Consider the following 144179-nt stretch of genomic DNA (forward strand, 5'->3'; position numbering starts at 1 on the left):
CATTCCTGGCAGGGTAGAGAAGGACTATTTGAGTAACCTATAACAATTCCAGCCTGAAGGCAACAGGGGGCTGGAGAGCAGCTCCACACAGACACACACACAGACACACACAGACACACACACACACACACAGACACACACACACACACACACACACACGGGGTCGGGGCGGGTTAAGGCCCAGCACAGGCAGTGAATTTTATTTGGAAAATTCAGACCCCAGGAGTTGAAAAAGATGGAAACAGTTTAAGCCCTGCTTCAGCCTCAGCCTCTGTCTCAACCACTCCCTGGCACAGACAGACTCTGCTGAGAATTAAAGGCATAGTACCACTTTAGGCCTATGGGGAGTAGTGGGCTGACAAACACTATCTCCTGGGTAGGACAGAAAAAGCACAGGATTAAGAGGCTTCACAGGAAAGATTGGCACCCTGCCCGGACTCATCACCAAGGAACTTGATACTGATTATAACCCCTTTGTGAATCTTGGGCATCTGTTGTCTGGGAAAATCTGACTGGGGTCAATCTCACTTTGGGAGACCCTCCCCCAAGAATCAACCCCCCAGGTAAAAGTTGCCAGAGGTAACAAAAGGAGGGTTAAAATTATATAGAGGCAGAACAAAACAAACAGCTGAACAGCATTCCCTGAGGAGGAGCAGGGAATAAAGATATTTTTCCTGGGGATGAAACAGCTATATACACACACAAAGGGCAATCTCAAAAAAGTTTCCATACAGGCAGGGCAAGAATCAGAAAAATAAGAGCTAAAAAATTCTGATCTGTTATATAGAAGCTATACTCGAGGTCTAGAATAAGTTGAACCAAATGTCAAAGAACAGATAGAAAACAAAGCTAAGCAAGGAGAAAATCCTAGGCAATGGAGACAAAATGACCTTGAAAACAAACTAATCGAGAAAATCAGATGCATAGACACCAGGAAAAATCATGAGTCATACATGAAGTGCACAAATCTGTGTGTTATGGTTGTCCCAGAAGGAAAAGGGAAGGGAAATGGGGCAGAAAGAACAATGGAGGAAATAATGATTAAAAATTTCCCAACTCTTGTGAAAGACATAAACTTACAGGCCCCCAAAAATAAAAAAAAATAAACATAGTAATTACCCCAAATAGAATATATCCAAATAGACTTACTCTAAGAAACTTACTAATGAGATTGTCATATGTCAAAGAAAAAGAGAGAATTCTAATAGCAGCAAGATAAAAGCATTCCATCACATAAAAGGGAAACTCAAAAAGACTATGTGTGGATTTCTCAACATAAATCATGAAGGTAAGAAGGCAGTGATATGATATACCAAAGATACAGAAAGAGAAAAACTGCCAACCAAGAATTCTATATCTGGAAAAAATGTCCATCAAAATGAGGAAGAGTTTACAATAGTTATAGATAAACAGAGTTTGTGAACAAGAGACCTGCTCCACAAGAAATACTAAAGGGAAAGCTACAGGCAGATAGTAAAACACAGGAAGATCTCTCTTCTAGAGAAAGCTGGAAAAGTATTAAAACGAAGATTATCAGTAAGGGTAACTACAAAGGGTAAAAAAAAAAAAGAGAGAGAGAGTGAAAATTAAGGTAAAGCATGTGAAATCCAAAGGACAAAATAAGTGAAGAAAATAATGTCTTTACAATAATAACATTGTTAATGGACTAAACTCCCCAATCAAAAGACACAGAGTGGCAGAATAGATTTTTTAAAAAGGATCCATCTATATGCTGTCTATAAGAGACTCACTTTGGACAAAAGGACAAAAAAATAAGTTGAAAGTGAAAGGTTGGAGAAAGATATTTCATGCAAACAACAACCAGAAAAGAGCAAGGATAGCTATATTAATATCACACAAATTAGATTTCAAATGTAAAACAAAAGAGACAAAAAAGATACTATGTATTAATAAGAGGGAGAGTTCATCAAGAACAAATAATCATAAATATTTATGCATCGAGCCTAAGCATTCCAAAAAATGAGGCAAACACTCATTAACAACACTGAAGGGAGAAGTAGACAGCTCTACAATAATAGTTGGGGACTTCAATAAATCGCTGTCACCAATGGATAAAACACATAGACAGAGGATCGATAAGGAAATTAAGATCTTGAATAATATGATAAATGAACTAGGCTTAACAGACATTTATAGAACATTGCACCCCCACAACACCAGAATATACATTTATCTCAAATGTTCATGGATCATTCTCCGGGATAGACCACATGTTGGGTCACAAAGCAGGTCCCCATAAATTTAAAAAGATTGAAATCATACAAAACACTTTCTCAGATCATAATGAAATGAGGTTACAAATCAGTAACAGGTAGAAGCCTGGGAAACTCACAAATATTTGGATGAAAAACAACACATGCTTAAACAACCAGTGGTCGAGGAAGAAATTACAAGATAAATCAGTACGTGTCTCGAGGCAAATGAGAATGAGAACACAACATATCAAAACTTATGGGATGCAGTAAAGGCAGTGATGAAAGGGAAATTTATTGCCCTAAACACCTATATTAAAAAAGAAGAAAAGTACAAATTGAGGACTTAACTGCTCACCTGGAGGAAGTAGGGAAAGAACAACAAACTAACCCCAAAACAAACAGAAGGAAAGAAATAACAAAGATTAAAGTAGAAATGAATGAAATTGAGAACATGAAAACAATAGAAAGAATCTAAAAAACCAGAAGTTGGTTCTTTGATAAAATCAATAAAGTTAATGGACACTTAGCTAAGCTGAAAAAGAAAAAAAGAAGATGTAAATAAATAAAATCAGAAATAGGAGGGGGGACATAACTACTGACTGAATAGAAATAAAGAAGATAATGAGAGGATACTATGAGCAATTATATGCTAACAAACTAGACAACTTAGACTAAATGGACAATTTCTTAGAAAAGCAATGCACTGGTTTGAATCTGTGATGGACCCCAGATGGACCCCTGAAAAGCCATGTCCTTTAATCCTCATTCAATATTGCTGGTTGGGAGCTTTTTTATTCCCATGGAAATGTGACCCACTCAATCTAACTTTTGATGAGTTAGCTCCATGGAATTGTGACTCCACGCATTCCAGGTGGGTCTTAATTAGTTTACTGGAATCCTTTAAATGAGGAAGCATTTTGGATGGAGTCCCCTCTTAGAGCCATGAGAACCACAAGAGCCCGCCCAGCCAGAGACCTTTGGAAAACATCCCTGGGGGAGCTTCATGAAGCAAGAAGCCTGGAGAGAAAGGTAGCAGATGCCACCATGTTTGCCATGTGCCTTTCCAGCTGAGAGAGAAACTTCATCAGTCTTTCTTGAGTGAAGGTAACCTCTTGTTGGTGCCATAATTTGGACATTTTTATAGACTTGCATGGCCTTAGAACTGTAAACTTGCAACTTAATAAATTCCGCCTATTAAAAGCCAGTCCATTTCTGGAATATCGCATTCTGGCAGCTAGCAAACCAGAGCAAGCATGAACAAATCAACATTTACTTGAGAAGAAATAGGAGACCTTAATAAAAGACCTTAATAGAAACCAATCACAAGTAAAGAAATTGAATGAGTCATCAAAAACCTCCCAAAAAAGGAAAGCCTAGGATGAGCTGGATTCACATGTGAATTCTACCAAGCATTCAACTAAGAATTATACCAATCCTTGTCAAACTCTTCAAAAAATTTGAAGGGAAGGAAAAGCTTCATTCTATGAAGCCAGAATCATCCTAATACCAAAGTCAGACAAGATATTACAAGAAGAGAAAATTACACACCAATTTTGATAATGAATATAGATGCAAAAATTCTCAACAAAATAGTTACAAATCGAATCTAGCAGCATATAAAAAAAATTTATACACCACAACCAAGTGGGCTTATTCCAGGTATGCAAAGGTGTTTTAACACAAGAAAATTGATTAATGTAATACATCACATCAATAAATCAAAGGGGAAAAACCTTATAATCATCATACTTGATGCAGAAAAGGCATTTCACAAAATTCAACATTGTTTCTTGTTTAAAATACTTCAAAGGATAGAAATAGAAGAAAACTTCATCAACATGATAAACAGCATATATGAAAAGCCAGCTAACATTATACTCAATGGAGAAAGACTGAAAGCTTTTCCTGTAAGATCAGGAAGAAGACAAGGATGCCCACTGTCACCACTGTTATTCAACATTGTGCTGGAAATTCTAGATAAAGCAATTAGACAAGAAAAAGAATTAAAAGGCATCCAAATTGGAAAGAAGAAGTAAAACTTTCACTGTTTGCGATGACATGATCCCATATTAAAAAATCCCCCCAAAATCTACAGTAAACCTATTAGAGCTAAGAAATGAGTAAAGCAAAGGTACAGGGTACAAAATCACTACTCCAAAATCAGTAGTGTTTCTATACAGTAGTAATGAATAATCTGAGGAGGAAATCAAGAAAATATTCCATTTATGATAGCAACCAAAAGAATAAAATATTTAGGAATAAACTTAACTAATGTCAAAAAACCTATACATAGAAAACTACCCCCAAAAAAGTGCTAAAAGAAATCAAGGAAGACCTAAATAAATGGAAGGACATACCACGCCCATGGATCAGAAGACTAAATACAGTTAAGATATCAATTCTACTGAAATTAATTTATAGATTTAATGCAATATCAATCAGAATCACAAAAACTTAGCTTGCAGAGATAGAAAACCCAAAAATCTAATTAATTTGGAAGGGAGGGTGCTCAAGTAGCTGAGAAAGAAAAGTGAAGTGGGAGGTCTCACACTACCTGGCTTTGAAACATATTACAAAACTACAATGGTCAAAAAAGTATGATGCTGGCATAAAGATTGGTGTACTGACCAGTGATAGAATTGAGTATTCAGAGGTGGACCCTCACATCTGTGGCCAGTTGATCTTTGATAAGGTGTTCAAGTCAATTCAACTGGGTCAGAGCAGCTTCTATAACAAATGGTGCTTAAGGAACTGGATATTCATATCCAAAAGAATAAAAGAAGACCCCTATCTCACACCTTATATAAAAGTTAACTCAAAATGAATCAAAGGCCTAAACATTAGTGCTAAGCCCACAAAACTTTTAGAAGAAAATGTAGGGAAATATTTTAAAGATCTTGTGGTAGAAGGTGGTTTCCTAGACCTTACATCCAAAGTGTAACCAATGAAAGAAGAAATACATAAATGGAATGTCCCCCAAATTGAATACGTTTGCACATTAAAGAACTGTATAAGGAAAGTTTAAAGGCAGGCTATGCAGTGGGAGACTATAGTTGGAAACCGCATGAGAGATTAATATCCAGAATATATAAACAGATCCTACAACTCAACAAAAAGAGACAACCCAATTAAAAATGGGTGAAAAACACAGACAGACACTTTTCCAAAGAGGAAATACAAACGACTCAAAAACATATTATAAAATGCTCAACTTCACTAGCAATTAAGGAAATGCAAATCAAAACCACAATGAGATATCAACTCACACCTACTAGAATGGCCATTATAAAAAAAAAAAATACAAGTGCTGTAGAGGATATGGAGAAACAGTTACACTTATTCACTTTTTTGTGGGGATATAGAATGGTGTAGCTGCTCTGGAAGGTAGTTTGTCTATTCCTCAGGAAGACAAGTATAAAATTGCCATATGATCCAGTAATCCCATTCCTAGGAATATGCTTGAAAGAACTAAAAGTGGGGACACAAATAGACATTTTCACACTGATGCTTATAGTGGCATTATTCATGAATGCCAAAAGATGGAAACAGCCCCAATGTTCATCAATGGAAGAGTGGATAAACAAACTGTGGCATACACATACGAAGGGATATCATGCAGGTGTAAGACAGAATAAAGTCGTGACACATGAGACAACATGGATGAAACTTGAGGACATTATGTTGAGTGAAATAAGCCAGAAACAAAAGGACAAATGTTGTATGGTCATATTATGAACTATTATGAGCTAACTATAATGAGCAAACTCTGAGAGTTAAAGTTGAGAACAAAGGGTATCAGGAGATAGAAAGAGGATAGATATTGGGCAATAGATCCTTAAGGAGTACAGAATGTTTAACAAGATTGATTGCAAAGATTCAGAAATGGATTCCACAATACTGTGTTATGGTAGAACAATACTGTAAGTAAAATGAACAAAGCTGTGTGTGAGTAGAGTTGTAAGAGGAAGGTTAGGGGTATGTATGACACTGGCCAGAAAGATAGAGGATAAAACCTGGGATTGTATAACTTAGTGAAACCTAAAGTAGACAATGATGTTGATTAAATGTACAAATATAAGAAGGGTTTTACATGAGGGAAAACAAATGAATGTCACCATTCCAAGGTCTTACAAATGGGAGGATATATGAAAAAACTATAATTAATGCAAACTAGGTTCTATAGTTAACAGTCACACTGTGATATTCATACATTAATTGTAACAAAGACAATATACCAAAGCTAAATATCAGTAAGAGGGGAATATAAGAGAGGGGTATGGAATTCTTGTTTTATCATTGTTTCTCCTTTTTTTTTGTTTTTACTTCTTCTTTCTTTGTACAAAAAACTGGAAATGTTCTCATATAAATTGTAGTGGTGAAGGCATAACTACATACAGGAGCCATTGATTGTTTACTTAGAATGGATTGTATGGTGCATGAATAAAACTGTTTAAAAAGTAGATAGAGTAATACAAGTCCTGGAGAAGAAGTGGAGAGAATGCCTGTTCACTGTTGGTAGGGAAGTAGAATGGTGGAGCTCCTCTGGAAGTCAGTTTGGTGGTTCCACAGGAGGCTAAGTATAGGGTTGTCATGTGATGTTGCAATCCCGCTATTAGGCATTAGGAAGAACTGAAAGCTGGAACACAAATAGACATTTGCACACTGTTTACGGTATTTAATCAATTCACAATTACTAATGGATGGAGGTGGCCTAAGGATACATCACTTGAAGAAGAAAAGGGCAAACTGCTATATGCATACAATGGAATGTTGAGTGACTGCAGGAAGGAATGAAGTCATGAAGCATGCAACTAGGTGAATGAAACTTGAGGACATTATGTTGAGTGAAATAGGCAAAAAAATGAAAGGACGAATATTGTATTGTATCACTAATGTAAACTAACTATAATGAGCATATTCTGAGAATTAAAGCCCAGAGCATAGGTAATCAGGGGATAGAAATTGGGCAGAGATTGGGCAATTGATGGATAAGGAATACAGAATGATCAATAGGCCTCATTGCAAAGGTTCCTAGGTTGTAAGTTCTTACAGCAGTTACATCTATTCCTGAGTTTTAACTGTTATTCCTAAATTCTGAGATGCTGTGCTCTTTGTGTATAACCTAGCAGTTCCCTGGAACTTGGAGTATGTGTGACACCTGAGACACACAGATAAGAGTTCTCAAACATAAAAATTCTGCAGCTCTGAAAGTCAGTATTGCTCCATTCAGAAATTGTTAAAGAAGCTGAAAAAGGGATCAGATTTCAGTTAGAGATATGAATGAAGCAGATCTGGTTAGGACAAAGGTAAATCAGAATACAGAGCAAAAGAGGATATTGTGTGCATTTAAAAACTTCAACTTCTGTGTGAGACCAAAGAAACTGGGCTGTCTGTATATGACATGGTCTTTCTCAGAAACTTCAGGTGTATATGTGACACCTGAGACTGACCTAGAGCTGTGAAGCTAAGAAAGTCAGCAGCACCCCATTCAGAAACTGTTTTAAAAGTTGAAGAAGTGATCAGACTTTGAGTGGAGATATGACTGAAGCTGATCTGGATAGGACTAAGGTATTTCAGAATACAGGGTAAAGGATATTGCCCATATTTTAAAACTTTAACTTCTGTGTGAGACCAAAAGGAAAGATGTTTATTCGGTGCAAAATTTATATTTAGGGTAGTGCATTTCCCAATTTAACTTGTATGGCCAATTTAGATGAGCACCGTATTACATGGAATCTTGAATAGGGTGTAAGATTTTGTTGGTTTATCCAGGTTAATGTGAGGCCTTGATATACTGCAGAATAATTTGGAGAGTGAATACAGAAGTATTTGCAAGATCTCCCTGGAGTTCTGGAGAGAAAAAAGATAATATTCAACTTCCCCATTTGGAGAATTTCTGATAGTCTCACAAGCAGTAGGGACAGAGAAATCAATAGGCCGAGCCCTCCACCTTGCAGTTTGCCCCTACAAAACTTATTCCTGCGAAGGATAGGCCAAGTCTACTTAAAATTAGGCCTAAGAGTCACCCTCAGAGAACTTCTTTTGTTGCTCAGATGTGGCCTCTTCTCTAAGCCAATTTGGCAGGTGAACTCACTGCCCTCCCACCTGGGACATGATTCCCAGGGATGTAAATCTCCCTGGCAGCTTGGGATAGAAAGCCCAGGATAAGCCAGGACCTGGCATCAGGGGATTGAGAAAGCCTTCTTGACAAAAGAGGGAAGAGAGAAATGAGACAAAGTTTCAGTGGCTGAGAGATTTCAGAGTTGAGAGGTTATCCTGGAGGTTATTCTTATGCATTATATAGACTCCCTTTTAGTTAATGGTGTAGTGGAGTGGCTGAGGGAAGTACCTGAAACTGTTGAGCTATGTCCCAGTAGCCTTGATTCTTGTAGACAATTGTATAAAGACATAATGTTAATAACGTGACTGCCTGATTGTGAAAACTTTGTGTCTCTTGCTCCTTTTATCCAGGGCATGGACAGATGAGTTAAAAAATATGGCTATGGATATATAAATAATAGGGGGAACAAAGGGATAAATAAATGGGGTAGATGGAAATACTGGTGATCAATGAGAGGGAGAGGCAAGGTACGATATGTATGAGTTTTTTCTTTTTTTCTTTTTGTTTGTTTTTCTGGAGTGATGCAAATGACCGAAAAAATGATCATGGTGATGAATACACAATTATGTGATGATATTGTGAGCCACTGATTGTACACTGTGGATGGATTGTATGTGTGTGAAGATTTCTCAATTAAAATATATTTTTTTAAATGGGCAGAGGACTTCAACAGACATTTCTCCAAAGAACATATAAAATGGCCAGTAAGCACAGGAAAAGATGCTCAACATCATTAGTCATTAGAGAAATTCAAATGAAAACCAAAATGAGAAGGATGATGGCCCCACTCTGAGGAAGACTGATGGCGTGAGAAACTTCAAGGCTCCATCCTCCAACAGAAGCTTTGAATAACCAGCAAGAATGGGCATACACATCTTTCTCAAAACTCCAGGAAGTAGGTAAGGGTTTGCAGAAACAGGGCAAGTGCTGAATCAAGAAAAAGACTACTTAAAAGCAGTAGTATCTCATGGCGCCCTGGCTGGACCCTTTCCTGGTTCCAGAATAACCCTCATACACATACTGGAAGCATGTCTGTCTGGCACATTCCAACCGATGGTAGCCTGATGGACTGAATCAGAGTACATAGTACAAGCTCACCATCTCAGAACTTGCCCTACATATAGAAGGCAGCTGACTGAGCTCTCCTAGAGAATGCTGTGAAAGATCAATCAAGTTGTGTCTGCCTGGGACAATGGACTGCTGGCTGTAAGACAATCAGTGCAGTGGCCAGGGTTATAAGGAAATTGTTTCCTACAGAAGGGGGGACATTCATAAATGGGGGAATTTCTAGGGCTACACATACTTGCTCAAGACATGATGCATATGCAGAAAGGATTAAGGAGTCCCCTGCACTTTGGCCTGGAGCTAAAAGGAGAGCACTCATGCAAATCAATCTCCAAAAACTGGAAAATTCTGTTTTTCTTTTTTTTTTCTATTAGCTCCTGGCATTCAAGGGAAGCCAAATACAACACTAGCTGAATACAAGTTTGAGGAATAGATACCTTAGAATTAATTCCAGTGATAAAATTCTATTTTATCAAAATGTCCTGGTCAGTGATTTGAACAGTGAATTAAAAAGTATTTGCAAAGTCCCCTTTGGGAAATGGTGAGAACGGGGGAAAATTCAACTTCCCCAAGTGGACAATTCTTGATATTCTCACATGCAGCGGGGACAACCAAAACAAAAGGCTGAGCCCCTAATCTTGGGGGTTGTTCATATGAACCTAACCCCACAAAGGATAGGCTAAGCCTACTTAAAATTAGGCCTAAAGAGTCACCCCCAAGAGAACCTCTTTTGTTGCTCAGATGTGGCCTCTCTCTCCAGCCAACGCAACAAGCAAACTCACCACCCTCCCCCATCTACGTGGGACATGACTCCCAGGGGTGTAGACCTTCCTGGCAATATGGGACAGAAATCCTAGAATGAGCTGAGACTCAGCATCAAGGGATTGAGAAAACCTTCTCAACCAAAACGGGGAAGAGTGAAATGAGACAAAGTGTCAATGGCTGAGAGATTCCAAACAGAGTTGAGAGGTTATCCTGGAGGTTATTCTTACACACTGAGTAGATATCACCTTGTTATTCAAGATGTAATGGAGAGGCTGGAGGGAACTGTCTGAAAATGCAGAGCTGTGTTCCAGGAGCCATGTTTCTTGAAGATGATTGTATAATGATATAGCTTTCACAATGTGACTGTGTGATTGTGAAAACCTTGTGTCTGATGCTCCTTTTATCTACCTTGTCAACAGACGAGTAGAACATATGGAATAAAAAAATAATAGGGGGAACAAATGCTAAAATAAATTTAGTTCGAAATGCTAGTGATCAATGAAAGGGAGGCGTAAGGGGTATGGTATGTATCAATTCTTTTCTGTTTTCATTTTATTTCTTTTCCTGAATGTATGCAAATGTTCCAAGAAATTATCATGATGATGAATATGCAACTATGTGATGAAATTGTGTATTACTGATTATATATGTAGAACAGAATGATCAAAATGGGAATGTTTGCATTTGTTTGGTGTTTTTTGGTATTAAAAAAAATAAAATTGAAAAATTTTTTAAAAGTCCTGGTTTCATCAAAAGATTATAAAACATACAAAGAAATAGAAAGCAGTGGATCCAAGCAAAGGAGATCAATGCATTAAAAACCATTGATGAGGAAGAACAACTCTGAATATACCAAGGACTTTTTAAAAATGTTCAAAAATATGATCAAAGAACTAAAGCAAAACATAGAAAAGAACTAAAGGAAATCATAAAAATGAGATGAACACGAAGACATTATCAATAGAGAGATGGAAATTATGAAGAGGAACAAGAGATGAAGACAACAGTAACAACATAAAAATTTCCTAGAGGATTTCAATGCAGGTTGGAGCTGGCTGTGGAGCAAGTAGCTACATGGTTCACTGTGGAAACACAAGCTCAAGCACAACAGAAACTTTTGGTGAATAACCACTTTACTACTTACACAACACAAGGGTCCAAAAGAGCAGGGGAATGGAATCTCACCATGGCCAGTTTTCCAAAAAGATCAAAACTGCTCAGGTCAAGGTCGGTGGACAGCAGCTCTACCAGAATGAAACATCATCACACAGTAGAAAAAGGAGGTAGGCAGTAGGCGGGGGCTGGGAGATAGCTGCTGAGCATGTGAACCCAGCAGGAGTAGAACATCCATGTGCCAATACCCAGCCACTGCAGCACAACCAAGGCTTCCTCTTCATAACTCCAGGAATACCAAAATGTGCATTACAGGAGTCCAAAAGGAAAAGAGTGAATGCTCTCTCAGGTACTAAAAGAAATAATGGCTGAAACTTTCCAAAATTTAACAAAAGATAACAATATATGCATTCAAGATGCTCAGTCACCTTCCAAACAGAACAATTCTAAATAGATACGCCAAATATTATAATCAAACTGTTGAATGCCAAAGATAGAGAATTCTGAAAGCTGCAAAAGAGAAGCACCATGTGACATACAAAGGAGCCTCAACTAGATTAAATGCCAATTTCTTAACAGAAACCTTGGAAGCAAAAAACAGTGGATAACATATTCAAAGTGCTGAAAGCAAAAATTGCCTACCAAGAATTCTTTATCTGGCAAGACTGCATTTCAAAAATGAAGGAGAGATTAAGATATTTCCAGATAATCAAAAGCTGAAAGAATTGTCACCACCAGACCAGCCTTACAAAGAGATGCTAAAGAGAATTCTTCAGGTGGAAAGGAAAGAACCACAGACCATAGCCCGGAACCACATGATAGGGGTAATAAACATAGGTAGGTATAAGTGCCAGTACTTTGGGTTTGGAACTTTGCTATTTTACTTACTATAGGATCTAAAAGGCAAATGCATAACATGCAATGATAAATTGGTGGTTTTGGACTCAGTATATAAACAGTAATTCATGATAAGAACTACATACAGATGGAAGAACAGAGGAGTGTAGGAACACAGTTTGTATGTATTATTGAAGCTAAGTTGGTAGAAAAGCAAACAAGATTTTTATACATTTAGGTTGTTAAATTTAAACCCGATGTAGCCCATGACAGACTCTAGGAACTGTTCTATAGCTACTTGTTGAAGTGCACTTTGAAAATTTTTGCTTTTTCTTGTTTCTTTTCTTTGTATATATATGTTATATCTTACAACAAAAATGGTTTAAAAATACATAGGCAGTTATAGTAATATTAGATAAAATAAATTCCTGAAAACAAAAATTTGGAAATATTTAGTAACATGGCTCACTACTATGACAAAGTTGATACTTGTAATAACTTTTTATTGATATTTTGAGAATGCACAGAGTTTTGATAGTTAATCCAATGGTATTTAAGATAGTGTTTAATAGTTAGAATTTAAGAAACTCTGATATCTGTATCCGTAGGTTTTTCCTTCTTTGTTTTAATTTTAAATTGGTTTATGAAACATATTGTACAAACAGGCTTCACTATGATTACTTAGATTTTTTTTAATATGCCTATGCATAAGCTAACTAAGATATCCATTTTAGGTGGTTAAGATTTCCATATGTTAATTGTAAAAATATTTGTATCTTCATATTTTCCTGAAGTCAGGAAACATGGGTAACATGGGTAATTACTGTAGCAATGCAGGTATTTGTAAGAATGTAAGAATTTCCTACTTGATATTTTGAGAAGGTTCACAGTTTTTTTTTTTTTTTTTTACATGGGCAGGCACCGGGAATCAAACCCGGGTCTCCAGCACGGCTAATGAGAACTCTACCTGCTGAGCCACTGTGGCCTGCCCAGAAGGTTCACAGTTTTGACAGCTGATCAAATGGTATCTAAGTTCATGTTTAATACTTAGAATTTAAGAATTTTGCCATCTGAATTTGTAGATTTTTTTTCTTTGTTGCCTTATTTTTAAATTGGTTTATAAACTTACTGCGAAACACAGGCTTTACAATGATTACATGGATAATTTATTTAAATATGCCTATGGTTAAGCTAACTAAGATACCCATTTTTCGTGGTTCTAAGTGTATTGCTTGTTTTCTTAAATGGAAAAAGTAAAGCTTTTTAAAAAATGGAAAAAAAATTAGGCCCATAGTAACTACAAAGAAAACCTCAAAGAATATGCAAATTCATAGAGATCAAAATTAGAGTTCAGATTGTCATGTGCAGGGGGCAGGGAGAATTAAGAGTTAATTCATAATGGGTGTGGGGTTCCTGTTTGTAGAGATGGGAAAGTTTAAGTAATGGAAAGTGATGAGGATACTCCAACATTTTGAATGTGACTAATCCCAGTGAATGTTATGCTTGAGAGTAGTTGGGATGGGAAATTTTATGTTGTATATATGTTCCCACAATGAAAAAAGAACTACTAAAGAGGCAATGGCAATTAAATATATAATCCTTGACGGAATCTAACAAGGGAAGAGAAAGATATTACTGGGGGCAGGCCACAGTGGCTCAGAAGGCAGAGTTCTTGCCTCCCATGCCAGACACCCAGGTTCGATTCCCAGTGCCTGACCATGCAAAAAAAAAAAAAAAAAGACATTATTGAGACAGATGAAAAGTTGGAATATGCTGTAAGCTTAACAGCACATTAAAGTTCTTAACCTGGGGTGAGCCACGGTAGCTCAGCAGGCAAGAATGCTTGCCTGCCATGCCAGAGGACCCGGGTTCAGTTCCCGGTGCCTGCCTATGTTAAAAAAAAAAGTTCTTAACCTGCATAACTGCACATACGATGGTTAAATAAGTGAATATCCTTGGACTTAGAAAATGTACATGGTTGTTTTAAGTGTTCAATGAGCATTATGTATACAACCTACACTCAAATATTTAGAAAATAGATAAACAGTCAGACAGACAAACAGGTAGAAGATGATTGATAAATGGACAGATACACTGATGAGGCAAATGTGGTAAAATGTTAAAATGGGTGGATCTGGGTATTTGGGGGCATGGTTTGAGTATATCAGAGTTCTCTGTGTAGGGTTTGTATTATTTTTGTAATTGTCCTGTAAATTTGAACACAGTTAAAAGTTTTTTAAAAGTACCCACATTGAGATAAACTTCGTGCCCCCTATGATGGCTACTATTAAAACAACAGAAAATAATAAGTGTTAGGTAGGATGGTGCCATGGTTTTCCAGCTATGTTCACAAACCACAAAATGGGGTTCCTTTAAACAATAGGAATTTATTGGCTCATGGTTTTGAGGCTAGGTGAAATCCAAAATTGAGGCATCAGCAAGCCAATGCTTTCTCTCTGAAGATTGTGTTCTTCTGGTGCTGGCTGCTGCTGATCCTTGTGTCCTTGGCTTTTCTGTCATATGGCAATGCACACAGCAATGTCATCTCCTTTTTCTTCCAGCTTCTACCAGTGACTTTATCTCTCTATGTCTGATTTTTATTCTGCCTATAGAGGACTCCAGTAATCCAAATTAAAGCCTACCCTGATTTGGTTCACCATACCGTAACTTAAAGATAACATCTTCAAAAGTCCTATTTACAATGTGTTCACACCCACAGGAGTGGATTAAGATTAAAAACATGTTTTTTTCTGGAATACATAATTCAACCTACCACAGATGGCGAGAAATAGGAACCCTCAAAAATTGTTCTTAGGAAAGTAAAACAGTGTAGATGCTGTGGAAAACAGTTTAGAGGTTCCTCAAAAAATTAAACAGAGAATTGCCATATGACCTGGCAATCACTCTTTTGGGTATATATCCAAAATAATTGAAAATGGGGATTCAGATATTCATACACAAATGTTCGTATCAGCATTATTCATAATAGCCAAAAGGTAGAAACAACCCAAGTGTCCATCAATAGGTGAATGGATAAACATGTTATAGCCATACAATGGAATATTATTCATTGATAAAAAGAAGTGAATACATGCTACAACGTAGAGCGAGCAAAATAAGCTAGGCACAAAAGGACAAATATTGCACTGTTTCTCTTATAAGAAATACTTAGTAGGTGGGCCAGGGTGGCTCAGCAAGCAGAGTTCTGCCTGCCATGCCGGAGACCTGTATTCGATTCCTGGTACCTGCTCATGTTAAAAAAAAAAAAAAAGAAATATTTCGAATAAGTAAATTCATAGAGATGGAAAGCAGAAGAGTAGTTATCAGGGGCTGGGAGATGGGGTGAAGGAGGGAAAGGGGAGTTATTACTTAATAATGAGTTTCTATTTGGAATAATGAAAATGTTCCGGAAATAGTGGTAAAAAGTATACATTATCAACATACTTAATGTCACAGAACTGTACACTTTAAAGTGTTTAAAATGATCTTTATCTTGTATATATTTTCTACAATGATAAAATTTAAACACCAACTACCATTCACTCTACAGGGACTAAGTAAACTAGACAACACCAGCTCCTTTCACACTGGTCACTGCTCTGCCTTCTGTGACCATTTAGCATTATCCGGGCAATGCCTTTCAAATAAAGTCCTTCCCACACTTCTGCTCTTGACTTTCTCTTTTTTGTTTTTGCTTTTCTTTTTTTTTTTTTTAAGATTTGATCTTTATTCAAAGAGTAATGAAAAATCAGTGAAGTGCTTCAAACATGATCAAATATTTGCATTTAGTAGAAAACAACCTCCATCCATAGAGTTTAGAACATGTTGGAAAGAGACCAGATGGGTGCTGGTGTCTAGTGAAGAAGCTCTGGCAGGAGTCCAATGGCGATGATCACTCGGTTGAGGGAGATGTGGAAAAGGGGTATACCTGCAAAAATACTTAGTTGGTACAGTTGTCAGGATTTTCATGATTTATTGGTTATGGGGAAGGAGGGAAGAATGCAGGAGAGGGCGGCATTGATGTTTACTCCTTGTTTCTGGTGTCCATACAACAGTGGGAAGTACTGAGAGAGGAAGCACTGGAAGAGGACGGACGGGGGTTTGGTGGGATCTGGGCTGGGATCAGTGATTTTGGCATGTCGAATGTGAGATGTCTTTGGGACATACAAGCTAGTATGTCAAATAGGCAATCGTGTATGTGGTTCTTTAGCTCAGAAAAGAGTGAATTACCTCTTTCAATACAAATTAAATATCTTTTAATACAAATTTCAGATACAAATGAGTGAATTATCTGAAGATGAGCTGTAATTTGGCATATTCAGATCAATTTGTACATGCCAGTCCCATTTGCAGAGGTCAAAAAATCCAAGTGCTCTCGACTCTCTTACCCTACAATTCTAAGCTAGAGCAGACGCTTCAGAAAAGAGGATCCACAAAAGTACTGGGCAGGGAGAATCCTTGACAAACCCAAGAACAAAATAAATGAGCAAATGACTCCAGGCCAGGGCATCCAGCCAAGAGGGTAAGGTAGGGCTGAAACCAGCTTTGTGTTATAGTGCAGTTATAGTGTTATATATAACACTATATAGTGTTATAGTGTCCACCAAAAGGAAGGCGCACTTACACTTTTTTTTTTTTTTTTAATTTGCACCAAAGCACCCTGTGCTTTTAGCTAATAATAGTCCTGTGCCAAGTAGTTCCCAGCCAGTTCTCCTTTAAGGGATTTTCATTTTATATCTCTCTAAGTAAATCAGATTCTAGGATGCCTTCCCTTTTAGGGATCCTTAACTCTCCTTTTTCAAAGAATAAAGGTATCAGGTTGTTAGAAGGGAAAGAAGCAGGAGGAGGAGCCAATATCTTTGCCCCAATTAGTCTCTAGAGATCACAAAGAATCACTGCAATCTAGCTACAATATCAGAAGGAGGCCATTAATTACGGCCACCTACATTTTTTTAAAATCTAGAATTGGAATGGAAAGCACATGAAAAAAAGGACTGGCTGTAACAAAATAAATATTACCATCGAAAGCATTTACTGGGCCATGCCTACTGCGTACACTAGCTTTTAGGTGTTAGAGAGAAACATGTTTTCATTTTTCATTCAAAACATTTCTTCTGAAAGCCTGAGGCCTTTGTATAAGCTGCTTATCAACTTGGAGTCCTCTTTACACAAATCTTTGCATAGTTGACTGCTAAGCCTTTCCCCTACCCCCGACACACACACACACTGGGTTGTTCTATGTTACTCCAGTGAAGAAGCTTGAAAACTCAGAAGCACTGGTAGTTTTCCAGTATTCTGGACACCTTTCAGTCTTTATGCCTTACCAAGGCCTCAAAAGATATCAGGTTGAAACCTATGAAATTGCCTTTTTGTAGGTCAAAATGAAAATGTTAAACTTTCAAGAAATTTTTATTCAATTAAAATACTGTTAGCATTAACCACTTTCCCTAACGGGATATTGTTATATATGCCATAGTTACAAAATTCAGCATTTTTAAACTGCTAAAATGTATTCGAATCCTCCAATTACTGCTTCTCGATTGGAGAATGTTCTCTTTCCTAGGAAGAGTTCCAAATGACAAAAAAAGGTGGTCATATGTTGAAAAGCTATTCAGTGAGTATGACGGATGTGGCCACATTTCTTAGCTCAGTTCTGCAAACTTTGCTATGGTGGTCTGTGGTGCCTGTGGTCAAATATTGTCCTGGGAAAGTATGGGTCCATGTCTGCTAGCCAGTGCAGACCACCTTTGGATCAATTTTTGATACATAATTTCAAGTTCTTGACAATAAGATGTTAGTGTTTTACCTGTGTTAAAAAGCAGGAATGAAATACTCTTTTTTGCAGACTACCATACTGTCCCCAGAACCTTCTTTGGTTCCAATGATGGTTTTGACATGTTTGGGAACTTCGCCAACATCTAACCATCATCCAGATCACTTTAAATTGTCATACAGTTATCCATTTTCACCATAGCTTATACACCTCTCCAAAATAAATCTTTGCTCTTTCAAATCTTAAAGGATGAGCACATCTCTAACCATTTCAATTCATGATCATCCATCAGCTGGCGTAGTTCCGACCCACTTGTCCAATTTTTTCACCTTCCCTATTGCAGCCAGGTGTCGAGATATTGTCGTAGCAGAAACTCCCAAGTCTGCTGCAAGGCCTCGAATTGCCATTTTTGGGTTAGCTTCCACCATGGCTCTTAACTGATCTTCATTTAAAACAGATTTTGGTCTCCCACGAGGCTCATTTTTCAAACTCAGATCCCCAGAACGAAATTTTTCAAACCACCAACGGATAGTTCTTTCACTAACAGAGCCTTTTCCAAAGACAGAATTGATGTTTCTACTTGCCTCAGCTGCATTGTGTCCCAGTTTAAATTCATATAAAAAAAGGATTCGCAAATCTTTCAAAGATATGGTATTGTTTACTTCTGTGAAGAAAATAAACAACAAAAACTCAATCATCAAAGATAACTGAATAGCGTAATACCATTATGAATACTAAATAGCACAACTGCAAATAGGCCTGATATCAACTTTACCAATCATGGTCAATTTTCAATGGGTCAAATATAAGCAATTTTATCTAAAGGATAAATACCTTCATTGTCTTACTACATAAAAAGTTTTTTAAAAATTAAAATTTGAGTTATGCTTTTAAATCCAGGAACTCAAATTCTACCAACAATTTTTTTTTAGTATTATCAAATTAAGGTCTCAGATCAATTTAAAGTTTGGAAAAAACTGTAGTATGCCAACAAAGACCTGTTTCTTTTGTTTTTTTGACAGAGGCATTTTTAGGTCTTCCTCCTTCCTGAAATCGACCGCCTCTCCAAAGAGACTTGGTTTCTTTTATTGCAGAATTGTATTTAGAAGTCAAAATCTAGGTGCTAGGTTTGTTCACTACTACTGGAGTACCATAACTTTTAAATACATTTTTACATACCAACCTACACATGTACTGATATCTCTGATTCTAACCCAGCCCACAGAGTTTTTTAGCCTCTCCTTTTCATTATTTGTGAGGAACTTGGTTCTCATTATCTAAAACATATTTATCTATTTGTTCAATTCTAGTATACATAGAAGTAGTTTTAGGAATTACTAACCCTCTGAGAAACACTTTTACTGACTAGATTATAGCATTCATGTTCAGTTCTTTTCATCTTTATCAAGTCAAGATAATGTTTTCTAATATTACTTATTTTTCTCCCCTACCCCGTTAATGTCATGCCTTCCTCATCGTTGCGACCCAGATCCCATTCCTTTTCCCACCAATCCCTATGTGCTGGTTTCAATCTGTTATGTACCACAGAGAAGCCAAGTTCTTTAATCCTCATTCAATATTGCTGGGTGGTATCTTTTGATTGTTTCCATGGAGATGTGACCCACACAATTGTGGGTGGTAACTTCTGATTAGATGGTTTCCATGGAGACATGTCCCTACCCATTCAAGGAGGGGTTGCTTACTGGAGACCTTTAAGAGGGAACCATTTTGGAAAAAGTTTTACAGCCAACAGAGGTCACACAGCCAAAGACCTTTGGAGATGCATAAAAACGCTCCTGGGGAAGCAGTTGAAAAAGCCAGGAGAGAAAGTTAGCAGATGTCCCCATGTGCCTTTCCAGCTGACAGAGGTGTTCTGCACCCATTAGCCTTTCTTGAATCAAAGTATCTTTTCCTGGATGCCTTAGTTTGGACATTTTTACATCCTCAGAACTGTAAACTTGCAATTTAATTCCTTTTTAAAAGCCATTCCATTTCTGATATACTGCATTTGTCAGCTGACAAACTAAAACATCCTATAAGTAACCATTTGCTTAAATTCCCGATTTATCCTCCCAGCATTCATTTTGCATAAGCAAGAAGATGCATATGTATTGTCTCATATCCCCAACTTTCATATATGAAGAGAAACAAACTATAGATACTCTTGTGCTTTACTTTTTTCAGTTATCATATCCTGGCTGAGAGTTCATTATCAGTACATGAACATCATCCTCATTCTTTTTTTTTTCTTTTTAATATCTGCACAGTACTCCATGTATGACCATATCATAGTTTATTCAATCACTCTTATTTATGGACATTTTAGTTGTTTCCAATATTTTAAAATTACAAACAATGCTGCAATGAATACCTTGTGCATATGTATTCTCATATGGCTGGAGGTGTACCTTCAGGGTAGAATCTCAGAAATGGAATTGCCCATTTTTTTAATTGGGCTATTTGTCTTTTTATTATTGCGTTGTAAGAGGTTTTTTTACATATCCTGGATACAAGTACCTTACTTTATTGTATACATGGATTACAAATATTCTGTTGGATTGCCTTTTCACTGTCTTGGTAGCAGCATTTGCAACCAAAAGTTTTAAATTTTGATGTAGGCCAATTTATCTATTTTTTTCTTTCATCACTTATCTTTTTACTGTCATACTTAAGAAACCATTGCCTACTCCAAGGTCACAAAGATTTACTGCTATGTTTTCTTCTAAGAGTTTTTACATTTAGTTCTATGACCAGTTTTGAGTTTATTTTTGAGTATGGTTGTGAAGTAGAAATCCAAATTAATTTTTCTGCATGTGGATATCCAGTTGTCTGACCAACACTTGTTGAAGGCTACCCTATCCTCATTTAATTGCTTTGGCATCCTTGTTGAAAGTCACTATTTCCCTGGCCATTCTCACATGTTTATTTTTCCATATGATCACAAGTATCAGCTTGTTTAACTGTAAAAATAGCTTATTGACATTTTTATTAAGATTGTTTCGAATTTAAAAATTAACTTAGGGAGGATTGACACTTTATGATGTTGGGTAATACCATCCAAGAACAGAGGATATCTTTCCATTTATTTAAATATGCTTCAGTGACTTTCACATGTGTTTTAAATTTTCGTTTTATAGGTCTTCTTATTAAATGCATTCCTAAGTATCTTCTATGTTGCTATTGTAATTGGGATTTTCTCTAACATTATATCCTCATTTTATTATTTGTGTAATGAAAGAAATTGATTTTTTGTATGCTAATTTTATATTCTACTAATTCACTGAATTCTTTTACTTGAGTTGGCTTTATCATTGATTCTCTGAGATACAGTTTTACTATCACAGCATCTGTAGAAAGAGATTCTTTTCTTCTTTGTTTGCCATTCTTACACTTCTCACTGATTTCTCTTGTCTAACTGCATTGGCTACTTTACCTCTAATATAATGTTGAACAGTGGAGAGAATGGGCATCCTTACTTTTTTCCCTGCTCTTAATGGAAATTCCTCTAGTATTTTCCTATATAACAAGCTACTAGCTTTAAGACTAAAATATAAACGTTATCATACTGTTAAAATTATCCTTCAGAGCCGGCACTTCCCCGGCCGCGCGACAGGATAGACTCCGTACCTAAGGTGACCAAAACCTCATAATGTCAATAGCTCGCTCTTCTGTCCATGCCAAATGGATCGTGGGGAAGGTGATTGGGACAGCAATGCAAAAAACTGCTAAAGTGAGAGTGACCAGGCTTGTTCTGGATAACTATTTATTAAAGTATTTTAATAAGCGGAAAACCTACTTTGCTCACGATGCCCTCCAGCAGTGCACTGTTGGGGATATCGTGCTTCTCAAAGCATTACCTGTTCCACGAACAAAGCACGTAAAGCATGAACTAGCTGAGATCATTTTCAAAGTGGGAAAAGTCATAGATCCAGTGACAGGAAAACCCTGTGCAGGAACCACGTACCTGGAGAGTCCAGTCACTCTGGAAACCACCCACCTAAGCAAAAATCTCAAAGAACTTAGTGTCTCTTCAACACAATAAAAGAGAATTGGAGAAAAGCTGCCAAAGGGAAAGACAAGTTTGTTTTATGGAAAAAGAAACTTTGCTAACTCTCATCTTAAACTGTGTCCAGTTGTTCTTCTGATATTTATGAAGTCAATAAAAGTAAATTTGGTAAAAAAAAAAAATAATAAAAAATAAAATAAAATAAAATAAAATAAAATTATCCTTCAATTCCTATTTTCTTGCGTGTTTTAAATCATGAATAGGTACTGAATTTTGTTAAAGGCTTTTCTCTACCATCTATGGAGATAATCCCATGTTTTTTCTGTACATAATATTATGGATTTCCTAATATTGAAAACAACCCTACATTCCTGGAATACATCTAGCTTTAAATTTTACATTTGCTCTTCTCCCTGCCTGGAAATTGCTTTCCCCTGGTTTTTACATATCTAACCCTTTCAATCTTAAAACAGTTTTTGGTACTTAAAATGGGGTGTGCTGTTATAACAAATACCTACAAATGTAGAAACTGCTTTTAGAATTGGGTAATGAGTGCAGGTTGGAATAATTATGAGGTATTTGATGGAAAAAGCCTGCTTTAAAGAGGCTGCCAGTAGAAATGTGGATACTAAAGGTACTACCAATAAGGCCTTAGAAGGAAATGATGAATGTGTTATTGGAAACTGGAGGAAAGGCAGTCCTTGTTTTAAAGTGGCAGAGAACTTGGTGAATTTGAGTTCTGATGTTGGATGGAAGGCAGAACTTAAAAGTGATGAATGTGGATATTTAGCTGAAGAGATTTCCAAGCTAAGTTTGTAAGGTACAGCCTGGTTTCTTCTTGTAGCTTATAGTAAAATGTGAGAGGAAAGGGATAAGCTATGACTTAAACTCTTAAGCACAAAGAAACCAGAAAGTGATAGTTTTGAAAATTCTCAGCCTATTTCTCCCCAAGCTTTAGGGAAATGAGTCCTTAGAGAACTGGTCTCCACATGAGGGTTTAAGTGAACAACCCTTGCTAAAAGGGGTATGGCTTAACATAAATCCAGCCATCTTTTTCAATGGAAATCAGGATTGTAAATGTTATTATCCAGGAAGGATCTGTGGAAAGTTCTTTTGTGCGATGGTTCAGACTCACTGAAACTGCATGCAAAGCAAATGAAGTTTTTACAAAATTTGTATGAGCAGAACCACAGCCAGCCTGGACTGAAAGGGACAGAGAAGGGAGGAACTGAAGGAAGAATGACTTCAAGGGCAGAACCATTTAGCAAAGGTCTAAACCAAAAAGATCTCCCCAGGTCAAGAGAGCATGCTCACCCATGGATGGAAAGGACACTCCATAGCTGCACTGGGAGGGGGCAGGCTGCCTGCCCTGGCACTTGGAGAGAGCAGGCCTTGCACCCCTTTGTTCAGGGAAACCTCAGAGATAATGTGGCTTGTGCCCCAGCATTCACAGAGAGCCTGACTGTCATTCTGATGCTCAGGGAGGGTGGGGCCTACACCCTTAGTGTTGGGGAGAGAATGACCTTGCTCAAGCACTTGAAAAGGGTGAGGCTGCTGCTCTGTCAAGTCTGGATGACAAAACATCAATCCACAGATGACTCTCAGACATTGTAATAAAATGGAATTTGCCCTGCTGTGTTTCAGACTTGTTTAGGACCCAGGATTCTCTCTTCTAGAATGGGAATGTCTATCCCATGCCTGCTCTGCCATTGTATATTGGTGGAAGAAGATAACTTGCTTTCCAGTTTTTACAGGTCCGTTGGAGAAGAATTTTGCTCCAGGACGGACCACATCTGTTTTAGTTTGCTAAAACTTCTGAAATGCAATATACCAGAACTGGGTTGGCTTTAACAATGGGGATTTATTAATTTACAAGCTTACAGTTCTGAGGCTGTAAAAATGTTCAAATCAAGGTATCAGTGAGACGTTACCTGGGCTCCTCTGTCAGATGTAAAGCACATGGCTGGTCTTTCCCTTCTCTTCTGGGCTTTGCTGCTTTCAGCTTCCTGCTTCCATGGCTTTCTCTCTGAACTTCTGTGTCTTTGTCTCTGTTTCTTTCTCTGAATTTCACTGTCTTTTAAAGGAGTCCAGTAAGAGGATTAAGAGCTACCTGGGGCATGCCTCAACTGAATTAATCAAAAGGTCCCACCCACAATAGGTTTACATCCACAGGAATGAATTAGCTTTAAGAATATGACCTTCTGGGGTCCATAAAGCCTCCAAATCATCATAACATCCATACCTGATTTTAATAAGACTTTATACATAGCATTGGTACTGAAATGACTTGAGGGTTTTAAGATGTTGTGATGAAATGAATGTATTTTGCCAAGACAGAATAATATGTCTTTTGGGTGTCCAGAGGGTGGGCTGTTGGGGACTGAATCATATCTTCCACAAAAAGAATGTTCAGGTCCAAACCCTGGTCCTGTGGATGTAAATCCATTTCTAAAAAGGAACTTTGAAGATGTGATTAGTTAAGGTGTCCCAACCTGAATGAAGGTAGACCTTGATTCAATAAGGCTAAAGTCCTAATGAAAAAAGGAAACTGGACATGGAGAAATAAAGAAGCCACAAGTCAGTAAAATACAGGAGAGAAAGAAGATGCTGTCACGTGTGTTGCCATGGGAAGGAAAAGCCAAAGAACCCCAAAGATTGCTGGCCAGCCAGAAGGAGCCACCCTGGGAGGAAGCAAGCCTTGTAGCCTCTGAACTATGAGCCAATGAAGTCCTGTTTTTAAGCCAACCCTTTGTATGGTATTTGTTTTAGTAGCCTGGATTCTAAAACAATCTTATTCAAGTCTTAGCTAAAATGACACTTCTTCAGAGAAGCATTCCCTAACCACAAAGGTAGCCTTCTAGTCTTCATGTAGAAGAGCACCTATTTTAATTTCCTGACCAACACTAATTACTAGCTGATATTTTTTCTGTATGTTCATTGTGTATCTCTCTCCACTAGAATGTAAGCTCCATGACATCAATGAACCTGTCTCAGCAGGTTTACTGCTATATACGCAAGACATATACTTGTCTTGTTTGTAATAACTTCTATTTTGGGTTCAACACTGTAAGAATGTCTGATTTTATTGTAAGAAAAAAATAAGAGAACAAAACCTTGCCTTCTCTGAACAAATTTAATGAATAAATCTAGACTTGTCTACATTAAAAACAAAGCTACATGTTCAAACAAAATTATAATCACCAATTATTTAAGTCTAAATCAGTGAATTGAAGAAAACAGTACTTTTAAAAACTATACCTTATTAACACTAAAAAGTTTCCCTTTTCTTTCGAAGTTAACATTTTCAAATTAAAATTTGTTACAAGCTTTATCATTATTGTGAAGGAGTTAATATTTAAGTTGAACAGGAAACAAACCAACATCATAAAAGACTTACTGTCTCTAATAGAAGCCAAAACATTGTACTTAAATAGATTTTAATATTTTAACCTCATCAGCAAAAAAATATATATATTAATCTAAATTTACAGAGAAAAGATGGAAAGATTGTAAACTCTCACAATTACCTGTAAAAGCGGATGCTTTCTCTGGATGCCTTACTTTTAAAAGTTTCCTATTAATAAATATGTAACCACAGGAACAAGATTTGCATGCAACAGGAACCTGGAGAAAAGAAAGAAGAAAAATATGTTATCATTCTATTATTAAACTTTTCAAGTCTTTATGTGGTCTCTTCAACTGAACAGTAAGTTACCTGAAAGAAGTCACAATTATATTTAAATCCATCTCCTTACAAAATGCTATTTGAACCATGTACCCCCCTGAAAATATATATATTATTTGAGATAGGAATGATATCCTACCCCCTTTCCCATTCTCTTAATCCTTAACAGTCCCATGCACATAATTTATACTTATCATACACTAATGTGAGTGTCCAGGGAAGAATGTGAAGGAAAAAAAAGTAGTTCCTTAATTCTGGAAATGGATGATGGTGACGGTAGCACGACATTGCCAATGTAATTAACACTGCTGAATTATATATCTGAATGTAGTTAAAAGGGGAACTTTTAGATGGTTTATATGCTACTAAAATAAAACAAAACAAACAAACAAAAAGCTTTCAACAAGTTCCCCCTGTGCACTCCCACCAAAAAAAAAAAAAAGGACATACTGGGACAACCAAAAAAACTGGAATATGGACTATATGCTTTCTATCAATGTTAAATTTCTTGAACTTAACAGCTATACTTAAGGTCATAGTGAATGTCCTTGTCCTCAAGAAATGTAACTGGAAGTGTTAAATGTTAGAGGATCATGATATATGCAACCTACTCTCAAATGTTTAGGTAACAGACAGATAAGGAGATAGACAGAGAGAACAAATAATGTAATGTCACAAAATGCTAAAAGTTGATAAATCTGGGCATTTGAGTGAGGAGGTATATTGGAGTTCTATGTGTTTTTTTTTAATTATTGTATTAGTTTTGCAACTTTCCTGTAAGTTCGAAGTTATTTCAAAATAAAATGTTTTTTAAAAGATATTTCCTTTCTCAGTGCCTGCCCATGAAAAAAAAAAAAAGTATTTCCTAAACTGTAGGAAATTTAAACTGTAAATCTGAGAATAGTTTACAGCATGGATTAGACTAGAAAAAGGTTGATTAGAAAATTAGTGTATAAATTCCCAGATGAGATGCTGTCGGCAGATTGTGCAATGGTGGCTGGGAGAATGTATAGAAAAGTAAAAGATACATTTAATCAACATTTCAAAGTGGGGAGGTGACAAGATTCTGTTACAGACATTATTGGCAATAAAGTGAAAAGAGCTGGAAATGACTCTTAACAGTTCAAGCATGAGAGGGGAAGATGGACGGTGCCACTGAGAGAAAAAAAAGAATAGTTTACAACAGCTAAATTCAAATCAGGAATATGGAAATGCAAGGGGAAAAAAAGGTGTTGAGACATAGATTCTCCTCGTCTCTGGTCCAAAAAAGACAATGAACAGATCCCATAGGCCCTTCGGTTCTGTTTCCTTAACTGTAAAATATAAAAGTTCTTTTCTACTTGAAGTAATTTATGATCATTACATATTTTTAAAAAGTGAATATATACTATTTAACAGCATTTTTAAGGTATAACAAATATACAATAAGCTGCACATATTAAAATTCCAGTTTAAGTTTTGACAAATTTGAACTATGGAATCATCACCATAATCAAGATGGTGAACAAATCCTTCATACCCAAAAGTTCTCACGCCCCTCTGTAATCTCTCCCTCACGCTCGTCCATGCTGCTCCTCAACATACCCAGGCGAGTGCTTTCTGCATTTTGTCACTATGTATTAGTTTGAATTTTCTACAGTTTTACATAAGTTAAATCCTACATATATACTTTTTTAAATTTGGCTTCTTTCACTCAACATTATTATTTTGAGACTCATCCATGTTTCATATAACAAGCTCATTCTTTTTTATGGCTGAGTAAATCCCATTGCACAGTTTGTTCATCTATTAACCTACTAATAGACATTTGGAATATTTACAGGTTTTGCCTATTACAAATAAAGCTTCTATGAATACTCATGTACAAGTCTTTGTATAGAAACACACTTTGTTTTTCTTGGAAAAATACCTAGGGATGAAATGGCTGGATCATAAGGTAAATTTATGTTTAACTTTTTAAGAAATTGCCAAAACTGTTTTCCAAAGTGGTTGTGCCATTTTATATTCCTACCAACAGTATATGAGAGCTCCAGTTCTTCTATATCCTCACCAACACTTGATATGTTCAATCTTTTTAATTTTATCCATTCCAAATGGCAGGTATTGGAATTGGATCTCATTATAGTTTTAATTTGCGTTTCCCTCATGACTAATGATGTTGAGCATCTTTTCATGTGCTTATTTGCAATCCATTTATCTACTTTGATTTAGTGTCTTTCAAATCTTTGCCCCATTTTTGTTTTCTTATTATTGAGTTCTGAGAATCCTTTATATATTCTGGATACAAATCCCCTATCAGATATATGCTTTGCAAAGATTTTAACCCAGTCTGTGGCTTCTTTTCATCCTCTTAACAATACTTTCAAAGACAAAACCTTTACTTTTGATGAAACCCTATTTAACAATTGGATTTGTTTTATGGATTGTCCCTTTACTATTGTAGCTAAGAAACATGTTCTTAATTTGAGGTCACAAAGATTTTTCTCTATTGTCTTCTAGAAGTTTTATAACTTTAAATTTTTCATTTAGATCTATCATGCATCTTGAAACAACATTTGTATATGATACCAAGTCAAAAATCAAAGTTCTTTTTTTTGGTATATGAATATCCAATTGTTCCAGCAGCATTTATTTTTAAAAAATCATTTCCTTAATGAGGTCACTTCATAGAAAAAGTATGGACCTCCACCAAAACTTTGTTTCAGATCTTGAGACTGATGGCACCACATATGCGTCAAGAGAGTATGACAAGACTTTCATAATAAGGCTTTTCTGGAGAAAACAGGGCAGGCTCTCAAACAGGTCCAAAAAATGGGTTGAGAGAGTAGCAAAAGGAGACTGACTCAACTTTTATTGTGGTTAGAGGGTGGGACTGGGATGAGAGTTCTTGGTGTACACATAAGTAGAGATTGCATGGTTTGAACTTCCTGCTGAAACTAAAGGAAGGAGCACTCACTTTTTATCACCTTGCCCAGTTGTGGGGCAGAAAGGGAAAGGAGTGGTGGTGCTTCAAAGCTGTGAACACTCAAACATCAAAAATGGAATCAGACTACTTATTACAATTCACCCCAATGTTTAATTAATGGCTTGAAATATGCCACATTTCATTAATTGACTTTGAACTTGTTTAAGCAAGCCATTATGGTGCTATATGAAGCTTGTAGCCTGAGGCCAGTAAGGGAGATGAAAATTCCATTGAATGCCTTGTTATATTATTTATAATTTCATATTTAAAATAATATAAAATTAATTTACATTTTGAATGTCTGTGAGGTAAGGGATTCCCAGAGTTCTCTACTCAAAGGGGGCACCTTGGATAAAGAATTGCTATTGCTGCCATTGACCATACCAGGTGACCAGATCATTGGCAATGGCCAAAGAGTCAGTAAAAATGGGTAGATGGGATGATTGTCGGCCAGGGCATCCAACGCTAACATGACTGCTAAGATGAGTGTTTGGCCAGTTGTCCTGAGCCTTGGGTCCTAACCTTGATCAAGAACCTCTCAGTTATGAAAGGACAGCAGCAGTTTTCCCATTGGTTCCATCGTGTGTAATGAAGTCCAATGGGCTTCATACAAACTGCTTTTGCTATTCACTCAATTGATCCCAATGGACTCTCCAGGTAGTCAAGGGGTCCAAAAAAGGGTGAACTGTGGCATCTGGCAAGGGACTGAGAACAGAGATGATCACTATCCCCTCCTGTAAGAGAGGGCCCAGGCTTGGCTCTAGCCTGTAGATACTATTTCCATTTCAGCAAAGAGGACATGGTGGCCACACAGAGCTTGCAGGGTACTACTTCTGTGACCGAAGGTATAAGAGGCAGGGTTGGGAGGATCAGAGACTCTGGTCGTGAGAATCATATTCCAAGAGAGTCCAATATGCAGACAGCAAGTGCTGCTACTGATGTACAGCATGAGACCTAGGAGGGCATTTTATTGCAATAGAAGCCTTTGAACAACTTGTGGCCATCATGGGTGGTTCAGACACCTCAAAGCATGAGAAGGAGACTTCTGAAGCCTCTATCATGAGGAGGTCTCTGGGGCACTAATGGGAGTGACTGTTGGTTGCAATATAGACAGTTTTTAGAGACTTTTATTATATGGGACCTACTCAAAGTGGGCTGATATGCAAGTAAGAGAATAAATGGACTTAAGAAAATGAGGAATATGTTGCCTCCAGAAACCAAAAATAACTAAACCATGTTTGGCTCATGCTAACATAGTGGGTACTGGAAGGGTCAGTAGATGTTTCATTTTAGTGTCAGGGATAAAGCAGTCCCCAGTTAACCAAATAATTTTCAGAAATTTAACCAAGGTGGGAGAGCCTTGTATCATGTGTAGGGCAATGGTCCATCCTCTTTTTGTAAACTCCTTTGTGAGTATTTGTATGTCTTGAATGTGTCAAATAAATCTCCTTGGAAAAGACTGTCATCAGTGTGATGTCATACCTGTGCTTCTGGAGTAAGTTGAATACACTAAGATGTTGCTTGCAAAGATTATGTGCAATGGCAGGGCTACTGAGCTACCCTATGAATAGTTAAGTAAAGGTGCATTGTGTCCCTTTAAAGTAGAAGGTAAACTGCACTTAGAGACTGTTGAAATGAGCACTGAATAGAACATGCTAGCCAAATCTATGTAAAGTATTCACCAGTTGTGGATTGGATGGAGTCAACAATTTCAGTAATATTGGGTATGGAAGCTTTAATGTGTGGGCCCACAGCATTAAGATTGCTGTATTCATATAAAGTCATGAAGCATGTAACAATGTGGATGGACCTTGAGGACAGTATGCTGAGTGAAATCAGCCAGAAACAAAAAGACAAATACTGTGTGGTCTCACTAATATGAACTAACATTAATGAGTGAACTTGGAGAATTGAAGTTAATAATACAGGTTATCAGGAGCTAGAAATAGGATAGAGATTGAACAGCTGGTACTAAAGGAATACAATTATACGATAGGACTGACTGTAAAAATTCAGAAATGGATAGCACAATACTACCTGATTGTAACACAATAATATAAGTACACGGAATGAAGCGGAATATGAGTATGATAGAGGGAGAAGGATTGGGGGCACATCTGAAACCAGAAGGAAAGACAGTGGACAAAGATTGACATGGTATAATTTGGGAATGCCTAGAGTGTACAATGATGGTGATTAAGTGTACAAATTAAAAAATATTTTTGCATGAGGGTGAACAAATGAATGTCAGTATTGCAGGGTATTGAAAATAGATGATACATGGGAAAAATTACAATCAATGCAAGCTAGGGTCTATAGTCAACAATAACTTTATAATATGCTTCCACTGAATGTAACAAAATCATTATGCCAAAACTAAATGTCAACAGGCAGCGGGACTGGGAAAGGGATATGGATTCTTTGTGAAAGAAAAGGAAATGTCTTCAGATAGAGTATGGTGGCAAGGCATGTCTATACAATTGGGCTGGATTGTATGATGTGTGAATAAACTGTTTAAAAATGAACAGAGAGAAACAAGTCCTAGAAAAAATGTGGAGGAAGAGATGTACCTATTCACTGTCGGTAGGGAAATGAGAGGTCTAGCCCTTTGGAGGGCTGTGTGGTGGTTCCACAGGCATCTAGGGATAGGTTTGCCATATCATCCTGAAACCCTGTTGCTGGAGGAACTGAGCATGGGGACATGAATGGACATTTACATATGGTGGTTCTGGTGGCAGTGTTCCCAATCCACAACGAATGGAGGTGGCCTAAGGGTACAACGATTGAAGAATGGAAGGGGAACTATGGTGTATAGATACAATGAATTACTGAGTGGCTGCAAGAAGGAACAAAATTGTAAGGTATGCAACTAGGTGTATGAACCTTTAGAGCTGTGTGTTGAATGAAACGTCAGGAACAAAAAGACAAATATCATCATGCCTCAATCATATGGATTAACTATAATATAAAAATTCAGTGAACTAAAGTTGAGAGCATTGGTTATTAGGTTGGGACCTATTGTAAAAGGTCCTAGATTGTAGTATCTTACAGCAGTCACATATATTCAGGAGCTGTAACTGCTATTTCTAAATTCTGAGATACTGGGTTGTCTGTATATAACATGGTCTTTCCCAGAAACTTCAGGTGTATATGTGACACCTGAGATTCAGAGTTAGAGCTGTGAAGCTATAAAAATCAGCCATACCCTAGTCAGGAACTGCTTAAAACATTGAAAAGTGATCAGACATCGAATAGAGATATGAATGAAACTGATCTAGAAAGCACTAAGGTATATCAGAAAACTTGGTAAAGGATGATACGGTCCACATTTTAAAACTTCAATTTCTGTGTGAGACTAAAGGGAGAGATGTTTATTTGGTGCAAAATTCATATTTTGGGTAGTGCATTTCCTAATTTAACTTGTATGGTCAGTTTAGTTGAACACCATAAGCACATGGAATCTTGAATAGGGCGTGAGATTTTGATGGTTTATCCAGGTTAGTGTGATGCCTCAATAAATCCCAGAGTGATTTGGGCAGTGAATAAAGAAGAATTTGCAAAGTCCCTTTGGGGGAATGGGGAGAAAGGAGGAACTATTCAACTTTCTTATTTGGAGAACTTCTGCTATTCTTGTAAGCAGTGTGGACAACCAAATCAATAGGCTGAGCCCTTGATCTTGGGATTCATCCCTAATTTAAGCCTACTTAAATTTTCAAATATTTTAAGCCTGTCATGGTCAGGTTCATGTGTCAACTTGGTCAAGTGTTGGTACCTGTTTGGTTGGGTAAGTGCTGGCCTGTCGGTTGCAATGAGGAATTTTCATAGAATTAAATCACGATCATGTCAGATGCATCCACAGCTGATACCATTTGTAATCAGCCAAAAGGGAGTGTCTTCTGCAATGAGTAATGCTTAATCTGATCACTGGAAGCCTTTTAAGGAGGATTCAGAAGAGACAGGCTCTCTTCCTGCTTCAGCCGGCGAGCCTCTCCTGTGGAGTTCGTCCAGATCTTCCATCGGAATCGTAGGCTTCACAGCCTGCCTTGTAGATTTTGGACTCTGTGTTCCCATGGTCACGTGAGACACTTTTACAAATTTTATATTTGTGAGTGTTCCCTGTTGATTCTGTTTCTCTAGAGAACCCTAACTTATACAAAGCCTAAACATAATTTCAAATATTTTGTCTATTTTTTATGGTTGTTGCAGATAGGAGGGTAAATCTGGGCTCTCTAATACCAGATGTTGTAAAAAGAATGAAGTCTTTCATCATATTATTTGTTTTCTTTACTTTTAATTGGAGATAATTGCAGATTCACATGCAATTGTAAAAAATACAAAGAGATACCATGTATACTTTGTCTTGGCTTCTGCAATAATAACATTTTGCAATATGTTACTATTTCATGGCATTTTAACACTTAATTTCCCTGAAAGGAAACCTTTCAAGGAGATTCCCCCCAACCAATAGTTTCATTCATGATGATCCTTGAGTCAAGAATAGTCCACCATAAGGAAATGCAAATAAAAAGCACAATGAGATACCGCTTCACACTCACTAGGTGGTGGCTTCAATAATTTTTTTTTCATTTTAAACAAACACATCTTTATATATAGATTTTTCCCTTCCTTTAATTTTTTTTATTAAAAAAAATTACAAGAAACACAAACATTCCCAACACATACACTCAGCAATTCACAATATCATCACATAGTTGCATATTCATCATCATGATCATTTCCCAGAACATTAGCATCAATTCAGAAAAGGAAATAAAAAGACAACAGAAAAATATAACAAACAGAAAAAAAAAATTTTACATGCCATACCCCTTACTGATCCCTTTCATTGATCACTAGCATTTCAAACTAAATCTATTTTAACATTTGTTCCCCCTATTATTTATTTTTATTCCATGTGTTCCTCTCATCTGTTGACAAGGTAGATAAAAGGAGCATCAGACACAAGGTTTTCACAATCACAAGTCACATTGTGAAAGCTATATCATTATACAATCATCATCAAGAAACATGGCTACTGGAACACAGCTCTACATTTTCAGGCATTTCCCTCCAGCCTCTCCATTACATCTTGGATAACAGGGTGATATCTACTTAATGCATAAGAATAACCTCCAGGATAACCTCTCCACTCTGTTTGGAATCTCTCAGCCATTGACATTTTGTCTCATTTCACTCCTCCCCCTTTTGGTCCAGAAGGTTTTCTCAATCCCTTGATGCTGAATCTCAGCTCATTCTGGGATTTCTGTCCCATGCTGCCTGGAAGATCCACACCCCTGGTACTCATGTCCCACGCAGACAGGGGAAGGGTGGTGAGTCTGCTTGTTGTGTTGGCTGGAGAGAGAGGCCACATCTGAGCAACAAAAGAGGTTCTCTTGGGGGTGACTCTTAGGCTTAATTTTAAGTAGGCTTGACCTATCCCCTGTGGGGTTAAGTTTCATATGAACAAACCCCAAGACTGGGGGCTCAGCCTATAGCTTTGGTTGTCCACACTGCTTGTGAGAATATCAAGAATTCAACTTGGGGAAGTTGAGTTTTCCCCCGTTCTCACCATTCCCCGAAGGGGACTTTGCAAATACTTTTCCACTCACTGATCAAATCACTCTGGGATTCTTCAGGGCATCACCTGGAAAAACAACAAAATCTCATGTCCTATACAAACTTCCATGTACTTAAGGTGTTCAATCAACTATCTACATAGGTTATATTAGAAGATGCACTAGTCAAAGTATAGATTTGTACCAAATAAATATTTTTTGCTTTAGTCTCACACATTACTTGAAATTTTAAAATATTAAGTACCATCTATTTTCAGCACACTGCAGTAATGACATTCTTTTGTTCTTCCTCATGCAAAAACATTTTTTAAATTTGTACATTTAGTCACTATCACTATACACTCCAGGCATTCCTAGATTACACCATCTCAATCTTTACCATAAATCTTTTTTTGTGATTTCATTTATGCTCCAGCCCTCCTCCCTCTATCATTCTCATATGCAGCTTCATTCAGTGTTTTAACATAATTGTATTACAGTTAAGTAATATTGTGCTGTCCATTTCTGAGTTTTTATATCCATTCCTGTTGCACAGTCTGTATCCCTTAAGCTCCAATTACCCAATATCTTACCCTATTTCTATCTCCTGATGGTCTCTGTTACCAAGGAAATATTTCAAGTTTATTCACTAATGTCAGTTCATATCAGTGAGACCATACAGTATTTGTCCTTTTGTTTCTGGCTAATCACACTCAGCATAATGTCCTTAAGGTCCATTCATGTTGTTACATACTTCATAACTTTATTCTGTCTTACAGCTGCATAATATTCCATCTTATGTAAATGTCACAGTTTGTTTAGCCAACTGTCTGTTGATGGACATTTTGGCTGTTTCCATATCTTGGTAATTGTTAATAATGCTGCTATAAACATTGGTGTGTAAATGTCCATTTGTGTCCTTGGCCTCATGTCCTTCGAGTAGAGACAGCATATAGATGGGTCCTGTTTTTAAATCCATTCTGCCAGACTATGTCTTTTGATTGGAGAGTTTAATCCATTAACATTCGGTGTTATTACTGCATGGGTAGTACTTTCTTCTACTATTTTGCCTTCTGGATTTTATATGTCCTATCTAATTTTCCTTCTTTTTACCTTTCCTCATAGTCTTCCTTTCTACACTCTTCGCCACATCTCTCTCTTCTGTCTTCATATCTGTCTCTAGTGTTTCCTTTAGTATTTCTTGCAGAGCTGGTCTCTTGGTCACAAATTCTCTCAGTGATTTTTTGTCTGAAAATGTTTTAATTTCTCCCTCATTTTTGAAGGACAATTTTTCTGGATATAGAATTCTTGGTTGGCAGTTTTTCTCTTTTAATAATTTAAATATATTATCCCACTGTCTTCTTGCCTCCATGGTTTCTGCTGAGAGATCTGTGCATAGTCTTATTGGGTTTCCCTTGTGTGTGATGGATTGCTTTTCTCTTGCTGCTTTCAAGATCCTCTCTTTCTCTTTGACCTCTGACATTCTGATTATTAAATGTCTTGGAGTATGTCTATTTGGATCTATTCTCTTTGGGGTATGCTGCACTTCTTGGATCTGTAATTTTAAGTCTTTCATAAGAGTTGGGAAATTTTCAGAGATAATTTCCTCCATTAGTTTTTCTCCTCCTTTTCCCTTCTCTTCTCCTTCTGGGACACCCACAACACGTATATTCGTGTGCTTCATATTGTCTTTTAATTCCCTGAGTCCCTGCTCATATTTTTCCATTTTTTTCCTATAGTTTTTGTTTCTTGTTGGATTTCAGATGTTTTGTCCTCCAGTTCAGAAATCCTATGTTCTGTCTCTCGAAATCTACCATTGTAGGTTTCCATTGTTTTTTTCATTTCTTCTACTGTGTCATTCACTTCCATAAGTTCTGTGATTTGTTTTTTCAGACTTTCAGTTTCTTCTTTTTATTCTTTCCTTGCCTTCTTTACATCCTCCCTCAATTCATTGATTTGGTTTTTGATGAGGATTTCCATGTCTGTCCATACATTCTGAATTAATTGTTTCAGCTCCTGTATGTCATTTGAATGGTTGGTTTGTTCCTTTGACTGGGCCATATCTTCAATTTTCCTAGTGTGATTTGTTATTTTTTGCTGGCGTCCAGGCATTTAATTGCCTTAATTAGTTTATTCTAGAGATTGCTTTCACTTCTTTTACCTAGGGTTTTCTTGCTGGATGAATTTGTTGTCTATCTGTTCTTTGACATTCCGTTCAGCTTTATCTGGACCTTTAGCTTAAGTTTTGTTTAACAGAGGAGAATTTTTCAGTTCTTGTTTTCTTGTTTCTTGCCCTGCTTGTGTGGTGCCTTTCCCCCACACACACTTAGGAGGGTCTACTTAGATATTATAGACCCCAGCCAGATTTTCCCAGACCAAACTGGCCTCCTATCAGGAGGAAAGAGTCACCTGCATCGGTTTTCCCTAAGGGTGAGACCCAGCAGGTTGAAAGACTTTCCTGTGAAGTCTCTGGACTCTGTTTTTCTTATCCTGCCCAGTATGTGGTGCTTGTCTGACTGAAGGTCCCACCAGCATAAGCTGATGCGGTACCTTTAACTTTGGCAGACTCTCCCTGCTGGGGGGGGGGGGTGGAGACAGAGGAGAGGTTGTAGGCTGGTTTTAATGGCTTCAAATTACCAAGCCCTGGTGTCTGAATTCCTTGATGGAGGGATTCCACCTGGGTGGGGCTTCACCCCGCCCCCGGGGAAGGCACAGGCTCCAGATAAGCCCCCCAAAGAGCTTACTTCTGCCTATGCCTGGGGCAGTTGCAGCCTGAAAAGTCCTGCCACTATCCAAAGGCAGTCAAGCCTTTGTAGATACACAGCCACAAAAACCTCTGTTTCCTTCTTTCCCCCCCCCCCCCCTTTTTCTGTCAGTCCTGCCCCCTTGGCGCAGGGGCAAAAATGAGCAACCTCCACTTTGATCAGGTTCACCTAAGCTTGGGGCCTATTTTTAGTAGTCAGAATTTGTTAATTAGTTCCACAATTGGCGTTTGATTGTGCCCAGTCCCTGCTGCTGGTAAAGTCCTTTCCTTTCCCCTCTGGGAAGCGGCCTGTTGGGGAGGGGTGCTGGTTGCTGCAGCTTTGGGAACTCACGGTTCTGGGGGGTGCTCGCAGTTGGTCCAGCTGGTCCAGACTGGAGTACGCTGTGTGTCCGGTCACTGACATGGCCTCAGGAGCTGTTCTGTACTGTTTCTGGTTATTTAGTAGTTGTTCTGGAGGACAAACTAAAATGCTCATGTTGTTAAACCGCCACCTTGACCGATTATCCAATAAATTTTTTTTTAAAGGAAAATAGCAGATGTTGGCCAGAATGTGGAGAAATAGGAAACCTTGTACATTGCTGGTGAAATGTAAATAAAATGGTACAGTCACTATGGAAAAATTTGGTAGTTCCTCAAAAGTTAACCATAGACTCAGCAATTTCATTCTGAATTATATATCCCAAAGTACTGAAAACAGGTACTCAAACAAATACTTCTATGTGAAAGCTCACGGCAGTACTCATGATAGTCAAATGGTGGAAACAACCCAAAGGTCCAATTTAAAAATTATGGTATATCCACACAGTAGAATATTGGTTCCTGCCCCCATGGAGCCAGTTACAGTCAACCCAGAAATGTAAATCACTCCAGAAAGGTGTGGTTTGTGGTTAGGCGGTCCAACCAACAGAAACTAGATTAAATGAGTGCACCCTTCACCAACAGTTCTATCATGGTTTCTTTTCTTTCCCCCTGTGAATCTTTTCATATGCAGCATTCTTCAGTGGCTTGTGTTCTGCCATGGGTCCCTGCAGACTTGGGTCCCCTGTGCTTGAATATATGTAGGGTTAGAAGAGCTAAGAAAATCTGAACAGCTAAATACAGCTACTCTATATGTCCAGAATAAGATGGCGCAAGCGTCAAAGAGCCTTAATACAAATCCAATCAGCAATAAAAGCCATAGACAAGAGGGAGAAACTGACCTTCAGAGTTAACTCATCAAGGTAATCAAATGCAGAAATATAAGTACAAAATCGCAAGCCATACTAAGAAATAGGGAGATATGTCTCAGTCAAGGGAACAAATTACAATTTCAAAGGATATAGACTTTGGAACACTAATCAAAGAAGTTCACACAAATCTCCAAATCAATTCCAGAAGATGAAAGAAAATAGGGATAAAGAGCTAAAATATATTAAGAAGATAATATTTGAGCATAAGGAAGAATGTGACAGTATTAAAAGAAACAAAACAAATTATAGGGATGAAAGGCACAAAAGTAAAGATTAAAAATAAACTAAGGGCAAACAACTGCAGATTTGAACAGGCAGAAGAAAGGATCAACAAACTAGAAAACAGGGCAATCAAAATCAAACAATTAGAAGAAGAGATAGAGAAAAGAAGATAAAAATTGTGACTGGATCTTGGGGATCTGAGTGACAGCACAAAGCACACAAACATGCATATCATGGATATCCCAAGAGAAGAGAAGGGAACAGGGGCAGAAAGAATATTTGAGGAAATAATGGCTGAAATTTTCCTAAGAAATTCTTGTAAATCCTAATAAACTTAATTGAAGACACATACTAATCTGAACACCAAATGCCAAAGATAAAGAGAGAATTCTAAAAGCAGCAAGAGAAAAACAAAAGTGATTCATCACATACAAGGGATCCTCAATAAGAATAAGTGCCAACTTCTCATCAGAAATCATGAAGGCAAGAAGGCAGTCATATGAATATTTCAGATACTTAAAAACAAAAACCGCCAGCTTAAGATTCATTATTCAGCAAAACTGTCCTTCAAAAATGAAGGAGAGTTTAAAATAGTCACAGACAAATAGAAACAAAGTTCATCAACAAAAGACCTGTCCTACAAGAATTACTAAAGGGAGTTCTGCAGGTTGAAATGAAAAGATAGGAGATAGTGGTGTGGGGTAGTATGAAGAAATGACGATCTTTAGTAAGGGTAAATGAAAAGCTCAATAGTACTGTATCCTTAACATACAACTCTACTCTTTAATTTATATAAGAATCAGGATACAATTGAACAAGAAAAAGGCATATTTCCTGATAATGGACATGCAAAACATAAAGGGGAAAGTGGGACAAAAAACATTATAAAGCAGGGAAACAAAGGGATATGGGGGTGGGCCACAGTGGCTCAGTGGCAGTGTTCTCGCCTGCCATGCTGGAGACCCAGGTTTGATTCCCAGTGCCTTCCCATGAGGGAAAAAAGGGATATGGGAGCAGAGAATGTATATGCTATTGAAGCTAAGATAGTATCTTTTGAAACTGGTATATTACAGATGTAAAATTGTGTAATGTAAACCCCAGGATAACCACAAAGAAAGTATTTTTAAAATACGAAAAAATGGAAATGAGAAAAGAATCAGTCAGATAAGTCACAAAAAAAACAACTATACAAAGGAGTTTGCAATAAAGGAAATGAGAGACCAAAAAAAAAAAGACATAAAAACCAAAAGGACAAAATGGCTGATATAAGTACTGCTTTTACACAAATGACACTGAATGTTAATGTATTAAACTCCCCAATAAGAAGACACATATTGACAGAATGTATTAAAAAGCATGATCCAACTATATATTGCTTACAGGAATGCATCTTATACCCAGACACAACAAAGTTGAAAGGATGGAAAAGGGTACTCCATGCAAATAGAACCAAAAAAGAAATGGGGTTGCTATACTAACATCAAACAAAAATAGACAAAGTCAAATACTGTTATTTTAGACAATGAAGGACACTATATATAACTAAGAAAGACACTCTACCAAGAAAAAAATAACAATCATAAGTATGTAATGCACTTAACCATGGTGTCCTAAAATAAATGAGGCAAAAACTGGCAATACTTAAGGGATAAATAGACACCTGTACAATAATAGTTGGAGACTTCAACATGCCATTCTCATCAACAGACAGAACATCTATACAGAAGATCACTAAAGAAAAAGAGTACTCAAATAATATGATAAATGAATTAGACTTAATAGACATATACAGAACATTGCATCCCAAAACAGTAAGATATATGTTCTCAAATGCACATGGATCATTCTCCAGGATAGACCATATGCTGGGTCACAAAACAAGTCTCAGTAAATTTTAAAAGACTGAAATTATACAAAGTATCTTCTCTGACCATAATGGTATGAAGCTGGAAACCAACAAAAAGCAAATAACTGGAAAATTCACAAATATATGGAAGTTAACATCTTTTAAACATTCAGCGGCTCAGAGAAGAAATTGCAAGGGAAATCATTAAATATCTTGAGACAAATGAAAAAAGAATACAACATATCAAAACTTATGGGATGCAGAGTCACAGGTAGTTCGGTGGTAGAATTCTCGCGTGCCATACGAGAGACTTGGGTTTAAGAACAAAATTCCCTATGGTATATATATTATATACCTGCCACTGTGTGTGCGTGTACATACAAATATAGATATACATATATTTGTATACATATAGAGACAAAAAAACATATACGATGCAGTGCTGAGAGGGAGATTTATATCCATAAATGCTTACATTACAAAAGTAGAAAGAGACAACCAAAGCAATAGGCTGAGCCCCCAATCTTGGGGTTTGTTCATATGAAACTTAACCCTACAAAGGATAGGTCAAGCCTACTTAAAATTAGGCCTATGAGTCATCCCCAAGAGAGCCTCTTTTGTTGCTCAGATGTGGTCTCTCTCTCCAGCCAACACAACAAGCAAACTCACTGCCCTCCCCATCTACATGGTACATGACTTCCAGGGGTGTGAACCTTCCTGGCAACGTGGGACAGAAATCCTAGAATGAGCTGAGACTCAGCATCAAGGGATTGGGAAAACCCCAAGAATGAGCTGAGACTCAGCATCAAGGGCTGAGAAAACCTTCTCGACCAAAAGGGGGAAAAGCGAAATGAGACAAAATAAAGTTTCAGTGGCTGAGAGATTCCAAACAGAGTCGAGAGGTTATCCTGGAGGTTATTCTTATGCATTAAGTAGATATTACCTTGTTATTCAAGATGTAATGGAGAGGCTGGAGGGAACTGCCTGAAAATGTAGAGCTGTGTTCCAGTAGCCATGTTTCTTGAAGATGATTGTATAATGATATAGCCCTCACAGTGTGACTGTGTGATTGTGAAAACCTTGTGTCTGATGCTCCTTTTATCTACCTTATCAACAGATGAGTAAAATATATGGAATAAAAATAAATAATAGGGGGAACAAATGTTAGACTAAAACAAATAAATAAATAAAAATGAAACACACACAAATAATAAAGCATTTTATAGCTTTGTCTCATGCTCTACATTCTCTAGTAACCTGGGCTAAGACACAAGAGAAGACACAATCAAGGAAAGCATGGTAGCCTTCCTTTGTAAGCTTGAAGGTTGTTCTACTAACTATGAGTTAGAATCCAGGAGCCATAAAAGAAAAGATTGACAACTTCAAATACCTAAAAGCCAAAATTTTATGCATGGCCAAGAACATAATAAGCTAAGTCAAAGGTGAATGACAAACTGGCAGAAATAATTGCAATTCTTATTTCAGACAAAGGGTTAATCCTCCTATTATATAAATAACTCCTAGAAATCAATAAGACAGACTAACAACTCAATTGAAAAATGGGCAAAGACCATGTGTGTTAATAGACACTTCACAGAAAAGGAAACACAAATGGTTCTTAGGCATGGAAAAAGATGCTCAACCTCACACATAATAAAAGACTACAAATTAAAATCTCACTGAGAAATATATAAAGAGCTCTCACAAATCAACACTAAAAACACAGCTCAATAAAAATTGGGGAAAGTATTTGAAAAGATGTTTCACAAAACATTGAAAATGGCCAATAAGCACATGAAAATATGCTCAACATCATTAATTATCATGGAAGTGTAAATTAAACCTATAATTAGATATCACTATATACATAATAGCATGATTAATGTTTTTTTAAATGACAATACCAAGTGCTATGAGGATATAGAGTTATTAGAGCACTTATACTTTGCTTGTAGGAGTGTAAAATGGTGCAACCACTTTGGAAAGCATTTGGGTGGTTTATTACAAACATAAATGTACTTTTTTCCATGCTACTCAGAAATTCCCCTTCTAGAAGTGAAAATAGATTAATACAAATTGCTAGGTACATGAATACTCATAGCTGCTTTATTCGTAATAGTCCCAAACTGAAAACAACCTGTTGGGGGTTAAAATATGTCCCCACAAAACATATGTTCCAGGCTTAACTCTCATCCCATGAATGTGACCTTATTTGAAAATAGGAAAAAAAAAGTAGAAAGACTAAAATCAAAGACCTAACTGTACACCTGAAGGAACTAGAAAAAGAACAGCAAACTAATTCCTAAAGCAATCAGAAGAAAAGAAATAACAAAAATTAGAGGAGAAATAAGTAAAGCACAGAAGAAAAATAGACAGCATTAACAAAACCAAAAGTTCATTTGTGGAAAAAATCAATAAAATTGACAACCACCTAGCTAGACTGACAAATAAAAGAAAGAAGACGCAAAGTCAGAAATGAGAGGGGGGGGATATTACTACTGACCCTCCCCCCCAAAGATAAAAAGGATAAGAGGATACTATGAACAACTGTATGCCAATAAATTAAACAACTTTGAAGTGGACAAAGTCCTAGAAATAAACAACCTACACTGACTGTAGAAGAAACAGTAGATCTTAATAGAACAATTACATGTAAAGAGTTTAAGCCAGCCATCAAAAACCTTCCAGCAGGATGAGATGGCTTCACAGGTGAATTCTACCAATCATTCCAAGAAGAATTAATACCAATCTGGTTCAAAATCTTCCAAAAATTGAAGAGGAAGGAACACTACCTAACTCAATCTATAAGGCCAATGTCACCCTAATAACAAAGAAATAAAGACACTGCAATAAAAGAAAATTACAGATTGTTTTCTCATATGGATATAGATACAAAAATTCTCACCAAAATACCTGCAAATCAAACCCAATAGCATATTAAAAGAATTACAGATTGAATAGACCTCTTTCCAAAGAGGATACACAAATAGCTAAAAGCATATGAAAAGATACTCAGCATTACTAGCTATCAGGGAAATGCAATAAAAACTACAATGAGATCATTTCATACCTATTATAATGACTACTACTAAAAAAAGAAGAAAATTACAAGTATTGGAAAAGATGTGGAGAAATAAGAACACTTATTCATTGTTGCTGAGAATATAAAATGCTCCAGCCACTGTGGAAAACAGCTTGGCAATTTCTCAAGAAGTTAAGTATAGAATTTCCACTTGACCCTGCAATCCCGCTATTATGTATTTACCCAGAAGAACAGAATGCAGGGACTCAAACAGATAGCTGCACACCAATGCTCATAGTGGCATTATTCACAAATGCCAAAGGAAGGAAGCAACCCAAATGTCCATCAACTGATGAATGGATAAACAAAATGTGGTATATATATATATATATACACATATATATATATATATATATATATATATATACACACACATATATATATATATATATATGATGCAGCATTGCCATAAAAAGGAACAAGTCCTGATGCATACAACAACACGAATGAACCTTGAGGACATTATGCTGAGTGAAATAAGCCAGGCACAAAAGTACAAATAGTGTATGACCTCACTGATAGGAACTAGTTATAATAAGCAAACTCATAGAGAAAGAGTATGAAATATAGGTTACCAGGGGAGAGACTGGGGGTAGAGAATGGGGAGCTGATGCTTAAAATTGGTACAGAATTTCCGTTTAGGTTGATTGCAATGGTCTGGAAATGGATGGTTGTTATGGTAGCACATTATTGTGAGTGCAATTAATAGCACTGAATTATATATGTGAATATGGTTAAAAGGGAAAATTTTATGTTATATGTTACTAGAATAAAAACTAAAAGATAAAACATAGGACTGTATCAAATGGAAACCTTGTTGTAGACAATGGACTATAGTACAAGAATGCTCCTTTATGAATAATAACAAATGTATGACACTAATACAAGATGTAAATAATAGGGTGGTATATCAAAGAAAATATATATATCTAATGTAAACTATAGATGATAGCTAATCGTATTATTTTAATATCGTTCATCAATTGTAACAAAGGTATCATGCTAATGCAAAGTGTCAACAATAGAGAGGTGTGTTAGTTCAGGGTTCTCTAGAGAAACAGAACCAACATGAGAGATCTGTAAATGTGAGATTTATAAAGGTGTCTCATGCAACCATGGGAATGGAAGAGTTCACAATCCGTAGGGAAGGCTGTGAAGCTGGCGGCTCTGATGAAATGTTGAGACAAACTCCACGAGAGAGGCTCACTGGCTCAAGAAGCAGTGAAAGTCTCCTTCCTTAAAAGCCTTTAACAGTTTGGATTATCTTGTTGTGGGAGACATGCCTTAGTTGAGCGCAGATGAAATCAAGCCACAGGTGCAATCAATTGACTGATGATTTAACACACCAGCCTTTCCGGTTAATCACTCAGCCATGATATATCCTTGCAGCAATGGTCAGGCCAGTGCTTACCTGACCAGACAACTGAGCATTATCACTTGGCTAAGTTGACACTAGAACCTAATCATCACAGTTCACTCCTTGTCGACTTGGCAGCTATCCACGTCACCTTGAAACACACTTAATTTCCAAACAGAACACAATAACAGACAAATGTTTTGCCTAACAGTACTCAACTGTCCTGTGTACAACTGGAAATGCACGACATCTCTCCAGAATAGGGTGCAAGTCCTTAGGTAATATTCAGTCTTAAATTTCATATCCTATCACTTAAATAATATAACATGAACAATACAACTTATGTCATATGATAAGAGGAAAACAAGATAAATGCAAACATACTCATAACAAAACAGGAGGAAATATGCATAAAATCACAGTCCTCGTTTCTATAACTGGTCACATGGTCATAGTTCATATTTATCACTACCTTCTTCTCCTACCTATTCCATATTTCCTTTACCCTCAGCAAGCACTCCAGCTAGCTGTGATTCTTTGCCACGTAAGGACCAAACCTTCATTCCTGAAGTTTCTGGGCCCTTGGTAGTCCTGCCTGGATTGGGTTGTTGCAGTTTTCCATTGACTTTAATCACAGGGCATGGTAGTACTAAGAGACACCCTAGGGAATGTCCTGTATTCCAGGAAAACTTTTCTTTACCTCCACTGTGTAGTTGCAGTCCTATTTCCACTTGATAGTCAGGATCAATCACTGCAGACAAAATACTAATCCCCCTTTGTGCCTGTTGATTCAGTGGCATGAGAAGCCCAAAGTGGCCAGGTGGTAGTTTTAACTACCAGTTCAATGGAATCATTGTTGGGTCCCCTGGTAGGAACACTCCTTCTTTAGGAATTGAGAACTGTAGACCAGCAGAGCTTAAGGTTTCAGGGACAAAGGAAGCACAAATTTTCCTAGTGGATCACTAGGGGTGATAGTAAGTGGTGCCACTCCTATTTCCACCCTTTGATTCCTGGACCGATGAATCCCGGCTATGGGAGAAACAGCACCATAGAGTGGACGCTGATTCAGACCATACACAGCCTCCTGGAAAACACTGCCCTGCAAGGTATTGCCACCTAGTTGGAACCATAATTGGGTTTTCAAAAGACCATTCCACTGTTCTATCAACCAAGCTGCATCTGGATGATGGGGAACATGGTAAGACCAAAGAATTCCATGAGCATGTACCCATTCCTGCACTTCATTTGCTGTAAAGTGGGTTCCTTGATCAGAAACAATGCTGTGTGCAATACTATGATGGTGGATAAGGCATTCTGTGAGTCCACAGATGGTAGTTTTTGTGGAAGCATTGCATGATGGGAATGCATCCCTATTTGCTACTGACACTTCCAGCACAATTAGGTCTGCTGGATCATACAGCCCAAGTGGCAGAGCAGCTTGCACAGCAGCTTACACGTGTAACAGAGCCTCCTCTTGTTCTGGTCCCCAATCAAAACTAGCAGCTCTTCTGGTCACTTGGTAAATGGGATGGAGTAGCACACAAATGAGGAATGTGTTGTCTCCAAAATCTAAAGAGGTCAACTAGTGTTGTGCTTCTTTTCTGGTGGTCAGAAGGGCCAGATGCAACAGCTTACCCTGCACCTTAGAAGGGATATCTTGACATGCCCCACACCACTGGACAATTAGAAATTTCCCTGAGGTGGGAGGTCCTTATATTTTTGTTGGCTATATCTCCCATCCCCTACATGCAAATGTCTTACCAGTAAGTCTAAAGTAATTGCTACTTCTTGCTCACTAAGTCCAATCAGCATGATATCCTCAATATAACGGACCAGTGTGATGTCTTGTGGAAGAGAGAAACGATCAAGTTTCCTGAGGACAAGATTGTGACATAGGGCTGGAAAGGTGATATACCACTGATGCAGGACAGTGAAGGTATACTGCTGGCCTTGCCAGCTGAATGCAAACTGTTTCTGGTGTTCCTTACTAACAGCTGTTGAGAGTCACCCTGGTAAAAGGCCATGGGTCTCCTTGGGGAAGGCTGGAAGGATGGTTAACAATGTAAATTTGGGGCTGTAAGAAAGGGTCCTTCTGAGGTACAAGGGTAGTTCAGTGGTAGAATTCTTGCCTGCCATGTGGGAGACCTGGGCTCGATTCTTGGCCCATGCACTTCCCACCCCACAAAAAAATTCAACAAATGGTTATGTAATGATGGGACAGTCACGTGGAAAAAGAATAAAATGTATCCACTACCATACAGTATACAAAAACAAAGGTCCTCCTTCAAGGGTACCTGGCCGTCCCTTCATCCAAGGGGCTCTTGGTCTGTAAACTGTCTCAAGTTTGGGAACTGATTAAGGTGCCATGACTCTCTGTCTTTGTAATTCAAATTAGACTTCTGTTCACTTAACCTAGAATTCTTCTGCTTATACAGCTCAAACAAGAATTTAGTAGACTGCCCATTTATTTTACTTCTAGCTACCCCTTGATCTATTAGCCAATACCAAAAGCCTCTGTAAGTCAGATTACTTTAAATGCTACTTTGAGTCTGCTGTCCATTATGTCTACAGTGATTAACTGTCACCACATGGCTTCTGCCAACTCAGGATCTGATCATCCCTATTTTGTTTAAGGATTCCAGTTCAGTGACAGCAGTTCCCACAATAATATCTGACCTACAGAGAAGCGTCACTACAGAGCTCTTCAGGGAAGGAGCTAGTCTTATGAATTTATTTCGCAAGTTTCTGATGAAAGATATGTGTAACAACAACCAGCCAATATCATTCTGCCTCTTAATTCCACAAAACTCCATAAAGGTATCAAAACATTCTCACTCAGAGCCTTGCCTTGTATAAGCATACAATTAGCAGAATATAATGGTGATATTTTGAGTATCTCTTCTCAGAGGCACTGATGACTCTGTTTCCAATAATCAAACTGGCACTGACAGTCCATGGGGTAAATTAGCAAAAGAGATACTTACCCCATGGACTGTCAGTGCCAGCTTGATTATTGGAAACAGAGTCATCAGTGCCTCTGAGTCTAGTCAGAGTAGAACACTAATTGTAAAATTTTTACAATTTTTAAGATTTTGTTTTTCAAGAACCACTCCCAGTATGAAACTGTGTCAGTTAGGATTCTCTAGAGAAACAGAACCAACAGGAGAAATCTGTAAATATGAGATTTATATGGTGTCTCACACAACCATGGGAATGGAAGAGTCCACAATCTGTAGAGCAGGCTGTGAAGCTGGTGGCTCCAATGAAAGGTCTAGATAAAGCCACAGGAGAGGCTTGCTGGCTGAAGAAGCAGTGAAAGAGTCTGTCTTCTTCCTTAAAACCCTTTAGCGGATTGGATTATTTTACTGGGGGAGACACGCCTTAGTTGATTGCAGGTGTGCTCAAGCCACAGCTGCAATCAACTGACTGATGATTTAATACACCAGCTTCTGGCTTATCAACCAGCCATGAAATATCCTTGCAGCAACTGTCAGGCCAATGATTAATGCCCAGTTGTCTGGTCAGGCATCACCTGGCCAAGTTGACACCAGAACCTAACCACCACAAGAGGTATATTGCAATGTTGTATGTTTTACATGATTTTTCTATAAACCTACTTTCTCTAGTTAAAAACAATAAAATAATAGAAGAACATATTTTACAGTCCTGTGTATTTGGGTGTTTTAAATGAGGTAAGCCAAGTAAATTGCTTCACATAGGACTAAGGACATAGAATCTCAATAAACGTTGGCTACCACTGTTACAAAAAAAAATCAAAGGAGAACGGAAATAATCAAGAGTGCAAATTAATGAAATAGAAAATAGACAATAGAAAAAAATAAATAAAATGCTGATTCTTTAAAAATATAAGTAAAATTGATAAACTTCCAACTAGACTGGTCAAGATAAAGGAGAAGACAAAGTTAACAAAATATAAAGCAAGGACACCACTACAGATCCTACATATATTCAAATGATAGCAAGGTAATTATGAACTTTATGCTAATAAATTTGACAACTTAGATGAAATGGACAAATTTTTTAAGATACAAATTACCAAAACCAAGAAAGGAAGAAACAGAAAATCTAAATAGTTCTATATTTATAAAAGAAATTGAATTCATAATTTAGAATTTTCCCACAAAGAAAATTCCAAACAGAAAGATTCACTGGTGAATTCCATTAAACCTTTAAAGAAGGAAATAATGCTATACCAGTCCAAATTCTTTCAAAAAATATAAAAGGGAATACTTTCCAACTCATTTTATGAAACTAGCATTAGTTGACAACAAATACAAAGATATTAGAAAGAAATAAAACTAAATAAGAATATCACTTCTTAGTACAGACACACAAAAGCTAAACAAAATAGTAACAAATTGAATCCAGCAATATATAAAAAGGATAATATATCATAACCCAGTAAGGGTTTATAACAGGAATGTATGGTTCATTTACCATTCAAAAATAAATGTAATTCACCTCATTATCAGAAAATAGGGGGAAAAATGCCCATCTCAATAGATGCAGAAAAACATTTAACAAAATTCAACACCATTTCATGATAACTCTCAGTAAATTAGGAATAGAAGGGAACTTCCCTAACTAACCAAAGACATCTACACAAAACCTAAAGTGCACATGATACTTAATGGTGAAAGAATGAATTCTTTGCCCCTAAGACTGGGAGCAAGACAATGAAGTCTAATCTTACCACTTCCATTTAACTTTGTGCTGGAGGTACTAGCCGATGTAATAAGATAGGAAAAGGAAACAGCATATGGAAGAAGTAAAAACTGTATTTAATCACAGATTATAAACTCATGACCATGGAAAACCCAAAAGAATTTACAAAAAAAAAAAAAGCATCAGAACAAGCAAGTTCACAGGATACAAGGACAACATATAAAAATCAATTCTATTTCTATATGTAACTTAAAATAATTTCACTTGTTTAGCAAACAAAACAGATTTATAACTACATTTAACAAAATATGCACAAAAACTGTATACTGAAAACTACATAACATTGCTGAGAGAAATTAAAGGTGGCAGTAAATTTCTCTTGCTGAGACAGAGAAAAGGATAGAAGCAATCATTTTGAAAGGAAACACATCCTAAAGTCTGCATTTTGACATAAAAGAAGGGGCCTTACAAATGATTTTAACTGAGGGAACTTAAAATGAACATCTACTTTTTCAATTTAAGAATAATCATATACTATGTACTTTAACAGGGAAATATTACACTTCTCATTAAAAACGGGTGATGAAATCTAAGTACATATTAAAGAAACTCTCCTCTGTGAGGAAAAAAGACCTTCTTCTAGCACTCTGACCCTGTATTCCTGATAAAGGTAGAATGCCAACTCTGTTACTAGGCACTAACTCCTATGGTAAAAATGACCCTGACTAACATTTGGACTGGAAGACTGAAAATGGACCTGGAGAGAAGTCATAGCTTTGGCTTCTCTAATTACAGTATAATCATGTCATTTCCTGCTAGGCCTTGAATGCTATGCTCATGGGCTAAACACGGTGGCTCTTGCAGTGTGGACTCATTTCTTTATATCTGAGCTTTAGGGAACCAGATATAGTCAATGCAGTACAGTCTTCACTGATAACAATTCTGAGTACTTTCCTGCTTCCTGTTAGGTATCCTTCTGCAAGCTGAACAAACTTCTGCCAGCTAGACATATTTGGGCCCTTGTGAGTTTAAATGTCTAGCTATGAGTGGTGGTCAAGCACTAACGCCATTGACTTAATGAATTAAAGTTTAGAAAGCAAGTATTATAAATTCAAGAACCTACATACAGTAAGAAGAACAGCAAATTTATTTAAAAAAAAAAAAAAAAAAACAGGAGATTTACACCAAAGAATTTCCAAAGGAAAAAAATGGAACTTCACAAAATTTAAAAACTTTTGTACATTAAAGGACACTATCAAGAAAGTGAAAAGACAACCTACAGAATAGGAGATATTTGGAAACCATATATCTGATAAGGGTTTACTATTCAAAGTATATAAAGGACTCCCACAACTCAACAACTAAAGAAAAACAACAATTTAAAAATGGACAAAGGATTTTAATAGACATTTCTTCAAAGAAATAGCTGAGAAGCACATCAAAAAATGCTCAACATCATTAACCATTAGAGAAATGCAAGTCAAAACCTCAATGAGATAGTATTTCATACTCAGTAAAATGGCTACTGTTAAAAAATGAAAAATAAGTGTCGGCAAGGATGTGTAGAAATAGGAACCTTCCTTCATTGTTGATGGGAATGTAAAATGGTGCAGCTGCTATGGAAAACAGTTTAATGGCTCCTCAGAAAGTTAAATATAGACTTACCATATTACCTGGCAATCCCATTTCTAGGTATTTGCCCAAAATAAAACCAGGAAATTAAACAGATATTTGAACACCGTGTTGATAATAGCATTAGTCACAATTGCCAAAAGGTGGAAGCAACTCAAATGTCCATCAATGGAACAATGAACAAAATGTAGAATGGAATTTTATTCAACTGTATAAAAGGATGACACTCTGATATATGCAACAACACGTGTGACAGTACCACAACATTATGAATGTATTTACCAACACTGAACTGTATACTTGAAAGTAGCTAAAATGATAAGTATATATAACCAGAATAGAAACATACAAAAGGGAACCCAAATGTAAACTATGGATTACAGTTCATAGCATTTTTAAATTGATCCTGGGAAGTAAACTCTAATTTGCTTTAAAAAGCAAATTAGAGTTTACTTCCCAGGATAAAAAAAAGCAAATTAGAGTTTATTTCCCAGGATAGATTTTAAAATACTTGAAGTTTCTATGCTTCTTTCTCAACTTCCTACTTCTAATTACAAAAAGGATCAATTTATGCCCATCTTTTTTAACCTAACTCATGCTGCTCCTTCAAGCAGGAAAGAGCTGGGTCTTTGACAAAAACAAACAAACAAAAAATACACACCAATTTTTAAGAAGGGGACACCTAAAAAAACAGGGCTTTATTAAGGACTTACCTTGTTCAGCAATGTTCTATTAAAAGCTTAAAAGACTGACTTCCATGAAGATGGCCAACTAGAGTAGCTCGAGATTAGCCATGTTCCATGGCAAAGTTAGAGAAGGGACAAGAAGGTGACTGAGGTGATGATTCGAGAGTGCGGGTGACCTGAAAGAGCCTTTTGCACCACATGTGGCAGCCCTGGCTGCAGAGGCTGAGGAACTGAGAAGCAGAAAGCTGGAGCCTGGCGTGGAGGCTCTGAGCCTATGGGACTGCACTGACAGGAGCATGGGACTAGGAAGTAAGCCAGGCCATGTTCCTTTGGCATGCTACCCTCACCAGCACAGCCCTGTGACTGGTGATTCACCCCACATCTCACGCACCTTAACCCCGTCACCCACTCCCACTCCCCATGCTCCAGACGCTCCCATCTCACCAACCCCATGAACATACCTGCCCTACACCCTCACCCCAAGTGCAGCCCAACCCACCTCTCCAGCACACCTCCTGGGCACTACCTCCCCTCTCTGTTCCCTGCAGGCTGTTGCCAGCACATAAACGTTGCGGGAACTAACCTCCATCCCTAGGCTACCCTGGCCCCTCACCCCACCCTTGTTTTGCACAGCCTCACCCCAACCTCCCTGAGTTCAGTGCATCCATTTTATGGCCCTCCTAGGCCCACACATGCGCACAGGCCCCCAGTCGCATCATTCAGCTCTGCAAATCACACTTTACAGCAGTCCTAGAACCATGCATGCGCACAGCCCTCAGCCTCACATCCCAGCTCTGAGAAAGTGCCGAGCTACGCAGCCAGGTCACATCTGCCCCCAATCCACAAAGGCATAGCACTGACCTGCTACCACAGCTCTATGCATGTGCACAAAGAGCCCCATGCCTTAGACCAGCACACACCAAATCTATGCCCCCAGACCAGTGCACCCACACAGCTACATCCTCCCTGGTCACTAGGTGCCCACGTCTCTAAGCATCAGTGTAACATCCCCAACCTGCGCACATACCTGCCCTGAAACAAATTACTGCACTGAGTGCTCCACCCCGTGCCTTGCTCCCTGCTGTACAACCATCCTGCAAACATAAGGCCTTAAACTACTGGAAGGAATCAACTACCAAAGTAAATCAATCAAGGTATTTACATACCATAAAGATAGCAGGAGATCATTAAGCATATCACAATGCAGACAGATATAGCCCTGCCTAATGACCAAATTAAAACACAAAAGGAGACATAGACATTGGAACAACTAATCAAAGATGTTCATACAACTCTACTTAATAAAATAAGTGGGATAGCAAATAACACAAAGGAGACCAAGAAGACAATAGAAGAGCATAAAGAGGAATTTGAAAGAATAAATAGAAAAATGGCAGATATCATAGAGATTAAAGATTCTGTTGACCAGATAAAAAACATACCAGAGGCACACAACACCAGATTCGAAGAGACAGAAGAAACAATAAGTGATATAGAGGACAGGATAACTTCAAAACAGCAAATGGCTAAAAAGATGGAAAACACTGAATGGGAACTCAGGGAAATAATAGACAAAACAAAGCACAAAAATAAAAGAATCATTGGTGTCCCAGGAGAAGAGAAGAGTAAAGGGCTAGGAAGAGTAGTTGAGGATATGGAGGAGGGGGGGGACTTCCCATCCCTCATAAAGGACATAAATATACAAGTCAAAGAAGCCCAATGAACTCCAAACAGAATAAATCCAAATAGGGCTTCCGCAAGGCACATACTAATCAGTCTGGCAAATGTTGAAGAGAAGCAGAAAATCCTGAAAGTGTCAAGAGAAAAACAATCTACTAAATACAAGGGAAACCAAATAAGACTGAGTTCAGACTACGCAACTAGCACCCTGGAGGCAAGAAGGTAGTAGTATAATATATTCAAGATGCTGAAAGAGAAAGACTTCCAGCCAAGAATTCTGTACCCAGCCAAATTGTCCTTCAAAATTGAGGGAGAGAGCGGGCCATGGTGGCTCAGTGGCAGAGTACTCACCTGTCATGCCAGAGACCCGGGTTCCATTCCTGGTGCCTGCCCATGCCAAAAAAAAAAAAATTGATGGAGAGATTAAAGTTTTCCCAGATAAAGAATTCCTGAAAGAACTTGCCAACAAGAAACTGGCCCTGTAAGAAATACTAAAGCGAGTTCTGCCAGCTGAAAAAAAAAAAAAAAAAAAAAACAGAAGAGGGAAGTCTGAAAGAGGGCACAGAATTGAAGAGTACCACTAAGGGTAATTTAAAGAATACAAAGAGAAAGAGGGAAAAGAATATATACATCTGAAAAATAAAATTAAAAGATAAAATGATGGAATCAAGAAATGCCTTTTCAGTAATAACTTTGAATGTTAATGGACTAAACTTACCAATTAAAAGATACAGATTGGCAGAATGGATTAAGAAACATAATCCAGCTATATACTGCTTACAAGAGACTCATCTTAGACACAAGGATAAAAATAGATTGAAAGTGAAAGGATGGAAAAAGACTTTTCATGCAAGTTGTAACCAAAAGAAAGCAGGAGTAGTTGTACTAATATCAGACAAAACAGACTTTTGTTGTAAAGACATCATAAGAGACAAAGAAGGACATCATATACTAATTAAAGGGTCAATTCACCACAAAGATATAACAATCATAAATGCTTATACTCCGAATCAAGGAGCACCAAAGTACATGAGACAGACACTGACAAAACCGAAGGGAGCAATAGATGTTTCAACAATAGTGGTAGGAGACTTCAATCACCACTCTTCTCTATAGATAGAACAGCCAGACAAAACATCAGCAAGGAAATAGAGAAGTTAAATAATTTGATAAATGAATTAAAACTAACAGACATAAATGGGTCATTGCACTCCAAAGCACAAGACTACACATTCTTCTCTAGTGCTTATGGAACATTCTCCAGGATAGATCATATGCTGGGGCACAAAACATGTCTTTATAAATTTAAAAACATCGAAATTATTCAAAGCACTTTCTCTGATCATGATGGGCTGAAGCTGGACATCAATAACCACCAAAGAACAAAAATATTCACAAATATATGGCAATTAAATAACACTCTCAAATAACCAGTGCATCAAAGAAGAAATTGCTAGAGAAATCAGTAGCTATCTGGAGATAAATGAAAATGAGAATACAACTTATCAGAACCTATAGGATGCAGCAAAGCCTGTGCTGTGAAGGAAAGTTATTGCCCTAAATGCCTAAATTAAAAAAACAAAGAGCAAAAATCGAGGACTTAAGAGCACACCTGGAGGAACTTGAGGAAGAACAGCAAACCAACCCCAAAAGATGTAGAAGAAGAGAAATAACAAAGATTAAAGCAGAGATAAATGAATGGGAGAACAAGAAAAAAAAATAGAAAGAATCAATAAAACCAAAAATTGGTTATTTGAAAAAATCAATAAAATTGATGGGCCACTAGCAAGACTGACAAAGAAAAAAAGAGAGAGGATGCAAATAAACAAAATTGAAAATGAGAAGGGGTGTGTTACCACAGACCCTGAAGAAATAACAGAAATCATAAGAGGATACTATGAATAACAATAGGCCAGCAAACAAGAAAACTTAGATGAAGTGGACAAATTCCTGGAGACACACAAACAAGCTACACTGACTCAGGAAGAAATAGAAGATCTCAATAAACCAACCACAAGTAAAGAGATTCAACCAGTGATAAAAATCTTCCTACAAAGAAAAACCCAGTGCCAGATGGCTTCACAGGGGAATTTTATCAAACATTCCAAAAAGAACTAACACCAATCCTGCTCAAACTTTTCCAAAAAATTGAGGGAAAAGGAACTCTATCTAACTCCTTTTATAAAGCTAATACCATTTTAATACCAAAACTGGGTAAAGATGCTATAAGAAAGGAAAACTACATGTCAACCTCCCTAATGAACACAGATGCAAAAATTCTCAATAAAATATTAGTAAATCAAATCCAACAGCACATTAAAAGCACTGTACACCATAACCAAATAGGGTTTATACCAGGAATGCAAGGATGGTTCAACAGAAGAAAATCAATTAATGTAATACAGCACATTAACAAATCGAAAAGGAAAACTCACGTGATCATCAACATGATTGATGCTGAAAAGCCATCGATAAAATTCAGCATCCTTTTCTGATAAAAACACTCAAAAAAAAGATAGGAATCAAAGGTAACTACCTCAGTATGATAAAGGGAATATATGAAAAACTGATAGCCGGCATCGTACTCAATGGAGAGAGACTGAAAACTTTCCCCCTAAGATCAGCCACAAGACAAGGATGCCCACTGTCACCACTATTATTCAACATTGTGTGAGAAGTTCTAGCTAGAGCAATCAGGCAGGACAAAGAAATAAAAGGCATCCAAATTGGAAATGAAGAAGTAAAACTCTCATTATTTGCAGATGATATGATACTATACTTGGAAAATCCTCAGAAATTGACAGCAAAGTTACTTGAGCTAATAAACAAATTCAGGAAGGGGGGTGGGATATAAACTTAATGTGCAAAAATCAGTAACATTTCTATACACAAGTAGTGAGCTAACTGAAAAGTTAGTTAAGGAAAAAATTCGATTCAAAATAGCAACTAAAAGAATCAAGTACTTAGGAATTAAGCTAACTAGGGATGTAAAGGACATGTACAAAGGAAACTACATAACATTGCTGAAAGAAATCAAAGGAGATCTAAAAGTGGAAAGACATTCCCTGCTCATGGATACGAAGGCTAAATATCGTTAAGATGTCAATTCTCCCCAAATTGATCTACAGATACAACACAGTACCGATCAAAATTCTAACAACCTACTTTGAAGATTTGGAAAAACTAACTACCAAATTCATCCGGAAGGGAAAGAGACCCCAAATAGCTAAAAGCATCCTAAAACACAAGGACAAAGTGGAAGGATTAACACTCCCTGACTTTAAAACAGTGGTCAAAACAGCATGGTAGTGGCACAAAGATAGAAGCACTGACCAATGGAATTGAACCAAGAGTGCAGAAATAGACCACCAAATCTATGGTCAGCTGATTTTGGACAAGGCCCCCAAATCCTCTGAACTGGGATAAAATAGTCTTTTCTATTTTGAACTGGATATCAACAGCCAAAAAATGAAAGAGGACCCCTATCTTATACCCTACACAAAAATTAACTCAAAGTGGATCAAACACCTAAATAAAAGAATGAGCAGCATAAAGCTTCTAGAAGAAAATGTAGGGAAACATCTTCAAGACCTAGTAATAGAAGGTAGCTTCCTAAACTGTATACCCAAAGCACAAGCAACAAAAGAAAAAATAGATGAATGGGAACTCCTCAAATCAAATGCTTCTGCACCTCAAAAGACTTTGTCAAAAAGGTGAAGAGGCAGCCAACTCAATGGGAGAAAATATTTCAAAATCTCATATTGGACAAAGGTTTGACTTCCTATATATACAAGGAAATCATACAACTCAACAACAAAAGAACAAACAATCCAATTACAAAATGGGCTAAAGATATGAATAGGCATTTTTCTGAAGAGCAAATACAGATGGCTCAAAAGCACATGAAGAGCTGCTCATTTTCACTGGCTTATAAGGGAAATGCAGATCAAGACTACAGTGAGATACCACCTCACATCTCTGAGATGGCTACTATTAAACAAACAGGAAACTATAAATGTTGGAGAGGATGTGGAGAAAATGGGAGACTTATGCACTGTTGGTGGGAATGTATAATGGTGCAGCCACTATGGAAGACTGTTTGGCGGTTCCTTAGGAAACTAACTTACGACTTGCCCTATGACCCAGCAAAAGCACTACTGGGTATATAGAAGAGCTGAAAGCAATGACACAAACAGACATTTGCACACCAATGTTCACAGAAGCATTATTCACAATCACCAAAAGATGGAGAAAAAAAATGCCCATAAACAGACGCATGGATCAAAAAATGTGGTATATACTTATTGATGGAATACTATGCAGCACTAAGACAAAATGACGTCCTGAAGCACATGACAAAATGGATGAGCCTTTAGGATATAATGTTGACTGAAGTTAGCAAGATACAAAAGGATAGATACTGTATGATTCCACTTTTATGATCAGCATAAAAGTATAGTCAGAGGTTTACAATATAAGCATTAGAGATGCATAGAAGCTAGAGATGGGTGAACCGTTAGTTAATGAGGTTGAACTCCAATGTAAGGGAATAGATAGGAGTGAAGGTGGTTCTCTAGTGGGTCTGTAAGTAATATTACCATATTGAAGATGAACAAGACTGAAAGGGGTTATATAGACCTGTGTGGCCCACTGTTTAACACTAGAAATATGGATTCTCACAAGAATTACTTCACAGATATGAATCTTGTATAAAGAGTGTTTAAGTCCAGTGTTCAGGGGAAAACTGATATTCTATGCTATGAGCTATGGTCAAAAGGAAACCATGAGCACTACCACTCCAACAGCAGAGGTAAATAATGAGGGGAGGGACATGAGTTAAGAGGAGGTTTAGATTTCCTAGTTGCTGAGGGTATATTTATTGGTTTTCTTTCTCTTGGGAACAGTGAAATTATCTAAAATAAAGAGTGTTGATGGACTGTGGATTTTGGGCCCTCTTTGTGATGCCTGATGAATGCAGGTGGCTGAAGGATGCACTGATAGAGAAGTAGACTGGCGAACGATGATGTATACTCATGAACAAAGATTGTGCTGCTACAAAAAGGAACAAAGTTGTGAGGCATGCAATGAAGTGAATGAACATGTGGGACATTTGTGAGACAAGATAAGCCAGAAATAAAAGAACAAGAATGGTATGGTCACCTTTACAAAATGCTTATAAGAAAACAGAGATCTAGATTGTAAGCTTTTAGAGCAGACTGGAGTGGTGATTATTACTTCTGGATTTTGAGAGGCTGTTTTATATCAGGTTTTATATAACCTGATATTTAGAGATAAGAATGAAGCTGAAGAGGTTGGGATTACAGTAATCCAGAACATAGGGGTAAGGAAGACAGCATCTATATTTTAGAACCACACATACACTTTGAGACCAATGAAAGAAAGGTTTATTTGATCTGGAACTGAAATTTTCTGTAGTGCATAATCTAATTCAATTTATCTGTATAGCTCATTTGAACAACTGAAACACAGAATAAGAAAGAGGTCCTTTAATCCTGTATAGATTATTGTAATGCCTGGATACATCCTACAGTACATTAAGCAGATTATCAAAAAAATACTGGCAAAGTCTCCTGAGGAGTGGGAGAAAAATAAGGAACTATTAAATCTTACCATCAGTGAATCCCCTGATACTGTGTCAAACTTTAGGAACACCCAAATCAATAGGCCATGCCCTCGATCAGGAGGCTTACTCTTGTGAAGCTTATGTAGTTAGTGGAGAAACTTACACTACCTATAGAAATCCCTAAGAGTTACTTCTGGAGGACCTCTTTTGTTGCTCAGATGTGGTCTCACTCTCTCTCTAAGCCCATCTCTGCAAGTGAAATCATTGTTCTCCCCCCTACGTGGGATAGGACATCCAAGGTTGAAAGTCTCCTTGGTGACGTGGAAGATGACTCCCAGGGATGAATCCAGAACTGGCACTGTGGGATCAACAATTCCATCCTGATCAAAAGGGGGAAAAGAAGTGTAACTAATAAAGTCTCAGTGGTAGAGAGAGTTAAAATAGAGTCGAGAGGCAACTCTGGAGATTGCTCTTATGCAAACTTCAGGTAGAACTTGCTGCCTATCATAGCCTGCCAACCCCCAACCAAGACCATTCCAGCCAATCCTAAAGAATACCTAGGGCAATATATAAGATTCCACAAGGGTTCCATGCACTAGAGTAACTTTCCGGAAACCTACAACCTCCAGATAGGTTTCTGGTCCAGATAAGTCCTGAAACCTACCCCAGCCTCTCCCGAACCATATTAGTGACAGACCCTTCCAATATGAAAAATTTGGAATTCCTATAGCCCAAACACCCCTAAAGAGAGGGATAGAAAGATCAAAGGTGATGGTGGAGTTATATAGAGAAGATAGGATTTAACAGATGAATATGAATGCTGAATCATTACATTGATATCTCTTTCAGTCTCCAATATTTTAGAGCAGCTGGAAGTAAAAACCTAAAATTGTGGAATTGTAACCCATGTCATACTCTGAAATATGTTCTACAACTAATTGTGGTACTGCGCTTTCAAATTGATAGCTTTTTTGTATATATGTTATTTTTCACACACACACAAAAAGAAAAAAGTCGATTATGATGACAAAAAATATTTAAGCCCTCTGGCATCTTATGTTCTGGAGCAGCTAGAGGGAAAAATGTGAGAGGATCATGTGGTAGCCCATGACAAACTCTGGTATCTGTCCTTTGACTACTTTTTGAAGAGTGCTTTGAAAACTACTGCTTTTTTATTCCTTTGCTTTGTGTATGTTATACTATGCAATAAAAAAAAAGTTTAAAAAAATTTAAGAGATTAATTTGGGTCATAAAATTTAAAATCATATTAAAATCACTTATGTAATGAAATCAAAGAGAAGACAAGACTTTTCACTGCAGTTCTTTTGTCATATTTCAGAGTCCACCCAGACCGCAGTGAAGGGCGGGGATAGGACATTGGTTGGGTGGGCCGGCGGTGGGGGCGTTCTTACACCATACCTGCCGGGGCACAAGGGGGCTACTGGGGGCTGGTAGGGACCCGGCCCGTCCACTGGGGTCGCTGTCCCAGGCTCCCGCCCCTGTCAACAGGGGCCGACAGGGTCCGGACAGTTCCCCTGGTCGCTCACAACAAACCCACGCCCCCTCCCAAGCCTCCGGGCCACAGGAAGGACCTAACGCTCCCGTCTGGCCGCCGCCAGGGGGACTCCAGCCGGGCCGCCCGGGGCGTGCCCCGGACAGCCCTTCGGCGCAGCCCGGTCACCAAACCCAAGGGTCAGACCCCCGCCCGGACCCCGGCGTGGTGGCTACCCCACAGCCAACGGCCGCCGGGCAACCGCCGCGGGCCCCGCAGACTTGAGCGCCCGACCCCGACGCCCACCTGTTGGTCGCACTCGGGGCATGATTTGGTGGCCATCTTCACTTTCTTGGCTCGAGCTGCAGACATGTTCCTCTCCCCTCCGCAGCAGCAGCTGGGCTCCTCCCCTCGTTCCTCAGCCGCCAGGCGCCCGCCCGCTGAGTCCCCGCTGACCACACCGAGGCTCTGAAGGCTGCGCGCGCGCGGAACCTGCCTGGGGGCAGGGCACACCGAGGGCCCCGAGGGCCAGCTCTTAGGGACCGCGGCAGGAATGCCCCAAGTGGGCCAGCACCCCAAGTCTGGCTCCCGGTCCCACCCCAGAGGAAACGGTCTAGATCGCTCGACGTGACAAAGGCCAAGCCTTCTCCCCGCCAAGAGGACGGCATGGGGGGCGTGTCTTGGGTGGAACTCGAGCAGTAACGGGCGTTCAACTCCAGCAATGAATGTGCAAAGAGGGCGGGCGGTGGTGTCAGACACAGCCTCCCAGTGGAGAGGAGAAAGTGAGAGTGAAAGGGGAAGGGAGAGGTAAAGCAATGAGCACTTACCCTGGCATTTCATAAACCTCATTAATGCTAGCAAATCTAACTATGGAGGAATTATTATGGACATTTTCTGAGCCAAATGTATGCCAAGCCCTGGACTCGGCACCGGAATGGATTGAAAATTCATTCATTTATTCAATAAATTTTTGGGTCAAACAAATTTGAATAAAATTAAGCATCTGCCCTCAAGGAGCTCAACCTAGCTGTGTAGACTAGTGCTTTTCACTGTCCACGGTGAAGGACCAGTATTTTTTTCAATCCATCAACCACTAATATTTACTAAAATAAGAAAAATGAATTACGTGAAAAATGCTACAAAAAAAAGATGTACAAATTGCAAGGCCACTTTTAAAATACTAGATTTGACAGGCAATATTAATTTCAATAAACAATCAGAAAAAAAATCACAGAGAAAATAATTTAAGAAACGTACATTTTGCTCAGAGAAAATTAGCCAGTAGGCTAATTTTATTAAAAAGAATTGCTTTGCAGGATGGCTTTTTGTTCCACCATTGTAACTAAAACAAAATTAATACTTGAAATTGTTATTCCGTATATTAAATATCTGTAAACACCGTTTGAATGAATACAATGTAAGTATTTAATGTGCTGCTTCTTAGTTCACATATCTACACTGGATTGACAATAATGCTTCTTGTCAACTTTGGAAACTTTATATCCAAACTATTTTTATGTTCTCATCGTTAGGAATCCCATGTCACAGAGTTATGTTGATGGAAACGGAAGAGAGATTTTAAAGTAATTTCAGCAAATTCACAGTAGCATTATTAACCTATTACCTCTTATGAGAGAAATGGATTCCAGAACCATGATTTTGCTGTACTGGGACATTCTTTTTGTTTTTAACACACACAAGAGATTTATCTATACAAAGATTAACAAATACCAAAATACAATATGATTTCAAAAATGAGATAAAGTGAAATTGTGCCTATGTAGTTGTATTCATAAAGATAAGCATGCTACTAAACCCAACTTTGCAAGGAAAATCATTACCCTCCCCCCTATCTGAGACATGACATCCAGGAGTGAAAGTCTCCCTAGCAATGTGGGCTATGACTCTCAGGCCCTGGCACCATGGGATCAACAATGCCTTCCTTACCAAAAGGAGGAAATGTATTGTAACAAATAAGTTATCAGTGGCTGAGAGAGTTCAAATAGAGTTGAGAGGTTACTCTTATCTAAGCTTCAGCTACGTATTGCTAATTATCTTGGTTTGTCAAACCCCAACCCAAACCATTCCTGCCAACCCTAAAGAATAACTAGGGCTTTATCTGAGGTTCCATGCACTGTGATTACTTTCCAGAAACCTACAACCTCCAGATGGGTACCTAGGCCAGATTAGTCCTGAAAACCAGAGTGGCAAGCCTCTCCAAGAACATCAACTAGTTCCATCCTCCTATCCCATATTTTAACAGCCCTTTCCAACATGAAAAAGTTAGAATGTGAATAGCCTAAATATTCCTAAAGATTGGGAGAAAAATCAATGGAGAAGGTACAGTTATAAAAGAGGAGATATGATTTAACAAATGAGCTTGACTGCTGAATCACTATATTGATATTTTTTAAATTTCCAGTGTCATAGAGCATTTAGAAGGAAACACCTAAAATTATAGAACTGTAACACATACCAAACTCTGAAATCTCTTCTATAACTAATTGTTGTGGTATGCTTTGAAATTTACTGCTTTTTTTGGTATATATGTGGTTTTTCACAATAAAAAACGATAAGCATGCTAATCAAAAGCTATGCAACAACGTGAAACATAAATGACAAATCCAAATACAAGCAGAGATGTTATTCTGGATTCACGTTTCACTGAGCATCAAAACCCACAACTTTTAGTCCTTTTCTTGTATATTATTCTTTTTCTGCATTCTCTACATCCGATTAGAACTCGATTTTATTTCATTTTCTGTGTGGCATTCTCCACAGATCTATATCATTGGTCGGCTGCTTTGGGGGTTGCATGTACTTCTGGGTGTCCATTGTTAATCCCCATGGAGCAGAGAGAACATCCCTCACCCAGGGATTATAAACAGCACCCCAGGGATATTCTTCTGAGGGAAAATTCAAACTGTTACATCACATTCATAAATATATAATGATAATTTACATTGTCATTGAGTCAGTGATTTCAGGTTCATAATCCCTTCCATTGATAGTTAAAATATGGTAAACATCATAACAATCTGTAAAGTCCCTGTTCTTCCAAGTTCCTAACTTTCATTTCTGTCCTTCAATCTTACCTGCCAGGGAAAAATGTTGCATTCCTTTCCTACATTAAAGTATTAAAGATCATTAAAAATATTGACAATAACCGAAAACCAAGCAGTTCTAACTGAAAATTTCTTACCTTTAAAAAGTTGAAACCTGAGCTTTGTGGGACTCAAGAACCAAGGGCGCTCAGTGGGGCCAAGTGACTGAACCCTGCCGTCCCTCCCCACATGGCCACTGGGCCGGTGAGGGGACAGCCCTGCCCAACCCTGGCCCTCGGTCTCCAGGAACCCCCAAGGGGAGGAGTGCTCCCAGGGGTGGTGGGGAGGAGCCAGCCCTGACCTGGAGGAGGAACAAGAGGGGACAGGGCCCGGAGAGTTCCTGAAGAGCTCTGAAGATCTGGGGGCATCAAGGACACCCCTAGGAGCAGGGAGGAGCCGGAGGAGCTGCCCCTCCGTGGCGCCCAGGCCAACCGATCGTCACCAGTCGTGCCAGCGTCGCCCAGGGCCCTAGCACGGTGCGGCCCAGAGCACGTACTCGCCGCTGCTCAACCACCTTTTTGGAAAGGACCGCAAGCTGGGCCCGGAGAAGCTGGACGAGCTGCAGGCCACCTTTGAGGAATTCTACACTGACCCAGGCGACTGCATCGGCCACCGGGAGCTGGGTGCCTGTATGCGGACGCTGGGCTACATGCCCACCTAGATGGAGCTCCTCCAGCTCTCGCAGCATGTCAAGATGCGCACTGGCGGCTGCGTGGACTTCGAGGAATTTCTGGACCTGATGAGCCCAAAGCTGGGAGGAGACTGCGCACATGCTGAGGGTGCGCATCACCTTCCAGGAATTTGACAGGGACAGGGATGGACGAATTACCGTGGCGGAACTGCGGCAGGCAGCGCGGGCTCTGCTGGGGGGAGCTGCTAGCGGGCCCTGAGCTGGAGAAAATGCTCCAGGAGGTGGATCTCAATGGGGACGGCACTGTAGACTTTGATGAGTTCGTCATGATGCTCTCCAGTCACTGGCTCTAGGATGGAGAACCAGTTATCCTGGTGGCGTGGCCCCAGACTACGGGAGGGTTTGTTCTGTATATCCTTGCCCAAGAGGCTCCCCCACAGATGGAAGAGACCCAGTGGCCCCCAGGCTTCTACCCCTGTCCACACCCAGCAGGAGCACCAGCTCGTGCTGCCACCTGCCCACCCTTATCCTCACCTTCCCCCAACCCACGCTGCGGAGACGGAGCCAGCCCTCACTGCTCACTGTTGCCCAGTGTGAGATTTGGGTCTCTCCAGTCCCTTAGGAGGTAGGATGTTCCCTGGAACCGGCAGTATTCAAAGATGAGGTCTCTAGTAACGTGGAGAATTGGGAGGGTAGCTGACCTCTTCCTACTGCTCATGTGCAGAAATGTAGAAAATATCTGAACACCCAGCTACCAAAGACAAGGAGAGAAATCAAAGCTGAAATGGTAGACAGGAGCTGCCATGGTGAGGGTTCAGATCTGGATAGAGGCTCTGGGGCCCTGTCTCCAACATAAAAGATCTGCAAGAGTCTGGGAAGCAAGAAATTAACTTCCTGAGTACATTCTAGGGCTTCTAATGGCTATCCTGTTCCCAAAAGGGAGACTAAAATATTTTCACCTGAGAAAGTCGCAAGAAGCTTGCCTAGATGTTCAGGGTCTTGAGGGAAAAAAATGTTGCCCTAGAAAACCTGGAAGTCCAGGATGTAGACTTTGAGCAGGAGAGTAGTCTACCTAGATGGTAGGAGAAACTGCAGAAACTACGAAACTGCTGAGGAGGGGTCTCTTTCTCAACCCAGGGGACATGGGACTTCTAAAAATTCCTTGTCACTCCTGAGTATGAACTCATGACAAAAAGTTATAATTCACACAATGAAACAAGCTACCATGAGGGACACTGAGAGGATGGAACAAGCAGGAGAGTTAGGATCCTACATGTTAATAATAGAACAATATAAGTCAGACCATAAAATGAATGTAAAAAATCTATGACACTGGTACAAAGAGTTAATAATAGAGTGGTATGAGGGGGAAATACTTTTTGCAAGCTATGGGCTACAGTTGACAGAAACACCTTAAAATTCTTTCATCAACAGTAACTGGTGTACCACACCAATATAAAGGGTTATTTATATGGGGGGATAAGGGATATGGGGTGTTTGGGGTTTTCTTTTTGCATATCTGTCTGATAACTTTCTTTTAGGAGTAAGGGAAATGGCCTAAAAGTGAGTGTGATGATGATGATTGCACCCTAACTGTGAGATATTGGTTGCATAATTTGGATGGAAGTTATGATAAATGAATATATCACAGCAAAATCTTCCAAAAAAAATTTTTTTTTAAGTTGGAACCTGAACATTGTACTGTTTTGGAGGTTTTAGCCAGGGCAATTATACAAGAAAATGAAATAAAGGGCATCTAGATTAGAAACGGAAAAGGAAAACTATTTCTATTCGCAGATGATATGATCTTGTATATAAAAAAATCCTAAGAACTCTACTTGGAAACTATTAGAATAAGTGAATTCAGTAAGTTTTTAGGAAAAAAGACAAATTCACAAAAATCAATTATATTTCTACACACTTGCAATGAACAATTTAAAAATTCCATATAACATAACATCACAAAGAATAAAATAATTAGGATGACATTTAACACCAGAACTATAAAACACTGTTGAGAGAATTGAAAGAAGACCTAAATAAATAGAAGACATCCCACATTCATGAATTGGAAGACAATATTGTTAAGGTGTCAATTGATCTACAAATTCAATACAATCCCTATCAAAATCCCAACTTGATTCTTTAGAAATTGATAAACTAATCCTAAAATTCATATGGAAAGTCAAGAGCTGCAGAATATCCCATACAATCTCGAAAAAGAACCACAAAGTTGGAAGACTCATTGTGCTGGTTTGAAAGTACTATGTACCCTAGAAAAGCCATGTTTTAATCCTAATTCCATATTGTAGAGGCAGTTGTTTATTTTAATTCCTATTCAGCAGTATAGGTTGGAAACTTGATTAGATTATCTCCTCACAGATGTGACATGTACAATTGTGGGTGTAATTTTTGATTAGACGGTGATGTGACTCCACCCGTTCCAGGTAGGTCTTGATAAGTTTACTGGAATCCTTTAAAAGAGGAAAACATTTTGGAGAAACTTCAGAAATGACAGAGCCAATGGAAACACCAGAAGCCTTAGAGCCAACAGAAACTTCACAACAGAGCTGATACAGATGCAGACACAGATATTTGGAAATACTCAGATCCCAGCAGACATAGTCATGAGATGTTAAGCAAGCCAGAACCTGGAGAGAACCAAAGAAAGACAAAAGATGAAAGCTAGCCCCAGAGAAGCAAAGTGAGGAACCCCCACATGGACAGACTAGAAGGAGTGGAGCCCAAGAGCAAGGGACCAGCAGATGACAGCCATGAGACATCCCAGTTGACAGAGGTGTTCCAGACCAATTGGCCTTTTTTGAGTGAAGATAACCTCTTGTTGGTGCCTTAATTTGGACACTTACTTCCTTACAACTATAAACTTGTAACCTATTAAATTTCCCTTTTAAAAGCCATTCCAGTTCGGGTATATCACATTCCAGCAGCTTGCAGACTAACACACTCATACTTCCAGATTTCAGAACTTACTACAGAACTATATATAGTATGGTACTGGCAAAAGGATAGACATAGAATGGAATAGAACTGAGAATCCAGGAAAAAACTCTCACACATATGGTCAGTTGATTTTAGACAAGTGGGTCTGTAGTAGTTAGGTTCAAGTGTCAACTGGGCCAGGTGATTGTGCACAGGTCTGTTGCTGTGAACTTAAATCATCAGCATGTAAATTTCTCCATGGCTGATTACATCTGCAGTTGGCTAAGGGAAGTGCCTTCCACGATAAGTGAGGCTTAAAAGGAGGAAGAGCTGAGCTCAGAGCAGCTCAGACCAGACATTTGAAGATGCAGAAAGGAATCATCCTGGACAAAGCTATTTGAACCCAGAAGCTGGGAGAAAAGGCCAGCAGACGTCACTGTATGGCTTCCCGTGTGACAGAGAAAGTCAGAGGAAAGACAGCTGCTTTTCCTCCAAAGAACTGAAAATTTGTAACTAAATAAATCCCCTTTATAAAAGCCAGTCCATTTCTGGTTTATTGCATTCTGGCAGCACTAGTAAACTAAAACAGTGCCCATACCATTCAATGAAAAAAGAATAATCTTTTCAACAAATGGCTGCTGGGACAACAGCATGAAAATGGTGACGTTGGACCCATATAAATTAATAGAAAATGGAGCAAAAACCTAAATGTAAGAACTTTAAAGAAAAAATTAGAAGAAAATATAGTCATAAATCATTGTGACCTAAAAAACAAATTGATGACCTTGCATTAGGCAATGATTTCTTATCTATCAACCTCAATTCCAATGATGGGGGTTAGGCAAAGAAGGATGTTTCCTGGCCTGCCCAGCAATTGCAGCCCTTCAGATTACTGTCCTGTGCAGCCCCAAGGAAGTGCAACATCCTTACATCTCCACCACCACTACCACCCCTGTGTTGGGGGATTGTAACAATGTAACAATGTAATTATAACAACGGCTACTGCTGCCTTTGTGTAGGGTGGGTTGAAACAATGTCTCCCTTCAGAATTTGGCCCCTGGTGATCCAAATTTGCTAATCAAAAGCTGTAATCAGTGATCACTGTGCCCGCATCTCTTCTTGGGGAAAAGGATTTCAACATCCCTTTCTGTTTCCAGTGAGATAACCGGGGCTGAACCCCACAGCCTGCCTCAAGAATAGTGATGGGCACTGGTAGCCATCATGCAAAGATAACAATTTATTGTTCTTTCCTGTAGTTTGTCAGCCTCTTCCTTCCACTTTTCCCTGGATGCTGAACTGCTCTTCTGGCCTCCAGGGTTTCAAAACAGTTGCTTCAGACAGTTTATGCCTTTTCATTAGTTTCTTTGGGGAAGGATTGAGTCCTGGAGCTCCCTTCTCCACCATCTTCCTACAATTCCTTTCATCATAACAGTTTTTGACTTAAAGTTTGTTTGATCTGTTAATACAAAGTTTAAAGTTTGTTAATACAAAGTTGTTTGTATTAGTATAGTGATCAATCTCTCTTTTGGTTTCTACCTACATGATACATATATTTCTCTCCTTTATCTTTTAACTTACTTATGCTTTTTGAGTTTAAGATGAGTCTCTTGTAAACAGACTACAGTTGTGTCATTTTAAATTTTAGTGTTTTTTATTATATAGAATAACATATATACGAAGCAAAGAAATTAAAAAGCAAGAGTTTTCAAAGCACTCTTCAACAGGTAGTTACAGGACAGATCCCAGAGTTTGTCATGGGCCACCATAAGATCCTCTCATATTTTTCCTTCTAGCTGCTCCAGAATATAGGAGGCTAGAGGGCTGAAACTTCTTTCATCAGCATAATCAACTTTTTTCTTTTTGTGAAAAATAACATATAGTCAAAAAACCTATAAATTTCAAAGCACAGCACAACAATTAGTTGTAGAACATATTTCAGAGTTTGACATGGGTTACAATTCCACAATTCTAGGTTTTTACTTCTAGCTGCTCTAAAATACTGGGGACTAAAAGAGATATCAATTTAATGATTCAGCATTCATATTCATTTGTTAAATTCTATCTAACTCCACCATCACCTTTGATCTTTCCATCCCCCTCTTTAGGGGTGTTTGGACTATGGGAATTCCAAATTTTTCATATTGGGAGGGTCTGTCACTAATATGGGGTAGGGAGATGGAACTATCTGATGTTCTAGAGAGGCTGGGCTAGGTTTCAGGGCTTATCTGGACCAGGGACCTATCTGGAGGTTGTAGGTTTCCAGAAAGTTATTTTGGTGCATGGAACCCTTGTGGAATCTTACATATTGCCCTAGGTGTTCTTTAGGACTGGTTGGTGTTCTAGTTTGCTAGCTGCCGGAATGCAACACATCATATGTACTGGCTTTTAATAAAAGGGGATTTATTTTGTTAATTCTTCAGAGGAAAGGCAGCTGACTTTCCACTGAGGTTCTTTCTTATGTGGGAAGGCACAGGATGGTCTCTGCTGGCCTTCTCTCCAGGCCTCTGGGTTCCAACAATTTTCCCCAGGGTGATTCCTTTCTGCACCTCCAAAGGCCTGGGCTGAGCTGCAAGTGCTGAGATGAGGAATGCTGAGCTGCTTGGGCTGTGCTACGTTGCGCTCTTTCATTTAAGCCCCAGCCAATTAAGTCAAACGTCACTCATCACAGCAGACACGCCTCCTAGCCTACTGCAGTTATAAATCAGCAACAGATGAGGTTCACATACCATTGGGTCAAGTCCACAGCAACAGAACTAGGTGCCTTCACCTGGCCAAGTTGACAACTGAATCTAACTAGCATAGCTGGAATGGTCCTGGTTGGGGGTTGGCAGATTATGATAGGTAGCAAGGTCTACCTGACGCTTGTGTAAGAGAGACCTCCAGAGTAGCCTCTTGACTCTATTTTAACTCTCTCTGCCACTGATACTTTATTAATTACACTTCTTTTCCTCTTTATGGTCAGCATGGAATTGTTGATCCCACAGTGCCAGTTCTGGATTCATCCCTGGGGGTCATCTCCCACATCGCCAGGGAGACTTTCACCCCTAGATGTTATATCCCATGTAGAGGGGAGGACAATGATTTCACTTGCAGAGATGGACTTAGAGAGAGAGTGAGACTACATCTGAGCAACAAAAGACGTCCTCCAGAAGTAACTCTTAGGCATGCCTATAGGTAGTCTAAGCTTCTCCACTACCTACATAAGCTTCACAAGAGTAAGCCTCATGATTGAGGGCATGGCCTATTGATATGGGTGTTCCTAAAGTTTGACACAGTATCAGGGGATTCACTGATGGTAAGGTTTAATAGTTCCATAGTCTTCCTCCCATTCCTCAGGGGACTTTGCTGATACTTCTTTTGATTATCTGCTTAATATACTCCAGGATGTATCCAGGCATTGCAATAATCTATACAGAATTAAAGGACCTCTTTCTTATTCTGTGCTCCTTGTGTTTCAATTGTTCAAATGAGCTATACAAATAGGTTGAATTAGATTATGCATTACAGAAAATTTCAGTTCCAGACCAAATAAACCTTTTTTCCATTGGTCTCAAAGAGTATGTGTGGTTCTAAAATATAGACACGTCTTCCTTACCCCTATGTTCTGAATTATTTTAACCCCAACCTGTTCAGTTTCGTTCTTATCTCTAAATATCAGGTTATATACATAAAACGGCCACTCAAAATCAAGAAATAATAATCACCACTGTGTACTTAATGTGTCTGCTCTAAATGCTTACATTGTAGGCCCCTGTTTTCTTATAAGCATTTTCTAAAGGTGACCATGCCATTCTTGTTCTTTTGTTTCTGACTTATTTTGTCTCACCAAATGTCCCACATGTTCATTCACATTGTTACATGCCTTATGAATTTCTTTCTTTTTGTAGCAGCACAACCTTTGTTCATAAGTATACACACTACCAATCTATTTCTCCATCAGTGCATCTTTCAGCCACTGCCATTCATCGGGCATTATGTGGACTGCCCAAAGTCCACAGCCCATCAACATTCTGAATTTTAGATAATTTCATTGTTCCCCAGAGAAAGAAAACCAATAAACACACTCTCCCTGTATTAGTTAGGGTTTTCTAGAGAAACAGAATCAACAGGAAATATACATAAATATAAAATTTATAAAACCATCCCACATAACCGTGGAATATAGAGTCCAAAATCTATAGGGCAGGCTGTGAAGCTGACGATTCTGATGGAGAGTCTGGATGAATTTCACAGGAGCGGCTCGCTGGCTGAAGCAGGAAGAGAACCTATCTCTTCTGAATCCTCCTTAAAAAGTTTCCAGTGATTAGATCAAGTATCACTCGTTAAGAAGACACTCTTCTTGGCTGATCACAAATGGAATCAGCTGTGGATGTAGCCAATATGATCATGATTTAATTCTGTGAAATGTCCTCATAGCAAAAGACAGGCCTGTACTTGCCCAACGACACAAACACATGAACCTGACCATGACAGTCCACCCCTTGTCAACTTGGCAGCTATGCTCATCACCTTAAACCATACTTAATTTCTAAATAGAAAAAATGAAAGACGCATTTTTCCTCACCTAACAATGATCAACTGTCCTGCATATAACCAGAAACACGTTAAATCTCTCCAGAATAGGGTACAAGTCCTTGGGTAATATTCATTCTTAAACTTGATATCTTATGACTTGAATAGTATAACATAAATAAAACAGCATTACAGTCCTCGTTTCTGTAACTGATCACGTGGTTGTAGTTAATATTTATCACTACCTTCTTCCACTACCCATTTCATGTTCCCTTTACCCTCAGCAAGCACTTTAGCTGGTCGTGGCTCTTTGCCTGGTGGGATGACCCAAACCTTCATTCCTAAAGTTTCAGAGCCATTGGTAGTCCTGCCTAGATTGGGTTGTTGCAGTTTTCCATTGATTTTAATCACAGGGCATGGTAGTAATAAAAGAGGCTCTAGGGGATCTCCTATATTCCAGGAAAACTCTTCTTTACCTCCATTGTGTAGTTGCAGTCCAATTTCCCCTGATAGTTAGGGTTGACCACCCCAGCCTTGGCTTGTTGATCCAGGGGTATGAGTAGTCCAAAGACCAGGGGCCAGTCTGAGATTCCAGTTCAATGGAATCATTGTTGTTTCTACTGGTGGAATCACTCCCCCTTTTGGAACTAAAACCTGTACACCAGCAGAGCTCAGGGTCGCAGGGACAAGAAGTAAAAATTTTCCTAGTAGATCACTAGGGGTAATAGTGAGTGGTACCACTTCTATTTCCACTTCCTTGGTTCTTGGACCCATGGATCCTGGCTATGGGAGAAACACCACCATACAGTGGACACTGATTCAGAGCATATGCAGCTTCCTGGAGAACATTACCCAGCCCTTCAAGGTATTGCCACCTAGTTGGCACCGTAATTGAGTTTTCAAAAGGTCATTCCACCATTCTATCAATCCAGCTGCTTCTGGATGATGGGGAACATGGTAAGAACAGAGAATTCCATAAGCATGTGCCCTTTTCCACACTTCGTTTGCTGTGAAGTGCTTTCCCTGATCAGAAGCAAAGCTGTGTGGAATACCATGACAATGGATAAGGCATTCGGTAAGCCAGGAAAGGTAGTTTTGGCAGAAGCATTGTGTGCAGGGAAAACAAACCCATATCGAGAGTATGTGTCTATTCCAGTTAGAACAAATCCTTGCCCCTTCCATGAAGGGAGTGGTCCAATGTAATCAACCTGCCACCATGTAGCTGACTGGTCACCTCGGGGAATGGTGCCATATCGGCAGCTGAGTGTGGGTCTTTGCTGCTGGCAGATTGGGCACTCAGCAGTGGCTGCAGCCAGGTCATCCTTGATGAGTGGAAGTCCATGTTGCTGAGCCCATGCATAACCTCCATCCCTACCACCATGACCACTTTGTTCATGAGTCCACTGGACAATGACAGGAATTGCAGGGGGGAAATCCTGACTGGTATCCACAGAACAGGTCATGTTATCCACTTGATTATGAAAAGCTTCCTCTGCTGAGGTCACCATCTGGTACACATTCAAATGGGACACAAATGTGTTCACGTTTTTAGTCCACTCAGAAAGGTCTATACACATACTCTTCTGCAGACCCCTTTGTCACCAATTTTCCAATTATGGTCTTTCCAAGTCCCTGACCATCCAGCCAAGCCATTAGAAACAGTCCATGAGTCAGTATACAAATGCACCTCTGGCCAGTTCTCTTTCCAAACAAAATGAACAACCAGGTGCACTGCTCGAAGTTCTGCCCACTGGTAGGATTTCTCCCCAGAACTATCCCTCAAGGACACCCCAGAAAGGGGTTGTAGTGCTGCAGCTGACCACTTTTGGGTGGTACATGCATGTCGTGTTGAACCATCTGTATACCAGGTCAGAGTTTTCTCTTCCTAAGTCAATTCATTGTAAGCAACTCCCCAAGAGGCCATAGCTCTGGTGTGGGAAAGAGATGGTAACCTGGCAGGAGTGGAGCTTGTGGGCATTTGGGCCACTTCCCCATGTAACTTACTTGTGCCTTCAGGACCTGCTCTGGCCCTATCTCACATATACCATTTCCATTTTATGATGGAGTGCTGCTGCACACGCCCAACTTTATGGCTTTGTGGTTCAGACCACACCCAGCTCATGATAGGCAACTCAGGTTTCATGGTAACTTGGTGGCCCACGGTTAAGCATTCGTTTTCTATTAAAGCCCACTAACAAGCCAAAAGCTGTTTCTCAAAAGGAGAGTATTTATCTGCAGCAAATGGTAAGGCTTTGCTCCAAAATCCTAAGGGTCTGCATTGTGATTCTCCTATAGGGACCTGCCAAAGGCACCAAACAGCAACTCTGTTTGCCACTGATACTTCCAGCACCATTGGATCTGCTGGATCATATGGTCCAAGTGACAGAGCAGCTTGTACAGCAGCTGGATCTGTCGTAGAGCCTCCTCTTGTTCAGGTCCCCACTTAAAATTAGCAGCTTTTCTGGTCACTCGATAAACGGGCCATAGTAGCACACCCAAATGAGGAATATGTTGTTGCCAAAATCCAAAGAGACCAACTAGACATTGTGCCTCTTTTTTGGTTGTAGGAGGGGCCAGATGCAGCAACTTATCCTTCACCTTAGAAGGGATATCTCGACATACCTTACACCACTGGACACCTAGAAATTTCACTGAGGTGGAAGTTCCCTGTATTTTTGTTGGTTTTATCTACCATCCTCTGACACTCAAATGCCTTACCAGTAAGTCTAGAGCAGTTGCTACCTATTGCTCTCTAGGTCCAATCAACATGATATCATCAATGTAATGGGCCAGTGTGATGTCTTGTGGGAGGGAGAAACAATCAAGGTCCCTGCGGACAAGCTTATGGACATAGGGCTGGAGAGTTGATATACTCCTGAGGTAGGACAGCGAAAGTATATTGCAGACCTCACCAGCTGAAAGCAAATTGTTTCTGGTGCTCCTTACTAACAGCTATTAAGAAAAAAGCATTTGCCAGATCAATAACTGCATACCAGATACCAGGGGATGTATTGATTTGCTTAAGCAATGATACCACATCTGGAACAGCAACTGCAATTGGAGTTACCACCTAGTTGAGCTTACAATAATCCACTGTCAACCTCCAAGACCCATCTGTTTTCTGCACAGGCCAAATAGAAGAGTTGAATGGGGTTGTGGTGAGAATCACCACTCCTGCATCCTTCAAGTCCTTAAGAATGGTAGTAATCTCTACAATCCCTCCAGGAATCGAGTATTGTTTCTGATTTACTATTTTGCTAGATAGGGGCAGTTATAGTGGCTTCCACTTGTTTTTTCCCACCATAATAGCCCTCACTGCATGAGTTAGAGACCCAATGAGGAGATTCTGCCAGTTGCTTAGTATGTCTATTCCAATTATGCATTCTGGAACTGGGGAAATAACTGCAGAATGGTCTGGGGCCCCACTGGACCCACTGTGAGACGGACCTGAGCTAACACTCCATCAATCACCTGACCTCCATAAGCCCCACTCTGACTGGTGGACCATAGTGATGTTTTGGGTCCCCTGGAATTAATGTCATTTCTGAACCAGGGTCCAATAATCCTTGAAATATCTGATCATTTCCTTTTCCCCAGTGCACAGTTAAAAAGCCATTGGTCTCCTTGGGGAAGGCTTAGAGGAAGATTAACAAAAAATAGATTTGTAGCAGTGTAACAGAGTTCTCCCCCAAATGGACCTGACCTCCCTTTCATTCAAAGGGCTCTGTGTCTGTAATCAGTCTCAAGTCTGGAAACTGATTAAGGTGCTGTGACTGTGCTTTTGTAATTCAAGTTAGACTTCTGTTCACTTGACCTAGATCTCTTTTGTTTATACAGCTCAAATAAGATTTAGTAGACTGCCCATGTATTGTATTTCTAGGTACCCCATGATCTACTAGCCAACACCACAAATCTCTGCAAGTCAGATTATTTTGACTCCTACTTTGAGTTTGCTGTCTGTTATAATATCCACGTTCACCCTGTCTTTGGCAATTAAGTGTGGCCACCTGGCTTCTGCCAACTCAGGATCCCATCATCCCCATTGTGTTTAAGGATTCCAGCTCAGTGGCAGCAGTTCCTGCAGTAATATCTGACCTACAGAGAAGTGCAACTACAGAGCTCTTCAGAGATGATGGTGCTAGTCTCACAAATTTATTTCTCACTGTTCTGGTAAAATGTGCATCCTCCGGACATTCCGGGGTGTAAGAGCAGGCTTTGCATGATAAATCCACTCTAACATTCCCATCTCTCTAAGCCTCTGGATCCCCTCATCTACATTATATGAGGGCAGTTCTGGTATTTCAACCTCAGGAAATGTTGGCCACCTTTTGATCCATGTTTCAACCAACCATCCAAACTGTTAATGCCTTTTCTAACCCCTTGAGCTATAACATTGACTGTAGAATTTCTGCTTAGTGGGCCATCATTAATACATTCAGCATGATTCAGCCTTATATTACTCCCACCATTATCCCACACGCTTAAAATCCATTGCCACACATATTCCCCTGGTTTCTGTCTATATAAATTGTAAAACTCACACAGTTCTTTTGGAGTATAACCTACCTCCTCATGTGTGATACTTTGTACCTCACCTTTAGGAGCCTATTGGGACTTTAGTCTAATTATAGGTCTGGAAGAAATGAGGGGTGGTGGGGGTGAGTCATGACAAGAATTAGAAGTATCTTCCAAGCCATTTGCTTCAGGACATTCATTTGCAGTATCATCTGGTGAGACATGATAAATCACTCTAGGGCTAATCCCTTCAGGTGGAGATTGGGTAGCCAATTCCTCAAGGCAGACTGGAGATGATGTGGCTATGTCCTCAGGGCAGACTATTACAGGGTTATCTAGAGAAGACTCAGCATGACCTGGTTTTCAACCTCTCCACTGACATCATTATCAATTCATATGTTGCTATCCCATTTTTCAGGGTCCCACTGCTTTCCAATCAATGCCTTAGCTTTAATGGCAGACACCATGCAAGATTGAGATTTCAGTTTACGTTGTAAAGTTCCTTCTCTTACAATAAGATTCTGAGTCTGATTTTCAGAGATCTCAAATCTATGGCTGAGGAAATAAGATTTTCCTTCAGGACACTCACAAAAACATCTACATTGGTCAGATGGTGCCTAAGCTTCTTGTTTGAAGCCTTAAGTTCGTCCCTTTCACTCATTAGCGCATACAGTGTATATGACAACAACCATCCAATTTCTCTATACTTCCTATTTCTACAAAACTCCATAGAGGTGTCAAAAACATTATCCCCCAGAGCCTGGCTTCATACAAGTGAAGCATTAGAAGAATCAAATGGTGATATTTTGACTATCTCTTTTGTCAACTCACTCCACGGATTGGCAATGTCATTCTGATTATGGGAATCAGAGTCCTTAGTGCCTTTGAGTCCAGTAAGAGTAGAAAATCATTCATAAAAACCCATTTTTAAGATTCTGTCTCTTAAGAACTTCCTGGTACTGTTGTATTAGTTAGGATTCTCTAGAGAAACAGAATCAACAGGAAATATTCATAAATATAAAATTTATAAAACTGTCTCACATACCCATGGAAACATAGAGCCCAAAATCTGTAGAGCAGGCTGTGAAGCTGACAATTCCGATGGAGGGTCTGAACGAACTCCACAGGAGAGGCTCACTGGCTGAAGCAGGAAGAGGACCCATCTCTTCTGAATCCTCCTTAAAGGGCTTCCAGTGATTAGATTAAGACTCATTAAAGAAGACACTCCCCTTGGCTGATTACAAATGGAATCAGATGTGGATGTAGCCAAAATGATCATGATTTAATTCCATAAAATGTCCTCATAGCAAAAGACAGGCCAGCACTTGCCCAACCAGACAAACAGGTACCACCAACTGGCCAAGTTGACACATGAACCTGACCATGACACTCCCCAAATAGGAAATCTAAACCTCCTCTTAACTCTTGTCCCCCCCACCCCCATTATTTACCTCTGCTGTTGCTGTGGTAGCACTGATGGTTTACTTTTGAACATAGCTCATAGCATGCAATAACAGTTTTCCCCCATACCCTGGACTTAAACACTCTTTGCGCAAGAATCATATCTTTGAAGTAATTCTTCCTCAAACTAATTCATATTTCTAGTGTTAATCAGTGGAATACCTAGGTCCATACAATTCCTTTCACTCTTGTTCATCTTCAATATGGTAATATTATTTATAGACCCACTAGAGAACCACCTTCACTCCTATCTATTCCTTTATATTGGAGTTCAACCTCATTAGTTAACAATTCACCTACCTCTAGTTTCTATGTATCTCTAATTCCCCTATATCCTTATATTCTAAGCCTCTGATTATACCTTTATGCTGGTCATAAAAGTGACGTGATACAGTACCTATGCTTTTTGTCTGGCTAATTTCACTCAGCATTATGTACTCAAGACTCATTCATTTTGTCATGTGCTTCAGGACATCATTTTGTCTTACTGCTGCATAATATCCCATCGTAAGTATATACCACATTTTATTGCTCCACTTGTCTGTTGATGGGCATTTGTTTGCTTTCTATCTTTTGGTGATTGTGAATGATACTACTGTGAACTTCGGTGTGCAAATGTCTGCTTGTGTCATTACTTTCAGCTCTTTTGGGTATATACCAAGTACTGTTGCTGGGTCCTAGGGCAACCCTATATTTAGTTTCCTAAGGAACCACCAAATAGTCTTCCATAGTGGTTGCACTATTATATATTCCCAACAGCTGTGAGTAAGTGTCCCGGTTTCCCCACATCCCCTCCAAAATTTATAGTTTTCTCTTTGTTTAATAGCAGTGATTCTTATAGTTGTGAGGTGGTATATCATGGTAGTCTTGATCTGTATTTCCCTTATAGCCAATGAAAATGAACATCTCCATGTGATTTTGAGCTATCTGAATTTACTCTTCAGAAAAATCCCTGTTCAAATCTTAGCTCATTTTATAATTGGGTTGTTTGTTCTTTTGTTGTTGTGTTGAATGATTTCTCTGTATATTCAGGAAATCATATTTGTGTCTGATATGTGATTTCCAAACATTTTCTCCCATTGAGTCAGCTGCCCCTTCACCTTTTTGACAAAGACTTTTGAAGTGCAGAAGCATTTGATTTTGAGGAGTTCCCGTTTATCTATTTTTTCTTTTGTTGCTTGTGCTTTGGGTGTAAAGTTTAGGAAGCTACCTCCTATTACTAAGTCTTGAAAATGTTTCCGTACATTTTCTTCAAGAAGCTTTATGGTGCTAGTTCTTATATTTAGGTGTTTGATCCACTTGGAGTTAATTTTTGTGTAGGGTGTAAGGTAGGAATCCTCTTTCATCTCTTGGATGTTGATATCCAGTTCTTCCATGCCCAATTATTGAAAAGACTATTTTGTCCCAGTTCAAAGGATTTGGGGGCTTTGTCAGAAAACAGTTGACCATAGATTTGGTGGTCTATTTCTACACTCTCGATTCGATTCCATTGGTCAATGCTTCTATCTTTGTGCCACTACCATGCTGTTTTGACCACTGTGGATTTATAATAGGTTTTAAAGTCAGGGAGTATTAATCCTCCCATTTTGTTTTTATTTTTTAAGATACTTTTAGCTATTTGAGGGTCTCTTTCCTTTCCAGATGAATTTGGTAATTAGTTTTTCCAATTCTTCAAAGTAGGTTGTTGGAATTTCGATTGGTACTGTGTTGAATCTGTAGATCAATTTGGGGAGAATTGACATCTTAACTGTATTTCACCTTTGTATCCATGACAGGGAATTTTTTTCCACCTATTTAGATCTCCTTTTATTTCTTTTAGCAATGTTATGTAGTTTTCTAGGTACAAGTCCTTTATGTCCCTAGTTAATTTCATTCCTAAGTACTTGATTCTTTTAGTTGCTATTTTGAATGGATTTTTTTCCTTAACTGACTCCTCAGCTAGCTCATTGCTTGTGTATAAAAATGTTACTGATTTTTGCCGATTAATTTTTTATTCCACCACCTTGCTGAATTTGTTTATTAGTTCAAGTAACTTTGCTGTCGATTTCTCAGGACTTTCCAAATATAGTATCATATCATCTGCAAATAATGAGAGTTTTACTCTTCCTTTCCAGTTGGATGCCTTTTATTTCTTTGTCCTGCTTGATTGCTCTAGCTAGAACTTCTAGCACAATGTTGAATAATGTAGAAGCCAAGAGTTTAAAGCAAGACCTACAGAATTCGTTGCAAGCTGCTGGCCTCGGGATGACAGCGGTAGACTGTGGCGATTGTTATGTAGAGCAGTCTGGGAGGAAGAGAATGTTTACCCAAAACAGTTATGTTAAGTATGAAGGACACTGTGAGATAAGAATCTTGCTCCCTCAGGAAATGCCTGCATATCTATTGACATCCTGTGGTATATAACTAGGATCTGGTTGAGAATAAAGTTGTCTGATGTCTGATATAGATTTAAGCTTCAGACCCCCTGAGCCCATCTGTGTCTTTCTTTCTTTCTTTCTTCCTTTCTTTCTTTCTCATCATTCCTTAATATCCTTCGAGCTCCGTTTCTATAGGAAGCAACAGAATAATAGTGGTGACAGTGGGTATCCTTGTCTTGTTCCTGATCTTAGGGGGAAAGCTTTCAATCTCTCTCCATTGAGTACAATGCTGGCTATTGGTTTTTCTATATTCCTTTTATCATATTGAGGTAGTTACCTTTGATTCGTATCTTTTGGAGTGTTTTCATCAGAAGAGGACGTTGAATTTTGTCCAATGCTTTTTCAGCATTAATCGAGATGTTCATGTGATTTTTCCCTTTTGATTTGTTAATGTGCTGTTTTACTGATTTTCTTGTGTTGAACCATCCTTGCACTCTTGGTATAAACCCCACTTGGTCTTTTAATGTGCTATTGGATTGGATTTGCTATTATTTTATTGATATTGTTACATCTATGTTCATTAGGGAGATTGGCCTTTCTTGTAGCATCTTTATCCAGTTTTAGCATTAAAATGGTATTAGTTTCATAAAAGGAGTTAGGTAGAGTTCCTTTTCCCTCAATTTTTTTGAAAAGTTTGAGCAGGATTGGGTTAGTTCTTTTTGGAATGTTTGATAAAATTCCCCTGTGAAGCCATCTGGCACTGGGTTTTTCTTTGTTGGAAGATTTTTTTTTATCACTGGTTGAATCTCTTTACTTGTGGTTGGTTTGTTGAGATCTTCTATTTCTTCCTGAGTCAGTGTAACTTGTTTGTGTACCTCCAGGAATTTGTCCACTTCATCTAAGTTGTCTAGTTTGCTGGCATATAGTTGTTTATAGTATCCTCTTATGATTTCTTTTATTTCTTCGGGGTCTGTGGTAACATACCCCTTCTCATTTCTGATTTTATTTGCATCCTCTCTCCTTTTTTCTTTGTCAGTCTTGCTAGTGGCCCATCAATTTTGATTTTCTCAAACAATCAATTTTTTATTTTATTGATTCTTTCTGTTGTTCTTCTTGTTCTCCCATTCATTTATCTCTGCTTTAATCTTTGTTATGTTTCTTCTTCAATTTGCTTTGGAGTTTTTTTGCTGTTCTTTCTCAAGTTCCTCCAGGTTGCTGTTAAGTCCTCGATTTTTCTCTTTCTTGTTTTTTAATATAGGCATTTAAGGCAATAACTTTCCCTCTCAGCACAGCCTTTGCCACATCCCATCAGTTCTCATAGCTTGTATTCTCATTTCCATTCTTCTCCAGATAGCTGCTGATATCTCTAGCAATTTCTTCTTTGATGCACTGGTTGTTTAAGAGTGTGTTATTTAATCTCTATATATTTGTGATTGTTCTCATTCTTTGGTGGTTATTTAGATCCAGCTTCATCCCATTGTGATCAGAGAAAGTGTTTCGAATAATTTCAATGTTTTTAAATTTATAAAGACATATTTTGTGCCCCAGAATATGATCTATCCTGGAGAATGTTCCATGAACACTAGAGAAGAATTTATATCCTTCTACTTTGGGGTGCAATGACCTATATATGTCTGTTAGATCCAATTCTCTCACCAAGTTATTTAACTTCTCTATTTCCTTGTTGATCTTCTGTCTGGCTGTTCTATCTATAGAGGAGAGTGATGTATTGAATTCTCCTACTATTATTGTTGAAACATCTATCACTCCCTTCGGTTTTGCCTTATGTCTATCTCATGTACTTTACAGCTCCTTGATTGGGAGCATAAACATTTATGATTATTATATTTTCTTGGTGAATTGACCCTTTAATTAGTATATAGTGTCCTTCTTTGTCTCTTATGATGTCTTTATATGTAAAGTCTATATTTTGTCTGATATTAGTATAGCTATTCCTGCTTTCTTTTGGTTACAACTTTCGTGAAAATCTTTTTTCATTCCTTCACTTTCAATCTATTTTTATACTTGTGTCTAAGATGAGTCTCTTGTAAGAAGCATATGGTTGGATTATGCTTCTTAATCCATTTTGCCAATCTGTATCTTTTAATTGGTAAATTTAGTACATTAACATTCAAAGTTGTTACTGAAAAGGTGTTTCTTGAATCCACCATCTTACCTTTTTAATTTGATTTTTCTTTGTAATCTTTAAATTACTCTTAGTGGTATTCTTCAATTCTGTGCCCTCCTTCAGCCCTCCCTCTCCTGTCTTTTTTTTCAGACAGCAGAACTCCTTTTAGTATTTCTTATAGGGCCAGCCTCTTTTTTTAAATTTAATTTCTTTAAAACATAACCACATACAAATATGAACATTCTTACCATAGGATCATTCCATTCTTGGTATATAATCAATAGCTCACAATATCATCACATAGATGTATATTCATCACCATGATAATTTCTTAGAACATTTGTATCAATTCAGAAAAAGAAATTATAAGAAAAAACTAATACATACCATATCCCTTACCCCTCCTTCTCGTTCACTACTAGTATTTCCATCTACCCAATATATTTTAGACTTTGTTTCCCTTAGTTTTTTTTTTTCTAGGTCCCTTACTACTCCCCTTCATTAATCACTAGCATTTCAATCTACTAAATTTATTTTAACATTTGTTCCCCCATTATTTATTTTTAATCCTTATGTTTTACTCATCTGTCCATACCATAGACAAAAGGAACCTCAGATACAAGGTTTTCACAATCACACAGTCACATTGCGAAAGCTGTATCATTATACAATCATCTTCAAGAAACATGACTACTGAAACACAGCTCTAGATTTCCAGGCAGTTCTCTTCAGCCTCTCCATTACATCTTAATTAAAATGGTGATATCTATATAATGCATAAGAATAACCTCCAGGATAACCTCTCAACTCTGTTTGAAATATCTCAGCCATTGACACTTTATTATGTTTCATTTCTCTCTTCCCACTTTTTTTTTTTTTTTTTTTTTTTTTAGGAAGGAAAGACAGAGAAGGAAGGAAGGATAGAAGGAAGGAAGGGAGGAAGAAAGGGAAACATCTTTAAACATTTTCTTGTTTTTATTATATTTTGTTTGTTTGTTTGTTTGTTTTTTACATGGGCTGGGGCCGGGAATCGAACCGAGGTCCTCCGGCATAGCAGGCAAGCACTCTTGCCCGCTGAGCCACCGCGGCCCGCCCCTCTCTTCCCACTTTTGATCTAGAAGGTTTTCTCAATTCCTTGACACTAGTCCCAGCTCATTCTAGGATTTCTGTCCCACATTGCCAGAAAGGTTTACACCCCTGGGAGTCATGTCGCATGTAGAGAGGGGGAGGGTGGTGAGTTTGCTTTGTCATGCTGGCTTAGAGAGAGAGGCCACATCTGAGCAACAAAAGAAGTTCTCTGGGGGTGACTCCTAAGCCTAATTTTAAGTAGGTTTAGCCTATCTTTTGGTGGGATAAATTTCACATGAACAAACCCCAAGACTGAGGGCAAGGGCTATTGCTTTGGTTGTCCCCACCGCTTGTGAGAATATCAGGAATTCTCCACATGGGTAAGTTGAATTTTCCTCCTTCTTCACCATTCCCCCAAGGGGACTTTGTAAATACTTTTTTCTTCACTGTTCAAATCACTCTGGGATATATCAGGGCATTGTTTGTAGGACAAACCTACAAAATCTCATAGGGCCAGTCTCTTGTTGACAAATTCTCTCAGGGCTTCTTTGTCTGTGAAAACTTTCATCTCTCCCTCAATTTTGAAGGACAATTTGTCTGGGTCCAGAAGTCTTGGTTGGAAGTTTTTCTCTTTCAGGATCTTGAATATATCATACCACTGCCTTCTTGCCTCCAGGGTGCTAGTTCAGTAATCTTAATTCAGTCTCATTTTGTTTCCTTTGCATGTAGTAGATTGTTTTTCTCTTGTGACTTTCAGGATTTTCTGCTTCTCTTCAACATTCGACAGACTGATTAGTATGTGCCTTGGGGAAGGTCTATTTGGATTTATTCTGTTTGGAATTCTTTGGGCTTCTTTGACTTTTATATTTATGCCCTTTATGAGGGTTGGGAACTTTTTCCCCACTATATCCTCAACTACTCTTCCTAGCCCCTTACTCCTCTCTTCTCCTTCTGAGACACCTATGATTCTTATATTTGTGTGCTTTGTTTTGTCTATTATTTCCCTGAGACCCAACTCAAATCTTTCCATCTTTTTTGCCACTTACTGCTTTGAGTCTTCGAAATCAGTTATCTTGTCCTCTATATCATGTATTCTTTCTTCTGTCTTTTGGAATCTGGTGTTGTGCGCCTCTAGCATGTTTTTTATTTGGCCAACAGAGCCTTTATTCTCTGTGATATCTGCTATTTTTCTAATTATTATTTCAAATGCCTCTTTATGCTCTTCTATTGTCTTCTTGATCTCCTTTATATCATTTGCTGGCCCACTTATTTTATTAAGTAGAGTTGTTTGAACATCTTTGATTAGTCGTTCCAATGTCTTTGTCTCCTCTGGTGTTTTAATTTGGTCATTAGGCAGGACTATATCTGTCTGCATTGTGATATGCTTAATGATCTTCTACTGTCTTCATGGCATGTAAATATCTTGATTGATTTACTTTGGCAGGTGATTTCTTTCAGCAGTCTAAGGCCTTATGTTTGCAGGATGGTTGTACAGCAGGGAGCAGGGTAGGGGGTGGGGCTCTCAGTGCGGTGATTTGTTTCAGGGCAGGCATAGGGTGCAGGGTGTGGATGTTACACTGATGTTTGTTAATGTGGGAGCCCAGCAGTCAACGAGGATGTAACTGTGTGGGTACACCGGTCTGGGGTGTGTAACCCTGGTATGCGCTGGTCTAAGGCATGGGATCCCTTTGTGCACATGCTTAGAGCTGAGGCAGCAGGTTGGCATTATGTCTTCATGGATTGGGGGCAGATGTGACCCAGCTGCACAGGTCAGCACTTTCTCAGAGCTGGGAAGTGAGGTTGAGGGCCGTGAGCACACATGGTTCTAGGACTGTTGTAAAGTGTGGTTCCCACTGAATGGCGTGATTGGGGGCCCGCGCACATGCGTGGGCCTAGGAGTGCTATAAACGGATGTGCAGAGCTGGGGGGTGGGGTGGGGGTAGGGTGAGGCTATGTGACACTATGGGCAGGGGGTGAGGGGTGGCCTGGGTATGGAGGTTAGTGCCTGTAGGCTTTATGCACTGGCAATAGCCTGCAGGGAACAGGAAGGTAGTGCTCAGGCAGGGTGCCACAGAGGTGGGTTGGGCTGCACTTGGGGTGGGGTTGCGGAGCAGGTATATGCACTGGGGCTGGTGGGGTGGGGGTGCCTGGAGCACTGGGAATGGGAGCGGGTAACGGGGTTCGGGTGCGTGGGGTGTGGAGTGAGTCACTGGTCACACGGCTGCACTGGTGAGGGTTGCACGCCCAAGGAACACAGCCTGGCTTGCTTCCTGGTCCCTGGTTCCTGTCTGTGCACTCACATGGGCTCCATGCCTCTGCGCCATGCTCCAGCCCTCTGCCTCTCAGTTCCTCAGGCTCTGCAACCAGGGCTGCCCCATGTGATCATGCTGCCACTTGTTACAAACTATATTTGTGTATCCAAAGCCATTGATTTATAATTAATTTTTAAAAGCAATTTTATTTACACAAAATACAATATCATTATTTTTGTGCATTTGCATTTTAACATCCGTAAGAAATAAGATGTGGAGTCCCATAACAAAAAAATGCAACACAATAGTACTGGCTTTTATAATTTTTATTGGTTACTTTTACCAAAGGGTTTTATTTCTTCATGACACTTTGATCCACTGTCTAGTGTCCTTTTTTTTCAGGCTGAAGAAATCCCTTTATTATTGCTTCACTTCTAGAGGTAAGAGCTCCTGCAGCTTTTTTTTTTTTTTTTTTAATCTTATGTCTTAATCTCCCCCTCAGTTTTTGGGGGAAGGAGGGGACCGTGGCTTCTTCTTTCTTTGTTGGATGTTTGGTAGATGTCACATAGGTCTAGAAGTTACACTGTTAAACAATTGTTTAAAAACCAACCAGGCCTAACACCCTGGTCCAGAGCTCCAAACCAGAAGCAGAAAGGAATGGGAATGCTAGGGCTCGCGGTATTCCTCCAACATCACCCAAACCCAGAGAACAAGGATCCTAAGCTCCTCATGGGCCAGATCCAGGGCTTGGGCCCTTGGGCTGATCCTCAGGTGCCTCTGACTGCATCACTACCAGGTAAGGTAATCAGCAGGGGACTGGAGGAGACTGCCAACTGAGTCCAGACATGGACAAAAGTAACTGGAAGGAGGATAGAAAATGACACTCAGCTGTAGATAAGATAACAGCGTACAGCTAAGGCAGGTTGAGGGGAGCAGGGAAAGAGGTTATGGGGAGGCAGTATTGCAGCAATGCAGGAGTGTAGCCCCAGTGTCCTCTCCTGGGTGGCTGGTCAGGGTAGCAGTTGTTAGTGCCCAGATGGAGCTCCTGATCCTAGCCTGGACAGAGGACTCACACATTGTGGGTCCTCTTGGTGAGGTGGGTCTCCTCATCTGCCAGCTTGGACTGGAAGTGTTCCTTGAAAGCCAGGATGTTTCAGGCCATTTGAAGATTGTTTGCTTCTCACAGACCCAAATTTCCTATGCAACCTGCTGAATGAGCCCGAAATCATGGCTGATCAGCATCATGCCACCTTCAAACTCATTGATGGCATCTGCCAGTGCATCAAGGGTCTCAACATCCAGGTGGTTGGTGGGCTCATCCAAAAAGAGCATGTGGGGTTTTGCCAGTCCAGCAAGCCAGGCCAGGCACACTCAGCACTTCTGCCCATTTGAAAGGTTCTGGATTGGGCTCGCCTGCTGTTTCCCAATGAAACCATATCACCCGATGATCTTCCTCATTTCTTCCTTCTCCTAGATCTCAGGGTAGCACTTCATCATATACTCCAAATGTGAGAGATATAAGTCCAGCTGCTCTTGTAAATGCTGATGGTAACACCCTATCTTGACATGAGTATTTTTGGACCATGCCATGTGTGAGTAGCAGCTTTCCAATTAGCAGCTTCAAAAAAGTTGATTTTCCTGCTCCATTGGGCCCTACAAGAGACACTCATGTATCAAAGTCAACACCAAATTCTAGATTGTTGTAGATGCAAGGCCTTTCTTTTGTATACTTAAAGCTTACGTTATGCCCCATAATGATGGGTGGAGGGATCTTGCACATGGTGGGAAATAAAATGACAATGTCTTGTTGCTCATGATTCTCTCTGTCAGTCCTGATGCTATCATTTTCTGAAGCATCTTTTCCTTGGTCTGGGCCTGCTAGGCCAGCTTGGCACTGCCATGACCAAACCTAGCAGTGTTGTTCTTGAGCTATCTGATCTTGCTCCCAGTGAAACCTCTTCATCTGGTTCTCCTCTAGCTCCAGTCGCATCTTCACATACTGATCATAATTACCCATATAATACTTCAGTTTCTCGTTGTGCATGTGAATAATGTTGGTACAGACACCATTCAGAAAATCATGGGAATGGGAGATGAGGACCAAGATACACTTAAAAGTCTTGAGTTCTTCTTCTACCCATACTCAAGCATCTAGGTCCAAGTGGTTGATGGGCTCATTGAGAAACAGCATGAAAGGTCGAATAAAGAGGGCTCTGGCAAGGGCAACCCTTCTCCACCAGTCCCCACTGAAGTCTTTTAGCTTCTTGTGCTGCATGGCAGCTGTGAAACCCAGTCCGTGCAAGATCTGTGAGGCCCTCATCTCTGCCTTGTCAGCATCCAGCTCCTCCAGGTGCTCATATAGCCCCATTAGTTTCTCACACTCTGCATCCTCATGAGGCAGTGGCTCAGCCTCCTTCTCCAGCATGGCTCTTTCTGTGTCAGCTTCCATCACCCACTGCAAAGCTGTCTTGTCCCTAGGGGGCATCTCCTCAGTCAGATGATAAATGTCAATATGCTCAGGGATGGGCACTTCAGTTTTCCCAATAGCAGAAAGCAGCATAGACTTTCCAATTCCATGATGTTGCGATGGCCTGAGTTTAATAACAGTTTGGTGTCAGTCAGCAGCTCTTGGCCATGAAAGGTGAATGACAGGTTGATAATGTGGACATCAGTACTGTTGGGATGAGAGGCTAGGACACCAGTAACAGCTCAAGCAGGAGCTTTCTTCATCTTAAAGTCCTCTGGCTCCTTGGTCAGCAAATCCACTTCTGTTGTCTCCCTGCCATTGGCTTCCTCGTTTTTCTCCTCTGTCACTTGTGGTTCTGTGACAGCATCTCCATTTTCTTCCTGCCCCTTTCTGTGCCACTGTTGAGCTTTGGCAGCTTCTCTTTTGGGCTGTCTTCTTCCTGGAAGGGTCAGTGGGCATGATGATGAACCACAAGAGTTGGGCTACTGTATTTTCAGGGATCTGGGCATCACTGCTTGGCCTCTTTTCCACCTCATTTTTGAAGGAAAATTTTGTCAAATATATAATTCTTGATTGGTAATTGTTTTCTTTCAGCACTTTAAATATTTTGTCACACTGTCTTCTTGCCTCCATGGTTTCTGCTGAGCAACTGAGACTTAATATTATTGGGTTTCCCTTATACATACCTCATTGCTTTTCTCTTGCAGCTTTCAGAACTCTCTCCTTGTCCTTTGCATTGGATAACTTGATTACTATGTGTCTGGGTGTGGTTCTCTTTGACTTTCTCCTGCTTGTGCTTTTCAGCCGTCTTGAATGTGCATGTCTTTTGTTAAGTTTGGGCAATTTTCTGCCATTATTTCTTGAATATTCCTTCTGCCCCTTTCTCTATTTCTTCTCCTTCTGTGATTCCTATAATATGTATATTTACACACTTGATGGTGTCCCACAGGTCACTTTGACTGTGTTCACTATTATTATTATTATTTTCTTTCTGCCCCTCAGCCTGAATCATTTCAGTTGTTTTTTCTTTGAGTTCACTGAGTCTTCTGTCACATACAATCTGCTATTTTCAATACCTAGGGAATTTTCCCTTTTAGTTATTGTGTTCTTCAACTCTAGTATTTCTCGTTGGTTCCTATCAAGAATCTTAAAGATATTCCCATATTTTTCCTTCATTGTTTTCTCCTATTTTTAGTTCTTTCTCTGTGTTTTTCCTTTATTTCCTTGAGCATATTGAGGATCATTATTTTAAAGTCCGTATCTAGTAAGTCCAAAGTCTGATCTTCATTGATGATTTCTGGATTTTTATCTTGTTTCTTTTGTCATCATTTCCTCTTTCTTTGCTTGCCTTATAATCTTTTGTTGCACACTGTGCATTTTAATATTTTAAAATGTTAGCATTTGGATTTAGTGCCAGAGCTATCTGCTCCTTAAGTTTATATCTAGCTAGTGATATGAAAGAGAGTTTCTGGAATGCCAGGAGCTAATCAAAACAAACAAATCAAAGCAAAAATCATCTTTCACTGTCTCTTCAAATTGACTCTGGTTTGGCTGATATTCTCCTTCAGAGTTTAGCCCTTCTATCAAGAAGAACAGTCTGAGGTAAATGGGAAGTTCAAGGTCCTCTCTGTCTTATCTGAGCCTGCACGGAGTTGTAGCCAAGGATCCTGCTTCTTTTCTTGAGCTTGTGTTTGCTGGTGGTCTTAGGAATTCCCATTTTTTGTTTGCTTCCAATTGAACGCCCCTCTACTCCCTTTGAAATAGATCTCCATTCCTTCCTGGGTACTCTCTTGAGTGTCTTAATACAGGTAGTCCTTTGCCTCAGGCCATTTCATCTTAATTATTTTTCACACTGTCTCAGATGTCTGCAATCCACTTCTGCCCTCAGAGTAAACTGTGGGAGGGCAAGCCCAAGACACAGTGACCAACACTGTCCCCGAGACTTCCACCCAATAGATTGGCACTGACACACATGCACCCCAGTATGCATCCAGTGGCCACTCTGCCCCCTCTGGATCAGAGCGCCTGGGACCCACAATGGGAGTGCAAACTGGCTCCACCCTGCATTGTAGATAGGGTGGGGGAGAGACCAGCAAGGGCACTAGGCTTCTTCTATAGCTTTTAAAGCTGCATTTGCTTGATTCAGCACTTGCTCACTTAATGCAACCCTTTAACTTCCTGTAGTTTTGAGGAAGGGTACTGACTTTAAGATTCCTCTGCCACCTATTCCTGAAGGGGTGGGGGACGGGATGGAACAATGGCCCCTGTCAAAACCAGCCTCCAGTAGTCTGAAGTACTTGCTCACAATAGAGATCTGCAATCACTCCCAAAGTTTGGAGGACTAAGTCTTTTGTCACACCCTGTAACCAGCAAATTGAGACAGGAGCCCAAGCTCCAGCCCCCACTGCTGTCCATCATGAGGCTGGAGCAAAGAGATGGTAGGCACTGTGGGGCGGGTGAAACTTACCAGTATTTGTGGCAATTCACCAGCCTCTCCCTCCCATTCTCCTCTGGATGTTGCACTGTGTTCTACAAGACTCCATTGTTTCAAGATGGTTGATTCAGACAGTTCCTTCCAGTTCACTAGTTGTTTTGGTGGCTGGATTGACACTTGGAGCTTCATACTCCACCAGTTTCCCACAGTCCTCCTCCAAGGCGAGTGTCTTCAAAAGAACACATAAATGGAGAGGCTGCAGGAAACTGCCTGAAAATGTGGAGCTGTGTTCCAGTAGCCATGTTTTTGAAGATGATTGTATAATGATACAGCTTTCACAAAGTGACTGTGTGATTGCGAAAACCTTGTGTCTGATGCCCCGTTTATCTACCTTATCAATAGATGAGCAAAACATATGGAATAAAAATAAATAATACGGGAAACAAATGTTAAAAAAATTATTAGATTGAAATGCTAGTGATCAATGAAAGGGAGGGGTAAGGGGTATGGTGTGTTTGAATTTTTTTCTGTTGTCTTTTTATTTCTTTTTCTGGATTGATGCAAATATTCTAAGAAATGATCATGATGATGAATATGCAACTATGTGATGATACTGTGAATTACTGATTAGAACAGAGTGATCATATGTTAAGAATGTTTTTATTTGTTAGTTGTTATATATATATTTTTAATTAATAAAAAAAATAAGAGCACATAGTTGGAACACATGTTTTTTTCCATTCAGCCAATCTTTGACTTTTTGACTGCAGAGCTCAATCCGTTTACATTTAAAGTAATTACTGATAAAGAAACACTTCTGCCATTTTGCTTTTAGGTTTTTTGGTAGTCATATGCCTTTTTTTGTCCCTCATTTTTTCCATTACTGCCTAGTCTTCACTTAGTTTATTTTTTTATAGTGACCCATTTAGAATCCTTTCTCATTTCCCTTTGAATATAATTTTAAGATGTTTTCTTTGTGGTTATTGTTTGGACCCAGACTGAGCTGTACATAGCACAGGAGAGTATGGCGACTACACAGAACACATCAGACAAGAAGTAGACATGGATTTATTGCGATTTATGCACAAGAAAACTTTTCTGGTGACAGCCAGCTGGATGTTAGTATTCCATGAAGGGACTAGAAATGGAAGAGGCAGTATATGATTTCAGAACAAAGACATTCCATATAGTATGAGGACATTGGTCTCCAGTATAATCATGAAAGGGACCTAATACCTGATGTTTTACTAAGGGTAGTGTTTAAGACTAAGGTACAATCAATGCCATTTTTTACATCAGTAATTACATTCTTCACCCTCCAGGTAGATTGTTTACTTTCTTGACCCTTGTCCTTGGCTAAAGCAGGTTTGAATGGGCTTTTATAAGGACATTAGGCCTCTACATTCCATCACACACTCTCCCCACCCCCGTGATAGGCTGTGTTTACTATAGGACAGACATTGCATACATATACCACAACGACAATATAAAAGACAACAGAATAGTAATAATCTAACACATAGGACAGATAATCTATAAGAGATTTAAACAAAATAGGAAGGGAATGGGTAAGTAATTTATCAATTCAGTATATGTGCTTTTGCATATGATTTAAATCTTGTGAAATAAGACTACTTTCCATAATTGGGTGGTCTCATCATTTAACAATGATATTATCAATTTAGATGCATTAAATGCCTGAGCCTTGCAGTTGGCAAAGGCAGTTATATGCTTTTCAGTTGTGCTGGTTTGAAAATATTATGCACCTGAGAAAAGACATGTTTTAATCCTGATTCAGTCTTGTGGGGGCAGCTGTTTCTTTTAATCATGATTCAATACTGTAGGTTGGAAACATTTTATTAGATTATCTCCACAGAGATGTGACACCACCCAGTTGTGGGTGTGACCTTTGATAAGATGGAGATGTGACCCCACCCATTCCATGTGGGTCTTGATTAGTTTACTAGAATCCTTTAAAAGAGGAAATATTTTGGAGAGTGGCAGAAATGGCAGAACCAACAGAAACTTCAGAGCAGAGCTGACACAGATGCAGACACTTGGAGAACAGAGACACAGATGTTTGGAGATGCTTGGGGACCAGCAGATGCTGCCATGAGATGTTGAGCTAGCCTGAATCTAGAGAGAACAAAGGGAAACCAAGAGATGAAAGCCAGCCCCAAAGAAGCAAAGTGAGGAACCTCCACAAGAACAGAGGCTGAAAGCAACAGAACCCAGGATCAAGGGACCAACAGATGCCAGCTATGTAACTACCTAGTTGATAGAGGTTGTTTTAGTCTGCCAAAGCTGCCAAAGTCTGCCAAAGCTGCAAAGAATGCAACACACCAGAGATGGATTGGCTTTTATTAAAAAGGGATTTATATAGTTAAAACATATAGTTCTTCAGAGGAAAGGCAGCTAACTTTCAACTGAGGTTCTTTCTTACATGGGAAGGCACAGGGCAATCTCTGCTGGCCTTCTCTCCAGGCCCCTGGGTTCCAACAACTTCTCCCGGGGTGATTCCTCTGCATCTCCAGAGGCCTGGGCTGAGCTGCGAGTGCTGAGATGAAGTATGCTGAGCTGCTTGGGCTGTGCTTCATTGAGCTTTCTCATTTAAGCTTCCAACAAATTAAATCAAACATCATTCATTGCAGCAGGCATGCCTCCTAGCCAACTGCAGATGTTATCAGCAACAAATGAGATTCACATGCCATTGGCTCATGTCCACAGCAATAAATCTAGGCATCTTCACCTGGCCAAGTTGACACCTGAACCTAACTACCAAGAGGTGTTCCTGACCCATCAACCTTCCTTGAGTTAAGGTATCTTTCCCCAGATACCTTAGTTTGGATGTTTTTGTTAGCCTAGAACTCTAAACTTGTAACTTATTATATTCCCCTTTTTAAAAGGCTTTCCAGTTCTGGTATATTGCATTCTGGCAGTTTGCAAACTAATACATCAGTAATTGTCTCAGCTCCCCCTGGGACAAGAGTAGCTATAGGTTAAAACCACCAGGGAGTACAGTTCTCTAAATATCTAGATTTAACCATTTCCCAATTGGTAGAAGTGTGTGGTGAAGAATCATTTAATGTGGCAGGGACACATGGCTGCTCTCATTTAGTGTCCTGCCCAATTTGTAAGGTGAGTAAGGCCATACATATTGCCTACAGGTCCATAGGTACCCCACAGGAGAGGCATGTTCTCCATATTATTTGGAGGTACTTTTCCATTAATGGTAAAATTGCACACTTCTGAGGGTAACCATCCCATATGTTGGTTCCATGCAGACAGGGGCAACATGGTCTAACATTGCTATTTCTGCTGTCATCCATCCTATTCCATCATGCACAACACACCCTAATACAGGCCAAGGCTTATTTGTTTGTTATTTCACAAACAATTTACATGCCAAAGCCTCATCATAAGGGGAAATTTATATGCCAAAGTCTCATCATAAGACAGTAATTGAATTTCAGTCTTAAAAGAAAAAATCTCTCTCCAGATTTGTCTCTGCATTGAATTCTGCCTGGTCAACAGGGTGGGCCCCTAGCCCAGTTAGCAGGACCTATGGTCAGGGAAGGCTGGTAGCACCCAAAGATGGTAGCACCCAAGTCCGTGCAAACCCAACATTGGGTTCAGTTTGGGGCATGGGTTACTGCTGAAGCCCACTGTAGAAAGGTGTTTGCTAGGGTGCTGTGGGCAAAAAGAAAGATGTTTATGGGGAACAATAAGTGGTAAATCTTGTTGATCTAGTAATATATATGCAAGAGTTCCACTGGAGATAGTAAGGCATAAGGCAGAGAGACATTGTGGGGAGGCTTTATATACCAGATATTCTCTCCCTGTAAATATTGACAGTCCTCCTCTACTATGACATCAGTCATTAGTGTAGGCACCAGAAAGATCTACATAGTTATACATAAGTTTCCCATGGAACTAAGAGGTCCTGGGTTGGTGATAAAAATTTAACAGGCATTTTTTTTAAATAAAAAATGGCTCTTAATTCAGCCATTTGCAAAGCACCAGTCTCCCACCATATGGTGTCAGTAATGGCTTGTAACACCACAGCTGTGCATGTGGGAGGCTGTCTGTTAGTGGATCCATCAGTATACCAAGGGGATGAAGGAATTGTTCCTGTGCCTTCTATATATAGTGGGTATTTCAATAGGTATTTCAAGTGCAACAACTTTAGCAGTAAAATCTCTTACATATGACATTGGTCCTAAAATGTCATGCACCTCTGCACTAAGAGAGCTGGTATTGAAAACACTGCATCACAACAAGTAAGTTTTCCAAAGTAAGCTTTGTTAAGTACTTAATTGTTGCACTGCCAGAACATGTCTTATTGGCTATGTCCATAATTCACCCCTGTATAGGGAGGGCAGTCCTCAAGATTACAGGACAATCCTACGTTGGACCTTTCACTTCCAGTAGAGCATTATATGCAGCACACAGTTGTTTTTCTAGAGCTATGCTTATATTAATTCTGCCCTTTTCCATAATTGTGACCACAACCCTAAGGGTACTTGTTTAGGATGTTACCTCTGCCGTGAACCCCACCCAAAACCAATGTTGGTTCTAGCCACATCCAATTTACAGGGTAAAACAGGATCTATTCCTCTCAGTGCTTGTGCCTGAGCCAGTGCCCTTTTTGCTTTTTCAAAAGCAGCCTGCTGAGGGTCATTCCATTCCCAAGTACAACCTTTCTCTAATTAGCAAATACAAAGGTTTTTAATATTTGAGCTAAGTGGAAAATGAAAGGACTCCAATATCAATAATTGTCCTAGAAAGTCTTTTAATTGCTTTCACAAAAGAAAACATTGTACCTCATCAATTATTGCAGAAGGAATAATTTTTGTCTTACCTGACCATATAATACCTAAGAACTTGACAGAGCAGCCAGGGCCTTGCAGTTTGCTGCAGTTGATTGCCTGGCTCTCTAGATGGACTATTAACATTTCTGACACCTCTTTTAGTTCTGAAAGAGAATCACCTGTTCACATAATAGCATCAGTATAATGAAGTAAAAGTCACAGATTTGGGTTTCTCCCATTTGGCCAAGTCTTTTGCCACTAGGCCTTGGCAAATGGTCAGGCTATGTAAATAGCCTTGTGGGAGCACAGTGAAAGTCCTTTGTCATCTTTCCAAGGTGAAGGTGAAAGCAGATTGACTGAAGCTTATCTAAGGAAATGCTAAAAAATAAAAAAGCACTAGCTAAATCTAAAACAAAGTGAATAAAGACATAATCGAGTGCTGATTTCTTGTAGTGAAGAGGCAATATTTGGAACCATTGCATACAAAGTGGTGTTACTTTCTTTAATTCATGGTAACCCACTGTCATGTTCCAGGTTCCATCGGGTTTCTGTACTGGCCACACAGGGCTATGAAAAGGTCTATGGGTTGCTATTAATATCCCCACTCTTTCTAATGTTTGCAGAAATCTCTTTATGTCCCCCCAGGGAGCTTATACTGTTTAGTGCCTACAATCCTCCAAAGTTGCAGTTCTTTTATAGGGACCATTTCACCTGCCCACTTAAGACCATTTTCATTACTCTACATTGGAGGCTGAAGTCTCCTATGGTAGTTTGTATTGTGGAACTTAAGAGAAGATCAATCCCTAATATATATTCCGGTATAGGAGAAATATACACAGTGTAGTCCCAGGAGGGCAAGTCCCAATATGTAAGATCAAATTATGCCATTTGGCTCTGATTACCTTTCCCCCAAAGCCATTTATGGCCAGCACAGGTCCATTAAATCAGGCTATATTTCCATAAATTAAAGTACATTCAGCCCCCGTATCCACTAGTGCCAAAACTCTCTGTTAGTAGGGGACCAATAAATAGTTAGTTCTACATGTGGCCTCTGATCTCTGGGTCCCAAGGGTCTTGACCCCTTCCCTGCGGGAGAGGAAAAGGAGCTTGGGAAGCCTCCTCCAGGGGTGGGAAGGGTTCTCATATTTTGAAAGGGGGTTTCTTCGTTTATTTTCTTTCAGCTGTTCAGGGATTTATTTTAGTAAATCTTTTGTCTTTTGGTAATTTGCTCCACAATTTAACTAAAACAGTATTTGGTTTTTACTTCTAGTTCTATCCTCCTGGCAGTCCACATTTGTTTATGTGAGACCCAATTAGGGGCCTCAGGCTCTCAGGGAGTTTTTCCCACAGCTCTGGCTTCTCTTTTTCAAAGTTGCTCAGAGAATTCTGCAATCTGCTATGGCTTGGGAAGCTCTCAAGACTGGCAGTCCCATGGAAGACTCAAAATGGACACAAGGGATCCATAAAAATGATTCGGAGCCGTGTGCAGGGTTGTGTCGTTTATCCCTGATGTAAAAGTTTCATTGTCAAGGCCTCCAAAATTCACAGAATACATTATATGTTTTATTCCAAGACCTCACAAAATATCTTGCAGTTCCTCCATAGATTGCCAATGGGGAGTAGAGTATGGGATATCTCCTGCACTGGGCCAGGCAGCCTTGCATGTAGCTACTAGCCAGGCTAACAAAGATACCATTTCTATCTTACTTAGGGTGGCATACAGGCACTGGTGCAGGGATGGGTGTGTTGTGATAGATATTAATTTACTCATTTCCATCCCAGTTAATATTACTGCATGCAAAAGTGGTGTTACTTTCTTCATAAAATTCAGTTGGGTAATGATTCCCTGGCTTTCTGCCTCTAATGCTATCTAAGTTTTCTTAATTCTGCCATGGTGTAATCTCTCATGATAACATGAAGTTTTTGCACAGAAAGTTGTTGATTCTGAGGGTCTGCCCCTGTGGGTCACTCTTGTGTTTTTTTAATTCCTTGCTGTAACTCTGGGCATACTCTCCAGGGGGTTCCTCTGCCTCTGCTTCCCAAGCTTCTTCCTTTTCCTCCTCTTCGTCATCAGATGAAGAATCTATGGGTCCCACCCAAGATTAGTTGGTATTCTCTGGACTTGAACTTGGGGGTAATTTTCCACCACAGGCTCAAGCATATCTACAGGCTATGTTCCTAATCAATAATCCACACAGTGCAAGCCCTCAGTTAAGGTATCTTTCATGTCCACTTGAGTGAGCCACGTGTCCCTCTCTAATTTTAATTCTTCTTCTTGATGTCAGGCTATTGTTTGTGCTGCCTGCTCTGCCTCCTAAAAGGGTCCAAACTATGACTGCCATTACTTAGCATTCTCCTTTTCCTTTTGCTAAAATTTAATTGTCCTGCTATTGCAAAACAGTTAGCAACCCTCCTGGAATTTTCAGGGTGTCTCCGTATTCTCACGGTGATCCCCATTTGTCCAGAAGGGCAGCCACCCCTCCCCACATGGACAATGTAGGACAACTTCCTCAACAGATTCTCCCTTCCCAAGACCCATGCCTACCACTGCCAGCAGTGTTTTGGTCTCCTGTCTGGCTCGCCAATTGTTCAGGCCCTGACTGAGCTTATACAGAGTCCTGGAGGGTGCGATTGCTCAACTGAAAAACATATCATGCACAGAAGCAAACATGAATTTATTGGGATTTATGGATAGGAGAAATTTTCCAGTGACAGCCAGCCAGATATCAGCAGTCCACAAAGGGAACAGAAATGGATGAGGCAATATATGATTTCAGAACAAAGACATTCCATGTATTATGAGGACGTTGGGTCTCTAGTATGATCATTAAAGAGACCTATAAGACCTGATGTTTTACTAAGGTTAGTGTTTTAGACTAAGATACAATCAATGCCATTTTTTATGTCAGTGATTACATTCTTCCCCCTACAGGGAGATTGTTTACTTTCTTGATTTTTGTCCTTGGCTAAAGCAGATTTGTAACAGGCTTTTAGGAGGGAACATGGGCATCAGGCTGCCACAGTTATCATGGGGCATAAATTTAACATCCTAAATCTATAGCAATTTCATCTGACTTGATACCAGCTTAACTTCACTAACACACACAAATATGTTCCTATACCCCTCTGCTCTCCTTTATGTTGTTCTTATCACATCTTACACCTTTACACATTGTGTGCCCTAAGCATAGATTTAAAATTACTTTTTGTGAAAAAAGACATAAATAAATTAATAAAATAAAAAAATACAAAAACAAACAAACAAAAAATTACTTTTTGTGGATTTAAATTTTAGACCTTGTCAGAGGTAAAAAATGGAGTTACAAACTGTGCTGGTTTGAAAGGATTTATGTACCCTAGAAAAGTCATGTTTTAATCCTAATCCCACTTTATAAAGGCAGCCATTTCTTCTGATCCCTATTCAGTACTGTATGTTTGAAACTTTAATTAGATCATCTCCCTGGAGATGTGACTCAATCAAGAGTGGTTGTTAAACTGGATTAGGTGGAGACATGTCTCCACCCATTCCAGATGGGTCTTGATTGTTTTACTGGAATCCTATAAAAGAGGAAACATTTTGGAGGAGGATGGAGATTACGAGAGAGCAAAGAACACTGCAGCACCATTAAGCAAAGAATCCACCAGCCAGTGACTTTTGGAGGTGTAGACAGAAAATGTCTCTGGGGAGCAAGAGAGGAAGCTAGCAGATGATGCCATGTTCACCATGTGCCCTTCCAGCCAAGAGAGATACCCTAACCATGTTTGCCATGTGCTTTTCCACTTGAGAGAGAAACCCTGAATTTCATCGACCTTCTTGGATCAAGGTATCTTTCCCTAGATGCCTTACATTGGACATTTCTATAGACTTGTTTTAATTGGGACATTTTCTTCACCTTAGAACTGTAAACTAGCAACTTATTGAATTCCCCTTTTTAAAAACCATTCCATTTCTGGTATATTGCATTCTGGCAGCTACCAGGCTAGAACACAAACTAAAACTACTATAGTACTGGCATCTATATTTACCCATGAAAACTTGAGATATGTATTTCTTCATACATCTTTGAACCACTGTCTGGTGTCCTTTCCTTTCTATCTGAAGAATTCCCCCTTTAGCATTTTTGGGGGGCAAGCCTCCAAAATTTTTTAATCTTGCAGAAATACTGAGTTAACAGCATCAAGGGATTGAGAAAAACTCTAGAATGAGCTGAGACCCAGCATCAAAGAACAGAGAAAACCTTCTTGACCAAAAGGGGGAAGAGTGAAATGAGACAAAGTATCATATGGCTAAGAAATTCCAAACAGAGTTGAGAGGTTATCCTGGAGATTATTCTTACGCATTAAGTAGGTATCACCTTGTTATCCAAGATGTACTGGAGAGGCTGGAGGCAACTGCCTGAAAATGTAGAGCTGTGTTCCAGTAGCCATGTTTCCATATGATATAGCTTTCACAATGTGACTGTGTGATTGTGAAAACCTTGTGTCTGATGCTTCTTTTATCTACCTTGTCAACAGACGAGTAGAACATATGGAATAAAAATAAATAATAGGGGGAACAAATGTTAAAACAAATTTAGTTTGAAATGTTTGTGATCAATGAAAGGGAGGGGTAAGGGGTATGGTATGTAAAATTTTGTTTTTTTTCTGGTTTTGTTTTATTTTTCTGTTGTGTTTTTATTTCTTTTGCTAAATTGATGCAAATGTTCTAAGAAATGATCATGATGATGAATATGCAACTATGTGATGATATTGTGAATTACTGATTATATATGTAGAACGGAATGAGCATATGCTAAGAATGTTTGTGTTTCTTTCCTGTAATTGTTTTTTTAATTAATAAAAATTTTTTTAAAAGAAATACTAAGTTAACTCCAACAGTTTTGCCCAAATACTTCCCCTCTATAGCCATTGCACATCCATATGTTTTCCAGTTATCTATTGTTCTATACAGACAAAACTTAGTGGCTTAAAATGTTCTAAGAAATGGTCATGGTGATGAATATACAACTATGTGATGATATTGTGAGTCATTGATTATATACCAAGAATGGAATGTTCATATATTAAGAATGTTCATGTTTGTATGTTGCTATGTTCTGTCAATAAACAAATTAAAAATAATAACAATAACTTTAAAAACATATTATGCTAAGTGAAAGAAACTAGATATGAAGTAGCACGTACTGCATTATTCCATTTATATAGAATGTAAATATAAATAAACCTACAGAGACAGAATTAGATTAATAATTATTAGAGCTGGTGAAGGATAGAGAGTTGAGAGATCACGGCTATGGGGTATGGGGTTTTTCTTTCTGGAGTAGTGAAATTGTTCTAAAATTGGTTGTTGTAATGAAAGTACAACTCTGTGATTGATTACACTAACAGCTGTTGATTGTACACCTTGGACGGACAGTATGGTGTGTGAACATGCTAAAACTGCTTTAAAAAAAAACTTAGAGGCTTAAATTATCAACCATTTTATTATATCTCACAATTTTAGACTGGCTGACTCTTCTCTCCCCATAGCACTGATTGGGGTCCCTCAGCAGTGTTGCTCTGAAGGCTGGGTTGGGCTGAAAAGCCCAAGTGCCTTCATTCACATGCTCTGTACCTTTTCAGGGATGGCTGGAACGCTGCAATCAATTGGCTTCTCTACCTCTCTTTGTAGGCAGGAAACCTACATGGTTTCTCCAGTAGGATTGTCGAACCTCTTAGGTTATGGCTTATGACTCAAAGACTACAAGGTAGAAGCTACTAGGCTTATATGACCTAGCCTCAGAAATCACATAACATTACTTCCACTGCATTCTATTGGTAACCAACGGCCGGCCATATTCACTCTTAGAGAGAATTACACAAGGACATAAATACCAGGAGGCCTAGTTCGTTAGGAGGCTTGGTTCTAGCTACCACAGCATGACATTTGTTTATGATCAGTTGCCTCCATAGATCACCTAATAAAAAGCATAACCTCAATTGTAATGCATTCATTTTTACAGTGTACAATTCTTATTACATCCATAAGTGCACTATTTACTTCGGCTGAAAATTGTCATTGCATGACTTTCTTAATGAAGAATCGGTGTCCTGAGTCATACTCTGATCCTTGCTCCTTAATCTGGTTACCTGCTCCACAGTGTTTTCCTGTTGCAGCTGTGCCATCCAAACATGCTGTTAAACAACTCGTAAACTCTAAACTGCATCTGTTGACAATGCAGTCTTTCACGGTTGCATCTAATTGCACATATTAGCAATATCTGTGCATTTATAAAGTTCAAATGAAAAGCATTTTGTTAGTTTTATTTGTTTATTACTCAGTTTTTGAATGTCAGATTATGGTGTCACTGGAAAAATAGCAGTTGACCTTCTTTACTACAAATTTGCCCAATATATCAAAGCAAATATCTCAGATATTGTCTTTCATCAGTTACACAATAATCATATGATTGCTCTGGTGATAGCAACCAAATGTGCTACTTTATAAGAAACCTGAAAAGCAGTAATGTTTAACAGGAAATGTTGAATATCTGCTTCTGTTGGCTTTTTAATTGTGATATAATTCGTATGCCATACAATTTAAAGTGGTTTTATAACAGCTTCATTGAGATATAATTCACCTACAATTTAAAGTGTACAATTCAGTGGTTTTTACTATATTCATAGAGTTATGAAACCATCTCCACTATCTAATTCCAGAAAAGTTTCATCACCCCCAAAAGAAAACTTGTAACTATTAGCAGTCATTCACCATTTTCCCATTTCCCTAACCCTGGCAACCACTAATCAAATATCTGTCCCTATGAATTTTCTTGGGCATTTCATATAAATGGAGTCATCCATTTATGTTGGCTTTTGTGTCTACCTTTTTTCACATAGCATAATATTTTCAGGAATTATCCATTTTAGTGTGTCAGAACTTCATTTCTTTTTATTCTCAAATTATATTCCATTCTGTGCTTATATACATTTTGTTTATCCATTCATCACCTGATAGGCATTTGAGTTTTTCCCATATCTTACCTATCATGAATAATGTTGCTATGAACATTTGCATACAACTTTTGTGTGGACATATATTTTCATTTCTCTGGGGTAAATACCGAGGACTGGAATTTGTGGGCCACATGGTAACTTCATGTTAAATTTTTAAGGAACTGCCAAAATGTTTTCCAAAGTGTCTGAACCATTTTTCTGTCGGCTTTTTAATTAGATAGTTAAGGTGATTTGGAACTGTTACATGCCCCAGCAAAGGTCCTGTACTTTAAATCCATTCCTGTAGGTGCAGGCCAATTGTGGGTGGGACTTTGGTTAGGTTATTTCAATGGAGATGTGACCCAGCCCATTTAAGGTGGGTCTTGATCCTTTTATTGGTGTCTCTTGTGAATGATAAAAAAAAAAAAAAAAAGCCGGAGAACTTAAAGAAACACCCAGAGAAGTTTGGAGAGAAGTTCCTCAAGTCTCTAAGAGAGGAAACCATTGAAGCCAGAAGCTGAAAGCAGGAAGTCGTGGGAGAGAAAAACCAGCAGATATTGGCCATGTGCCTTCCCATATGACAAAGGTGTCCCAGATGCTGATAGCCTTTTTTTGGAGAAGATATTCTCCTCTTAATGCCTTAATTTGGACGTTTTCACAGCCTTAGAACTGTTAAGTTTGTAAGCTAATTAATTCCCATTGTAAAAGCCAACTCATTTCTGATATATTGCATTGAGGCAGCTTTAGCAAGATGAATCAATAATCTTTCTCTAAAAGGATTATTTTGGCTTTGAAAGTTCTTTATGTTTTCTATATAAATGTCATTTGTTTTGATTGTTTTGTTGCTTTATTAGGCAATACCTCTCCACAAACAATACACTATTGTTTTAGCTCTTGACCATCAACTTCGGCTTTTTTTACACACACACACAGATGCAAAAATAATAAAGCAAAACGAGCCATATTATGATGAAAAATAAATAAAACAAACTTTGCTTCTTTAATTTAGCCAATATATTAAACCATATTTTTAAAAGCCTTGATAAACAATTCAAATTATAAATTTGGGAGCAGCCAGCTCAGTAGTTCTGGCTCAGACTCCTTCATGAAGAAGTGGCAGTCAAGCTGTCTGACAAGATTGTAGTTATCTGAAGGCTTGCCTAATGCTAGAGGATCCATTCCACAATGTTAGTGGCAGGAAGCCTCGGTTCCTCACCACATGGTCTCTTCATAATGATGCTTGAGGGGCTTCGTGACCTAACAGCTGGCCCACCCCTAGGTGGGGAGAGCAAGGGTCAAGTTGCAATTTCTTTCATGACTTACTCGGAGTCACAGATCATAACTTCTGCTACAGTCCGTTTATTAGAAGTGAGTCACCGAGTCCTCACCAAGGGAGGATATCAATGAATTGCTAGACATCTTTCAAAATCACTGTTCTGGTTTGCTAGCTGTCAGAATGCAATATACCAGAAACGGAAGGCTTTTTAAAAAGGGAATTTAATAAGTTGCAAGTTCACAGTTTATAGGCCATGAAAATGTCCCAATTAAAGCAAGTCTATAGAAATGTCCAATCTAAGGCATCCAGGGAAAGATACCTTGGTTCAAGAAGGCCAGTGAAGTTCACGGTTTCTCTCTCAAGTGGAAGGGCACATGGCGAGCACAGTCAGAATTTTCTCTCATCTGGAAAGGCACATGGTGAACACGGTGTCATCTGGTAGCCTCTTCTCCTGGCTTCCTGTTTCATGAAGCTTCTTGGGAGGCATTTTCCTTCTTCATCTCCAAAGGTCACTGGCTGGTGGACTCTGTTTCTTGTGGCTGTGTTGTTCTGCTCTACTCTCTCTGAATATCTCTCATTCTCCAAAATGTTTCCTCTTTTATAGGATTCCAGTAAACTAATCAAGACCCACCCAAATGGGTGGAGACACTTTTCCACTTAATCCAGTTTAACAACCACTCTTGATTGAATTACATCTCCAGGGAGATGACTTAATTATAATTTCAAACATATAGTACTGAACAGGGAGTAGAAGAAATGGCTGCCTTTACAAAATGGGATTAGGATTAAACCATGGCTTGCTCTACGGTACATACATCATTTCAAACCAGCACAATCACCATACTAGGTGACAGCAGAAGGCCTGAGTTCCTCACCCCTATAAGCCTCTCCAAAAGACTGCTTAAATATACTGATCTGCTGGCTGCTGGCCTTTCCCCAGAGCAAGGATTTAAGAGAGAACAAGAAGGAATTCTCAATATCTTGTATGATCTAAATTCATAAGTTACATTTTGTCCTTTCTGCAATATTAGGTCAGCTCTATTCAATGTAGGAAGGGACTAAATAAGGATATATATATATTCCAGGAAACAGCACTGTGGGTCTTCTTGGGTACTGGCTACCATAGATACACAGAGGAAGTAATAATTAATTCCCCCAGGCTACACTAGGGGTAATTCTCCCAGGGTATACTAGAGAGAGCTTCACAGTAGAAGGGATATAAGAGATGGACCTTGGAAGTCTCAGTGACCTTGAGAAAAATGAGTCCAGCCTTGACTTGAAGACATGAAGTAAGAACCGGGACATATGCCAAAGAAGTCCACTTTTGACTTTGATGCTATTTCTAACTTTGCTCAAGATCTTTCATAAAGTGGCTGTAGCTACTCTAGTCTCACAATATGCAATTAGACCAGGCAAGAGCTTCTTCAATAACACGCTATGTACTTGAGGAATCAAACTGGCTATTCAAAGCCACTTTTTGTTCTCTCTTGTAATTAGGACTTCAGCTTTCTCAGGGAAACTGGGGGAAATGAGATGCAGCAGCCTCCACTTCTATTCCTGTCTTTGTTTTAACATTCAGAACACAAATTCTCTACCAAAGAACTTTCTAAAGCTTTTCAAGTTTCTGTAGGAAGAAGCAAAGAAGAACATTGGGAAGCCTGGCAGGTCGTTAAGTACATAAAACTTCCCATTCTCTCAGAAAATTGAAAACAGCTCCCAAGTTTTAAGTCAGAAGTCTTTATTTTTGTTTTCTTAATTCCTAAAAAGTTTAGAATCATCACAGTGTTGAAAATGTAGTAATTTCCTGTTTATTCCTTTTATTTTATTACAGATTTTATATAGTTCCAAAAAGAAATAGTTTACCATTAGTCACAACAATAACAAAAACAGATACAAAAAACTGTCCAGGCCGAAGGGAAAAAGGGTGAAAAGCCCCATCTTTGGCCTGGAAGAGAACTTTTCTTTTTCTCCTGCCTAACTAATAAAGAACTGGGTCAGGGAGCCCTCCTATGACTGGAGAAAAGTCATAGGCTTAAAGTAACTCAAGAGGCCAGCTGGGTGACTCTGGACAGTTCAAGCCAAGCACCAGCCTTCGCTGAGCACCAACCTCAGCTCACTGGCCTGTTCTGGACACAGAGGGGTCTCCAGAGGAGTCCTACACCTTGTTTTGCCTCCTTTGATTTTTCCTTTCACAGTATTAACTGTTATTTCTTCGTCCTCTGCTCTGTGCTTTGTCCTTTACATTAATTGTCATTGTTTCTCCCTGTCATAGTTTCCGAGCTGCTCTGACAAATACCACATAATGGGTTGGCTTAACAGCAGGAACGTAGTGGCTCACGGTTTCAGAGGCTGGAGGGCTGGCCTCCTCCCAGCGTCAGTAGCATCCTGGCTAGATGACCATCCTTGGATTCCTTGGCTTTCTCATCACATGGTGAGAACCTCTCCTTCCTCTTCCAATTCCATTACTTCCAGCTTCTGGCTCCTTCCCATGACTTTTTTCCTAAAAGGCCTTCAGCAATAGGATTAAGACCCATCTTGATCTAGTTGGCCACAACTTAACTAAAATTGACAACTTAAAAGTCCTATTTACAATGGACCACAGGAATGGATTCAGATTAGGAACACGTTTGTTGGGAGTATGTAACTCAATCTGCCATTCTCCTCAAACTCAATGAGACTATATGATGAGCCCCACTTGGGGATATAGCAATCAGGAAGCTTCCTTTTTCTGAATTGGAAAACCCAACTTAAATGGCTCATATAACCAAAAGAGTTCAACATGTGATGGGTTTAGGTGTAGCTGGGTCTACATGCACACATGAGGGCCCATTTCTCCCTTCTGTCCCTCAGTTCAATATCCCTTATAGGCACTATGTCTGGGAGAGGAGGGAGTGAGGGGAGCACCATGACTGGGAGAGCCCAGTGCCTTACATGTCATCAAATGTAGTGGCCATTTGGATTTCAAACATGTGCTGCACTCTATCTCCCTTCAAAAATAACTTGCCATTCAGCTGTAAAGAGCACAGTCGGCTGACAGCCCCAGCTGTACTACCTTCGGGATCCATGCCCTTTCCAGTCAACCATCAGCCAATGGCTGTACATAGCAAGGGGTTGTAACGTCTGGTCATTTCTGTCCAGTGAAGAACTCCTTTATTGGGCAATCCATGCTCCAGACCTGGTGGGATTGATTGAATCTGTCAAATATGACTGTGGTCTTGGGCTCTCCCTGCTCAATCTACACCCTCCCCCTTTATCTTGCATGGGCATTTTCTCTTCCCTTCAACAAACTTCTTGTATTCCATCTCAGTATCTTCTCCTTGGAAGAGTAGACGGACACATCATGTCTTATTGTTCCCAACCCCACCTAAAGCAGATAGTGTCCTTGTTTCACCCAGATACCCTTGGGTCCGTTTGGGTTTTGGGTGGCCCTGCCCTTCCATGTGCCCTTCTAAGACCCAGCATCTTTGCTTTTCTTGGGTGATCTGCTCTCAGAGAACTGAAACGACTTGCCCCTAACCGAACATGCAAAAATTCAGCAGTACCTGATGATTACTCTTCTGCCCTTCTCCCCTCCTGCTTGACCAATGACTGTTAAGTCAGGAGTTTCTAATGTCAAGCTACCTTGCCTCTAACCAGACCTTCTGAGGCATATCTTACCCTCCAGCATTCCCCTGCAGGATCAGGCTAAAGATCCCCTCCATAAGACTTTGCTTTAAATTGTACCCTGCCGGCTTCCTCCCCTTCACTGCCTTGCTTTCCCTACACCATTTCCCATATGCTCTGGAAGCACTTTCTTAATAAATCACTTATACGGGAATCCTCATCGTAGGGTATGTCTCTTGGGAACCCAACCAAGCCGCAGCACCAGGGTCCCCACTGCAGTCAACTGTCTGTATCCTATAGCACAGCTCCCACGGGGGTCTGGTAACCTCTTCGTCCCCTTGCCCTACCAGGACTCTAGGTGGTAGCTGCTCCCCATGCTGCTAACCTCGGCATGCTTCCCCGCCCTTGGTGGCTTCCCTTAGTTCCTTCCTACTCCTTTGTCAGTAAGCCTTCGGTATATTCTCTCCAATCACTATTTTGAAATTTGCAATCTGTTTCCAGCCAGAATCCTGAATTGTAAATATGATCAACACAGGATTTATTTTATTTTTCTTAAACTTTTTATTTTGAAATAACTTAAAACTTATAGGACAGTTGCAAAAATTGTACAGAGCTCATACAGAGAGCTCCAACGTACCCCTATCCCCTCCCAGATACCCATATCCACTAATTTTAACATTTTGCCACATTTGCTAAATCATTCTATCTATCCATCTATCACAGGAGTTTTAAAAACACATCTATCTATCTCTGTCTATCTATCTATCATTTATTTATATATCTAAACTTTATAATACCCTAAAGGTTTGGAATGAAACACAGGTTTAAAGTTGTGGAATTTTTCTCCATCCAGTCCATTTAGATCTGGGACTGCTGCATAATAAGCTAATTTAGAGATAATATTAAAAATCTGATTTGGAGATTCTTCCCGAATGTGAAGTCAGAGGCAATTATCCATGACCCCCCCCCCCCCCAATCCCTACGCCCCCCACCCCCACCCTCATTGGCCCTCAAAAGGTCCTCGGGGAAACAGCTAGTAAACAACTTGCAAATGCTGACTTCTGACTCTAGGTGGCAGCAGTGACTCACCAGTGTGGTTTTATTGCCAGCGGAAGCTCATTTACAGTACTAACTTGCCTGGCCTGCAGGATCACTGCTCTCAGTCCAGCTCTCCTGCCATCTCTCCACTTCCAACTTGGGGTTGTTCCACATTTATCCAATGCAGAAGCAACTTGCGGTTTTTCAGCACCTTTGGTACCTGGCCTCCCTGCTGTGCCGAGGCCTGGGAAGTTTCATAGTTGGATCCCTCCACCTACCCTACCTCTGTGCACAGTTGCTAGACGCTTGAATGCAGATGCCAGCCCATGGGTCTGAGTCTCTTGGGAAAAGCCTGTAGTATATAGAGTCTTAGAAAGAACGATTCTGTTTCGGGAAACATTGGCGTGTTTAAGCTATCCCTCCCCCTGACTGGATGACCTCCCTAGTTGCTTTAGCTGGCCCTTTCCCATTCTCCTTTGGACCTTGCAGTTGAGTGATATTAGTTAATATCATTGTATTAATAAAGACACTATTATTTGCAGGTAACTGAAGCCCAGTGCAAACTAGCTCAAATTTAATAAAGGAATGGGAGAATCATTCGGCCAATAGCCTGAAGTGACAGAGGCCTATAAATTCCGAGACAACCATATTCACATGAATTTCAGGCATGGCTGGATCAAGATGCTAAAAAAAAAATCATTATCAGAAATCTGTTTGTCTCCATGCATCTCTTTCCGCCAGTATTTTGGCTGAGCAGCCTCAACAAGAATATAACTTTCTTCAAGATTCTATAAGATTCCAAAACTCAGTTAGGGCTCAACTTATCCCTACACTCAGCACATGGAGAAGGCCTAGGAGATATAACATACCTGCCTTGGCCATACCTAGGTTAATGCCCATCACCGGAAACAGGATTCGGTCGGAATGAGACTGAGGGAGGCATGGATCCTCAAGGAAAAAATCTGGGTACTTTCACCTGCAAAAGGGACACAAGGCAAGCCAAGCCAGCAGATGCCTACAATGGCTCACCTGCCCTCTCATCCACCTATTTTCAGCACCCCCACAGAGCCTCCTCCCCAAAAAGCATTTCCAGTCCTTCCTACCCTGGCCGGCCTCACCAGATAAAAGTCCTGCTTATTTGACTCCTGGGTGCTCTTATCACACACTCTCCTTACATCCTGTTCTTTTCATTCAAGGCATTGATCAATCTGTGATTATATAATGATCTGGGGTATTATGAACTTCAGGTGTATCTGTCCACCAGAATCTAAGAGTCATAAAGACAAGGATCAGGTCTTGATGTCCCCAGGGCTAGCAATGTCTGGTACATAGCAGAACACTTAGTAGATGTCTGTTCATTCATGCACTCATTTGATAATTTTCTATCAGATGCTGGGAATAGTAAGTCCAAGGAGTTGCAGTCCCTGCCCAGCTGCTACTTTAGTGAGAGATACAGCCAAGTCGATCAATAATTATGGTCCGACTGCAATGATTTCTCCAAGAATGGTGCACTCACGGGAGCCTGGAGGAAGAGTATCTAAACCAGAAGGCTCTGAGAAGTTTCTCAGAAAAATCATGATTTTGGTCTAACTTTAGAAGAATGAGAGGACATTAGCCAGGTGAAGGAGGGGGGCTCGCTGAAGCATTTTGGAAAACAAGGAAACATAACAGAGCCTGATAAATCCCGGGGGATCTGATGGCCTCAATTTCGTTGGCATGAACATGCCAGAAGAGGGAGATAATCCATAGAGGAACTCCCGACCTTTAGCTAAACCAAGGCCTTTTAAAAAATAGAAAATAGAAAGGAGTGGTGTCAAAGTTAGAATGTTTTGGGGCAAAGAACTGGCTAAAAACAATATGAAGATATTGGTTTCTCAAAATGTGTTGAGCGTTTGGTGAAGGTAATTGGAGTCTCTATTTTTTGCTTCAAAGAGAAAAGCAAGTCAGCCAAGGGTATGGTCCGTTATGAATCCAAGCAGATTCCTTCAGGCACACAAAAGAAATAAAGGGCAAAATAAATTACTTTAAAACAGGAAGATTTCTACAACCATGCCTGTGTAGAATAAAAATTGCCCAGAATCTGAGATTGTTACTAAGAAAGGGGTGGGAATAGGGTGTCAAGGGAAAGATGCCAGGCCAGAGCACAAAGCACAGAGATTTCAGCATTTGGGGGTGCGGAAAGGATACCTCAATACTAGAGAGCATTTGTAACATCAGCCTCTTATTTTTCAGGCTGTTCTTAACTACCATGTTTGGGATTTATGCAGAAAGTACTATTCAAAGAACAATTTACAATTCAGTCTAAAGAAAGTTCAATCACAGTCCCCAATTTTCTCTTTGGTTGCAACCTGAGCCATTTGTGGAATGGCTGCGTTAAGTGAAGAGAAAGCTATAAATGGTTTACAAATCAGTGTATTGCGTCACAGATTAAAACAGGTGCTACTCTCCAGGTTGGCAGCAAAATTGTGAATCAGACTCTAAAGCTTTTAAACAATGTCTTTGTGAATCAGAGCCTCACAAAGGATTGTCCTTACTGGCTTTTGGCAATGCACGCCACTACCCCGACCAACCCCAAGATGAGGTATGCAAACAGGCAGAATCTGAACTCTCTTCTTTCCAGACTGAGACAGATAAACTAATGAAAGGGACCACTTTCAGTCCTCTTCTCACAGCCTCAGGCCAGGGGCACCAAGCCCTTTACTTGCTATCATTTTCCCCTACTCTCTCCTCTGGGTCACTAAAGCTCAGTAATGGCAAAGATTTATCAAGATTCCCATGTTGGTCACAGTTCCAAGGGTATTATACATATTACATCAATTATATGTCACAATGATCTCATTGGGGTGAAGTGGTGGGGGTGGAGGTGCTATTATCCTCCATTTTACAGATCAGGGAGCTGAGTCCCAGAGAAGGTTGGTAACTTGCCCAAGGTCACACAGTGCTGAAATGGTAAAAGCTGAGGCACTTGGCTCCAGAGTTCACACTCAAGGCCACTATGATATGCTGCCTCTTAGGACGAAGTGCCATCAAAGCCATGCTGAACTATCCCTTGTCACAGCTCCCTTCCGTTAACCGTGCCTGATCGGCTCTCTCCCTCTTTATCCAAGAGCTTCTGAAGAAACTGCTTTCTCCACTACCAACCACAGAGGTGTAGCACTTGACCGGATGTGAGTCAGTTTGCATGTCAGCATTCCCCTGACCCCAGCACCTGGTTCAGGGCTGGGCCTTTGAACCATTCAGAGCCAGGTAAATCATGGAACTTTTTCTGAGGCTTCTGGGAAGTCTCCTCTTTTCCCCTGATTTTGGGGATGGGAGGAGTTGGGGTAAGGAGCTGCTGCAGCCATTTTCCTGCCATGAGGGAAGGCTGCTTTAGAGCCAGAAAACAGGACAAAGAGGTGGGCTCTGTTGTGTAACAGGGTGTCACAGCACAAGACTCCCAGGAGGTATTGCCAAGAGTACATAGTGTCAGGCTCAGGTGGTCCAAGCAGCACTACCAATGACCTAATTTGCTCCCTGAGTCCCACTACTCCTGAAGTGCCAGCTACTTCTACACTGTTTGGATCCATGGACCAATAAATGCCTTTCTTAAAGCCAGAATAAGTAGGTTTTCTACCACTTAATTATAATGTGTTCTAATCAAAACAATCTCAGTAAGCCTTGTCAAAGGCAAGTTAAAGAGCCTATCAGTATCCTTTTTTAGTTTATGATGTGTTGGAGTGGCTAGAGGAAAGTACCTGGAGCTGTTGAACTGTGTTCCAGTAACCCTGATTTTTGAAGATGATTGTATAACTACACAGTTTTTACAATGTGACCATGTGATTGTGAAAATCTTGTGGCTGATGCTCCCTTTCTCCAGGGTATGGACAGATGAGTAAAAAAAAATAAGGATAAAAAAGGGGAGCATAATAAGGGGTAAAGAAAGGGGGGGGAGTAGATTGCAATATTAGTGGTCAATGAGAGGGAGAGGGAGGGGGTAGGGATGTATGGCTTTTTGCTTTTTTCTTTTTATTTCTTTTTCTGGAGTGATACAAATGTTCTAACGAAGAATACACAACTGTGTAATGATATTGTGAGCCATTGGTTGTATGCTTTGGATGGGTTATATGGAGTGTGAAGATATTGCAATAAAAATATTCTTAAAAAGGAAAAAAAAAGAGCCTATCAGTTACCAATGCTTTGATGGAGCAGTAAGCTTGCAGTGTTGAAGACAAGGTTCTGGGGAACGAAGACTGACCATGACTTGAGTCTCAAAACCCTCCCCCTTGTAAAGAGCAGTGATAGGGCCAGGAGTTTGTTACTAAAATTGTCAACCATTTTTCAATTTCTACATTTTTGTACAAATAGAGGACAGCAACAGCATAGGTAACCCTCCAAAATAGCTCTTGACGGAGTCACGTTCATAATTACATTTGACTATTGTTAATGTTAACATGACTTTAAATGCTACCTCAGGACAGGAGTCACAGCCCCAGATGTCTGTTGAAGATGGGGCAAAGTCAATGGGGCATTTAAAAAACAGCTGAGGGATGTGGGTTGGTGAAGGGTGTTACTCTCTTATAAAAGAATGTATTTATCACTCTTGTCATTAAAAATTAACTAAAAAAAATGAGGTTAAAGGACTAGTCAGGTAATCGCACTAACTTAGATGAGTAGTACTAAAAAGTTGCACTTTTTAAGCAGTGCAACTCCTCAAATGGAGCCTTCTATGAAATGCTGTAGTGAGCATCTCCTGTGTTTTGCCTTCTTTTCATAATGTCACCCCTGCTTTTTCTTTGGGAATGACCTTCTTCTATTCATGCCGAACTCTGACTTAGGTAGGGTTGGAAACATGGTCCTGGCCTGGCCTGGCTGCAAGACTATAGCTGGAGCCAGAAGTGCCAATGTTCTGTGCCCTTGATCCACTGGTGGAATGTGAGCTTGGCTTGCTGAAGCCCTTTAGAGTCTCTTCTGAGAGAGTTTGCCTGAGACCGAAGTCAACCCAGAGGATGATAGTGAGGTTGAGAGACGGGGGGTGGTGGTGGTGGTTATGAGATAGTCATTGAGGTTTGGCCTCAAATTTAGACTTTGGACACTATCCCACAGTGAAGACATACATATAGTTATGCTATTGGTAGGTTGAAAGCATTAATCTGTTAAACAAAATCATTAACTTATTAAATATAATAATTTGTTTCCTCAGCTCTCCTGCTCTTTTCTCCTTCCACGTGGTTCTGGAACAACATAGTAATGGCATGTTTTGAATTACCCTGAGTTCCCTTTAAAAGCAGACAAGGCAACCAGATAGTTAAAAATGCAAACCTATGGACAACATCTACGACAAAGCGAGTTGTTTCAACTCAGCTCTTGAGGAGCATGGGTCAGCACAGTCCCAAGATGAAAGCACATTCTAGATACAGAGTTAGAATTATTCTCTAATAAAAGACATGAATTTTATTACGACTTAAAAACAGGAGGAGATTTTTCCCAATGGTGACCTTCTAGAAATGGGAGTTAACATTCTGCAAAGGGGGCGGGGGGTACAAGGGAACAACTTTATAAGAGTTTAGGACAAGGATATTTCACAGGGTATGAAAACAGAGTTTCAGCAGGGTCTTATGATACAGGGATTTGGAGATTTGTTATCAACATACTAGTCGAAAAGAGTTTCAATGTTTTACAAGATAAGAGGTTTAGCACACTGTCTGTACATTGTTTTCCTCCTTGAGGAGATCTGTTAACCTTCAAATTCTGTCTCAGTCACATAGGTGGCTCCCTGCAGTGACTTACTCTCAATATAGAGGGAGAGCTATGGCCCTGGGCCTCCACACCAGATGACAAGGTGTCCTCAAGAACTCCAAATTACAAGAGGTCGGGGACAAACTACCCACACTATAAGATCTGCATGACATCCATATTTATGCAGAAGAAAACAGAGGAAAGAAACAGGACATCTGATGAGACAGCAAACAGGTATTCACGTGGAAGTTCATTGGGTCAATTTGAGCAAAGTATCCGAAGTGGGGGGGTTTTGCCTGCTCTGGTGGCAGAAGAGTGCAAGAGGTTACTGATAAGATCTGAAGGCGCTAGAGCAGTCTAGGCACCACCATCAACTTTAAAGCGAATCAACCAAGCTCCCTTCCACACAAAGCTCAACTTTGAGGAGAAACTTCTGGGTCTAGAATCCAAATGGAGCAGGAAGAAGTAATAGACAAAGTAGAGGAGAGATTCAAATAAAAGGGGAGGAGCCCAGGAAACAAACTACCATATATTTTAAATTATCTGTGTATGCGTATGTAAACACAAACAATAGAAAATACAGCGCTGAAGTTAAAGAAGCTGTCCTGGACCAGATCTCCTAAACATTCAGGAAAACCAATATCATGCTAAAATGAGCAACAGAAATTGATAGAAGTCAAAATAAAAGAGAATAGGGGCAAGATAACATCCCTTCACAATGAATACCTGCCAGAAAGGCAGGCTTTCAAAACAGATGAAAACTATAAATTGGTATATCAAAACTAACTAAAAGATATTTTTAAGAGATGCAAGATATCAAAGAACAGCATAAATCAGAATCTCAAACATAATAATTAGGTGATAAGACTCTGGAAAAAAAAAAAGAAACAAAGATGAAAGTTATTTCATAAATAAAGACAAAACCAGAAGGAAAACAAGATTGAATAAATACTATGGATAATGCCTTATGAGAAATAGAATGTGAAAAAAAAGTATTTAAAACAGAAGAGAAATTAAAAAATAAATAAAAAGATTCAAGAGAAAGGAGTCACTGAACAAGAAAACCAAGTCAAGGGAACAGAGCAAATACTAAAAGATATCATTCAAAAAAACTTTCTTGAAATAATAATATTTGAAGCTATATATTGAAAAGGCACACCTTATACCTGAAAATATTGACCCAGAATAACAATAGCAAAGATAGATTCCATCAAAATCTCTGGACTTAAAGGAAAACATAATAACAGTCTTCAGTCATCTAGACAAAAAAAAAAAGTCCAAATGAATTATAAAATAAAGAAAATTAGATAGTCATATTTTTAAACAGTAATGCTTTATGCTGGAAGAAAATTGAGTAAAATATATAAGATACTCAATATTTAAGATATTCACAGAAAGAAAGTGTGAAATAAGGATTTTGTATCCAACTGAACTGAGTCTAAGGGATACAGAAAGAGAAAAAATGTTATTAACATACAAGAACTCAAGGAATCTTGCTTGTAGTTACTCTGAGGGGTTGAGGGCAGGCTTGTGATTGAGAGTAAGCATGTGTTTGGCTTCTGAGTTGGCTGGAAATTTCTATCTCTTGTCCTTAGTGATGATTGTAAGAGTGTTTACTTTAAAATAGTTCACTAGGCTATATGTCTGTTTCTTACAGTTTTCTGTATCTGGGTTTCATTTTATAATAAAAAGTTCTTAAACCACACACAAAAATAAAACATTCAACAATTACATTTAAGGAAATGTGAATATGGACTAGTGTGGTGGATTGAAATTATGTACCCCGGAAAAACTGTTCTGAATCTTAATCTATTCCTGTGGGTGTGAAGAGGACCTTTGGATGAGGTTACTTCGGTTAAGGAATGGCATGACTAAATCAAGTTGGATCTTAATGCTGTTACTGGAGGCCTTATGGAGGAGACCACAGAGGAAAAAGAAGCCATGGGGAATATTCAGAAGCAGAACTCAGGGGAACCTGGAGGAGAAAGGAGAAGAGACCACCATGTGCATTGCCATGTGAGGGAAAGGCCAAGGAACCCCAAAGATTGCTGGTCAACCAGAACATACCAACCCTGGGAGGAAACAAGCCTTCTAGCCTCTGAAACTGTGAGCCAACACATTACTGTTGTTAAGCCAACCCAGTGTATGGTATTTGAATTAGCAGATAGGAAACTAAAATAACTAAGTATTAAATGATCATAGGAAGGTATTGTTAACTCTTTAGGCACACTATAATGGCATTAAAATTATGTAGTAAAATGTCCTTGTTTTTTTAGATGCATGTGGAAGAATTTATGGTAATTTCCTTTAAAATGCTCTAACAAAACTCACTTTATTCTAAGCCACATTTTGCTATTTTAATTTTTTAGTGAGGTACAATACATACATTATGTGTTATGTACAGACCTTAACAGTTTTAGTTAGATGAGTTGTGACAAATGCCATTACCCTATCAAAATATAGAATATTTCCCTTAGAAAATTTTCTTGTGCCTTTTCCAAGTCAATCCCTCTGCCACTCTCCACTGGGGGAACTGTGGTTCTGATTTCTTTATACCATACTTTAATTTTGCCTGATCTGGACCTTCATATAAATGGAATCATACAGTGTATACTCTGTTGGTACTTTTTTTTTTTACATTTTACCATTTCTGAAGTTGAATGTAAGTTAGAAATTGATGGTGTATAATTAACAACTAAGTGGCAGTTTTCTCTTTTTTTAGTTTTACTCAAAACAATGGGATTTCTTACAATCAATGGTATCTTTGATTTCATGAAGTACTTCATGTAGAGATGAAGCAAATGTGGCAAATATGTTAACTGTTGCTGATTCTAGGTGGTGGGTACATGAGTTCCTTACTTTTCTGTGAGTTTGAAATTTTTCGTGTTAAAAAGTTTGCTAAATACATACATAGATAAAATATAATATAATCATTGTACCCTACTTTGACCTTTATTCCTCCTTAAATAAACATTAACTCCTGAACAATGAAATTGGCTTGAGCCTTTCTTGACCTTTGAGAGGCCCTGATCATAGCAGGAATCTGAGCTTTCCAGACTGGCCAAAGAAAGATTTTCCTTTTTCTCAGGTTTCATTTTTGTCTGGTTTGTTTCCCCTAAACCCCTAAACAGCTCTGTCCTCCATATCCTAAGACAGTGAGAAAAGGGAGCTCTGCACTGGTGGCTAGTTGGGTCTATCCCATCCAGTTGAGGGGAGAAAGGAAAGCTGGGGGGTACCTGGCAGTGGGGAACCAGTACTTGCAGCTGGAAGGCCAAGGTGCTGAGTCTCTAAGTGCAGAAACACTCACAGTCCTGTATGAATGGAGCTCTTCGCATGAGCTGACACTTTTTAAAAAATTTTTTATTAATTAAAAAAAATTATAAGAAACACAAAGATTCCCAACACATACACTCAGCAATTCACAATATCATCACATAGTTGTATATTCATCATCATGATCATTTCCCAGAACATTAGCATCAGTTCAGAAAAAGAAATAAAAAGACAACAGAAAAATAAAACAAACAGAAAAAAAAATTTTACGTACCATACCCCTTATCCTTCCCTTTCATTGACCACTAGCATTTCAAACTAAATTTATTTTAACATTTGTTCCCCCTATTATTTATTTTTATTCCATATGTTCTACTCGTCTGTTGACAAGGTAGATAAAAGGAGTATCAGACACAAGGTTTTCTCAATCACACAGTCACACTGTGAGGGCTATATCATTATACAATCATCAGTAAGAAACATGGCTACTGAAACACAGCTCTACATTTTCAGGCACTTCCCTCCAGCCTCTCCATTACATCTTGAATAACAAGGTGATATCTACTTAATGCATAAGAATAACCTCCAGGATAACCTCTTGACTCTGTTTGGAATCTCTCAGCCATTGACACTTTGTCTCATTTCATTCTTCCCCCTTTTGGTTGAGAAGGTTCTCTCAATCCCTTGATGCTGGGTCTCAGCTCATTCTAGAGTTTTTCTCAATCCGTTGATGCTGAATTTCAGATGAGCTGACATTTTTCTTTGAATTCGTAAGCAAGAAGCTAGTGGCCAGCAGCATCTGTCCTCACTGTCTTGGGCTTGCATCATTTCCCAGTCAGAAACAGTCCTGAAAGGTCTGTCCTTTATCCTGTCCTGAGATCTGTCCTCCTTCATCATCCCTTCAGGAGGGGCAGCATATCCTTTGTCCATGGAAGCAGAGAAAGTGACTCCTCAGAGAGTATGTGACTTCTGCCAGAAACAGAAGCAGCCTATAGGTACAAATTGGCTTCCAATGGGAAGTTCAGTCTCTGACACTAAGAAACCTGTGTGACCCTGAAGAAATCCCCTGAGCTCTCCAGTCCCAGTTTCCTAAATCCCAGTCCCACAGGTTAATCGCACTCATTTCTCAACACAGCTGGAAAATTGAGTGAGGAAAACAAAGGAAAAGCATGTAGCAAACTATAAACTATTTTCAGTATGTGGGACTGGTTTTATTCCTGGGATGGGAAAGTGTAGCATTGCATTTCAGATCTCATTGGGCCTATGGGCAGACAACAGTAATGGACTCATGCACCGCTGTCCTTACAGTGAGGGCTGGGCTGGATGACTGCAGGGGTCTTTCCAGGCACTGATGTTCTGACGTTCTCTTGCCAGAGGGAAGCATCCTTGGACAAGACCTGACTTGACCCACCTCTCTTCCCATTAACTGCCTGATGGAGAATGTACTATGATCACGAACTTGAAAAAAAAAAAACGATGCTTGACTACAAATCATTGAGGAGGTCATGGTGCTTCAGATTATGGACCTTGGAATCAGACAGACCCAAGTTCAAGTCTGCTCTGCCACTCACTAGCTAGGTGATTTTGTCAAGTAAACACACCTCTCTGTACTCACTGTTCTGATCTGTATAATGGGGATAATAGCAGAAAGACTGTCAGTTGTTCTGAGATGATACAGTAGAACACTTAAAATGCTCACATTGAAAATGCTTAATAAATATTAGCTTTAATTTTAATAACATTATTATTAACAAAGGAAGCTTTGTGCCAGGCCACTTTGGCAATAAGCCCAAATCACAGCTAATGCTCTTGGGCAACTATACTTTTGGTCTGTTTCTTTCCTTATAAAATAAGAGACAAATTTCCTCTTTTGAAACATAGAAGGGATGGAAGAATGAAGAAGTCCTAGAATTCACAAAATAAAATAGAAAGAATAAAAAAGAACTACAAAGAATGCTAGTTTATAAGAGTGCTTTTTGTTGTTGTTTTTTTCTCCTAAGTTCCTAGGTCCCAAAACTATTTTGCAAGCTCCTCAAGGAATAAAAGACTCAGACTTCAAGAAGAAAATGCATGGGGACACTTGGAAAGAAAACCATCTGGAAATATTGATTTGAAATTAATATTCTGTCTGTGTTTTATGGTACAGTTATACATTGTGTCATGTCTGTCACAAAGACATATTCAAGTCCTAGCCCCTAGTCTTGTGGTTGTGAACCCACTTGTAAATAGAGTCTTTGAAGATGTGATCAAAATGAGGCCAAACTGAAAGAGGGTGGCCTCAATCCAACATATGACTGGAGTCCTTTTAAGCAGATGAAATTTGGACACAGGAGAAGACGGACAGGGAGACAGATAGCCATGTCATGGAAGCAGAGATTGAGTTATGGATTACTGGCTAGCCACCACCAGAATGCTACCGACTTCAGAGAAAACAATTGTGCCGACACCCTGATTTTGGACTTCCGGCCTCCAAAACTGTAAGATAATAATAAATATTTGCTATTTAAGCTACCCATCAACAGTATTTGTTATAGCAGCCCTACCAAACTTAAGCTCTCTAACAAATGAAGTCACTGAGTTTGCTGTTAAGGTTTCTCTTAGCCCTTTGGACTAATAATCATTCCCCCATGTCCTCAATGACAGAGTCACAAAGTCCTAAACCCCTGCAAAACCAGGAAGCAAGAAACCAAAGAATGTAGAACAACAAACATATTCTGAAAGAGGTCTTATTTGTTCAGTAAGCTTATACAATTGTTCTTTATCAGTCACTCCTCTACCCCTCCCTCTCTTCCTCTCCTCATTTTCTACCACCTGGATTTATCTCAGTCTGCTGTTAAAACCAGAACAGGCCCTCCTCTGCTTTGAAATGTCATCAGTGCAATACTGAACTGTGAATACTACTTCTGTGAATTGTCTTTATTCAGCCTCAATCTCCATAAATTATGTGGTTGTTGAATGTGCCAGTGCCTGTTTTTTCACTTAGCTCTGCATCACAAGTTTATTTTTAACCTACTTTGTACGTCATGTTGAAAGCTTACTGAAACATGGTTCTGGCTGTTAGAGCACCTAAACTAATATTTGCTTGTTAGAGTGACAATGATTTGTTTCAAAAAGATGCAAAGACTTTGAGATCTCAATGAATCCCTCCTGACCTTTCCCAAAAACCCAAGCCTGAGTTTTAAAAAATGATGAAAAAAAAAAACAAACCCCAAAAATATGAGGCAAGGTGTTGGTAGTGGGGTCGTGTATGGGAATCCTGTACTTTATGCATGATTGTTCTGTAAACCCACAACTTCTCTAATAAAAAAAAAAGTGAATGAAAAGAGAGATAAAAGGAAACCATGAAGGGCAGGGATTGGAGCTGACTGAAATGTGGGAGAAAGAGAGAGACACAGAGAGAGAGAGAAACAGAGAGAAACACATTGTGTAACTAAAAAATCAGGATTTAAGGGATAATTTTGATTACTGAATCATTATATAGATATTCCTTTTTGTTTTCTGGTGTATTGGAGTAGACACCAGGAAATTCCTGAAATCTCTACATTGTAATCCAGCTGCCTTGATCTCTGATAATGATTGTATAAGCTCTTATCTTCTGCCCCTGTGATTGTAAAAACCTTGTGACTAACCTTTACCTGCACCTAGATATCCAGTTTTTCAACTTTAGAGTCTTGTAATCACTAAAGACAGCCCCTGCTGTTTGTTAATGAGGGTCTTGAGTCCACCTGGAACTAACCCAACCCCCAGTCCCAAACTACCTTGATGACCGAGACTGGATTAAACCTAAATGGGCCCACCTGACATGCGCAGTTGCTTAAACTTTAATCTACAAGTCGCCTATACCTCATCCACCATTTTCTTTCATACGTTCTGTGACTAAGCATGTAATCAATCTGCGCATGCTCGATAATTAGATTAAATTAAATTAAAGGAATCAAAATGCAGGAAGAATTTAAAAAGCAGATAAAAAATGAACAAGAAGACCTCATTAGAAGAGATGACACTTGTAAGACTTTTAAAAAAGAAATTAGCATTTGAATAAATAGAACTCTGAACCAGTTGTTTTTTCTTCTAAACCATGACTTAATTTTGTGAAATTATATATTCCTGGTATCGTCTAGGTTTGAGAAAGTGAATTTTAGTTATACAGGCCCTGACTGGATATAGAAAGTATAGAAGGTTTATAAAAGTTAATTTTGTCTGTCATAGTGAATGCTGAGCAAAAATTTAATGAGCCTGTTTGTAATGTATTTTTTTAAAAAAGGCTTTTGTGTGAAACCATGTATTCATACAAAACTAAAGTTACGTTTTCTCACTGTTAAAATATTAAAATAATGTGGATTGTTAGTCTGCTCTTAATGAAAAGCTTTTAAAAGTTTTTCTTAATTATCTGGGTATTCTGTCTAGAAGACAAAGATTTTTATGTCAAAATAATATCCTTGTTAATGTTTATGTTGACCTGACAAGACTTTATTTCAGAAGCCATGTCTTCTCACTTTTAAGGAAAAACTGTTATAAAGGAAAACTTTTATAAGCTTCTTTCACCTTGTAAAAGTGAGATGTTAACCACCCTCCCCCTGTGTACATAGGACATGACTCCCAGGGGTGCAGACCTTCCTGGCAACATGGGACAGAAATCCTAGAATGAGCTGAGACTCAGCATCAAGGGATTGAGAAAAAACCTAGAATGAGCTGAGACCCTGCATCAAGGGATTGAGAAAACCTTCTCAACCAAAAGAGGGAAGAGTGAAATGAGACAAAGTGTCAATGGCTGAGAGATTCCAAACAGAGTCAAGAGGTTATCCTGGAGGTTATTCTTAGCATCAAGTCGATATCATCTTGTTATTCAAGATGTAGTGGAGAGGCTGGAGGGAAGTGCCTGAAAATGTAGAGCTGTGTTTCAGTAGCCATGTTTCTTGATGATGATTGAATAATGATATAGCTTTCACAATGTGACTGTGTGATTGTGAAAACCTTGTGTCTGATGCTCCTTTAATTACGTTGTCAACAGACGAGTAGAACATATGGAATAAAAATAAATAATAGGGGGAACAAATGCTAAAATAAATTTAGTTTGAAATGCTAGTGATCAATGAAAGGAAGGGTAAGAGGTATGGTATGTATAATTTTTTTTCTGTTTTTGTTTTATTTCTTTTTCTGAATAGATGCAAATGTTCCAAGAAATGATTATGATGATGAATATGCAACTATGTGATGATATTGGGAATTACTGATTATATATGTAGAACAGAATGATCAAAATAGGAATGTTTGCACTTTCTTTGTGTTTTTGGTATTTAAAAAAATAAAATAAAAAGATTTAAAAAAAAGTGAGGTGCTAAAATAGTTTAACATATTACATGAAAGATGTTAGGGAAGTATTATAGTGGTTAAAGTGTATTTTCTATCTCTTTTGTTAGCTAAATTGGTATGAGTGAAACGTTATTCATAGATTTAGAAATTGTATAAAATTCCTAAAGACTTGACAATGTTCTCACTGTATCTGTATGATGTTAGACAACTGTATGATGTTGTTAGTCATAGTTTTAGTTATTCTTAGAAAAAAGCTACAGAACATGAAAACAGACAAATTTACTTGTTAGTTGCACTGCTTTGCTCTATTGCTTCTCCAAAAATATATATGGTCAGCTACAGGTCAGAGCTTCATTTATAACAAGGAGAAGCTTTAAAAGAGGGACCGGACAAATACATAAATTGCATTTAATCTGTTAATTAACATAACTGGATAATATGTAAAGGTGAAACAAGACAAACCTTTAGTAAGGTTTGTCAGTATAGGACAACTGTCAAATGTTTTTATTTCTGTAAGTAGCTTCATTTAAAAATGCTTATAAGAAAATTAGAGCTGAAAATTGTAAGCTTTTATAGCAGTCACGTTTACTTTTGAGCTTTAACTGTTATTTCTAAATTCTGAGATTCTTTGCTCTTTGTATAACTTGGTAGTTCCCTAGAACTTTAAGTATCTATGTGACACCTGAGATTCAAAATTAAAGTTCTCCAGCTCTGAGGGTCAGCATTGCTCCATACAGCAACTCTTAAAAAGACTGAGAAGATGTTCAGAGTTTGAGTAAAGATGTAAATGAAGCTGATCTAGTTAAGACTAAGGTAAACCAGAATACAGGGTAAAAAATAATATTGTCTGTGTTTTAAAAACCTTAACTTCTGTGTGAGACCAAGAGAAGAGATGTTTATTTTGTCCAAAATCTAAATTTTCTGTAGCACACTACCTAATTTAACCTGTCTGTCATTTTATTTAAACAACCTAATTCAGCTTAATTTAATGTGAAACCTAAAATAAGGAATAAAATCTTAATATTCTGTACAAGATAATGTTATACCCTGACACATTTCAGAGTATTTTACACAGAAAATTAAGGAATATTTGCAAAGTCCCTTGAGGGACTAGATAAAAGTAAAATTATTAAACTTCCCTACCTAGGAATGCCTGATATTCTCTTAAGAAATAAGGGGTCCTGCCGGTACCATAAAGTCTCTAGAAGAAAATATAGGGAAAACATCTTCAAGATCTAGTAATAGGAGGTAGCTTCTTAAACTTTACACCTAAAGCACAAACTTTGAAAGAAAAAATAGACAAATGGGAACTCCTTAAGTTCAAGAGCTTCTGTGCCTCAAAGAACTTAGTTAAAAAGGTGACAAGGCAGCCAACTCAATGGGAAAAAATATTTGGAAACCACATATCAGATAAGAGCCTGATGTCTTGTGTACATGAAATACAGCTCAGCAACAAAAGAACAAACGACCCAATTATAAAATGGGCAGAGCAAATGAATAGGCACTTTTCTGAAGAGCAAAAACAGATGGCTAAAAAGTACATGAAGAGCTGCTGCTCATCTTCATTGGCTATAAGGGAAATGTAAATTAAATTGACAATGAGATATCACCTCACACCTATAAAAATGGCTGCTATTAAACAAACAAGAGACTATAAGTGTTGGAGGGGATGCAGAGAAATTGAAACACTTATTTACTTCTAGTGGGAATGTGTAATGGTTTAGCCACTGTGGAAGTTAGTTTGGCGATTCTTCAGAAAACTAAATATTGAGTTGCCCTATGACCTGACAATACCAATACTCAGTATATATCCAGAAGAACTGAGGGCAGTGACACAAACAGACAGTTGCACACCGATGTTCATAGCAGCACTATTCACTATTGCCAAGAGATGGAAACAATCCAGGTGCCCATCAACAGACGAGTGGATAAACAAAATGTGTTATATCCATGCATTGGAATATTATGCAGCATTTAGACAAAATGATGTCCCGAAACATTTGACATCATGGATGAACCTTGAGAAATGCTGGGTGAAATAAGTCAGACATGAAAGGACAGATACTGTACGATTTCCTTATTATAGCTCTGGTAAAGTCTCTGGTGTTTTGAAGCAACTAGAAGGAAAAATCTGAAATGAGGGCATGGTAGCCCCATGACAAACTCTGGGACTAAACATACAGTTTTGACAGCTGATCAAATGGTATTTAGGTTACTGTTTAATATTTAGAATTTAAGAATTTTGCCATCTGAATTTGTAGATTTTTTCCTTGTTGCCTTAATTTTAAAATGGTTTATAAAGAAGATGGTGGCTTAGTAAGATACGCGCGTCTTAGTTCCTCCTCCAGAGAAACTACTAGGTGAACAGAAACAGTGCAGAACAGCTCCCGGGGCCACGGCAGGGAATGGACATACAGCGTACCCCAGTCTGGACTGGCTAGTCTGACTGCGAGACTCGGCTGCGGTGAGATCCCCGAGCGGCATGCAATTCCCCGAGCCGCGGCAGCTGTGGCGGCCGGAGCTCCTCCCTCCCTCCTTCCTGGGCCGGCTGAGAGTCTCGGAGAGGCAAGTTTCCCAAGCCGCAGCGGCCGGCGCCCCTCTTTTGCGGGTGGCTTCCTGGACCGGCTACGAGTCTCGGATCAGAGGGCTACCCAAGCCGTGGCGGCCGGCGCCCCTCTTTTGCGGGTGGCTTCCTGGACCGGCTACGAGTCTTGGATCAGAGGGCTACCCAAGCCGCGGTGGCCGGCAACCGGCGCCCCTCCCCCACAGGCGGCTTCCTGGTCCGGTGGTGAGTTCCCCGGGCCACGGCGGCCAGTGACCGGCACCCCTCAAGGGAGAGGAGGGAATTTCCGACAGTGGCAGGGACTGGGTCCAACCAAACACCAATAGGGACATTAAAAATAGGAGCCACAGGGTCCCCTCAAGCCGCAGTGGCTGGCGCCCCCACCACGCGCGGCCCCCCGGACCAACTGAGAGAATTGGATCGGAAATCCCCAGGCCGCTGAGAACGGTGACCGGGGGGATCCCTTCCAAACACGTGAGACAAACGTGTGCCACGAGCACCACCTACTGGGCAGGATAAGAAAAACAGAACCCAGAGATTTCACAGAAAAATCTTACAACCTTGTTGGGTCCGACACCCAGGGAAATCTGACTAAATGCCCAGATGCCAGCAGAAGATAACGGTCCACGCTCAGAAGATTGAGAATATGGCCCAGTCAAAGGAACAAACCAATAGTTCAAATGAGATACAGGAGCTGAGACAACTAATGCTGAATATACGAACAGAAATGGAAAACCTCTTCAAAAATGAAATCGATAAATTGAGGGAGGACATGAAGAAGACATGGGCTGATCAAAAAGAAGAAATAGAAAAACTGAAAAAACAAATCACAGAGCTTATGGAAGTGAAGGATAAAGTAGAAAAGATGGAAAAAACAATGGATACCTACAATGTTAGATTTAAAGAGACAGAAGATAGAATTAGTGATTTGGAGGATGGAACATCTGAATTCCACAAAGAAACAGAAACTATCGGGGAAAGAATGGAAAAATTTGAACAGGGTATCAGGGAACTCAAGGACAATATGAACCGCACAAATATACGTGTTGTGGGTGTCCCAGAAGGAGAAGAGAAGGGAAAAGGAGGAGAAAAACTCATGGAAGAAATTATCACTGAAAATTTCCCAACTCTTATGAAAGACCTAAAATTACAGATCCAAGAAGTGCAGCGCACCCCAAAGAGATTAGACCCAAATAGGCGTTCTCCAAGACACTTACTAGTTAGAATGTCAGAGGTCAAAGAGAAAGAGAGGATCTTGAAAGCAGCAAGAGAAAAACAATCCATCACATACAAGGGAAACCCAATAAGACTATGTGTAGATTTCTCAGCAGAAACCATGGAAGCTAGAAGACAGTGGGATGATATATTTAAATTACTAAAAGAGAAAAACTGCCAACCAAGACTCCTATATCCAGCAAAATTGTCCTTCAAAAATGAGGGAGAAATTAAAACATTCTCAGACAAAAAGTCACTGAGAGAATTTGTGACCAAGAGACCAGCTCTGCAAGAAATACTAAAGGGAGCACTAGAGTCAGATACGAAAAGACAGAAGAGAGAGGTATGGAGAAGAGTGTAGAAAAAAGGAAAATCAGATATGATATATATAATACAAAAGGCAAAATGGCAGAGGAAAATATTATCCAAACAGTAATAACACTAAATGTTAATGGACTGAATTCCCCAATCAAAAGACATAGATTGGCAGAATGAATTAAAAAACAGGATCCTTCTATATGCTGTCTACAGGAAACACATCTTAGACCCAAAGATAAACATAGGTTGAAAGTGAAAGGTTGGGAAAAGATATTTCATGCAAATAACAACCAGAAAAGAGCAGGAGTGGCTATACTGATATTCAACAAATTAGACTTCAAATGTAAAACAGTTAAAAGAGACAAAGAAGGACACTATATACTAATAAAAGGAACAATTAAACAAGAAGACATAACAATCATAAATATTTACGCACCGAACCAGAATGCCCCAAAATACGTGAGGAATACACTGCAAACACTGAAAAGGGAAATAGACACATATACCATAGTAGTTGGAGACTTCAATTCACCACTCTCATCAATGGACAGAACATCTAGACAGAGGATCAATAAAAAAATAGAGAATCTGAATATTACTATAAATGAGCTAGACTTAACAGACATTTATAGGACATTACATCCCACAACAGCAGGATACACCTTTTCCTCAAGTGCTCATGGATCATTCTCAAAGATAGACCATATGCTGGGTCACAAAGCAAGTCTTAACAAATTTAAAAAGATTGAAATCATACACAACACTTTCTCGGATCATAAAGGAATGAAGTTGGAAATCAATAATAGGCGGAGTGCCAGAAAATTCACAAATACGTGGAGGTTCAACAACACACTCTTAAACAACGAGTGGGTCAAAGAAGAAATTGCAAGAGAAATTAGAGGCGAATGAAAATGAAAACACAACATATCAAAACTTATGGGACGCAGCAAAGGCAGTGCTAAGAGGGAAATTTATTGCCCTAAATGCCTATATCAGAAAAGAAGAAAAGGCAAAAATGCAGGAATTAACTGTCCACTTGGAAGAACTGGAAAAAGAACAGCAAACTAATCCCAAAGTAAGCAAAAGGAAAGAAATAACAAAGATTAGAGCAGAAATAAATGAAATTGAAAACATGAAAACAACAGAGAAAATCAATAAGACCAGAAGTTGGTTCTATGAGAAAATCAATAAGATTGATGGGCCCTTAGCAAGATTGACAAAAAGAAGAAGAGAGAGGATGCAAATAAATAAGATCAGAAATGGCAGAGGAGACATAACTACTGACCTCACAGAAATAAAGGAGGTAATAACAGGATACTATGAACAACTTTATGCTAATAAATACAACAATTTAGATGAAATGGACGGTTCCTGGAAAGGCATGAACAACCAACTCTGACTCAAGAAGACATAGATGACCTCAACAAACCAATCACAAGTAAAGAAATTGAATTAGTCATTCAAAAGCTTCCTAAAAAGAAAAGTCCAGGACCAGACGGCTTCACATGTGAATTCTATCAAACATTCCAGAAAGAATTAGTACCAACTCTCCTCAAACTCTTCAAAAAAACAAAGTGGAGGGAAAACTACCTAATTCATTCTATGAAGCCAACATCACCCTCATACCAAAACCAGGCAAAGATATTACAAAAAAAGAAAACTACAGGCCAATCTCTCTAATGAATATAGATGCAAAAATCCTCAATAAAATTCTAGCGAATCGTATCCAACAACACATTAAAAGAATTATACATCATGACCAAGTAGGATTCATCCCAGGTATGCAAGGATGGTTCAACATAAGAAAATCAATTAATGTAATACACCATATCAACAAATCAAAGCAGAAAAGTCACATGATCATCTCAATTGATGCAGAGAAAGCATTTGACAAGATTCAACATCCTTTCCTGTTGAAAACACTTCAAAAGATAGGAATACAAGGGAACTTCCTTAAAATGATAGAGGGAATATATGAAAAACCCACAGCTAATATCATCCTCAATGGGGAAAAATTGAAAACTTTCCCCCTAAGATCAGGAACAAGACAAGGATGTCCACTATCACCACTATTATTCAACATTGTGTTGGTGGTTCTAGCCAGAGCAATTAGACAAGAAAAAGAAATACAAGGCATCAAAATTGGAAAGGAAGAAGTAAAACTATCACTGTTTGCAGACGATATGATACTATACGTCGAAAACCCAGAAAAATCCACAACAAAACTACTAGAGCTAATAAATGAGTACAGCAAAGTAGCAGGTTACAAGATCAACATTCAAAAATCTGTAGCATTTCTATACACTAGCAATGAACAAGCAGAGGGGGAAATCAAGAAACGAATCCCATTTGCAATTGCAACTAAAAGAATGAAATACCTAGGAATAAATTTAACTAAAGAGACAAAAAACAACTTCCGGAGAAGATGGCGGCTTAGTAAGACACGCGGGTCTTAGTTCCTCCTTCAGAAAAGCAACTAAAGAAACAGAAACAATACGAAACAGCTCCCGGAGTCATGACAGAGACCAAAAAGACAGCGTACCCCATTCTGGAACGGCTGAACGGGCAGGGAGAATCCGCTGCGGTGAGATACCCGAGGGGCGTGCATTTTCCCTGCCGGGGCGGCTGGCGACTGGGGTCCCCTCCATGCACGTGGCTCCCCATCTGACTGGGAACGTTGGATAGCGGGGCCCTCCCGTCACGCTTGGCGTCTCAGGCCAGCTGGGCAATTTGGACCGGCACTCCCCTAAGCCGCGGCGGCCAGCGACCCCCCCCTCACGCGCGGTTTCCCGGGCCGACTGCGAGATTCGGATTGGCAAGTTAAAGGAGCCACAGCATCTTTTACTGGTGGGCCCCGCAGACAGACGAGCACCACGAGCGCCACCTACTGGGCAGGAAAAGAAAAACAGAGCTGAGAGATTTCACAGAAAAACCTTTCAACCAGCCGGGTCCCACACCCAGGGAAATCTGATCAAATGCCCAGACACCAGCAGAAAATAATGGATGACACTCAGAAAATTGAAGATATGGCCCAGTCAAAGGAACAAACCAATAGTTCAAATGAGATACAGGAGCTGAAACAACTAATGCTGAATATACGAACAGAAATGGAAAAACTCTTCAAAAACCAAATCAATAAATTGAGGGAGGACATGAAGAAGACATGGGCTGAACAAAAAGAAGAAATAGAAAATCTGAAAAAACAAATCACAGAACTTATGGGAATGAAGGACAAAGAAGAAAAAATGGAAAAAACAATGGATACCTACAATGGTAGATCTAAAGAGACAGAAGCTACAATTAGTGAACTGGAGGATGGAACATCTGAATTCCAAAAAGAAACAGAAACTATCGGGAAAAGAATGGAAAAACTTGAGCAGGGGATCAGGGAACTGAATGACAATATGAAACGCACAAATATACGTGTTGTGGGTGTCCCAGAAGGAGAAGAGAAGGGAAAAGGAGGAGAAAAACTAATGGAAGAAATTATCACTGAAAATTTCCCAACTCTTATGAAAGACCTAAAATTACAGATCCAAGAAGTGCAGCGCACCCCAAAGAGAATAGACCCAAATAGGCGTTCTCCAAGACACTTACTAGTTAGAATGTCAGAGGTCAAAGAGAAAGAGAAGATCTTGAAAGCAGCAAGAGAAAAACAATCCATCACATACAAGGGAAACCCAATAAGACTATGTGTAGATTTCTCAGCAGAAACCATGGAAGCTAGAAGACAGTGGGATGATATATTTAAATTACTAAAAGAGAAAAACTGCCAACCAAGACTTCTATATCCAGCAAAATTGTCCTTCAAAAATGAAGGAGAAATTAAAACATTTATAGACAAAAAGTCACTGAGAGAATTTGTGACCAAGAGACCAGCTCTGCAAGAAATACTAAAGGGAGCACTAGAGTCAGATACGAAAAGACAGAAGAGAGAGGTATGGAGTAAAGTGTAGAAAGAAGGAAAGTCAGATATGATATATATAATACAAAAGGCAAAATGGCAGAGGAAAATATTATCCAAACAGTAATAACACTAAATGTTAATGGACTGAATTTCCCAATCAAAAGACATAGAATGGCAGAATGGATTACGACCCAGCAATACCACTGCTAGGTATCTACTCAAAGGACTTAAGGGCAAAGACACAGACGGACATTTGCACACCAGTGTTTATAGCAGCATTATCTACAGTTGCAAAGAGATGGAAACAGCCAAAATGTCCATCAACAGACGAGTGGCTAAACAAACTGTGGCGTATACCTACGATCGAATATTACGCAGCTTTAAGACAGACTAAACTTATGAAGCATGAAATAACATGGATGGACCTAGAGAACATTATGCTGAGTGAGTCCAGCCCAAAACTAAAGGAGAAACACTGTATGGTCCCACTGGTGTGAACCGACATTTGAGAATCAGCTTGGCATATATCATTGGTAACAGAGACCAGCAGGAGTTAGAAACAGGGTAAGATAATGGGTAATTGGAGCTGAAGGGATACAGACTGTGCAACAGGACTAGATACAAAAACTCAAAAATGGACAGCACAATAATACCTAAGTGTAATGTAACTATGTTGGAACACTGAATGAAGCTGCACCTGAAATATGGTTTTTTGTTTGTTTGTTTGTTTGTTTGTTTGTATCTTTTGTTTTTGTTTTTTTTATTTTTCCTTTTTATATATATATATATTTTTATTAGTATTATTATTTTAATTCTCTTCTCTATATTAACATTCTATATCTTTTTCTGCTGTTTTGCTAGTTCTTTTCCTAAATCGATGCAAATGTACTAAGAAATGATGATCATACATCTATGTGATGATACTAAGAATTACTGAGTGCATGTGTAGAATGGAATGATTTCTAAATGTTGTGTTAATTTCTTTTCTTTTTTTTGATTAATAAAAAAATTATAAATCTTAATAGGCATAGTAATAATATTGTACAATACGTACAAGAGACATTGAAATCCTCCACTCACTCCTCATTTCTTCTTCCCAGAAGCAACCCTGTTACTAGTTTCTTCTGTATACTCCCCAAATAGTCAATGCATATACAAACAAATAAGTATCTATTTCTCTTCTTCCTAGCTTTTCATTTTGAACCATTTCAGACCTACAGAAGCATGCAGATATAGCACAATGAAGAGACATAAGTCCTTCATCCAGAACTGCACGGTCCAGTGCAGTAGCACCTGTCTCATGTGGCTATTTTGCATTAAAATGTGGTTAGTCGAAATTTAAATGATCTGTACGTGTAAAGTATGCATTGGATTTGCAGCCTTAGTATGAAAGAAAAAATTTTTAAGTTTCATTTAAATTTTTTATATTATTATATTTTGAAGTGGTTCCAGTTGGATATATTGTATTTAATTATATTGTTAACATTAATTTCATTATTCCTTTTTAATTTTTTAACACAGCTACTAGAATATTTCAAGTTGTATTTGTGCCTTACATTATACTTCTATTTCATAGTTCTAATCTAGATTTACCAGTTATTTTTCCATATTTGCTTTCTCTCAATTTCTCTGTTTACACATCTTTTCTGAACCACTTGAGGCTAATTGCAGATATCATGATACTTTACTCCTAAATACTTTTTATCTCATAAGAACAAGCAAAGTAGTTACCACACTTGGGAAATTTTTAATTAATATAGCATTATTTATTTTACAGGTCATAATAAAATTTTTCAATTGTCCTAAAAAAAAAAAAAGAGACAAAAAACATATATAAAGAAAACTACAAAAAACTGTTAAAAGAAATCACAGAAGACCTAAGTAGATGGAAGGGCATACCATGTTCATGGATTGGAAGACTAAATATAGTTAAGATGCCAATCCTACCTAAATTGATTTACAGATTCAATGCAATACCAATCAAAATCCCAACAACTTATTTTTCAGAAATAGAAAAACCAATAAGTAAATTTATCTGGAAGGGCAGGTTGCCCCGAATTGCTAAAAACATCTTGAGGAAAAAAAACGAAGCTGGAGGTCTCGCGCTGCTGGACTTCAAGGCATATTATGAAGCCACAGTGGTCAAAACAGCATGGTATTGGCATAAAGATAGATATATCGACCAATGGAATCGAATAGAGTCCTCAGATATAGACCCTCTCATCTATGGACATTTGATCTTTGATAAGGCAGTCAAGCCAACTCACCTGGGACAGAACAGTCTCTTCAATAAATGGTTCCTAGAGAACTGGATATCCATATGCAAAAGAATGAAAGAAGACCCGTATCTCACACCCTATACAAAAGTTAACTCAAAATGGATCAAAGATCTAAACATTAGGTCTAAGACCATAAAACAGTTAGAGGAAAATGTAGGGAGATATCTTATGAATCTTACAATTGGAGGCAGTTCTATGGACCTTAAACCTAAAGCAAGAGCACTGAAGAAGGAAATAAATAAATGGGAACTCCTCAAAATTAAACACTTTTGTGCATCAAAGAACTTCATCAAGAAAGTAGAAAGACAGCCTACACAATGGGAGACAATATTTGGAAATGACATATCAGATAAAGGTCTAGTATCCAGAATTTATAAAGAGATTGTTCAACTCAACAACAAAAAGACAGCCAACCCAATTACAAAATGGGAAAAAGACTTGAACAGACACCTACCAGAAGAGGAAATACGGATGGCCAAGAGGCACATGAAGAGATGCTCAATGTCCCTGGCCATTAGAGAAATGCAAATCAAAACCACAATGAGATATCATCTCACACCCACCAGAATGGCCATTATCAACAAAACAGAAAATGACAAGTGCTGGAGAGGATGCGGAGAAAGAGGCACACTTATCCACTGTTGGTGGGAATGTCAAATGGTGCAACCACTGTGGAAGGCAGTTTGGCGGTTCCTCAAAAAGCTGAATATAGAATTGCCATACGACCCAGCAATACCATTGCTGGGTATCTACTCAAAGGAATTAAGGGCAAAAACTCAAAGGGACATTTGCACACCAATGTTTATAGCAGCGTTATTTACAATTGCAAAGAGATGGAAACAGCCAAAATGTCCATCAACAGACGAGTGGCTAAACAAACTGTGGTATATACATACGATGGAATATTATGCAGCTTTAAGGCAGGATAAACTTATGAAGCATGTAATAACATGGATGGACCTAGAGAACATTATGCTGAGTGAGTCTAGCCAGAAACTTAAAGACAAATACTGTATGGTCCCAATGATGTGAATCGACATTCGAGAATAAACTTGGAATATGTCATTGGTAACAGAGTCCAGCAGGAGTTAGAAACAGGGTAAGATAGTGGGTAATTGGAGCTGAAGGGATACAGACTGTGCAACAGGACTAGATACAAAAACTCAAAAATGGACAGCACAATAATACCTAAGTGTAAAGTAATCATGTTAAAACACTGAATGAAGCTGCATCTGAACTATAAGTTTTTTGTTTGTTTTTTTATTATTATTACTTTTATTTTTTTCTCTATATTAACATTCTATATCTTTTTCAGTTGTGTTGCTAGTTCTTCTAAACCGATGCAAATGTACTAAGAAACGATGATCATGCATCTATGTGATGATGTTAAGAATTACTGATTGCATATCTAGAATGGTATGATTTCTAAATGTTGGGTTAATTTCTTTTTTTCCGTTAATTAATAAAAAAAAAAAAACAAGACAAAGAATAATTAGTTTAAGTACCAGTTCCCGATAAATATCAGGTGGAAAGCTGCTATATTTTATTAAGTATGTGCATTTATTTAACTATTTTATACCTGTGTTTGAGTATGAAAACAGGCATTGTGGACTGAAGCCTGGAAACAGGCATGCTTTATAAACAAATAGAAGAGCTATACTCTCTCCTTTGCATCCATCATGGCAAAAAATATATTAATTGAACATCTACTATTTGCCAGGCCCTGTTCTAGGTGCTGGGGAGAAAATAGTAACTGCAAACAGTCAAAAATCTCTGTCCTTGAAATCTCAGTTAGGACATGACATTTTGTTGGTTTGTCCAGAGTGATGCCCCGATGAATCCCAGAGTGATTTGATCAGTGACTGGAAAAGTATTTGTAAGCCCCCTTTGGGGAATGGTGAAAGTGGGGAGAAATTCAACTGCCCCGAGTTGAATTCTTGATATTCTCACAAGCAGTGTGGACAACCAAAGCTATAGGCTGAGCCCCCAGTCTTGGGGTTTGTTCATATGAAACTTAACCCCACAAAGGATAGGTCAAGTCTACTTGAAATTTAGGCCTAAGAGTCACCACCAAGAGACCCTCTTTTGTTGCTCAGATGTGGCCTCTCTCTCCAGCCAACATGACGAGCAGTCTCACCACCCTCCCCCTCTCTGCGTGGGACATGACTCCCAGGGGCGTGTACCTTCCTGGCAACGTGGGACAGAGATCCTGGAATGAGCTGAGACTCAGCATCAAGGGACTGAGAAAAACCCTAGAATGAGCTGAGAATTAACATCAAGGGATTGAGAGAACCTTCTCGACCAAAGGGGGAAGAGTGAAATGAGACTAAGTGTCAATGGCTGAGAGATTCCAAACAGAGTCGAGAGGTTATCCTGGAGGTTATTCTTACACATTAAGTGGATATCACCTTGTTGTTCAAGATGTAGTGGAGAGGCTGGTGGGAACTGCCTGAAAATGTAGAGCTGTGTTCCAGTAGCCATGTTTCTTGATGATGATTGGACAATGATATAGCTTTCACAATGAGACTCTGTGAATGTGAAAACCTTGTGTCTGATGCTCCTTTTAGCTTCTATATCAACAGAAGAGTAGAACATATGGAATAAAAATAAATAATAGGGGGGAAAAATGTTAAAATAAATTTAGTTTGAAATGCTAGTGGTAAATGAAAGCGAGGGGTAAGGGGTATGGTATGTATAATCTTTTTTTTTCTCTATTATCGTTTTATTTCTTTTTCTGTTGTCTTTTTATTTCTTTTTCTAAATCAATGCAAATGTTCTAAGAAATGATGAATATGCAACTATGTGATGATATTAAGAATTACTGATTGTATATGTAGAATGGAATACCTTAATGTTTTGTTTGTTAATTTTTTTTAATTAATAAAAAAGTTAAAAAAATGGTTTATAAAACTTACTGTGCAAACACAGGTTTTACAATGATTATATAGATACTTTATTTAAATATGCCTATGGCTAAGCTAACCAAGATATACATTTTTGGTGGTTCTAAGTTTATTATATCATAAATAAAAAAATTTTTTTAAAAAGGGTAAGGAGGAAGTATAACAGAGAAAATAGGATTTAACAAACTAATATGGCTGTGAATCACTATATTTTCTTGGTTAGCTGCTTCTGCTTGTTTTCACTTTGCTTCTCTTTTCCCTTTAGGTTGCACTTTTTTGTCTGAAGATGTATCCTTTCCTGCTGCCTTTTTTTGGCTTTGTTTCCATTTTCGCAGGAGCAGGCTTAGCTGACGGTCTTGCCGACTTCCTCTCGGCCTCCTCCTTCCCTGTGAAGGAGTCCCTTTGGCTGAGCTGACCTTCCTCCTGGGCATCTTGGTGGTGGAGCGGAAGCGTGCCTGGTGCTGCGAGCTGCGGGACACCGAGAGCCTTCGCAAAACAGGACTGAGGGTCACCCTTTTAAGACTTATTTCTGAAATGGCAAAGCTGGGCCTACTTATAACTAATGCGTAAGAGTAATCCCCAGAAAACCAAGTTTGTTATTTAAACGTGGTCTCTCTCTAACCCAAACTCTGACCTCCCTACCTACACGGGACATGACTTCCGGGAGCAATGTGGGATATGACCCTCAGGAATAAGCCTGGCCCTGACATGTGGGACATGACTCCCAGAGAAAAGCCTGGCCCTAGCATCATGGGATTGGTTGACCAAAAGGGAAACAATAGAGTTACAATGATGAAGAGATTTCAAATCAAGTTGTAAAGTCATTCTGGAGGTTACTCTTATGCAAGTTTCAGTCAAATATTTCAAAATGCCACAGTATGGCAAGCCCCAACAAACAGTGTTCCTAGAAATCCTAAAAGATATCTTAAGCTTTATAAAAATTTTACTTATTAAGTTTGTTTTTCAGACACTTATTGTTCCCCAGATTGTTCCTATGCCCGGTAAGCTCTAAAACCCAGAAGTTACTGGTCTATCCGAGAACAACCACCAGTTTCATTCATCTGCCCCATAATGTTGGCACCTCTTTTGCAGCATGAAGAAGTTGGAAGAGTTGTCACCTAGATACCCCTCAAAAGTGAGAGATAATTATGAAATGAGAGGGAGGAGTTGTAACTGAGAAAGTAGGATTTAAGGGATGATAATGGTTGCTGAATCATTATATAATTGACTTTTTCTTTCTATATTATAGAATAGCCAAAAATTAATATATGAAAGGCAATTAGCCTCACCCTTGTTTATTTATTTATTTTTTAAAATATTTTTATTGAGATATCTTCATGCACCATACGGTCCATTCAAAGTACACAATCAGTGGCTCACAATATCATCACATAGTTGTGTATTTATCACCAAGATCATTTTTGGAACGTTTGCTTTGCTCCAGACAAAGAAATAAAGAAAAAAAACATACATCCCATACCCCTTGCCCCTTCCTATTATTGACCACTAGTATTGACCACTACAATACACCCAACTTGTATTATCCTCCCTCCTATTATTTATTTAATTGTTTTGGTCCTTACTTTTACTCATCTGTCCATAGTCTGAATGCAGGGAGCGTCAGCTACTTTATTCACTTTCGTGAAAACAAGGTTTTCACAATCACACAGTCACACTGTAAAAGCTACATAGTTCTGCAATCATCTTCAAGAATCAAGGCTACTGGAATCCAGTTCAACAGTTCCAGGTGCTTCCCACTAGCCACTCCAATACAACATAAACTAAAAAGGGACAGCTATATAATGCATAAGAAAAACCACCAGAATGATTTCTCAGCTCTGTTTGAAATCTGCCCGCCACTGAAACTTTATTTTGTCTCATTTCTCTTCCTCCTTTTGGTCAAGAAGTCTTTCTCACTCCCATGATGCTGGGTCCCAGCTCAACCCCAGGAGTCATGTCCCATAGGGAGGTTTAAACCTGGGAGTCCTGTCCCACATAGTGGGGAGGGCATTGAGTTCACCTGCCAAGTTGGCTTAGAGAGAAAGGCCATGTCTGAGCAACAGAAGGGGTTCTCTGGGGATCACCCTTGTTTATACTTTTATTGTAATTGTTATTCTGGCCTGGTCTCAGCCCTGTGTATCCTTACTACTGTAGTGGTAGCAACTACATCTCCCCTTTTCTGAGTTCACAAAAACCTTGAATCCCCTGGACCTGGGGAGAGAGATTTTGGGGCTGCTAGGCCATCTGATTTCCTGTTTCACACCTAGCAAAAAACTCTCTCTTTGAAATCCCAGTGTCTCAGGAATTGGTCCTTTGAACCACCAGGCAGAGAATTCACGACTTTGTCTGGTATCAGAATCCTGGCAACTGTCTCCTAACACACCCCAAAATGGCTCAGTAGCCATCTCTGAAACAAGGCCACAGACCTTCTAAGATTTACATAGGTTCCTCTTTTAAATTGTCTTGTGTTCCTCAGGAAATCCTTAGTCATTTTTTTTTTAAACTTTGAAAATACGTTAAACCAAAAGGCAAATTAGCCGCCCATAATACCACCACTCAAGATTACCACTGCTAACAATGGAATGTCTATCCTTTTGGATGCTTTAATCTAATCAAATATGCATAAGGAAAAGATAGTTTTAAAGTATCAATTCGAATTCTGTCAGAAACCCTGAGTCAGGTACACTTATCACTGTCTCTGCCAGGTAAGAAAATTGAAGCTCAGTGAGAAATCCTGCAGATCGAATGGGGGCATTAGTCAGGCTGGCCCCAAAACTAAGTTCCTGCCAGAGGCACACTGCCTGGGGCCTGGGCACAAGAGGCTAGGAATTACCTTTGAAAGACTCACCTACACTCCCAGTCCAAGCATGATTTGGCATTCTGGGAGGTCTCCCAATACCTCCCTTCATCTGAATGGCAGAGTGAGGGGGGAGGGCATGGACAGTCCATTAGAACACCACTGTCTTATCAGGGAGCCTGGAAACCAAACCCCTGACCTGGGAGGGTAGAACGTGGCACCACAGCATGCATTGAGGTCACCTTCTGGGCTGGCTCTGGTGAAATTGGGTTAAAATTATGTTACTCAAGTTATCACCTTGTTATTCAAGATGTAGTGGAGAGGCTGGAGGGAACTGCCTGAAAATTTAGAGCTGTGTTCCAGTAGCCATGTTTCTTGATGATGATTGAATAATGATATAGCTTTCACAATGTGACTGTGTGATTGTGAAAACCTTGTATCTGATGCTCCTTTTGTCTACCTTATCAACAGAGAGTAGATTCAATATGAGTAGAACATATTGAATAAAAATAAATAATAGGGGGAACAAATGTGAAAATAAATTTAGTTTGAAATGTTAGTGATCAATGAAAGCTAGGGGTAAGGGGTATGGTATGTATAATCTTTTTTTTATCTCTGTTATCGTTTTATTTCTTTTTCTATTGTCTTTTTGTTTCTTTTTCTGAACTGATGCAAATGTTCTAAGGAATGATGAATATACAACTATGTGATGATATTGAGAATTACTGATTATATATGTAGAACAGAATGATATGTTAGTGTTTTTGTTTGTTTGCTCCTAATTTTTTTAATTAATAAATAAATTTAAAAATAAAAAAAAATTTAAAATATCCCTTAAATCCTAATGTCTCAATTATAATTAACTTCTAAAGTATTTGGTAATAACTTCAAGCTCCTCAAAAGAGCAAATACTCAGAAATCAGGTAGAAATGCAGGAATTCTGTAGATGAGGCAGCCAAAGCCCAAAAAGGGGGCAGCACTAGCTCAAGGTTAATGACAAATTTAGAAGCAGAAATCAGGACTCCCTGAGGAGGGCTTTTCCAGCTATAATACTCCCAGCCTTGTCCTGTGCCTGTGGTTCTCGAACTTTAGCTCATATTTCAATCTGTGGAGGAACCTCATAGAGGACAATTTCCTGTGCCAACTTACCCCTGGAGTTTCTGAACCAAGTCTGAAGCAAGGCCCTGGAATCTCGGTTTTTAAAGTGATGTATTTTAAATCTGCAATCTGCACTTTAAACAAACACTCAAGCAATCTTTGGATAACAACTTCAGAATCACGGCTCTGTGCCACTGGCCAAGTCATTTGATTACTGGGAACACTAATGCCTGCCTGGCTTGCCAGATGTCTTTGGTGGTAGGGGATTAAGAGTTACCTTGGACAAAGTCACCCAAGCACCTGGCCTGAACCTGATTTGACTTTCTGAGAATTTACCTCCCTCTCTCTGCAGCCCCATAGCGCCCATCTACCCAGGAGCCCCACTCATTTTCTATTCTGCCCTGTGGTTATTTATGAAGGTCCCTCATCTTCCCTGCTGAGCAGAATGGCCCCCACCTGACTCCCAGGACTGGCTAGTCTGCACTCTTGGGACTGCCCTTACCATGCTTACCACACAGGACCCATCTCCCTGCTGGACTGCAAACATCTTCAGAGCATGGACCTTACAGAATCCATTTCATCATTCATTCATTCATTCACTCATTGAACAAAAATGTCTTGAGAACCACTATGTGCCAGGTAAAAATGCTAGGTGTTGGAGATGCAGAGACTCCTGCCCACTTCCCATCATCCACATCTTGCTCCAGGCCAGTACTAAACCTTTTTTTTTTTTTTTTAAATTAATTAACGGAAAAAAAGAAATTAACCCAACATTTAGAAATCATACCATTCTAGATATGCAATCAGTAATTCTTAACATCATCACATAGATGCATGATCATCGTTTCTTAGTACATTTGCATCGGTTTAGAAGAACTAGCAACACAACTGAAAAAGATATAGAATGTTAATATAGAGAAAAAAATAAAAGTAATAATAATAAAAAAACAAACAAAAAACTTATAGTTCAGATGCAGCTTCATTCAGTGTTTTAACATGATTACTTTACACTTAGGTATTATTGTGCTGTCCATTTTTGAGTTTTTGTATCTAGTCCTGTTGCACAGTCTGTATCCCTTCAGCTCCAATTACCCACTATCTTACCCTGTTTCTAACTCCTGCTGGACTCTGTTACCAATGACATATTCCAAGTTTATTCTCGAATGTCGATTCACATCATTGGGACCATACAGTATTTGTCTTTAAGTTTCTGGCTAGACTCACTCAGCATAATGTTCTCTAGGTCCATCCATGTTATTACATGCTTCATAAGTTTATCCTGCCTTAAAGCTGCATAATATTCCATCGTATGTATATACCACAGTTTGTTTAGCCACTCGTCTGTTGATGGACATTTTGGCTATTTCCATCTCTTTGCAATTGTAAATAACGCTGCTATAAACATTGGTGTGCAAATGTCCCTTTGAGTTTTTGCCCTTAATTCCTTTGAGTAGATACCCAGCAATGGTATTGCTGGGTCGTATGGCAATTCTATATTCAGCTTTTTGAGGAACCGCCAAACTGCCTTCCACAGTGGTTGCACCATTTGACATTCCCACCAACAGTGGATAAGTGTGCCTCTTTCTCCGCATCCTCTCCAGCACTTGTCATTTTCTGTTTTGTTGATAATGGCCATTCTGGTGGGTGTGAGATGATATCTCATTGTGGTTTTGATTTGCATTTCTCTAATGGCCAGGGACATTGAGCATCTCTTCATGTGCCTCTTGGCCATCCGTATTTCCTCTTCTGGTAGGTGTCTGTTCAAGTCTTTTTCCCATTTTGTAATTGGGTTGGCTGTCTTTTTGTTGTTGAGTTGAACAATCTCTTTATAAATTCTGGATACTAGACCTTTATCTGATATGTCATTTCCAAATATTGTCTCCCATTGTGTAGGCTGTCTTTCTACTTTCTTGATGAAGTTCTTTGATGCACAAAAGTGTCTAATTTTGAGGAGCTCCCATTTATTTCTTTCTTTCTTCAGTGCTCTTGCTTTAGGTTTAAGGTCCATAAAACCGCCTCCAATTGTAAGTTTCATAAGATATCTCCCAACATTTTCCTCTAACTGTTTTATGGTCTTAGACCTAATGTTTAGATCTTTGATCCATTTTGAGTTAACTTTTGTATAAGGTGTGAGACATGGGTCTTCTTTCATTCTTTTGCATATGGATATCCAGTTCTCTAGGCACCATTTATTGAAGAGACTGTTCTGTCCCAGGTGAGTTGGCTTGATTGCCTTATCAAAGATCAAGTGTCCATAGATGAGAGGGTCTATATCTGAGCACTCTATTCGATTCCATTGGTCGATATATCTATCTTTATGCCAATACCATGCTGTTTTGACCACTGTAGCTTCATAATAAGCCTTAAAGTCCAGCAGCGCGAGACCTCCAGCTTCGTTTTTTTTCCTCAAGATGTTTTTAGCAATTCGGGGCACCCTGTCCTTCCAGATAAATTTGCTTATTGGTTTTTCTATTTCTGAAAAATAAGTTGTTGGGATTTTGATTGGTATTGCATTGAATCTGTAAATCAATTTAGGTAGGACTGACATCTTAACTATATTTAGTCTTCCAATCCATGAACACGGTATGCCCTTCCATCTATTTAGGTCTTCTGTGATTTCTTTTAGCAGTTTTTTGTAGTTTTCTTTATATAGGTTCTTTGTCTCTTTAGTTAAATTTATTCCCAGGTATTTTATTCTTTTAGTTGCGATTGTAAATGAGATTCGTTTCTTGATTTCCCCCTCAGCTTGTTCATTACTAGTGTATAGAAATGCTACAGATTTTTGAATGTTGATCTTGTAACCTGCTACTTTGCTGTACTCATTTATTAGCTCTAGTAGTTTTGTTGTGGATTTTTCCGGGTTTTCGACGTATAGTATCATATCGTCTGCAAACAGTGATAGTTTTACTTCTTCCTTTCCAATTTTGATGCCTTGTATTTCTTTTTCTTGTCTAATTGCTCTGGCTAGAACCTCCAACACAATGTTGAATAATAGTGGTGATAGTGGACATCCTTGTCTTGTTCCTGATCTTAGGGGGAAAGTTTTCAGTTTTTCCCCATTGAGGATGATATTAGCTGTGGGTTTTTCATATATTCCCTCTATCATTTTAAGGAAGTTCCCTTGTATTCCTATCCTTTGAAGTGTTTTCAACAGGAAAGGATGTTGAATCTTGTCAAATGCCTTCTCTGCATAAATTGAGATGATCATGTGATTTTTCTGCTTTGATTTGTTGATATGGTGTATTACATTAATTGATTTTCTTATGTTGAACCATCCTTGCATACCTGGGATGAATCCTACTTGGTCATGATGTATAATTCTTTTAATGTGTTGTTGGATACGATTTGCTAGAATTTTATTGAGGATTTTTGCATCTATGTTCATTAGAGAGATTGGTCTGTAGTTTTCTTTTTTTGTAATATCTTTGCCTGGTTTTGGTATGAGGGTGATGTTGGCTTCATAGAATGAATTAGGTAGTTTTCCCTCCACTTCGATTTTTTTGAAGAGTTTGAGGAGAGTTGGTCCTAATTCTTTCTGGAATGTTTGATAGAATTCATATGTGAAGCCGTCTGGTCCTGGACTTTTCTTTTTAGGAAGATTTTGAATGACTAATTCAATTTCTTTACTTGTGATTGGTTTGTTGAGGTCATCTATTTCTTCTTGAGTCAAAGTTGGTTGTTCATGTCTTTCCAGGAACCCGTCCATTTCATCTAAATTGTTGTATTTATTAGCGTAAAGTTGTTCATAGTATCCTGTTATTACCTCCTTTATTTCTGTGAGGTCAGTGGTTATGTCTCCTCTTCCATTTCTGATCTTATTTATTTGCATCCTCTCTCTTCTTCTTTTTGTCAATCTTGGTAAGGGCCCATCAATCTTATTGATTTTCTCATAGAATCAACTTCTGGTCTTATTGATTTTCTCTGTTGTTTTCATGTTTTCAATTTCATTTATTTCTGCTCTAATCTTTGTTATTTCTTTTCTTTTGCTTGCTTTGGGATTAGTTTGCTGTTCTTTCTCCAGTTCTTCCAAGTGGACAGTTAATTCCTGAATTTTGCCTTTTCTTCTTTTCTGATATAGGCATTTAGGGCAATAAATTTCCCTCTTAGCACTGCCTTTGCTATGTCCCATAAGTTTTGATATGTTGTGTTTTCATTTTCATTCGCCTCAAGGTATTTACTAATTTCTCTTGCAATTTCTTCTTTGACCCACTGGTTGTTTAAGAGTGTGTTGTTGAGCCTCCACGTATTTGTGAATTTTCTGGCATTCCGCCTATTATTGATTTCCAACTTCATTCCTTTATGATCCGAGAAAGTGTTGTGTATGATTTCAATCTTTTTAAATTTGTTAAGACTTGCTTTTTGACCCAGCATATGGTCTATCTTTGAGAATGATCCATGAGCACTTGAGAAAAAGGTGTATTCTGCTGTTGTGGGATGTAATGTCCTATAAATGTCTGTTAAGTCTAGCTCATTTATAGTAATATTCAGATTCTCTATTTCTTTATTGATCCTCTGTCTACATGTTCTGACCATTGATGAGAGTGGTGAATTGAAGTCTCCAACTATTATGGTATATGTGTCTATTTCCCTTTTCAGTGTTTGCAGTGTATTCCTCATGCATCTTGGGGCATTCTGGTTCGGTGCGTAAATATTTATGATTGTTATGTCTTCTTGTTTAATTGTTCCTTTTATTAGTATATAGTGTCCTTCTTTGTCTCTTTTAACTGTTTTACATTTGAAGTCTAATTTGTTGGATATTAGTATAGCCACTCCTGCTCTTTTGTGGTTGTTATTTGCATGAAATATCTTTTCCCAACCTTTCACTTTCAACCTATGTTTATCTTTGGGTCTAAGATGTGTTTCCT

The 144179-nt window shown here is 39.0% G+C and overlaps 2 protein-coding genes and 2 pseudogenes across 2 annotated transcripts; 2 read left to right on the plus strand and 2 right to left on the minus strand.

Moving 5' to 3' along the window:
- Positions 1 to 17507: 17507 nt before the first annotated feature.
- On the minus strand, positions 17508 to 61052 carry LOC143659405 (histone-lysine N-methyltransferase SETMAR-like). Its single transcript, XM_077132317.1, has 3 exons — positions 60668 to 61052; positions 25424 to 25520; positions 17508 to 18554 (listed from the first exon to the last, which is right to left on the minus strand). The coding sequence occupies exons 1-3, from the start codon at positions 60731 to 60733 to the stop codon at positions 18172 to 18174; spliced, it is 546 nt and encodes a 181-aa protein (XP_076988432.1). The 5' UTR covers positions 60734 to 61052; the 3' UTR covers positions 17508 to 18171.
- LOC143659406 (small ribosomal subunit protein uS17m) lies at positions 21482 to 21958 on the plus strand. Its single transcript, XM_077132318.1, has one exon. It carries the CDS (start codon positions 21540 to 21542, stop codon positions 21930 to 21932), a length of 393 nt encoding a protein of 130 aa, XP_076988433.1. The 5' UTR covers positions 21482 to 21539; the 3' UTR covers positions 21933 to 21958.
- Positions 61053 to 61082: 30 nt separating the features above from the next.
- On the plus strand, positions 61083 to 64449 carry LOC143658426 (calcium-binding protein 4-like; annotated as a pseudogene).
- A 21949-nt stretch (positions 64450 to 86398) lies between these two features.
- On the minus strand, positions 86399 to 88255 carry LOC143660276 (ATP-binding cassette sub-family F member 2 pseudogene; annotated as a pseudogene).
- Positions 88256 to 144179: the final 55924 nt, after the last annotated feature.

The sequence above is a fragment of the Tamandua tetradactyla genome, chromosome 16 (assembly GCF_023851605.1).
Source record: "Tamandua tetradactyla isolate mTamTet1 chromosome 16, mTamTet1.pri, whole genome shotgun sequence".
Lineage (NCBI taxonomy): Eukaryota > Metazoa > Chordata > Mammalia > Pilosa > Myrmecophagidae > Tamandua > Tamandua tetradactyla.

Bases quoted from the DNA above. Each gene is read 5' to 3' on its own strand.
- LOC143659406 (XM_077132318.1), top strand. From the start codon at position 21,540: ATGTCAATAGCTCGCTCTTCTGTCCATGCCAAATGGATCGTGGGGAAG.
- LOC143659405 (XM_077132317.1), bottom strand. From the start codon at position 60,733: ATGTCTGCAGCTCGAGCCAAGAAAGTGAAGATGGCCACCAAATCATGC. The intron at 25,521-60,667 runs GTGGGCGTCGGG...TCTTTTCTCCAG, and splicing joins GCCCCGAGTGCGACCAACAG to GTTCCTGTTGCATGCAAATC. The intron at 18,555-25,423 runs GTAATTGTGAGA...TTTTCTTCACAG, and splicing joins GAAAGCATCCGCTTTTACAG to AAGTAAACAATACCATATCT.